This window comes from Vidua chalybeata, chromosome Z, assembly GCF_026979565.1.
Source record: "Vidua chalybeata isolate OUT-0048 chromosome Z, bVidCha1 merged haplotype, whole genome shotgun sequence".
Taxonomy (NCBI): Eukaryota; Metazoa; Chordata; class Aves; order Passeriformes; family Viduidae; genus Vidua; species Vidua chalybeata.
In genome coordinates, this window is record NC_071570.1 from 64,980,757 (window position 1) to 65,082,535 (window position 101,779).

At 40.6% G+C, this 101,779-nt stretch overlaps 1 protein-coding gene across 1 annotated transcript; it reads right to left on the reverse strand.

Annotated features, from left to right (window-relative positions):
* Positions 1–8,181: 8,181 nt before the first annotated feature.
* MEGF10 (multiple EGF like domains 10) lies at positions 8,182–93,344 on the reverse strand. The gene is made up of 26 exons (XM_053932391.1): positions 93,303–93,344; positions 74,602–74,733; positions 71,810–71,911; positions 71,031–71,131; positions 65,954–66,046; positions 53,481–53,727; positions 52,873–52,993; positions 50,885–51,021; positions 48,333–48,545; positions 42,747–42,921; positions 41,806–41,926; positions 39,228–39,391; positions 36,720–36,822; positions 27,287–27,433; positions 25,099–25,233; positions 24,646–24,774; positions 22,016–22,144; positions 20,752–20,880; positions 18,765–18,893; positions 18,004–18,240; positions 17,320–17,447; positions 17,042–17,165; positions 15,082–15,126; positions 12,895–13,101; positions 11,680–11,991; positions 8,182–10,567 (listed from the first exon to the last, which is right to left on the reverse strand). Exons 2-25 carry the CDS (start codon positions 74,715–74,717, stop codon positions 11,828–11,830), a joined length of 3,396 nt encoding a protein of 1,131 aa, XP_053788366.1. The 5' UTR covers positions 74,718–74,733; positions 93,303–93,344; the 3' UTR covers positions 8,182–10,567; positions 11,680–11,827.
* Positions 93,345–101,779: the final 8,435 nt, after the last annotated feature.

Here is a 101,779-nt window from a genome sequence, read left to right on the forward strand (position 1 = left end):
CGTTGATCAGCGGCGTGGCCGCGCGCCGGCAGCGATGGCTCTCCGCATGACTCCCGGTGCTTCGCAGTGAGTCTTCGCCTGTGCAGGGCGACTCTGCCGGCTCAGGCCACCCTGTTAGGCGCCATTTGTGGCGTTGCACTCTTTCTCCCAGGTCTGGGGCAGCTCCGGCACCCTTCGGCGCTGCCCCCGCCCGGACTTCGGGGTCCGCCGCTTCTCTCCCGCGTGCCACTGGCACTGGCATGCCGGTCAGGGTCTGCCGGGTTCAGTCACCCACACGAGGGTCTGAGGTAAAGAGGGAAGGAACGTCCAAATCATCCACAAGGAAGGCAGGAAGGTTTTATTGTCACGGAGAGCTGTGGTTGGGGGGGGTAGCGACCCGCGCTTCCCACTCCACATGGGGGAAATGGCGCCGGGACCCAGGAGGGAGCGGGATGATATAGGGGATGTGATAGGGAGGGCAGACATCCCCCCCTCAATCCGTGCGGGTGCCACGGTGATGATGTAGGACAGTGACCAACCAGGGAGCCACAGGGGCGGACACCGAGCCTTGGGCTGAGTGGGATCGTGGGGATGGGGCAGTGGACACGGGGTTTCCTGGGGTCGGAGGGGGGAGTGGTTACAGGAGTGGCAGGGGGGGAAAATCCAATGGCAGGCAGCATGGGGCCAAAAACCGTGGGGCGGGGTGGGGAATACACAGGGAAAGCACGGGGGTACACAGGACTCGTGTAGCTAACACAAATAAGAACCCCTAAAACCTAATCCCAGGATGCAACAGGAAACTTTGTGGGAAAATTGGATATCGTGTGAACCAAAATAGTAACTTGTGGGAAAGTTGTGTATTGTGGGAACTAAAACTCAAAACAAACCAAAATGACCAATCAGCCGGAAGCCTCCTCAGACTCTTCTGGTCTTACTCCTCAATGTCAATCACTCACTACCAGGCTGCCACACCCCTTCTTGAGGGGGTCCCTCCTCTTTCAAGAGCAACTAAAATGGCTCCTCCAAGCCACCAATGATCACACACACTACAGCTAAAATGGTTCTCTCAGATCACTAAAACCACACAATCACTTCTCTATAAAATTCGAGGAACCAATGACCTCAGACACCCAAAACAGCAACTAAAACCTGTACACTAAACAACAAAACACCGACTCTTAAGCTCAATCTCACAAAATACCCTCTGACAAACAGAAACTCTAACAGAGATATAAGCCAAGCAGACACCAAAGACTGCCTACCCGAAACAATATACACATCAATCACTTAAAAACATTAGACAGAATACTACAAATAATATTGCAAAATACCAAATGGGTATTTTTGTATTAAAATAAACAAAACAACACAATATAATAATCCAATAAATAATGCTATCAGTAGGAACAGACAGAATAAAGAACTTGATAGCACTGACCACAAAACTCCAACTAAAAATAAGTCACACATAGACAACTTATATAAACCAAAATGAAATTGTGTCCCTAACAAGCAGGTTCTAAAATCTCCCTCCTACCCCTGATGGATAGGGGGAGTTCTCCTAGCCAGCAGCCTTCGCCCTCCCCGGCCCGTCACCGTGCTATGAGGAATCTCCCCTTGACCAGCTCTCCTGGCTTAGGGTCCTACTCCCCTTTGGTTGGGCTCCTACTCCCTCCCCCTGCCAAAAGAGGGACAATCCCCCATCCAATGGCCTCACTACTAGCAGATCTCCAGTTAGGAGTCTTTAGCCCACCCCAAAGGTCCTAGTTCCCCAAAATGACCGGGACATTCCCTGTGCTCACCCTGAGGAACTGCCCTCCAAGTTGCTCGGGCCACTGGAACCCCCCTGCGCCCCCGTTGTCTGGATCAGATCAAGGGTCCAGCAATTCCCCCAGCCGGCCGCCCCAATGCCTGACCCTGTAACTGGAAGACCTGCTCCCAAAACTCTTTCTGGCAGGCCAGAAAGTTGTCCCAACCAAACCCCCACCTCAGGTCCCTTCGTTTGCTGGTCACGAGCAACCCCTTGGAGCCCCCACCACCCTGGGGGAACGGGAGCCTACGCGGGTAAGGACAGAGAAAAGAAGGGTCCTCCCCCTTCACCCACACCCAGGAGTGTCCCTCAGTTCCATACTCACTCCAATTTATTTCAATCGCTTCCCTCCGTTCCCAGCCAGCCCCCTCACGGGAGTCTGATAACGCAGTACTAGGAGGTCCACTCTCACTTCGGGAGTCTGAGCTGCCAGCCCCCATCTCATTCACTCTCCACACATGAACATACCCCCTTATGCCTGCCTCTCTTGCAACACCTACCTGTGTGTCGCGAGCCTCACTCCCTCTCGGAGGGTCTTCCCGGTCTGAGTTGCTGTGTCCTCAGTCACCTCTTAGGTATAGCCAGAGAACCGCCTTCGGTCTCGGAGAAATCCAAATCCAGGCAGCAAAAAAAAGCAGCTGGACCAGTCTTCCCGAACCTGTCCTTCTCTGGGACCGCCTGTGGGTCATGGCTAATCCCGAATGAGCCCCCAAAATTGTTGCAAACAGGCGAATCAGAGCCAAAATAGTTTAAAAAGCCTGGGCCTGTTCATTAAAAACAAAGACAACTGAGGACGAGGCTCCAGGATAAGCCCAGGACCTCAGCAGCAAGTCAGAGTAACAAAAGTAACAAGTATCTGTGTGCACAGGGTGTTTCTTTGGATACAGAATACGCAGAAAGACCCGGGTGGCCAGCACCCAGAGGTTTTTAAAGTCTCTGGAAGCTGCCGGACTGGTGCTTCTTGATTCCTTTGGTAATTGGCCCTCTTTCTGGTCTCTGGTTGGTCCATAAAGTGGTGCATTCCTGGCCAATCATTGTGGAACTATGAAGCACTATTGGTTGGTTGATCCCTCCAGTCGTAGGCTGAGCTGGTGATATCACTCTCCGATGAACCTCGTCCCCTCCCCCTGGATTGACAACTATACACACACACTTGACTAACAATACATACTTAACTTTGTAAGTTACAACAATTCACTACATTAACAATTAATTACATTAACAATTCGTTACATTAATTGGTAATTCCTTACAAGTCAGTTAACACAATTAACCATTATTAACCCCATCTACTAAAGCAAGTTTATTTATAACACTAGTTGTATGTTTAATAGCCTTTTTAAGTGTGCCTTTTCCCAGAAGCAGAGACAGCAAACCCTCAAAAACTGCAGTCTAAGAATTATTTTTAGCCCCTGACCAAAAAAAAAAAAAAAATCTGATTGGTGATTTCTTGGAAAATTAATTACAGTATTTTTTAAATTAATCTTTTTATAATAAATTAATTTTGTTTAAATCCAAGAGTTGTCCACATTCCTAACAGTTAATCCCAGTAAAGAAGTTCAGAAGCAGGAATTTAAAACTATCTTAAAGTGGGTTTTTCATCATTTCACCAAAGTCATGGACACTAACATCATTACAGCTAATTCCTGGGTCTTGGTGAGGGTACAGCTTTATGATCTAACTACTAAAAGAGATTCTGTGGCACCCTGCATGCTCCCTGTTGCAGTGTGTTTATTCTTTAATGGTTTGTTCTTTTTACTCTAAATTGTATCATCCCCTCCAATTGTCAATCTTGTCCTAGCCCTGCCTCCTGTTCTCGAATGTTCCCTGTCACTTCACCTTCCCAACTGTCAATCCCTCCTTGTGCCAACCCTCTGCTTGGACCACCCCTTTGAAAATCCCCTAATCCTTGAGGCTCCATTTGTTTATTTGAACTGTTTCCCTCCCCCTGTGACTCCTCATTGGCTTAAGTATTGTAAACCCTGCCTGTTGCTCCTCCCTGTCCCTTTCCCTATTGGGTAAGAATTGTACCCTCCCCCTAAGATGTCCCCCCTATAAAAGCTCATGTACACCTTTGTTCAGTGTCTGTTGTCTCTAGACCCTCCAGAGGAAAAACTGTCGTATTGTGTTTTCAAGTTCTCTCGTATTGTGTTTTCAAGTTCTCTGTCGGTTCTGTAATAGTTCGTTCCTGCACCTCTCTATTCTATACAATGTTTTTGCCCCAAGTTACTCCCTCCTCCTTCTATGTCAATCCCCTTCTTCTCCCTGCTTCTGTTCCCTGAAATCTGCTGAGTCATTTCCCTGTCCCCTCCCTGGTGCCTTGTCCATCACTCAACTCCCCATCCCACCAATCTAGAATCTTCCACCAAGGGCGTTAAGTGATTGGGCGAGGGCCAGGGATCCCTCCTCTAGATCTTCCCTACAGGATATTGTACCTTTCTGTCTTCCCACCTTCCACTCCCCCGAATTTCCCCATTGGTTGGTGGGTGATCCTTTCCACCTGTTTACACCCCCTCTTTATATACCTTTGCACAGCCCTGCTCAGGGCTCTTCGCTGTTGGTTCCCCTGAGGTGCGGAGCTCCCTGGAGCCCTATAATAAACCTTGGACTGTTACCCCAGCCAAGAGTCTGCCTCTTTCCTCCTTCATGGACGTTGCCTCTCCTCCATCCCATGGTTGACAGCGTCAGCGCTTAGCCCTAGCCACTCCATGAACCTTCCTGAGGAATAGGGGAGCATCCCCCGCAGTCAACCGTGCCGGCTGGTCGGGCGTAGTCCAATGGACTTCTGGTGGGCATGGCGGCAGCTTGGCGCTCAATGTGAGGCCTGTGGTCATCTCCAGACCCTGCAAAGGAGACGGCCAAACATTCCGGTGGGTTTATCCTTTGACATCGCTCAGAATCCGTCTCTTGGTCGGCAAGCCTCTGCCCTTGATACTTTGTGATTAGTGCTGTGAGCTGTGTTCCCATGGCTTTTGGGGAACAGCCCTCTCTTGGCCCGGTGCCGGGAGCTAGCGGGCAGACTCTGGCACCACGTCACTCTCTATCTTCTGTGGAATTCTAGAAACACTGAAATAGGAAGAAAAGCATTGTGGTCCTAGTTCCACTATCACTTCTACCCAAGCTCTTTCTCATACTTCTCCCTGCGAGTAGGACATGGGATAAACATGTAGAGAGACATGGATGAGTTACAATGACTCCACTGTCTTGTGTGCGCCTCCACCTCCTCCATGTGGGGCCCAAAATGGCGGTGGCCACAACATCCTTCCTGCTGTGCCCTACCGGTTCATATGTCTTCTCCTCAACCTCCTTATTCCACCAACTGCCATTTTGTCATGCCATCATCCTATGCCACCATTTTACCCCAAGGCTCCTCCCTTGGCTCCACACGCTTTCCGGAGGAAACTGGAACCACCTCCACCATGGTTCTGGAAGTATCACTCTCCAACATGGTGTGGGAGTTGAGTGGCCAGAGTTGGACAGCGAGCTGATCCTGGTAGACAACAAAGCAAACACAAATCTAAGGCAGTGGGAAACATCTGTTTAAGTTATGGAGAGGAAGATGGAATTAGGAGTGTAGTTATGCTAAGGCATTTAAGCCAAATAAGGTTATGTTCTGAGTTTCTGGTAATGATTGGTTGCTTAGTTTTTACACATATGGTTATGTTGTTGTTCACTGGTTCGCTACCTTCTGGGAGTTCTATATATATTGTTGTGTTCACCTGTTTTTGGGGTCTTCAGAGGACACCCTATACTGCGTGCGGCTTACATTTTTGGTGCTCCTTTATTAGTTTTCCAGGCTCCCTCGTCAACCCTGTCCTATTTATTTCTTTCTTTGCCACCCCGTCTGGTCCAAGGATTGTTGCAATGCCAGCGACAACCTGGTGGTGCCCATGCAGGCCATACTGATGCCAGTGGTAGAGGTGAAACACCATTGTTGATACCCTTGTTAATAATAAAGTTGTATTTGTCTCAAGTCATTGTTCCTCCTCCTCCTCAGAAGACCTAAGTCCTTCCAGATCCAGTGACCAGAGACCCCTGGGAGAGGATCCGGACAGCAGCAATCAAGGAGGGGGATTGGGAAATTGCATCAAAGTTTACAGAAGCTCTGGTATGGTACAGAAGGGGGTGGGTGTGAATCCAAGATGGGAGTCATTGTCATATGGGGAAATAAAGGAACTGTGTAAAGCAGCAAAGGACTATGGGAGGGAATCACCTTACTTAAGGAACTTAGTTCAGGATATTTTCACCACTCAGGTTTTGATGCTCCATGATTTAAAGTACATAATGCCTATGTTGTTATCCTGCACACAATACAGCCTGTGGGAAAGGGGGTGGAAAAGATTATTAAATCAGTTGATTGTGGAATATGCTGGTGTTGGGGTTGAATAAAGATACCGGAACTAGAACAAAGGGTGTGGGAAAACCCACCTTAGTTAGAGTGAGGAAAGCAGTTCACTCTCAGCATCCCATGCACGTGTATGTTAATCATCTGTAGAAAGTTCTTTTTCTGTTAGATTATTGGTTAAAAAATGTTGCAAAGTTTTACATATTTCCAATCCCTCTTCCCTATTGGACCCTCACCCTCAAACTCCACTTCTACCCTACATTATATAAATTGTATTCACCCTGGTCCTTGGCCCTTTTGGTGCACCCCTTCATACCTTGTTCGCCTTCGGTCAGTTTGTTATTTTTGCATTAATAAACCCTTTTCATTTTTGGGTCACCAATTTGTGCCTGTTCCTCATCTATCAGTGCTGAATTTCAAGATCTCTCACCAATCTCCTGGGCAGTCTAAGGGTCGGTGTGTCCATCCGAGCTGGACCCTGAGTGACCACATGCTGGTGATCAAGCACTGGCAGCACTAACAATTGACCACCTTGAGGGTGAAGGGGCGCAAAGCCAACCTGCTGCACACCTCCCGAGACCTGTATTAGACAGTATCAAAAATGCAGCCAGAAAAGCACTCATGCAGGTGCCGGATGGCAACAGACTGACACATGATTTTGTGGGCATAAGACAGGGGTCCAATGAACACTACATGCAATTCACTGACTGCCTTCAGCAAGCCTTTGAAAAACAAATTAAAAATTAAAGGGCAAAAGACAAGTTATTGAGAACATTGGCAATTTCAAATGCCAGCCCTGAATGCAAAAAGGTGTTTTGTGTTCTTCCACCAGAGCCTGAGCCAGCATTAATTGATTGCAAATGATTGAGGCTTGGAACACCAGAACACTCGGCTACTTTACAGGCACAGGTGGTAGGACAAGGGATTGCAGAGGCTTTAGCCGCAATGTGAGTCATCCTTCAAGGGCAACAACAGAGCCTGAGACTATGTTTTGAATGTGGCAAAAAGGGACATTTCATAAAGGAATACCCCCAGTGAGGAGTGAAACTCGCTCCTAGGACCTGTGGTGCAGAGATTACCAACACACTAATCAAATTTGCTGAAAGTGGGAAGGTTGTAGCAGGCTGCCACCAGGAAGCTTCCTGTGGAGCACAGGACGGCCCCACACAATGACACAAATGTCCCAGCCATCCATGACTGCAATCACTGAGGCCAGGTGTCCCAGAACTTCAGCATCTCATCATAGGGCTAACAACAGTCTTGCCAATGGCTCCTGTCCTGTATCAGGAATAGTGTGGCCAGCAGTGACTCTTCCCCTGTGCTCAGCAATGGTGAGGCCACATCTTAAGTGCTGTGTCCAGTTCCAGGCCTGTCAATTTAGCATAAGGATAATTTAGTTGATTAGGTGGTGTTAGGTCACAGCTTGGGACTTGATGATCTCCAAGGTCTTTCCCAACCTGATTGATTCTGTGATTCTGTGAAATGTCCCAGCCCTTTTTTTCGTTATGTGGAATCACGACTTTGTGCAAAATACTGATTTATAACCAATGATCATTTACCCTATGTAGTTAATCAGGATCACTCTGTTACTTTTTTACTAATAAGATGGCTATTTGAATATAAATCAAGTCAATTACTTAGGATTAAACCCCTCTTTTCAACAGCATTGAAGGAACACTGAGTTTCTCAGATTTGCACAGAAAAGTCGGGGAAGTAGAACTATACTTTTACAATACTGGATTGTAGCTTTTTAAACCTGAAACATTGGCCCTCTATGATGGATTTTTCTGTTTTAGTATTAAAATCAGTACTAGTAGTTTACTTTATTTCCTTCCAATTATTAAACTCTTCTTATTTCAACCCACAGAGTTTCATTTCCTCTACTCCTCCCTGAAGGAGTGAGTAACTACCCACATGGTACTCAGTTGCCAGCTAGGATTAAACCACGAGAGCAAAAATCACATTTCAAAGATTTCCTGTGCTATTTCAAGATCTCCTGTAGGCAAATGAAGAACAAAGTAAAAAAAAAATCAAAGCGCTTCTCATCTTTCATTAGAAACTTTATTGTATTAAGCTACAGGGATGTGAAGTGAAATATATGATAGTGAAAGGGAGAATGATGAACATCAGTCATCTTTGGAAAATATATATGTTTTCACAACAAAACACTTCTTTTCTTACAACTAAGGAAAAAAAAAGCCAGGCACACTTGATAGGTTTTCTTAAAAAATATAATACAGTTCAATCATATCAAAGTGAAGTCTTGTGGGCTAAAAAACTGAAAAGTTATATTCAGTGCTCTAGCACTAGGGATGAGTGTATCAAATGACAAGGTTTTCTCTACAGTAATTGAAAAACATACACTTATTTGTTTTCAGTAATTTCAGCTACTGTATATACAATCTTTAATATAAAGCATTTTTTTGTCAAAACTAGGTCTGTGATCTTCAGTCTGGACTTTAGAGCTTCGGTGTAAGAATTACTATTTGGACACATATTGGATAAAAAATTGTTAGTGTACTTGAAAATTCAATATATTTAGAGTAACACATTCCTTGCTTTTGATTTTATCCTAACTTCACTTCACTATGAACTTGCAGATTGTCTCAGGAGAAAGTGTGAGCACAATGAAATCTTCCTTCCTGTAATCTGCATGTGCATCTCCAATTAAAGTTAATGGATGTTCTCCAGGTAGATCAAGATAAGGAAAGATTTTATGTGTAACAGTGTGTTGTGAATAAATCTTGGACATAGCAGAAAGCCATGGGGTTCGTTATGCTTCTAAGTGCCCTGAATTAATAATGCCTACAGTATTTAAAGCCTAAAGGTTATACTCACTACTTTAAAGTCAGTTATTTAACTTGGTGCAGCCTTTTATTAAAATGGTGACACGTTGCTAGGGGAGAGCTACCTCCATTATCGATGTTATATTTTGTCACTATTGTTATGTGAATATATGGAGGCAAGGCATCCCTTTCCATTCCTGTCTGTGGTGAAGTGAAGCCAGTTCTCTGAGTGTTTGCTAAAATTGCTCCATCACCTGACCCATTTAGTCTCCTCCACCCTATGGAATGCACCTTCAGAAGTATTTGAGTTGTGTGAAGACTACAGTGGGATCTACAGCAAGAGCTGTCTGGCAGTCAGGAGGATTGAGCTGGGGATCTCTGAAGCTGAGAGCAGAGTGCACTCCAGGAAATCAGTGTTCTGAGCACCTCACCAGGAATCATTCTCTGAAGTAAACTCACAGGCCATTTGCTTGCCCTGCATGTACTGCAGATCCAGCTCAGATTTATGCAGACATTGCTGCTGCTAACTATATGGCAGGAGTTTCACCCACATGCAGGAAGGCAGACGTCAGTCATGTGTACATTTAGAACACACACAATAAGCAAAATGACAGTAGACTCATCTACTTTCATGAATATTTGACTGAATATTTCACTTGAGGATATGCGACATGCTGGAAATTTAAAAAACCTCACAACATTTATTCAGCTCTTCACTTTTCCTTGTTAAAATAATTGTTTATATGATGAAGATAATTTACCTAGTGGTCTTCAAAAACAGCAACAAGTTTTAGTGAGCCCCCAGTTGTAAAATGCAGCATTTTCTATTCATGGCTTTAGAGAAGACAGGTTTTATTTTAAAGTCTGTTTCACACACACAAAAAAAAAAAAAAAAAAAAAAAAAAAAAAAAAAAAAAAAAAAGTATATACCAGTAGCTCTCTACATTTTATCTACATGGATACAAGGATACAAACCCAATCAAGACTTCATCTTAGACAGCGATTAAATGGCAAGCAGCCTTAGAAATCTTCTCGCTAATATCTGTACTTTCCAAATCCAAAGGTAATGGAATTCTTTATTCCAGGGATGTAACAGAATGCCCAGGGAACTACAGAATAGCCAGGATCCTTCTCCCCATCAATCAGTGACACACCAACCCTCAGGACAAGGTGCTACAGAAGCACTGCCAGGTCATGTTAAATGCTGGCACCTCACTCTCAGCTTCCTAAAAGTATCTTTTCACTGAAAGAGGGTGTCTAGTCTACAACAACCACATTATCTTTAGGTTGACATGTTTGGGGAAAACTATGTCAAATGGACGGATCCCTTGGTGAATTTAATTTCCACTGAATTGTGCAGCTCGTAATAGACTACTTTGGAAGGACTGAAAGCTTCTTTTGGAAAAAGGGGCTGTTTTGGGAAGATGGGTCTCCATCCACATGATCAGCAGAATAAGCTAAACTTTAAGCAGGAACTGTTTTTCTACTTCTGTGTTCTTGTCATTCTTAACAAAAAACACCTTGATTTTCTTCCCCTGAATTAATGAATCACTCTGAACTGTTAGGTATTTTTTAATCACCCCTGACAGAATTCTTGAATGTGAATTCTTACTTTGATCCTCTTGCTCTGCCCAGAGGTACCTTGAACTGGACAAACAAAAGGCCAGTTGGTAAAAATGCGAAAGAAATGGATACACACACTAGAATATTTTTTCATTTACAGGCTAGTTCACTAAAAACACAGACACACAGCGTAAAAATGGAGAGAGAAGTTAATGAAGGTGAAGGGGGGGTACATGTGTCACATTATTAGCAATGCAAAAGACCAGCTTAAGCATGTGTTTCCCTACATCAACTATAAAAAAAGAAAAGGTGCCTTTTTAGCAAGTATGCACAGAGTTCGCTAGTTATTTTGAAGAAAAAAAAGTCAGAACACTTGACTATCTTTCTCCTATATTACAGTCATTATTACTACCTTTTTATAAAATGTAAACCCTTCCTTGCAGTTAAGATTTACAGAAGTCATCACCTTTGTCCACTCCTTACATAATCAGTCCATGGTGACAAAAATAAACTGATTCAATTTACATATTTCTTGAAGTAATAACTGATATGTTGTGGATTATTAGTTTGTGTGTGGCAGAAATAGTGGTCGGAACTGCAACGTATGAAGCTGAACTGTAGCAAAATACTTCTTGAAGACTGGTGCTGGGTCTACAGTACTAAGAGATCTTGAAGCCTCATGTAAATATTGATGTATGCAATTATTTTATCTCCAGAACTATTCAAGCCAAGTACATCCACCACCTGTAATGGACAGCAAAGCCTGCTGGTGGATTTCCCAAACAATTGCAACACTGTGCTTCCTTATCCTCATCAGATCTTGTTTCTTGTATCAGATCTTGACTAAAGATAAGAATGGAAGGTAAAATTTGGCAAGGCAGTTTTCCTTCTACTAGTGAGTAATTGGTGAATCAGATCACCTGTACAAAGTGGTATTTGGTAAATTGCACTGTCCTGGGAGTATTACTGCTCTGGAACATGACAGACATGAAGCCTATATTTGAAGTCACTAAAATGTGATGTTATCAAGACTAATCTGCAAACTACTATTTTTTAAGCCAGTATATTACAGTATAAATGTGTTGCATACCTGTTTCTACAAAATTTACTGCCATTAAAAAAAAAAAAAAAAAGAAGAGTCAGGATCCCCAGAGTGTGGCATTTGTCCATCTGTCACTTGTATACACAATACAGACCTCATGCTGAGATTCTGCTTAAGGTACAGCAATTTTCTTCAGGACAGATCAGAAGCCAAGAAAGATGGTAAACCAGAGAGGAAGGAGCACGACTGTGCCACTCTGCCCCTTGAGAGTCCCAGGGTTGTAGCATCAGCTCCTTGCGGGGTCATTTGCTGCTGACCCCCTCTGTGGAGGGCGTGGGGCTTTCTCTGACAGGAAGCAGGTCATAGTGGCATGGAATGTGGCTGTTTTTTGGGAGGTCGTAGGGATCCTGGCTGAGGTGCCCGCCACCGCTGCCAAACGCGCCTTGGACAACGCTCACCGTGGGCTCTGTGAGGAGAGAGAGCATTCACTCAGCTTCAGGGAAAACACTGATACTTCATTTCAGTTTCTGCTTCAGTAGGAAGATTCCTCATCATGCTGAGTCCTGAAATGCAGCTGTAGAAACACAGGTTGGTGTTTTTGCTTTGCACTTGCAGCAGGGCCCTGCTATGAGTGTCTTTACTGACAGAAACAAGACAACATCTCTTATTCATGTGTCTTTAATTTCAGCAAATTAAAAAACCAAACAAAACAACAACCTGAATTTGAGGGTTTTAATCAAGATTTTGTAACAGTCCTTAAAAGCAGAACGGGTATGTTGATGGATTTCAGTGATCTCTAATTGCATGCAGGAAAGGAAAATATATTCTGTGACACTGGACACAATTTATTACAGCCCAGAAGTGATCACGATAGCTACCACTCCAAAGGACCCCAAAGTTTTCTGTAACTAAAGAAATATGGTAACTAGGTAGGGTCCATATTAATGGAATACTACGTCTGTGGGTGAAGATGCTATTTTATTCTGATCAAGAGAAGGAAACAGAACTTCAGCCCTCCCATGCATAACTCCAGCTGCATTCAGTCTGACCTAGAGCTGAACTACATTGCAATCAAATGCTAAACTTATCTTATGCTATTGGTTAAAGGAAGGCTTTCACACCAGGGCAGTTTGGAGGTACTGTAGGTGACAGAATAGAGCTGAAGGTACTTCAAACCCTGTTTGTGTGGATTACACCAAAAGAGTAAAAACGCTGTTGTTACAGCTTTTGAGCAGAACACAGAATCTGAACACGTAATGTTGTTTTTCCAGTGGTTTTCACGTGTTTTGATGAAACTGAATCAAAGATTAAAAATCCCTATGCACTTTGTTCCTAACCCCCAGCATCCAGAGGTGGATTTTGTACCTACCAACTTCATAGACGTTCTTGCTGGCTGTGGCAGAGCTGGCGATCTCGGCATATGGGGAGTCGCGACGTGCTGGGGACTTCATTTCCACGTAGCCACATTCTGAACTCTTTGGCACCAGAGCTGGTGGGTCTTTGATAGTAGCATAGGGGTTCTCAGAGCTGCTCAGTGAGCAATTACTTAAATTGTATTCTGAGTTCTTCACCAGATCTACAAAAAGAAAAACATGTCATTGTCTCCACCATGCTGTGTGCTATGGAGACTACTACCAAAAATAAGGGGTTTGTTCATAAAAAGGGCACACAGAAGTGAATATTTAAAAGAAAATCAGTTGTAACACATCAAAATTATTTACAACAATCAATGAAAGAATCTCAGCTGCAATGCTCTTTAATGGACTTCATCTTGCCACCAGCAAATTACTGTTGCAAAATCCGAGCATTTTCAATTCTGGTTAAAATAGTGCCTTAGCATTATATAAAGATAAGCTGTAGAATCAGTTTTTAACAAGCACTTCAGAACACTTTCTGCCCCTCCAGGTGTTGAACTCAGGACACTTAGAAGAACTGATCTGAAACTGATCTGTCTGGGCAAATGGCAGCATGATTTATTTCTAGGGATGGCTTAGGTGGTGCAAAGTTTGTGTATTTGAGTACACAAAAAGAATAACCATCTTCTAAGTTTCCCTAAGGCACATGCAGGAAAACTGGCAAGGAAACATCAGGTGGCTTGTGATGTCAGGATTTAACTGAAGGATGAATAACTGGTTTCAGAGATGTATTTGCTTGTGCTGGGAAGCAATTTTGTGGTGTTTGTGTTACTTTGTTCTCTCTGTTGCTTTGTGATATGTTATTTAACATGGGACTTCTTTAGCTCATTCCTGACTCCCTATCCAAGATGAGACTGACCTTGGTGGAGCTGTCTGTGGATGGGTGCTCATGATTTTGTGACTCATTTGAACTGAGCTTTCTGTAATCATAGAAGTGTAGAATTGTTTAGGTTATAAAAGACCTCAGATATCAGATCATTGAGTCCAACCATTTATGGACACTGCCAAATCCATCACTTAACCAGGTTCCTAAGTGCCAAATCTTCACATTTTTTAAATCCCCCTGGGGATGGCAACTCCACCACTTCCCTGGGCAGCCTGTGCCAATGCTTGACAACCCTTTCAGGAAGGGATTTTTCCTGATATGCAATGTCTCAATGTTTGTCTTGTTGTGAGGGGCCCAGAGCTGCCCCACGGTTTGAGGTGTGGCCTCAGCACAGGGAACAGTCATTGCTCCTGCTGCCACCCCACAGCTGGCACAGCCCAGGGGCCACTGGTCTCTTGGCCACCTGGACACACCTGGGCTCGTGTCCAGCTGCTGTCACAGCACCCCCAGGGCCTTTTCCAGCTTTCCAGCCCCTCTTCCCAAGCCTGGAACTGCAGGGGGTTGTTGTGACTCAAGGGGAGGAAAAACCAGGTGTAATAAATCACTGTGTCAGTTTAATTGCGCCCTGTTGTACACAAGGTGACAAACCAGCTGCTTTCTGTCAGTGTGTTTAACTCATCATTCATACGGACTTTGCTACACCTTTTCCATTGCTTCGATATCCAGGCACCCTTGGCATGCCCTGATCAGGTACTACAAACACTGACACACAGCAGGGTGGTACAATGTAAAGTCTTGTGAGAAAACTGGATAATTCAGAATAACAAAATACCAGATCACTACCCCGAATTTCAGAAGCTTTTCATTCCTGTCTGTGTCTCTGTATTTTGATATCCTTTCCAAGGGCCTGCAGTGGATGTGGTGAAGGTTTGTGGTCATGCAGACCATGCCAGCTGAAGCTGGAATTGCCTTTTATAGCCTTTCAGCAGAGGCAGCATGTGTTCTGCAGTCTAGAATTGAAGTGTGTTGTGACTCAAGATGACAAAAAACATTTGATCTTTGTGACACGCAGGTAACTTAAAATGGCTTGGTTTGTGGTTTTGTTGGTTTTAAAAAAAATCCAACAACTTCCCTTCAAAAAAGATAAAAACCCATACCAGCAAACAAACTAATCATCCATTGATTCAGTATCTAGGAAAAATTTAGTTCCAGAATGTTTTTTTATATTCTCTTCACCTAGAAACCAAAGGTAATTTGGAAGAATAAAAGGCATGTCTATGTAGTTTCATCTAAACACATCAGAAAACAACCTCACCTTTCAGGGACTTCCCCACATATCCCCTATCAAGTCCAAAAGCACCTGAGGAGAAAATGATACAAAAAAAATGGAGTAATTTTAAAATCAAAGAAAACAAAAGTGATTAAACAACAGCTTCTAAACGTTTAAGAATTGCCTTGAGACTCATTTCTGCCCTAGCTGAATAATTCTCTCATAAGGACTGTGGAACTGCCCAGGATGGGGGTACAGAAGCACTGGGACTATTTGCTTGCACATTTTCCAACAGGAACAGGGAAGGTGGGTCATAAGGGACCATTAAATTATCAAGTTTGACCTCACATAATACCAGTTACTCCCTCTTGAACAATCCTAGTAAGTGCTTTTGGACTAAAGTTTTGTGGGTATTGGTTTTTTTCTGTTTGTTTGGTTTTGTTTGTTTGGTTGGGTTTGTTTGGTTTTTTTTTTGTTTGGTTTTTTTTTGGGTTTTTTTTTTTTTTTTGGTCTTGATAAACCCTGCCTACCAGAAAGGCATCCCACCTTGACCTGAAAATCTCAGGGTGTGCAGAGCTTGCTCCAATTCTCAATGCTCTGCTTCCAAATTTAATCACTCCCAAATCAGGGTTGCCCTGTTCCAGCCCCAGTGGCCTGAACACCTTGCACCTGAATCTACAACTCTGTAATTACCTGTTACTCACTGATTTCTCTCAATAAAAGTAAACAGCAGAGCACAACAGCTGTCTTCAGAGACCTGGCACTTTCCTGGTTACTGTTCTATTCAAATTGCTTTCATTGATATTGTGGAAAGCTGTTTTTTTAATTAGGCTGTCTTGTGGTATTATGCTAAAAGCATTATAAAAGCCTAAAATTACTTTATCTATGTACCATTTAAACAAAACGAGTAGTTTTCAAGAGGGAAGTGGTATTATTTTAAGGACACCTAAATATAATTAATTTTATTCCTACCCCATCTTTATTTATTAGATCTCATGTCACCTGAGTTGTTTTCAAAAGTTTAATGCTCAGGTCACCAGCCTTGAGTTACCCAAGTAATCCTATTTTATTTTCTAGCAAACAGACACAATATCAGCACTCATCCAGTCCTCTGGAACCTCCCTGTTGCTCAAGATCTCTGCCTTGGGTTAACCACAGCAAGTATCTCTTAGGAGCATTTAGTCCAAGTTCAAATACTCTAAGAAAATATAAAGCTGAATGTTGAGCATTATGACTGAAATCCTTTCCTGAAAAAAAATAACCACCAAAAAAACAAATCCCAAACCAAACACAACAGATCTGAGGCCTGAATTGTGGTTTGACCAAGGTTAGGGAAGAGCAGGAAAAAAAAAAAAAAAACAAACCAACAGTGCTGCATACTGTTGTTCTGAATCCCAGGGTCTGATATATGTAAGCACCAGAAATTAAGGTAATTAAATTTTCTGAATTATACTGCCACAGAAAGACCTTTTTAAGGGTTTCACTGGTCAGTGCAATCCAGCCTTTTTGGAATACATGGGAGTGGAAAAGGGAGAAAAAACAGCATAAAGCAGGTTACAGCAACTCTCCTCATTTCTTGGGAATTTCTCTTCTTAAAGACAATGCTTTTTTAGCAAACAGGAGGCTTAGCTGGGGAAGATCTATTGTTTACATCTGAAGTGGCTCAGGTAATGAAAAAATACTTTTTAAACCACTGATTGCATTTTGTGGTGATTTTAAAAAAATGAAAATATATGCAACCTTTCATTTATTTAATAAGAATTTGTAATTTTGCCCAAGGAGACCCTTACTGTAAAAACCCCACTGTTCTATGAAACTAACCAATAAGCAAATATTTTAATAAAAATGAGATACTTTACACATCTTGTCTGCACTGGGCATCAAAAACTGTTCCACCATTCCTCACAAGGGGTCACTTCATCTCTTCCTCCCTTAAGGAATGCATCCCACAAACAGTGAATAACATTCCCATTCTCCTTCCTTTTTTTTTTTTTTTTTTTTTTACCAAGCTCATTGAGGTAGCCACCGTGTTTCCAGTCTGCTGGCAGTGTTCCTGTGTAGTCCATGACAGCACTTCGTTTTCCAGGCTCCATATTTTTCAGGTTCACAAACAGCTGGCTCGTTTTTGCCTATTTCAAAGAAAGTGAGGTAATAAAGCTGAAGTTGCAAGGGAGATGCTGAATTTCTAGGTGGCAATCAGGAAGAGCAAAAACAAGCCAAATAGGAGAGATTAGGGAACAATGTAAAATAAACTGAAGACTGTCAGAAGTTTTCCTGCTTTACCTTTGCCAAGGTCAGTCTCTCCATGTTGGTGACATGAGGTGGGCTGGAGCACTGAGTCAGAGTATGGTAACTGGGGTTAGAGAAATAGTGGCTGTTGACATTTCCACCATTGGTATGAGGGATGGTTTCTGAAAAGAAAAAGAAAGGAAAATGAACAACAGAAAACAACATAGAATTTCTTTCTTAAGATACGTTTTTGAGAGTGCTGCACTGATTTCTGAATCTGACCTAGAGTTTCCTAGGAAAAACCCCAACAAACACAAAACAATGTCTTCCTTCCCTTAGTCAGTTTCAAGCCTGTTGCTGTTTGTTTCTGTGCAGAATCTTGCCACAGATAGCATGAAATCCTGATTTTCTACACTCTTCCTCTATTCAGGCTGTTGGCATTGAATTTAAAGTCCCTTGTAGAAACCAGATTTTGCCACATTCCATCTGTATATAAAAGCAGGCACAGAGCATAGAAATGTCCATGTTTAATGCAGAAAAAAGTCTGAGGGTGCAAAATGTTGCACAGGAGAGCAAGGTACGTGGTCACTTTTCTTTGGAATTAAGACATTTTGCCAGGGTGTGCCACCTTCATGGTATCAAAAAGCAGAAATATATGAATTCAAGCCCTGTTAGTGGCAGATCTGAGCACAAAGGCAAGAGATGGAGGGGAAAAAAAGTATTCTAAACATGACATACCTGAAATGGTGTAATCTGCATTGATGACCCTCATAGCAGGGGTGTAGGTCACTGTGGGCATGTGTGTCTCCTTCCCTTTCTGCTTCTGCCTGTAAATGATGAACAGCACCAGCAGGAAGAGCACAACCAGGACAAGAATGATGATGCCAGCTATGGCTCCTATCTGGTAGGAGTCAGTAGGGAGGGCAGTGCTGGTACGGCTCAGGCTGTTCAGATTTCCCACTATAATTACACCAGCTGGAATAGAAGAGGAAATGTAAATAAGTGGCATAAACTCAAAGGAGTCACGTGTCAGGAGCAGGAGACAAAATTTCACTTCTAAATCTAACTGTATTTAGTAAGGCCAGAATAGAACTCTGCCAGGAACCACTCCTAAATTTAAGGGAAAACACTTAGAATCTTCACAGAAAGGAAAAACACTCAGAATCTTCATAGAAAATAGATGTTTTCATGAATTTGAAAAAGTAAGAACATTCTTTGGGTAAAAGAAGGGGGCAGGTAAAGCCCATGCTCCGTCAGCACCTTTGAGCAGCACTGCTGTGTAATTTCATGGAAATCTACACTCCATTTACTTTGCTCCAGTTAATTATCACTGAGGCATCTAAATTAAAGCCTCCACAACTTACATGAATTAACAGAATGGGCTACTTAAATAGACCTGCCAGATTTATTTATTGAATGACACAGAGATGGTGTTTAATAGTTGAAGCCAGTTTCTGTGTGAAAAGATGACATTAAATTTGATTGTGTCTGGGCTTTACCTTGATCACACCTGGCCCCTTTCCAGCCTGGGCTGCAGTAGCAGGTTCCTGTGATGTGGTCACAGGTGGAGTTGTTCAGGCAGTCACAGATCTGGCGGCATCCATACCCGTATGTGCCCTGGGGACACTCTGCACAGGAAAAAAGCAAGTAAAATCTCATTAAAGGCGTTGGGGTTACAGGTCTGCAGCACCACAGGAGTCCAACTCCACATGTTCCTGTCCGTGGGCAGCAGGTGGCAATGTGTCATCAGCACCAGATCTCTACTGGAAATGCTCCTAAGAGGACCCCTTGGTGTGCAGGAGAGAGAGAAATTGTGTTCAGATGTGTACTCATCCTTCACCTGCCATGCCACTAAGCAGCGAGGAATCAAGGGGAAAAAAGGCAAAAAAGATAAAAAATGCAGAAGGCAGAGAAGAAATGGGCAAGGTGTGAATAAAGAGCCAGAAGACTCAGATCCCAAAGCCTGGAAAACCTCGTTATTTTACAGGTGGTGCCGGACACCTGGATGGTGTCCTGTGGTGTGACAGAGTGTGCTGGTGTAAAACAGCAAAAGGAACGGGCCCTACCAGTGAGTCTAAAATGCACCACACATTTACAGAGAAATACAACTGCTGCCCATAGCATGCTCTGATAGTGTATACAATGAGAAATTACTGACAGGAGAAAAATGCTAAATTATGGAGAATAAGGTAACTGGGAAAGTTGTACTTAATTATATTAATTACTTGAATACTTAATTACTGATCGAAGTATTTCCTACCTCATGTAAGTATCCTGGTAGAGAATTACCCTACACTGATAAATTTTTTTTCTTTTATACTGCCACCTCTTGGTACTGTGGCCTGGGACATTATAGTAGTTCTGATGGTTTTAGCAAGTATTTCTTCACTTTTTCTGATGGTTTTAGCAAGTATTTCTTCACTTTTTCTAAATTTTCTCAAGAGTTCTGCAACTATATTTACTTCCTTTTTTCTTTTTAAAAGAATCCAACTCATCTTTCATGCATTCTTAATTTGGAATAATTTAAAAAAATAAAGTAACACAATGGGTGCCGGAGAATGGTCTTGCAGTCTTGACAAATCCCAGCTCAAGTGGAAAACTTAATGTTTATGTACCTCCTCCTTCTCTTGATTACACTCACGTAACAAGATTATAAATACTGAGGTAAATGGGTGGGCAAAATCTATCACATCATAATATATTTTTGCATTTCAAGATCTGAATTAGAATGAATACCAAAACATGTAGCTTAACATTGCTAAATCATTATTAGCAACTTGTAGGATGAAATACAAAACCTGTAACAGAGTTAGAGTTAGATTTGCCAAATTATTCAAAGTGATGTTGTGACATCAAGAGACTATCTTAAAAGTTGTCTTTTCCTGAACGTTTGTGATGTTTTGAGGAGAAACACAGACATCATCCAAACACACAAATTTGGGAGCAGAGCCCCGTAAAGTCAGCAAAGGTTGGACAGTCCTGTGCTCATGAGCCTGATTATTGTTTTAATGTTGTACAACATTACACCACCAGTGATGTCAGTGGTGTTATCCCTGATCTTCCTGAGGAGAACCACACGTGTGAAAACATGAAAACAAAACACCACCTACGACACTTTTACAAACCAGTGGCGCTGTAAAACCACACTGCGAAGATTAATTTTTTCCACCAACACTGATGCATTAGTTCTTATCTCCAGTTTTCCAACTATTAGCTGTGGTTTATACTAATGGGTACGCCTTGCTGCTTTCACAGGATGCTTATGACAATTCCTTGGATTCATTTTGTTGCTTTTACATGACAGAGTAATTGGGTGTTCCTTTAGCATTATGCCCAAAGTGACTAAAATGCAGTGCAAAGAAACGGAAACCACAATTGTGACAACTTAACTCTGTCAGGTTTTAAACTGTTTGGCCTCTGTACCCATCAGAACTGGCCCTGGAGGCCAGAGGCTGTGTCCCAGGGCAGAGGGAGGGGTATGCTCACTGTGCTCGCAGTGCCGCCCCATGAAGCCCGTCCGGCACGTGCACTGCCCGCTGATGTGGTCACAGTCGGCTCCGTTCTGGCACTGGCAGATCAAGGCACAGTCCTTCCCAAAAAACCCCAGGGGACACCCTGCAACAGAAGCAGAGGGAGGGGGGAGAGCAGTGAAACAGCTGCTCTGGGAGTGGAAGACAAGCATTCTGGTTCAGTGTGTTGCTGAGGGCTTGCTCCTGCAGCTCCTGAAATGGAGTTCTGTCAGTACAAGGGACCAAGACCTGCCTCATGTGGAGTGGTTTAAAACACTGGTGGTTTAAAACACACACCAGGCAAAAATGAGGTTGGGAAATGGTGCTGGCAGCAGAGGTTCTGAAAAGACATCAGGGACAGCTCCTTGAAGAAATGGGCTTCCAAAGAAATTGGAGGGAGAAGAAAGAGGGTACTTTGGGAGTCTGCCCATCAGTCAGTGACCCTCTGGACATATTTCCTTCATGGTTGGTATTGAAGCATTAAAAAAGCCAAAACAACAACATATTGTACCTGAGCTACTCACAAAGAAACCATTTCAGTGTGAAGACACACCACTGCAAAGAGATCATTATTCACCAGCAGGAAGCAAAAAACCCCTGATAGCTGACAGCTGAACCAGCATAGTGAATGTCTCCCAGAACTGCATCCATATGGTCCTGTAATGTATCTGTTATTTCCTGCCACTATAACATTACTCATTTGAAACAGCAGAGTTCTGATTTTATGAAAAACACATATTTGAAAACTGAATGCAAAACACAGTCAGCAGTCCTCTTTTTCTTGAGGTCAAATACAAGGGTTGTGGCCAGGATCATAGTCAGTGAGGCAACCTGAACTGAAGGTAAACCAAACTGAAAGTGTAATACAAAAAAGATAAGTCAGCTTTACCCATATTTATTTTTAACAAATGTTAATTTCTCAAACTTAATTTGAACCCTTAGCCAGCACGTAATGAATGCCACATACCTACACCCAGTCACTGCACAGCCACTTTACTTTTACAAAAAGCTCTTGGCGGGGGGCGGAGGCGGGGGGGGGGGAAGAAAAATCAGTATTAATGTATTATTAAATGAAGAAAATTCCAGAAGAAATTATGATGTTACAGTCTAGTGAAATCATCTTTCAGGGTTCTAAATAAAAACAGCTTCTGTATCAGTACTTGAATTCCAGGTTCAAGCTGTTCTGGAGGATAATTCTGTCATTGATGTTCAAACTAAGAATGAGCACAAAATCTACTTACTCTGTGTGCAGTAAAGGCCAGTCCAGCCTGGGGTGCACTTGCACTCCCCATCGTAGGCACTGCAGAATGCTCCATTGTGGCAGTTGCATGTGTGGATGCAGTTTGGTCCCCAGTGGGAAGGTGGGCAAGCTGCAACAACCCAGAGCAATTAATTAACCTCAAATGACAAAGGTTCCTTGATGCACATGAATAGAGTTACTTCCATTCACACATGAGCACTGCTTTGTTTGGTGTTCGCTGTTTTTCCCCCAAGTTCATGTTTTGGGCTGCTCTGTTCTGAGCAAACAGCCATAGATTTATTCATTTACTTCAGCTAAGGCATCATTTTACTCCAGGTAAAAAGTGCTGAAAAACATTAAATGGGTGAAAAATGCATACTCGATACTCAGTAAATAGGACATTCATAGCAGCTTTCTCACAGAGAAAGCCTCTAGGTTTCCTTTCTTCACTTACTTTTTACTCTGCAAATAGTCAAGGTGATACAGCTTTTAAACTGCAAAAAGTGAAGGAAAACAGAGAAGGTGGAAACTCGTATTAGCCTAGAGCTTTAGATCCAATGCTGAGCCTGCTGCTTGTGCTTCCACTGTTAAATTTCATGATTTGCCATCTTGGTGAAGATAATCAGGTCTGTGCCTTAATCTGGTTAACTCAGTTGCTTCTGTGGGTCCAATAATCAATACAATATTTCTAAACACCAAGAATTATCCAGAGAATGGAGATTATTTTGTGCACAATCATGTCAACTCATTATGAGACAGAATTTACTGGCTGCTTTGGAAATGTCATGATAGATGAATCTGATGCTATGTGCTGCCACTAGAACTGTGAAGTGGTTCCAAAACACTAATTACTATTCAGAGGTAGCAAAATATAATTTTCTTCATGGTAGCATATCACTAAGTGAAGAGGGTACTCTAAGAATAGACCCTTTCTGTTGAGTAGGATTATCATCTTGAGGAGTTTTTTCCTTTAGTAAAGAAAGCAGTACTTTAAGGAGTAGTTAGTATTTTAAAAATAAATAGTAAAATAAATAATTCTTTAGTACTTTGAAAATAGTTTTATGGAAGTACAGTGTCAGTATTTCGTAGGAGGGAAGCAAGAGATCAGACACTAAAGCCTTGGTTTTATTCCTGTGTAAATTTAAAAGGGTAACTCCTTATTGTTTTGTACTGATCTGGTTGCCTGAGACCAATAAAACTCATGAATCCTTTAAACATTTGCATAATGATTCATGTATAAGTGGGCTGTATTTTTCCAAAGTATCACCTTTTTTCCCAAATTTCAGTTCATTAAAAATTGTATTATGATGAATTGAAAAAAAACACTAAGTTTTTTTTATTACTTTCACTTCAGTTGTACCTTGTAATTATTTTTGTTATTGTTTTGTGTCTGGAATTAGTGGTCAGCTAAGAAGGAATGTAAATCACATACATGCAGAAGGTTAGACGTTTAAAAAAGGTCGCTGGTTCTGAAAGAAATTAATGGAATCATTATTTTCCATGTGAACGAAAGGCCTTTATACAAAGCAAATAAACTTCCTCTGTTATGGTCTGTGAGCACAGCCTCAATAAACACTTCCATTCATATTGCTGGCACCATTTTCTTGATATTGATGCAATAAGTCCTTTCTCCTCCTAAATACCTCTATTCTGCTACTCTCCCAACTACCTACTTATTTTACCATAAAAACAGGGACCTTTGTAGCCACTGGCTTCCACAGGAATGGGCCCAAGATTTATTTTGGTATCATACTGGGCTGTGCATGCTAATCACTTCACAGAATTTAGCCAGGAAAGTTGTTTTTCAGGTTCTTTACCCAAATTGACCATGTTGCATGTTACTCTGCACTTGTGCAGAGCCTGTTAACCTGGGCCAGTCAAACCGTAAATGATATAAACCAATGAGCCATGTTATTTAAAAATGCACTTCCCTGGAAATCCCAGCATAATGTCTGACATTTCAGGGTATGTTGCAGCTTCTTTTAGTCACAAAAGTGGGCTGAAATGTTGGCATGCATGTGTTTCAGACTGTGTGGGTTTTAGCACCTTATGGGATTGGATATGCTTCTTGTGAGAGTTTTCCTTAAAAAAATTCTTTCCTCTAATTAATAAATCTCATAGACCCATCCAGGCATATGAGGAGTGACTATTTAGTAAAGTAACTTTACAAAATAGTAAAATTAGGACCTTCCCTTCTCCTTTTTAAGGCAGTAATGAAGAGTTCAATGAGTTGAGCATAGGAAGACAATACTCATTGAGTGAGGTAGAATGACACTAAAAATGTCTATCTGTTAAAAGACTTATAAAAGGAAGAAAGAGGAAAAGCCATGACAGAGTTACAAGCATCTAAAAAAAAGGCATAGTGAAAAATTTCTTAATGTTCAAATGCTTAGTGAGAACAAGGATGGTTGTGCAGCCAGAGCACTAACCTATGTCTGAGAAAATTTCAGCTTTGTTCTTGGCCTGACCAAAGAAGTTTAGGATCTCTCCATTATTTACCATGAAGTCCTAATTTCTAACTTAAGACAGTGTTTCTTTACCAAAAAAAAAAAAAAAAAAAAAGGTATTTTAAATAGCTGCATCCTGATTATTTGTTCTAGAATTAAAGGTGAAAAAACCCCCAATACTTACGCTGAGAGCAGTCACTACCAATCCATCCAGGGTAGCACTGACAGGATCTATCAATAGGATTACAAGTCCCATTATTGGTGCAGGTGCATATTCCAGCGCAGTTCTTCCCAAATCTGCCACTAGGACATACTGAGAAGGCATTGTTAGAATTAGAACTCCTTAGTGATTTAATTTTCGTAATTTCAGGAGAAAACAGTTGATATTTGGATTGAGAGAGGTATTGCTTAGTATAAGGGTAAAGTGAGGTATTATAAATGACAGTGAGCACAATATCCATATTCACTACATAAATAATGCAGTTAAGAGTACAGAGGGCTTCACACTGAAGGCTGAAACAACCTAAGATTTCTGATTTATAAACTGAACATTCCACAACAGAAAGTATCTTTGGTTTCACAGTTCCCAAGTGATGGAATGCAAATCATCCCATGGAGTCTTTATGGCCAGCTGTACCTTCATTGCAGAGGGCTCCTGTGAATCCAGGCAGGCAGTCACACAGGCCAGTGATGTGGTGGCAGGGGCCACTGCTGTGCACGCACTGGGGGCAGGTCTGGCTGCAGCGGTGGCCGTAGAACCCTGGCGAGCAGACTGGAACCAGAGAGGACAAATTGTCACTGCTGCTGTCCTGCCATCAGCCATCCTTGCAGGTCACCTGCTCCTGGCTTGGAACTGGCTCTGCTTTCCAGCCCCAGTGGTGGCCGTTGTTATTTGTACAGCTCAGTGATTTACACTCCCAAAACAAGATCTGCTCCCTCTCCTTGAGGATTTGGTGTATTCTGGTTCATCACGACTTTGTTGGCATTCCATTACATGTCAAGCCACCCTGAACTTGGATAATGTTTGGAATGCATACATACTTTTATCTGGCTAAATAAGGACATCTTTTGAAGCACATCTGAAGTAACAGAGAGAATAGTTTTATCTCTAGATGAGTAAGGTCATCTTAGACCTTGATTCCTGATGTGTTTTCTAACTTGGAATTCAAATAGTCACAACTTCACTGGACAAAAAGCACAGATGTTTTCCAATCAACCTTTCTTTTACATGGTACAGAGTCACTCTAACTTTCAGAGAACCTGAGACCAGAAATACAGAGTTAACAGTTAACTGTAATGCTAAAAGCATGAGTTTCTCAAGAAGAAAAAGAAAAAAAGGAGAGGGAAAAAAGGCTGCTTCTCCTTCTTTGTTGATCTAATTCCTTTTGGCATATATTTCCTGATAAATTAGAATATTAGGTAAGAGATCAAGAGAAAATACCTGAACAGCTGCTATTAGCACTGACAAAACTTGAAATCTTTTCAATATTTCAATTTCATTCAAGATTCAGTCTTTTAATTACACACTTGATAAAGTTATATGGCCAGGATCTCTCCAGAGAGATTAACTTCTCCAAGTGAAACAGTGCCAAAAGGTCTTCCTGTTTACTGAAAAGGCAGCTTCTGACCAGGATCCAAATTATTCCTATGACCTTTGTCTTCCCAGCCTACAGACCATGCCTCAGAGGGGCTCTGGACTAGGAGCCTCTTTTCCAGGTTATAGGCACAGTTCCAAAACACCACGGAACATTTTAACATGGCAGTGTTATACTTCGGATGCACTGATTGACTGCAGGGCCCTTAGAGATTAGATAGTGAGAATAATTACTGCTCAGAGTCAGAAATGCTCAAGGAATACTAATGCCACACTGAAGTGAGATTTACCAGTGCCATGTCACATCCTGCAGCTGGAAATGTTGCCATTCCTGGACTGACAGAACTTCACCTTCCTCTGGTTCTCCTTCTCCCTGACAGTGACCATTTCAGGTCATCTCCTGCCTTTTAAGCCTCTTTTGGAAGAGCCAGGAGCATCTTCGCTTGTCCTTAACCCACCTGGTCCTGGATCCTGTTTCTGGGTGTCCTGCTCTGGAAACTGGGCTCTCCTCCAGTTCCAGACAAGTCACATTTCTCTTCCCTGAACACCTTTCCCTCACAGCTTCAGTGATTCAAACTGAAGTCAGCTGGACTGCTGGCAAACTGTGACAAATCTTGGGAGGGCAGACTTATTTACCTCCCTAATTCTGGCATGATTTTCCTTAGTTCATCTGTGTCTCTTTTTATGAAATTTGTATTTTACCCAGACAAATTTTTCAAAAGGAGTCATGGGTACATTTGACATCCTCATTTGACATTTCTGTGGGGCCTGATCCTACTCACTATTCTTACAAAACAGGTGTTAGAGCCCCAAATATTAACTGAGCTAATGGCTCCCAGCAGAGAATGGGAAGGCTTTTTGTTTCTGAAACTCAAGTATGTTTTATTTACCTGTATTACAAACTTAACACTCATCAATCACATATGGAAATGTTTTAGAATGGAATCTCCTATAACATGTCTTGGAAAGTCATGTTCATAACAGGTGCCACAGGACAGACAGTGAATAAAAGGAAAGCTGTACCACAACAAGAAGACAGATGGAAACATTTGTTCCTTTCAGGTAACCCTTTTTTTTCTGAATATTCATGTGTTTTGACAAAATGTCCAATCAAGGAGTGTTTCCTAGTCTTTCAGACTACAATTAGCAAAGCATTAGGGTGTTGTATGATATGTTTTCCAAGCAATTGAGAGAGAAACAGAGATTTTTAAAGCATTTATGTTGTCCTTACTTCTCTGGCAAGTGGTGCCTCTGTATCCTGGTGCACACTCACAGATCCCATCATCTGGAGAGCAGGATGCTCCATTTTTGCAGTAACAAGGCAAGGAGCAATTTGGACCCCACTGTCCCTCAGCACACACACTGTCACAGTGAATACCTGCAACCACAAACAAACAAATCATCTGTGAAGAGCTCTTGTGCACAGTTAGGTTAAACCTTTGCTTCTCAGAGGGCTGAACTTTAAAACATAGCTCACACAACCTGTTTATCAAAACATCACTAACATCAGGAAAGTACAACAAGATAAACCTGCATCTCTGTTCCTGCCTTCCCCAGAACAGTGAATATCCCTCATATTCCAGTTTCGATGAGAGGTACATAAATGAGTTTTGCTTCCTCCATAATGGCTGTTTCAAAACAGCAGAAGATTTTTGGTTTCAGATTTTATGTTTGGGAAATGGATGACAGAAGGTATTGCAGAAACTTTTCCCTCTGAGTATGCTTTGTGTGTGATATAACTCGTGTATAATAATGGGGTGCAGGACATAGAATGACTTCTAATTAGTGGTGAGCTGATTACTGCTCAGCCTCGTACTGAACGGAAAAATGTAGTGCACACAAAGGGCTCCCAAACACACCATATGAGCATTCCAAAATGCTTAGCTGCCACAGTGTTAAGGATGCTGGTTAGTCAGTGCTTTGTTTAACCTGTTTCAGTATAAAATTGATTGTAAAATGGCCACAACCTGAATCTCTACACATTGATCCTAATACAAACCATCCATTACAATCATCCTATCACAGTTTGTTTGCTGGGTTCTTTTGTTTGTTTGCTTGTCATTTTTCTTCACAATGCAGCAACATAAAATATAATTTCCCTGCTTTTTAAGAAGCACTGTGCATGTTAAATGCCAGCAGGCACCACTGTGGAACCCAGACCGTATTGTGTCTGCAGCACTTTGCATTAACAATCAGGTTTTATTGTAATGCCTCTACTGAATGAGCCCTCCACTAAGGGAAAAGTGGACTGGATCCAACCACAAGCATCTCTTGCTTTGTAAGTATTTCCAGCAAAATGTGCCACAGGTTCAATGGCTGCCAGAGTCCTAAAAAAAGCAAACCAGTTTTACATGTGACAAGGAAAAAAAAAATCTTTTAACTTTGAACGCCAGAACCAACTGCTTGTAAAAATCCTGAGAAATAATGGTTTGCTGATAGATCAGGCTAAGAGGTGATTCCCCAACACCCCCAACACATGCCTTGTAAAGCTGCCCATATCTAAAAACCAACTCTCTAATTAGAGGCAACGTAGAACTCCAGACTCTTGAACTGTTTTTCTCTGCAGGACAATCAACAGGCTGAAGTATCAAGTATGTATTTCAACAGATTGCATCAACCTGTGCCAGCACGACAGAAGAACACCTGACTTTAAAAATCCAGATACTGACAGACGGTACACAGGCCAGCTCAAAGCCCTAACTGCACAATGATCATCAGTACTGACCTAAAACAAACCTATTGTCAGAAAATGAAAGGCTGCTTACATTACTCCTTTTTCACTTTCTGCCTGCCTAGACAGTGTCGTTCTTCTGTCTCCATCTACATTTGAGAGTCAGTGCTGACTTGTTTCTCAGCAGTCTAGTTCAAACTTTTCATTAATTCACTGAAGCAAGTTAAAGAGAGAGGTTTGATTTTGAGAGATGCTGGTGCACAAGAGCAGTATGACATCACCGCATTTTAATTCATTTTTTTCCCAGAAACAAGACTTCTTCCAGCTGCTGCTTTGCCCAGTGTTCCCAAACTTAAGAATCTGGGTCTCTAAGTCTGTGAAAACACAGGCAGAACACCTCAGAGGGTTATCTACCATATCACACATAGCTGCACTCGGTGCACCCTGCTGCAGGAAAGACATTTTTCACAGCCTCAATGGGTGTCAGCGGTGCTCAGTGTATAATGGTCACTATTAACAAGCCAGTGGTTGCCAAGAGCTACCAAAGTGCATTATCTGAGATTATGTAGACCAGTGACACACAATAACACCAGGCTCAATTATACTGCCTTGATCTGTGCACAGAGGATGCTTTATGACAGCAGAGTGTCCGAGGGTGATGTGGACACTCTGGGATGGGGAAGACAATGGGTCCCATGCTGCACAGAGCCACAGGGCTTAAAAGAGCCAGAAACTACCACTAAAAATGAAAAAAGGGGGGAAAAAGGCTCCTTCAATACATATCAGGGAAAATCATCCCTTAGGGAAACTGAGAAAACCTGGCTTTTATTTCCCACTCTCATCCCTTATGAGGAGGTGAAGAATGGCATCACTCTACTTAGCAAATAAACTGTGTACACTAAATGTCACAGAGTAACAATGATGACAACATAACACACTGCAAGACTGCTGAATATGATTCTGTTTCACTGTAATTTTATTATATTCATTCTTGCTCATTAGGAAAATCAGTTTTACTTCTCTGAGTGTAAAGAACAAATGTATAGCAAGTCCAAAATAATTTAGTTATTTACTGCATCTCTACTTATTAAAATAGTTTTCAGTCTCACTCACTATTTATTTATTTTGGTAAGTTCACAAGACACTTAAAAATAACAAGTTGAGTTTCACAACTTATAGTTGTAAAAACCAAATTTTTGTATTTGGTTTTGTGTGTATTTTTGACAAAGAACAGGTTAGAAATACTACAGGGATAAAAAAAAAATTAAAAATTAATTTCCAGAGTGATGTTTTTTTTATGAAATTTCAGCAAAGAAAGCTATGCTTTGATAGAAAAGCCAGAAATTATTCAGGAAAAAAGAAGCATTTTACTAGAACTTGCAAAGCAAGATTAGATTCAGCTTTTACAACACTGTTACCAACTGGTTGATCATTGCCACAGTTTTGTGCAAGTATTTATCTCTTAACACAATAAAATTGTTTTTAGTAAGTTTTCATGTTGGTTCTGATACTGATAAGGATATCTGCGAGAAAATGTTTTCGCCAGAGCTATGGACAAAGAGCTCTTTGATGGCCTTCACAAGTTGCTAGGCAATAGCTGAATGGTCATGATAAACTTCAGCTAAGCTGCTCTGAAGAAATGCTCGTGCATTTAATGCCCAGTGCTTTATGCTGGGGCCTCACATCCAAATCAGCATTCCCCCAGAATTCATAATTGCATGACTGAAGGGAAGAATTCTTCAGGGATACCACTCCTTCTGCCCATGCTAGCGGAGGATTTGCACACTCCCGATGCTGTATTTTTAAGTTCAGACTCAGTGATCCACCCGAGTCAGATCAACAAAGAGCTGGTTTGTTTTAGCACTTGAAGGGGGGGGGGGAGTGTGTGGGGGGGTGTGGGACTTGCCAATTCTTTCTTACTATCTTCCCAGGCAAATTTACTATTGAAATAAGTGCTGTTTTACAGCTTACTATGTTTCCATTAGTCTGATGAAATGTTATCCAAATCTCAAGAAGAATTTGGGTTTTTTTCATAAAGAACATGTATTTGCTGTGCACAATTTATGTTAACACACATGGAACTTTGCAGTATAATCCTTCAGCATTAAAAACTGGTGCATATCCCGTGTGTGTAAGTGCAAAATTGGATATGTAGCAGCCTGAACTAAAGAAGGAAGAAGACCTTCAAAGGCTGGAGGAATCTTGGTGTCATTAAAGCTAATGATGCTTTCTCATTATGGTCCAAGAGCTCACCCTTCATATTTGAGAAAAACTGACACTTCTATTCAAGGCAGCTGCAACTTCTGATGGTGAGAATTACTTTCCTAGTTTCTCTGTCAAATAACGGATGGGCAGCCCAAAGAAAGGGAGGTGCTGAAAAATGTCACAGGCACTATTTTTAAGTATCCTCACTGTCTTTGAGGCAGGGTGGTACCTTACTCCACTGCTGAAGGTAAGCAGAGGAATTAATTTAAGTGTCCCAAATGAAGGAGCTAATAAGAGGATCAGAGATTTTTCAGCTGCTTCACTGCAGCAGCAGGAGAGTCGTGGCTGGAAGTTTTGGTAGGAAGTTAGCTAGAAAAGATTGTCAACAAGGACATCTGAGTTTGAAGACAGACATTCTTATCTGCAAATTTTAGTGTCAGAATCCCTTTTGAGATATGTGTAGTGTCCTTCTGAAGGCCATACTCTTGCTACGTACTGCTATCCACTCCAGAAGTGCTCTTGTTTTAATCTATGAGTCTCTAGGCAGCCACCAGGAAATAAGACTTCTCTCTTCTTTAACTTCTTTGTAGGCAGAAAACAGATACACTTAATAACTGATTTAAAGCTATTTTTTTTCTAAAAGGGTGGTATTTCTTCCACATAAAGATCCACCACAGCGTACAGAGAACAGACATACAGACACAGCGAAATCCAGATGTAGGGTGGAGCCAAACCTCTTATTGGAGAATTCCTCTCCCCAAGTTTGAAAAGCAGATTTGTCGTTTTTCATAAGAGTGTTCTCAGATATAATTTCATTTTGCAGCTCACTGAGTATTCCTCCCAATGGGGCTTCATCCTTCAGGAGGCCAGGCAGAACTGGTGGCAGTAGAAGGAAGCTCATGTTTTTACAAGAGAATCTTGGGTGCACTGGCGCTACAGCAGCAGCTTATTTTTGCTCCAAAAGTGAGCAAGACCCATGACAGAACTCTTCCAATTCTATTTTTCTGCTTTGTAGGATGGGGAAAAATGTGTACTCATGGAAAGCTGAGGGTCAAGGCAGAGCGGCAGCCTTCCAGCAGACCTGGGTGTTTCCACCGGCGGGTTGGGTGTCAGATGGCAGACCTCCCCTTTATAATCCAGCAACAAATGTGCCTCTCAGAAATACTGTCAGAGGCACATGGAAGGACACAGAAGCAACACATCTGGTGATGGGTGAGCTGAGTAATGCCAGCAGGTGTCCAGCACAGAAAAAGTCACCGACACCCCTCCTGCTGCAGCCTGTGGGTGAACGCTCTGCTCGCTGGTGAAATATGGGCTGGTATTACTGCATCTGTCTTTTCCACAAACCACTGTCATTGTTTTGGTACAGATAGCAGACTAGTGGTATTTCATAATCCCTGGCATCACACAGCCTTTAAATCGATTTTGAGAGTAACAAATGTCATGCCACCCCGACGTGACATCTCCTTGCAAATACAAAGGTGCTGCACCAGTGGAAGCAGAGCAGTGATGTGTGATCAGGAAAACCCACATCACTGCAATTATACTAATAAACTGTCTGGAGAGAATAAGCTTTTGCCATTTTAATTAATTAATCATATTGCTTTACTTAATTTAATTAATGAATGATTTAATGTGAAATCTCTGTTTGCAAGCATATGAGTTCCCTAATCTTTCAGAAAATTTGGGAGAAATTTATTTTTGCAGCTTCATGCAGAACAGATAAGATGAAGAGATGAAATTATCATGGTGCTTGCTGGTTTCCTTGTTGAGAGAACTGTTAGATGTACCTTTATAATGGAAGGTAACTCAAAGTTTTGGTATAATTTAATAGGAGAATTATCATTACCTATCAGGAGAGTATATCTTCTGTGTGTTTCTAATGTTTTCCATTTTAATAGCTCTTACTCTTTTCCAGTCTCTGGCTACTGAGAAATGAAAAAGAATTTTCCCTCCAAATGAAAAAGAAGTTATTTATAAGATACAGTGAAAATGTCAAGGGATGAGGGAGTTTGGGGCAGACATCATCTTCTGTGTGGGCGGATGTTTCTCATTTGTGCCATCCTGTCATGTGGCTCCTGGAACGTGATGGAATGGTCAGACTGCCAGGAAAAAAACATCACCCTTAACTCTTCCTTCCCTAAACAGAATTAAGCTGCTGCAGAGGGAAAGCATTTTGCAAACTACAAAAGAGCACAGGATTTCTAACAGGGGTCCTGTAATCCTAAGTCACTTTTGTTTAGCATGAAACAGAACCCAAATAAAAACCAGCAACCCCAAATGAAAACAGACATCTAATGAAAGTTAACTGTTTCTCGAGTCTTTTAACACATTAGTAAAAAACTGAACTTTTACTCCTAAGCAGAATGTAATAAGGAAAAGAGAACACCCTGGGCATGCTCAAAAACAAACAAAAAACTACTTAACAAAACTAAACCTTAGAGCATCTCACTGCTGACCCAATGGGGAACTGCAGCTCTGTCTGGAGGCTGAGACCATACCCTTGTGACCACGTCAGCAGCTCAGAGCTCCCTCACACCCCAAGGTCACTGACCCACCCTCCCCATACAGCTTTTCCTGCTCCCCAGCCTTGTGGGACAACTGTGTCACTCCTTTGTTTGCTTCTGAAAAGTTACATAAACTATTCCCTCTGATGAAATTCCTGGGGGGATGTGCAGATAACTGTTCTGTTCACAGGGCTGAGGAAAATGCTGTGTTTAAAGTACCTTCTCGGAAACTCTGTGTTATTTTGATGGCAACAAAACATCTTGGGAAGTTCACCTTGGCATAATGGATTTATTTGTGTTTAAAAGCAAAAAATACTCACAAGTTCACATTTTTAAGCTTCCTCAAAATGTATTTATTTTTAACACTTGTTAAAACTGGTTTAACACCAATGGTTTTAAACAACTAAATCCTTCATTTGGGTTACATAAGCATTAAACTGATCCAAAATCTGGTTTTCCCTCTCTTTGTTTTTCAACTAGGTAGATAATACTACACACCCAAAACTAGTATGTCTGATGGTTACTTTCAAAATCCAACATAAAAAAAAAAAAAAAAAAAAAAGCAGCTAAGCCACTCTAACATAATTTCTTTTGTTTTAGAAGTTCCTGTATTTTCCACACATCCTCCACCTGCTTCTCCACACAACTCTATGCACCTCCTTCCCTTAATCCTACAATCTTCTGCTATTCCTGCAATGCACTGTTACAGCACAGCTATTTGAGAGCCCTTTCCTGAAGTATTCCCTCCTTTTTTTAATCATTCCAAATATAAGCATCTGCACAAAGCCTGGATTCCTCTCTGGGTATTGCTCTGACATGCAAAGTGTGGGAGGAGGATTTTTCCAGACACTGAGTATAAAGTGAGCTATATTGTGGATGTTGTATAAAGTGTGTCTAGACATCACCAACATGTCAAAACTAGTCTGTCACACACATGCTGTTCTGGTGACATCATCCAGGGATGGGGGGCTCCATTTTATCAATAATTAGGCCTGAAGTCTCTTTCTTGTGAAGTATTTTTCCTAAGAACAAAGGCAAAGTAAGATTTCACTACACAAAATTACTATATAATGTCTTTATCTTATTATTTATTATATAAGATATATTATTGCTACCTGATCCTTTCCCATACCTGAATCCAAGCACAGTCAAGGTCTGTGCTGCACTTGAAGCCTCTGTCACACCCTGGGTTAGTTATATCACACTGGCCAGGAAATTTTTATAACCTGTTATGAAACAGGTTAGGCTAGATTTTTAATCCGGCCTTTCAAAACTGCTTGTTTTTAACCTGGATCCATGTATTAATACATTTTGACCCTGACTGTCTGTCTCAGTTTTAGAAGACTCACAGGATGTACTTCAAGCTGTGCTTTTAGGACTTGTGAACAGCTCTACCTACCTACACCATTAAGATCAGCAACTCTTCATAGGTTTTTATGGTGGCTATTCTTTGATTAATACATTTAGAAATTTATGAGATCACATTTTGAGTAGATTCAAATGTAAGTTTGTGGAAATGTGTCCAAACACACACACAATTACCTGAAAACTACCTGAAAGTTAAAGACATTAACATCATAACAAAATAAAGTAGTGTCAGGAAAAACAGCAATAGCTGGCATAAGGCTAATGGTATTTTTTCATAATTCACTCAGGTAGCTTCTACCATTTTCTGCACTCCTGAGGCATCTGAGTGGCTGATGGCAAGTCACACTGCAGCTGGTGGGAAGAGAATTGAACCAAAAAAGGTACTGCCTCAGTTAGGTGAGTGCTGGCTCTTAAAGCTCCTCTCACTCACACTGAGAAGATATGGTGAGACAGGCCTTCTCAAACAGATAATGAACAGAAAAATTGAGTAGAAAGGTTTACTGACTAAAAAATGACTAGAGAGGTTTGGTCTTCCAGAGCAAAGCAGGAGCTCTTCCTGCCTATCTGTATCTCTTAGATATTTACACTTCCTACCCCCAGTAATCATAAAAGTCATGTTCATCTAAACAGAAAGTAGAAAAAACAGCAGGTAAGCTGTAATCAGCTACAGTTAATCAACCTGAATTGTAGACACTAAGTATTATGTACTTCAAACAAGATGCTGGCAATCCATTCACAGAGCTAGGAAGAAAGAGCATATAAAAATAAAGGTTTGGGGAAAAAAACAATAGTAATCTGAGGAAATTATAAGCTTACCTCCACCTACTTTGTCTAAAAGTGCCATAGGAAAAAACAAAACAATTCTATCATGAACCTACAAGTCAGTTAGGCTAAACATTAGTTTATAGAAGAGTGAACTATGTCTAAAATCACAGATAAAACACAAAACACTGATTTTTTGGAGCACAAACACGCTTTACTCATTTATGATTTGTTTTTCATGCTGACTCCTCATTATTATATGGAAGGAGCCCACACAGACAGGTGATTTGAGATCTGACCCTTGCAACGTTGCAACATCATAGGGAGGCAGCTGGAACAATCCAAGAGGGGCAAACTTACAGTGTTAATTAAACCTTACTGAAGATCAAAGAGCTCTTCCCAATTTAAAGCTTAGAAATCCTTGTGAGACCTAAAACTCCCTTCTAGAGATAAAGGGAATTTCATGATAGCTCCCTTTCTGCACAGTTCCACCATGTTTTCAAAAAATCTTGCTTTCCACTAGCAAGAGGGTGCAACAACAGTGCCAAACACAAATTTTGCTGAATTATTTGACTGACAATAGTTCTTAAAATCACAATGCAAAAAAAAAAAAAACAAAAAAAAAAAACCAAAAAAAGAAAAAAACAACAACAAAAAAAAAACAACAAAACAAAACAGGAAAAAAAAATTGTGCAGAAATTTTCATACAGGACAAAATATGTGCAGAGAAACTTAAAAAAGGTTGAGACACTGAAATGGCAGCACAGTTGTCTTGGTTTGAGACAAGTTAGGAGGTTGACAAGTTAGGGCAATGGTTCATCCTCTTCTTGGCTGCCTGAACGAAGCTTCCTGAGTTCCTGTACACAATGTTTTACCCCAGAGCTGCCAGAACAACCTTGGATAGTTACAGCTGATCACCACTTTTGTAAGGAATTGTGTAGTGGAGGTGTCCAAGCTTTAAAGTTTCCCTTTCTATTCCCAGTTTTCTGCAGATAACACTGGAAAATTTCCCCATGCATGAGTAACAGGAGGGACAAAGAGGCCACAGAACAGGAACCACTTGCCCTTCCAACCTCACAAACTCTGCCACAAAACCAAGTCCCACTGGTGGGAAACTCTGGTTTTGTGCTTCCCAAGGGTGTCTCCTGTACCTGACCATCCCGGGAGGCAGCGGCAGTAGCCCGTGGTGGGGTGGCACCCGTCCGCGTGGCTGCAGTCACAGCGCTCGGCGCAGTCCAGGCCGTAGGTACCATCCTGTGGCAAAAAAGAACAGAACACCCCAGAGATGATGGCATCCTGTGGCAAAAAAGAACAGAACACCCCAGAGATGATGGCAGCTGGGAGTTAGAGGAGAGACAAGTTAGGGTCAGCCCAGCCTCAAAAAGCAGCCACAGACCTTTGCTGAATCTCCAGGCTGCTATTAATGTAAAATACTTGTGGCATTTGGAACATGTCAGCATCCTACACTTTCATTCTTTTATTAAAAGGGGGAAGATAAAGAATGAATTATGCTCTCTTGAAAAATCCCAGACTAAAGCAATTAAGTCTCCTTTCTACGTCAAACACTGAGATCTCTGCTTATGGGTCAAAATGGGTACCACACAGAGGCATAATTTTAAATAAAACGAGTGAAAACCATTAAATTACAAGATACCTTCAGTGTGAGGTTCACTGCATAAATAAGGCAAACTATCACTTTCTTTTGATTAGAAGCATTTCTCTTGATTAAAAACATTTCTCTCTGCACTACAATATATACTCCATCAAAATGAGATAATATTTGGCTATGGAACAGTGCACAAAACAAAACTTTTATTTTTACCTATGCAACATTTTTTGAACCAACAAGAGATTAAAGTTCCAAGTTGAATCACCCTGTTGGTGTACTTCTTTTTTCATGGGAAACATCTAAATATTTGATTTTGCTTTTCCTGCTTCTTCCATAGAAGCTGGCACACAGATTTGTGGATAATTTCAGACAAAGTCAACCCAAGAAACTGAGAAGAGCAGATTCTTTACAATCTCCAAACAAGGCAAAGTATAACAGTCAACTGACTTTGAATAAAAAGTGTCAGAACCAAATTAAAAAAAATGACCATGGAAAAAAGGCCAGTATAATTTACTGTCATACTTCAGGGTTACCCACAGAAAAGGCAAAAAAGGAAAAAATCATGTCAGGTTTAAACCCCAATAATTTACAATCAAGGTTAAAAATTGGTGTCAGTCACATTAAGAATCTGAATAAAACCTATATGAAAATTAAACTGCTGTTCTTTGATGTTTATGCATACATTCCAACCAAGTGCCACAGGATTTAGCTATTCAACTACCAGTCTTTCAAGTCTAAAGTAGAACAAAATCTTACATTACTTCACTGTAAGGAGCCTTTCACTCATCTCAATAATACATTTTTATATACTGAAAAAGAAAAGATTAAGCATTTCCTTTGCATATAATCAGATTTGGAATGAAATGAAATCCTCAAATATGCTGTTGAAAAGCAGTATTTTTAGCCTGATATGTACTTGGCCTGAAGTCCAAACTGTAGTTCAAATCTCGAACAACAATCTGAGCAGTGATAATAACTGAAAGTTACTGAAGTTACTGAAACAAACTGAAACACATTGATTTAAATAAAGTCTCTGCTCAGACATGAAAAACATTTCAGACAACTGGAAGTATTTGAACTATTTTAAATAAATTATTGTATTTATTATTATTTGAATAAACAATTTCTGTTTATTCCCCTGCTCTGGAATTTTGAAGCAGAATTTGAATTTGAAATAGGTAAATGCTTATGAACATTGTTTGATGCAGATTGAGAGAGGGAGAGGAAGACAATGAGCTTGGGCATGCTGAATTACCTGATACAGAAATTCTTCTAAGCTTTATTTTACTAAGTTTGTGATACTGATGCCATTGCTCTGAAATTATACATGTCTTTTTTAAATGTCAATTTTGGAAGAGTTAATGCAGCTTGGGAGGTCTCATCACCCTTCAGAATCAGGCACGAAGTGATAAATGAAGCTGCTTGAGGAAACAGAAAAATCAGTCATCAGATAGAGATGTATTGCTGGAAACACTGTACAGGTGGTACTGCCATCAGCTTTCCAGAATACATTCCATTTTCTTTGCCTCTTTACCCACTACAGGAGTGCTTCATCTTAAAACCAAAAGCAAAGACCCAAAAAATCACTCTTGATTCACTAGTGCAGTTCAACAGAAAAAAATTTAATTGAAAACAAGGTGATTTCCAGTTTTTTTACTGTAGTTCAGCTACTCCCATCATGTCATTGCTCAATAGAGCTTGTCCAAACTGAAAGATGCTTAAATGTGATATAGGAGAGGAATTTACAGGGTGTGCATTCACTTCAGGTGATTCCTCTGCAGTAACATCAAACCAACAACCTGCTCTGCAGATACATTGCAAAAGCTATCAATTGACAGGGGAATAGAAAAGGAGATCAGAGAACAGTTTATTTTCATAATTAGTTTTGTTAAAAGTTTCCCTGAATTGTTAGTGCCTGTCCCTGACCCTGCACCCCCATCCTGTGTGCTCCAAAGGGACTCATCCCCATGGAGACAAAGAATGACAGATGCCCCTTCCTGCCCAATATTCTCCTACAAAAACTCAAAATTCAGTGGAATTATTAAACTACCTGGCAAGGGAGTTCACATTTCTCTCCCCTCCATCCTGGGGCACAGGTACAGGTTCCATCCAGAGCATTGCAAGCCCCTCCATTAAGACACTGGCAGGTCAGGTTACAGCCCAGTCCCCACGTGCCACTGGGGCAATTTATGGAGCAATCCACACCATGCCAACCTGCCAAAAAAAAAAAAAAAAAAGACTGTATTAAACTCAGAAATTAATCAGCTTTTCCCCCATTCCTCTCAGAGGATGTTTCATGTCTCTGAGATGGGCAATACTGGGGTAAAATTCACTGCAGGATTTATCAGCAGCTTCAGCTGAGGATTTGTCCAGGTTGGAACAAAGGTGTTCAAGGTCACCTTGTAACATCTGTGCACAGCACACATCTGCAGATGGGTGCCAACAAGCAAAAGAGACTGATAGAAGATCTGAAGTGGAAATAGAGACACCTTGACATTTCACTGAGAAGCTCTAAACAACACTGAGAGTATTAAGGTGTAGCCTGAAAATAATGATTAATATTTTCCCTGGGTTTAAGCTGCTGCTTTCATAATTGTTTCACCAGCATTCAACTCAGACAGTCCTGTAATATTGTTTTAACAGGTATCTAATAAAAAAAAAAAAAAAAAAAGAAGAGAAAAAATAAAAGTATTGCATAAATTGGATCCTTTGAGGAAACAGAGAAGATCTTTTAGATTATTTCTGTACTTCTCCCCAAATACAAAAAGAAATGTAAGGGAAAATAGCTCTAAAATGCAGCATTCGCCACTGATCAGGCCAATAGCAATGGTTTGCAGACTGGATAGACAGGGATGTGAATAGATTTTTTAAAATGTGATCATCCATCAGATTCAAGAGGAGCAGTGTGAGGGAGTCAATCACATATTATCATCACCAGTGACACAGGCCAAGTTTCTAATTTTGTACCTTGTTTACAGTAAGTGGAGGGAAAAATAATTCTGCACTGAGACAGATCTATAGGCTATGCAAAACACATGCACAGAAATCAGGCTGCCTCGTGCTTCATTGATGACTTCAAATTTAGGGGTCATTTCAGGAAAAAACATTTTTTGTAATTTGCCTAGGAAATTGAGACACTTTCCCTCAACTGTCTTCCCAAGATTTATAATCTTCCTTTGTTTACATGGCAAGTACCTAGGTTCAGTTTAATTTACTTTTTGATGTCCTCATTCACTGTAGTATGATTAAAATTGCATGGGGTACAATGCAATGCAGAATCCTAGGAAGCTAGGATTCTGCATTGCCCAAGGAATATTTTTATCCGCACGACCTAGCTGCTTTGCAGTATCTACCTGAACAGTGTTAAATTAGCCTCGCTCTCTCTTGAAAGAGTAGAAGTTCCACATCTGCTGCACAACTGATTTAACAGCATAAGTCCCTGAAAAATTTAGTGGCTATTTGTCTAGCAAATTCTATTTAGATGGGAGATTGGCAATCAGGAATTGTTCCCAGGGAGGGTGGGCAGTGCCCAGAGCAGCTGTGGCTGTCCCTGGATCCCTGGCAGTGCCCAAGGCCAGGTTGGACACTGGGGCTTGGAGCAGCCTGGGATAGTGGAAGGTGTCCCTGACATGGCAGGGGTGGAACAAAATGGTCTTTAAGGTTCCTTCCAACCCAAACTGTTACCAAATCCTCCAAAATCCTAGGTATAAATAAATCCCTCTGTCTTTTCTGTGTCAGCAAGTCAGGCATTCGTTTATTCCTGGTCAGGGTCTGTGTGTGTGTGTCTCTGACAAAATTCTGGCCTCCACAGAAAGGCAGACATGAAACTTTTTCACTTATTTATCCATTTTTAGCAAACAAAGAGATTATTATTCACTGGTTCTAAATTATGTAATTCTCTTTCATTACGTAGCATTCTATCCTCTATTGGTAATTGATTCCTCACTTCTCAGGCTAATTAATCTGTATTTTTTACTCTTTTTATTATCTTTTCGACAGGTAGAGAGTTTCCAACACACGTACATGGAGTCTTTGTTATCTTGCTGTCTTCCTCATCTTCTGGTTTCTGCAAAATGTCTTTGTAGCCCATAAATTCTGCACTTCTTGTATTGATTTTAAACAACTCATCTCTCTCTCTCACTCCCCCAGGCTTTGTTCACTGAAGCTTATCAAAATTAGCTAATGAAAACTTGAAGTTTCAGTAACTTTTCCCAAGTATTCCTACAATAGCTGCTTATGACAAACTTTGCTAAATTGTGGCTAGAAGTGATTAGAAACTAAGACACTGCTTATAGTCAACATACGGGTTATGATTAATTAAAAACAAATTTAAAAGTTAATGAAAACCACTAATTAAAAAAAATAATACAAAAGTTATGTAATTCCAACCAAACTGTTCTGGGATTCTGTATGATTTTGATTAGGAACACTGACATCACATAAAGGATCTCCTGACAGAGCAGAGAACATGTTTTCTTCCCTGAGAACATCTTTTCCTTGTTTTCACCTCCCAGAGCAGCAGAAGCATCAAGTGTCTGCTTCTCATTAAGTTTCCTCTTCTCTACTTCAAAAACCCAATTTCATTTTATGGTTACAGGGAAATAAAATCCATCTGAGAAGACACTTACCTGCTTTGCAGGCACAAGAGCCATCCACAGGTGAACAGGTGGCTCCATTTTTGCAGCTGCACATGGAGGAGCAGTTCACTCCATATGTCCCAGGGAGACAAGGGGTACCACAAGATGCACCCTGAATTATAAAAAAACCAGTCTAAAAACCATCTGAGGAGGCTCAGACAATACAACTGACTCAAGTGATACAAAAGCCAGAAAAAATACAGCCCATGCATGTCCTAGGCTGTCAGTAAATGATCTTTAATTTAGGAGAGAGGGACATCTTCATATTGTTGAAGTATTTTTAAGTCTTTTTAAGTAAGTATTGGTTTTCTGTGATTTGCTCTGAGAGCTCAGGTCACATAACACCTGGTTAGAACAGGTGGATCGGTGGACAGTAATAAAGAAGCTCATTATGAAGTCAAAACACAGTAAGAAAGCAGTCTAATGGTAAATTATGTGGGTATGTAAAATATTTTTAAGAGCTAATTTGGCTGATGTTTTCAGTTATTACTTTCACAAGAACAGTCATACTGTAAAATGATAGATTATCATCCAAAGCACATGTAACAGCAAATGTGTGTAAAAGTTGAAGAATAATCTGTCCTGAAGTATAAAAAGAAGTGCTTTTGGCTGGAGTTTCTGTGGATGGAGTGTGAGGAGTTGATGACTGAAACCCATCATTCCTCCCTTTACTTACACCTCATCAGCACGCCCTCATTCTTACCAACATCTTTTAAAGCAAGTAACTTCTCCTTCTAAAAATGCCTTTATTTTAGCAGTGAGAACCCATCAGAAATGTTCATTTTTCAGGGTCCTACAGCACAAGCAGTGCTACCCAAACACACTCACTGCCCTTTTACTGCTGCGGAGAAGGGACGAGGTGGCACCCTGAAGAATTTGTTGCACAACTGGGGCCAAAAACTGTGGAACTGTGAAAGTGAGACCTCTTTTACCTTAAATCCAGGGGCACAGGTGCACTTCCCAGTGACACTGTCGCAGTCAGCCCCGTTCTGGCAGCTGCAGATCTGCTGACACGACTCCCCGTAGAAGCCCGGGGAACATGTCTCGTTGCAGTACAGCCCAGACCAGCCTGGCTTGCAGGAGCATTCCCCAGACATGGGGTGACAGCTGCCAGGGGTGGGGGATGAAATGTTAACTCAGTAATTCAGGACTAAACATGGCATAAATATTATTTTCTTTCCACAAGACTTAAAAAAAAAAAAAAAAAAAAAAAAAAAAGACCAAAACCAAAAAGCAAACAAAATCCCCCAAAAAAACACAACTAACAAACAAACAAAAAACCCTAAACAACCCAAAAAACCCTCCAAAAACCCAAACAAACAAACAAACCCAAAAAAACCACCCCAAACCCTCCCTGTTGCAGATGGGTTGTATGAAGGGCCTTGGATGAAATGATTTTACTTCTCACAACACAATTTGGTGTATTTATATAAAAAAATGTTCCAATTAAGATAGGAAATGTAAAATTATACAACATACAGACATTTTGGGAGGACATGGAAAGAAATGAAGGGGTATAGTTTTTCTCTATTTGAACAGAAACCTTGGTGAAACACAGTTTTTACCATAGGACAGATATCCACAGATATAAATACTAAGAGGATGAAACCACTACATTCTCCAAATTTGTTGTTAGATTCCCACTCTAACAGGATCGTTTTCATAACCCTGCAGAAGCTCAGCAGCATATTGTCTGAGAAACATGATAAAAGAAAAATAGCATGGCATCTAACAGGAAATAACAACATAGCATGCCATCAGCAAAGCAAGAACGTTCTCTTCATTAAATTAGTTTGGAAGAGGAGAACTGGAATCTTTCAGGGAATGGTACAAAACCATCAGCACTGGGTAGAAGCCAGCTATAGCATGAGAGCAGTGACCTTTTGGGGAGTATCTCCCCTCTCTGCTGGCCATACCTGGTGGCAGAGCAACTGCCTCTATACCTGGAACAGCAGTTTCATTCAAGGGCCATGTAGGCAGCTGCTGCCTCGTAACAAATGGACATCATCAGCTGTGCAAGGACATATAGGCTGGGAGAGGGGACACAATGGGGTGCTCTGTAGCACTCTGGCAGACAAAGCATTTGCTTAATTCTCACCAAAGGAAAGCCTTAGTATCCAAATCCAATATATTTACAATGGGTAGACTGTTTGGAGATATTTGCCTCCCACTGATTGAAGTGAAGCTCCTTTAAGAGTGCTGGAAGGACAAAAAAACAAAAAAAAGCCCTCCTCCAGACAAATTAAATGATCCATGAAAAGAGCCTGGTTTTGCAAGACTTGCTGACTTTGTGTATGAGGATGTATTGGAAACTGAGTATTTTTATGAACATTTGAAAGTCTGAAAAAATACCTGCTGCACTTTCAGGTGCTGCAACATTACCAATTCCAACAGCAATCTTTGAAAGAGTTGCAGTGTAACATAGGAACACGACATTAGTTATAACTGCCTTTGGACTTGAGGGCTGGGCTTGTCCAAGTAAGAGTTTAAAATTGCTGGAAACAACCATTGCTAATCAGGGAAGGCATGGATTGTGAAAGTTGGAACATCACTATGTATTCTGCTTTCTGCATATTTAATGCACATGCTGTGGCACCATAAAAATTCGTGGGTCTTCAGAATATTAAAATACCTTTGACAGTGTTGACATAAAGTGAGAGGAAAGGCCTTTTCCTGCAGAAATGGTTCAAAACTCATGGTGTTCATACTGAACAGCCCTGGTTATTTGTTAATTATGTGCATACCAGCCATGAAACAAGATGAAATGGAGCTATTCTCATATAAAACACAGGCAAAATTATGAAGACACATGATGCAGCAAGATAATCAGGTCTGTCTCCTGTCCTAAAATCCTGTACGACCACTGTGTTCTCATCAGTGGAACAACACAGAGCAGGGAAAATTAAAAAAATAATAATCAATCCACAACTAGATAGTTGTTAGGATAAGAACCAGAATATATTCATAACATAAATTCAGCAGCACTGGCACTTTACGACAAAAATCCCAGCGTTCACGGAATCCTGTAAATTCCTGATTGGAAGTGTGGTTTGTTGTTGGGTTTTTTCTTTATTTTTCTCCCCCTTCCAGGAGAAGGGGAGCCCACACTCATGAGGAAGCACTGGATATGAGGCAGAGGCATTGATATTCTGTGCCCCCCAGTGAGTGCCACTGAGGTGCCCTTGCCCTCAGTATTGATTGACGCTAAAATTAGTATTCTGTGATTTGTAATTAGATGTAGGAAGACAAAGCACTTCTGCAGGTTTTTGATTGGTTCTCATGCAGTTATCTTAATTGGCAATAATGTTTAAATATTAAGGTAGGGATATAAAGAGATGCTGAGAGATACTGGCAGTATATCCTCTTTTATTCCTGGTTGCCTGTTCACACTTGCTGGAAATGCAACCCTACTCTGTACAGAGACAAAAAGAATTACTGTGGATAGTTCATATTACGTTTTTGAAGGACTTAGGTGAAAAGAATGATTTTTATATGCTTCATCTACATGTTTTGCTTTTAGAGTATCCAACCAAGTTGTTTAGCATCCTAAAGAATAAATATAAACATAAACATGAATAAATACAAAATTTCCATTAAAAGCTCTTGTAACTGTACATAAAGGCCAATTAGAAAAATGGAAAATTGAAAGGCCTTAATCTTTATTTTAAAAACAGAACCAAATTACATGAACCAAACATGAATTCCACCAATACAACTGCAATCAATCCTACACAGGTATCTCAGAAAAGAGCATGAGACAAGGAAAAAGAAACCCACTAGTGCTCATGTAATGAATAAATCTTAATTGCAGGCTGAACTGCACCAAGGCTGTTGATACAAGAAGGTTTTTACCTGTTGCTGTCCTCTGGTGGGCCACTCAAACAGATGAAAATCTCTCAAGTATTGCTATTTTTATGCTCTACAAAGGATTTAATAAAGGCTCCTGGTACAACCAAGAGTAAGGAAGGGCTTGCCTTTCTTCTCCAGGAGCTGCCATCAACCAACAGCAGCATCAAAATCCCTACAGCTTAGCCTACCCAAAATGCAAATAATGAATTATTGTCTGAGCTGTTTTGATGCAATTTTTGTCAATCATAAAACAGTAATAAAAAACAAAGAATGTGCACTTTTCAACTACGTATGTGGAGAAGTATGTGAAGAAAATGAGTAAAAATATAGCTGTATTCTGCAACTTATGTAACACTTTCTTTAGAGCAGTATTTTTTGGAGCTAAGAATTTTTTTAATTAACCTTTAGATTATTTCTGTATTAATTAATGCTAATAACCTATAGCTCTAAGCCTACCAATAGCTCCTCTTTGATGATATCTAAACCAGTGACACCCAGATGAAAAAAGCTGTCACAGTATCAAGGGCACCCAAAACAGAGCCCCAGACCTACAGACACACAAAGATTATTTGCAGAATGAATTCCACCCCTTTTTTTTGCATGCCCTGAGATTACTTTGCTGCTAAATGAATTAGTGCAGTGCCTGTGGCAGGCAAGAGAGGGTTGAGGGTATTCCCTGTCATGATTAAAGAGTTGCCTCATGGCTGAGTGACATCAAGAAGCAAGGACAACCTGACACAACTGGCTTCCAAAAATATTCTCAATAGATTCTCAAAAGCCTCAAGTGCCCACAGGAAGTTTTGTCTTCTACATCATTACCCTGACTCCTGTTATTTATGGTCTTGGGCATATCCTGGCCCAAGGGGAAGGATCTTACATATATGCTAAATTCACTTGTGAAGCAATGAAAATATTTGTTTTCCTCACACATCATGATGCTCTGGCAAACATGCTCCAGCACCTTCAGGGCTCTTAAGTGCCTTTGGATTTCTCATTCATGGCGGGGAAATGTCCAAAAAAAAAAAAAAAAGACCAGCCAAATGCTGTTGTCTACTTGTGAACATTTGTGATATGACTTGACCACAAGCTGTCTCTTCCAGTGGTATAAATGAAGGAGCAGCTGTGTGGAACATGAATCAGAAGTAATCCCTGTAATATTAGAAATGGTATACAGTGCAGCAGCAGGCTGCTGCAACAGTCTGCAGACATATTTTCTGTAGGGAAGTAGCTAACCATAAGTCATAACACAGTAGTGTTTGGTGTGCTAGCCTAATTTGAGAGCTGGAGGGCCCTGCATTATGGTGCCCGAACACACTGTGCCCAAATAATAAATTGCTTGATTTTACATCAAAATAACTGTATTTTTTTATGTATTTCAGGCAAATGGGATGAGCAGAAGTGCAAGTACACAACTGTAAAAGTATATGACTGGAAGGGGAAAAGAATTCAGGTTGTTGTCACACAGTTTGTCAACAAACCAAATTATTTTGTGTTTTGTTGGACAACTCCAACAAAACACAAAATAATTTTTCACTAAGAATTAACAGAGTAGCTATTTCCATGCATGGATTTAACATCACTGCTAAATTCTGACGAAAGGCTTTTATTTTGCCTATGAGAAAAAGTGCCTCTTATATTAATGTAGAGCAGCATTCTGTGTGACACTCACTAGTTCCTGAATATTCCCCTCACAGCTACCTTCAACAGCAAAAATTTAGACTGTCCTCACAACCCTTCTCCAAGGTACTGTTATTAGCAATGCAATTAAGTGTAAGTGAATGCACAATGACCACAGTATCTAATCAGAAGAACTGTTTTGTAACAAAAGAAAGCTGTCCACAATTTTTCCATAAATATGCTGGCTCACCTCAACTGACATCTGACATCCCTCCCTCACAAATGAAACTCTGTCTGAAAATAACTACTTTTTACATTTTCTTAACGATGTGCTCAAATGCTGACAAAATCCACAAAAACTCAAAAAACAGGCCTTATCATTTCCTGAATAAGGAGAGATGTGTAAAAGCTAAGCTAATGGGAAAACTATTCTCATTTGATTTCCAGGGATTGTATTTTACCTGCTCACTCAAAAAAACACTTAAATGACAAAAAAGGTACTTTTCAAACCCAGATTTACAATAGGTAGGGCCTTTGAAATTTTGTACTAAAATAAGTCACCCACAGAAGTTCTTATATAAAGAGAGAGACTGAGAGAAATGTCCAAGCTTCTCATGCCCTAATCAGAAGACTTTACACATCCATTGATTTCAATTCAGTTATTTCTCATCTACAGGAAACCAGAGTATGTAAGAGGCAGCCCAATGTGCACTGACTTTATGCAGTCACAGTGAACAATATAATGATTTATTCAGATGGCAAACATGGATAAAGGTCACACTTTGTCTTAATATTTATTTAATGGGTTAGAGACCAAACCCAGCCATTAATATTATGATCAAATATGGTTGCAAGTAAAATTCAAAGCATCTTTTGGGTTGGTATCTTCTTTCTCATTGCAGTCAGAGAATACCAAATACTTACAAGTCTTCAGCTGCTTCAGAATGCACGAAAGTATTAGAAAAATCAGCAAATACCCCTTTTCAGGTTATATTTGGGTTTCTGTGTTCTATTTAGGAAAAACAAAGCAGGGTAGAGGGTGCAAAGCCTACCTCCAGGTGTTGGGCATGTGGCAGGGACACTTTTTATCACACTTGAGGCCATAAATTCCTTCGGGGCAGAGCCTGGTTTCACAGTGCGGCCCGGTGTAGCCTGGCTCACAGAGGCAGACACCATTGATGTGGTAGCACTTCCCACCATTCACACACTTGCAGGTCTCTGCACAAAGCAGCCCATAGCTTCCCACTGGGCACTCATCCTGGCATCTGTGAGGTAAAAAAAAAAAAAAAAAAATAATAAACAAACAAAAAATAGTTCTATTACCCATAAATGACAGTTTCTGGAGGTTTAAAGGAAATCTGGTTTATGAGGAATGTCTTCTATTGGTCAAAAACACCACTTAAATAGGAGCAAAAATCTCTGTAACTTGGAAAAAAAATCAGGAGCTCAAACCCATTCTTTTCATCTAATTTTTCTGACAGATGAAAATGAAAATCAGTAAAGATTTGAGTTTAACCCACAGGGGAAAGTAGCAATGATTTTTGTTGCTGCTTAAGGAAAATATATCTTAAGAAAGAGACTTCTTCACCAAACTTTTCCTCTCTCATTGTGAGTTTTGAGAAGGCAGACACTTTAGCCAACAGATTAATATCCTTAATTTTTCATAGATGTAATACATTGTTTAACCTAAAGATCAGTCTGTATCTTTAACCTGACTACTAGAAAATAAAATTTCAGTATCCTGCTTCTCAAAATTGCAACTCATTAACTGATTATTTTCTGGATAGCAATTTCATTTGGCTATGTCTTATGAGTTTGATGTTTTTCAGCTTTGCCTTTCCTGTGTTCTAAATAGGAATTGTTAAATTCTAAATGCAAGTCAAGTTACAGGTTGTAAAAAAATACTACTTGATAATATAACACATTATTAATGATTTTATCTCTTTTTATTTCTTCCTTTTTTTTTTTTATTCTTCTGTTTATCTTTTAGATTTGGCTTTTTTGTTTTGGTTTGTTTTCAGGTATGACTACTGGTTCATTACATGAGAATTTCAAAGAGACATGATACAAGGCACTGCAAAATGTAACAGAAATTAGCAAAGCCCTCTGACTGAAGTAAAATGGGTAGACATGTTTGTCTCATGCTTCTACAGCATTTTTCTCAATCTGATGCTGATACCCAGAAGTTTCAAGGTATTTGTAACTCTGTCCTAACTTTTTATCAATAAAATCTTATTTTCTCCTGAGGTGTAGAATAATAGTAGACCTAACAGCATAATAATAGAGTTAATTACCCTGTATCAATGTTTCTTGATGAAGTTATACAAATAAAGCTGTGAAAGAATTTTCCTCAAATGAAAACCAGGAACCCCAGCCAAACCAGACAAAATTTAACCTTTAATTTTTTTTTTTTAATTTAACTTGCAAAAACCATATCTTTGGAGGTGGTGTGCATGGGCTACCTCAGACAGTGCACCCACAGTTCTCTGACATAAGGACCAGGTCTACAGCCTTGCCACTGACTCCTTCCTGCCCTTGGAACCATCTCAACAAATGAAAGAATTGAAAATACAGCCTCTTTTGCAGGAAAAGAAGGAGGCTCAGATCTGCCAAAGTGATCAAAATGCTGCAAACTGTAAGGCATTTCAGATGATAGTCAGATTTAAACTATTAACAATATGAAAAATTTAATTATTTTTAAAAACACCAGTGCAGGGCACTGTGTAAACACTTCTGTGGTTACTCCTTTGATTTTCCCTGAAGCCCCTTTCTTTGTCTGTTTAAATGCATCTACCACCTTCTGCAGTGTTTCTTCACAGACACAAATATAACTTTGGCATGCAAATGGCACTGGGCTAATTACTTCTCTTCTTTGTGAGGTCTTTTTCCACATTATGTCTGGCAGAGCACTTCCCACGTCCTGTGAACACTGGTGTGGGCAGTGCACATGGTTACAATATCCACAGCTGCTGGCAGGGATCCCCTGGACTGACCTCAGTGATCAGGCTGCTGCTGACTCCTGAAAATTAGTTGCGTGCTGCTTAAAAGACATGCAGGAAAATGTTCTTTCATCGCTTTCCATTGCCTTAAAAAATGATGTTTCAGTCTACTATCTTTCCAATCCGCCAAAGCTGACTTACAGCCATCAGAAAATGAAATGTTTCATTTCATTTGAGTGGAGCATTTTTAGGACACAACTCTCAGCCTGCAGCCTTTGAAGAGAGATTGAACGAGCCTCCCTTGCTGCAGTGAGTGCCAGACATCTGCACAAACCCACGAGCCTCCCTCCTCAGCCCTCCACCACAGCCCAGGCTGCACCATTCTGCAAGACATTCCAAGGGAGGAAGACTCATGAGAAGTGCCAGAGTACAGTAGGGAAACAGTGAAACCCAGCAGTTCCTTCACAGCAAGTGCTCTTTCACATGGATTTTCAGCTTGCCACCCAGCACCAGCTGAGTGACACGGCAAACATTTCACCATCTAAAACAGCATTTTTGATCATATCTCAGATACTTCCACTGCTCCTTCTACCAGCTTCTGAAGTTCCTCTGTTGTAGCAGAGCCCTCCAGGCTCAGCAGCCTGGCAGGAATGGGTTTTCCTTACCGTTCCCCTGTGTAGCCTGGGCTGCAGTGGCAGTGGCCCGTCGCCAAGTCACAGGTGCCTCCGTTGTGGCACTGGCACTCTTGGGAGCAGTTCTTCCCATAACGACCCTCAGGACAAGGCTGACCACAGACCATGCCCTGGGAGTGCAGAAGAGAAGTCTTAGAGTTGGGACTGCAGCTTGAATGGACAAGGAAGCAATGAGGGAAGATCAAGGACATCTTGTATTACTCTCCCAGTGCTGATCTTGGAAATGCCAAACCCTTCTCCAGCTTTAAACATAGGGCATGTTCCAGCACTGGAGGAATAATCTTCTAGAATTTGTGTGTTGGAGGTAAAACACTCATGAAAAACACTCTCTCTAAGCACCTGTGAAAACACTTACACATATAAGACTAACTGATGTCAAGGTCTTCCCAATTTATTTACCAGGAGTACTATATATCAATATACTCAGGAATGCCCTCCAGTGAAAAGAGGTATAAGAATCAGCAGCTGCTCTAATGCCCCGATTATTCTACCTCATGGTAAGTTGGGGTTTTTTTTTTTGAAGACTGTAAAAGCTGTTTGCAATTTCTCTTAAAGCAGCACATCCTAAAAGCTTAAGTAGCATGATTGCTCCTTTCAATGGGTTTTGAGTTTCTGCACCGCCTTTTACATCCTTGGAATTAATTGCATCTGGGTGGTGAGGGAAACATCAGAACCTGAGACTTTTAAGAAGCCATTTCAAGAAAAAGTTATTTACAGGCATTTAATCAGACAAAAGACATCCAGGTATTTAATCTAATATAAGACACTGCAGAATTTGCACCTGGCTACCTTAAACCTCTGTCACAGGAAAAGCAAAAATAAAATATTACACTGACAAAACACAAAACTGGAAGTTCTAAAATGAAAACTTACGCTTAAATAATTACTTGGAATGGAAAATTAGTCAAAGGTCTAAATAGTCATGTATTAGTTAACATACATACTAGTATAAGTTTTCCTCACTGCTTCATGTGCTCTATCTCATTTTTAGTGGCTGTGTTTAGGCAGATAAACGGAGTCAAGAATTTAAGCAAACATCTGTATTCCATGACCAATAATTTTGCTCTTCTAGCATGAAATGCAACAAAAAGTAAAAATGGCCATATTCCAAGCTAGGTAGTCAGGTGTGCTACACAACCTCACAACCAGAGATTGTATTTTATAGCATGCTCTCTAGTTGGTGAAAAACTGGCCTCTGCCACAGGTTATTCACAGTATAATATAATACAATAGAATCACAAGGTAATTAAATTATCAGTACATGTGATTTTTTCACACAAAAGAAACATTTAAATGGAAAATATTATCAAATGTTCATGATCAATATTATCGGCAAACGCATTTAAAGAATTTATCTGGGCCTTGATCACCTTCCAACTGCATTATTTGCCAACTCAGAGCAGGCAGCCTGATAGCAAGGGAAGATTATTTGCAGCTCCAAGGTCAAGTCTTAATTCCCTACCCTCTGATAAAAGGGAAGGAAGCCTAAAGATAATGTCAAAGACCTGATGTCCCATCTCCTCCCCAACAGTGAACACACTAGGAAAAGGTTTTGGGCTTTTTTTCATGCATACTGGACATACAAAAACAGGCACAAACCCCACTATTAATAAACAAAATGGTGTCATCTCTTTATAACATCAACCTACACACAGAAACCAATGAGTCCCAGGCAAGACCTAAAGGATATTGCCTTGTCACAGCACAACTCATGTCTTTTGCTTCCCAGAATCTGATACAGTTAAAAAGGCAGTGCAGAACTGGAGCATTTTCAGTAACAGATGGTTTCGCAAACATTTTATTTCAGTCCCTTATGCTAAAATATGTTTCTCATTACTACTGGCTACAAGCAGACCACATTTGCTATCCTCATTTGCTACCCTGTTTTTTTTTCCCCTGTCGAGATGTACAAATATGGAAGTTTTGGGGGGGTTGTGGGGGTTTCAGAGAGCATTTTTTACCATCCATCCTGGCGGGCAGGAGCACTCCCCGGTGATGTGGTGACAGACGCCTCCGTTCTGGCATGGGCACCGCTCCTCACACTGTGGGCCGTGCTTCCCGGGGGGACACAGGTCCTCACAGCTGTGCACAGGGTGGGGACAGCACAGACACCCATTACCACAGGCCCCAGCTTTGTTTCCAGTGCTATCATCATCAGCTCTTCCAGCCAAAAGTGTGGAGCACAGAGCAGTGAGACGCAGAGAGATGCGCCCCAAGGAAACAGACCTGGCATTCTAGGAATTACTCCTTCCCAAGGCCCCTCTTTACACGCACTTTGGCGTTCATTCACTGCTGCTGACACAGTTCTGGAATGATCAAGGCCAAACAACTCCATGTTTCAATGCCATTTCCCAAACCTGTGGCCAGGCTGTGACGGCCACGAAGAACCCTCTGCTGCTCCTTTTTGTGCGTTTTTACCCCTCTGGGTCAAGGCTTTTTTTTCTCTTGGCCGCACGTCCAAATACACCCTGCAACACAGATTTGCCCAAACCTGCTAGCTCAGAATGGAAGTCCATCTAAACTCTTCAAAACCCTGCCACCCCCAGAAAACAACACAGCCACTGCTTACAAGGCGCCGGTGTATCCGGGGGGACACCTGCACTCGCCGGTGACGTGGTCGCAGGTGGCTCTGTTCTGGCACTGGCACTTCTGGTGGCAGTCGTTGCCGTAGGAGCCGGGGTCGCAGCGCTCCTCGCAGCGCCAGCCCTTGAAGCCTGCAGAGCAGTGGCAGGCCCCAGTGATGGGGTTGCACAGGGCCCCATTCTTGCACTGGCAGCGGCTGCTGCAGTGGGGTCCCCAGTGGTCGCTGTCGCAGGCTGGACGGGCAGAGAGAGAAAAGTTTTAGAGGAGTTTTTGTGGTTACAGCAGTGGAGGTGCTGCGAGCCAGCCATGCAGCAGCAAGAACGAAGTTATGAAATGGAAATAGTTATTCCTCCTTGGTCCTTAAGGATCGTAGCAGGCAGATCAGACTTCATTTATGTGATTTATGAAATTGATTATTCTTGAGAAAAGCCAACATTATAAAACACGAGGCTGAAAATTACACACGAGTTCAAATCTCTTAATTCTCAAAACTCTTCATTGTAACTCTCTACCATCAAACCATTAGTTTCCCTTTACAGAGGAAAGTCTTACTAACTTAAAAAAATGTAATCTAAATCCACCAACAACTCTCTGAATCCCACAAGGAAGTTGCAAAGCTTGGTCAGTGTAGACTTAGGATTTTGGTCAAATCAAAGAATTCCTATTTTCACGTAATTGCAAATATTTCCTTTGCAATCTTGCAATATACTGATAGAGCAAAAGAAAACACAAGAAGCACTTCACCAAGCAATAGGAAATTAACAACTATGTGGTTAAACTTCATCTGGATGTTACAAATTTGGTTATCCATTGCGTCTTTCCGATTATTCAAATCCATCTTTTCTTGTCTGCCCCAATGCATCCCATTAAAGCCCTACAAGCAAACCATTCAGAGGGTATTTCAGCATCAAAAGAAGAACTCGATGTTAAGGAAGAAATTTTCTCCTAAGAAACACAGGAGTTCTGTAAAGAGCCAGAAGATTAGGGTCACCTGGAGTTCAACAGGAATGTGTTAATCATATGGTCAAATGATCTGATTTTATTTTTGTGTTCTGTTGATAACAGCAGCACAATGGGAAAGCCTCAATTGCAGTGACTGTAAGCCCATGCTCTCCTCTTGGAGACTGACAACCATTGTTCTCCCAGTCTTCTCCTGGGGCAAAAAAGCCAGGCAGAGAACAGCCACACTTTCCTAGACTAATGCAAAGTAATTCAAGAATGCTCCTCAGGGTAGGAATTATTCAGCTGTAAGAGCTGTTCACCCAGGCTACACAAATAAAAAGGAATTAGGGTCTTTTCAAGAATCTACTCCTTAAGGTTGGGTTTTTTTTTCCCCTCCCAGTATAGGTCACTAGAACATGCATCCATAAATGGAGATACTGTGAGCACTTACACACAATAAAACAGAGAGCAACAGAAAGTAGTGTTATGTATTATAAACACGCAGCCTGCTTGTCTGTAAGAACAACTGCTCATCTTATTATTGGCCTCTGTCTTTAAAGATGTGTGGGGTTTGTTATGGAAAAAGAACAGGCCCACAACAGTTCTGTAACACACTGCTGCCTACAGCACACTGCATCTCTCAAATTGCCTTTTGCCATGATAACTTTAAACATTTTCAACATGTCTGCATGGAGTAGAATGTGTTATCCTCCTGCTCAACCAGTTAGGAAACTAGCAAGTTTGTGTATAAAAAATACATGTATGTCTGTCAAGATGCCTGAGACAGTCACGTGTTCTATCATGACAGAACAGAAACCCCTAATTTTTATATATTTTTTTTTTAACACATTAGTCTGCATTCAGATGAAAGTCTTCTTCATTTCAGACAAAGTTTCAATTTTTGCCATTCCTCATGGAAATATTAATTAATTAATAAATCAAACAAGTAATAATAATTTTTCAAAAACCAAACAAAACCCAAAAAGCCCTGTCCAGACACGTCTGATAAGCAGGAGAATTCAGACTGATTGTCACACCACATCTGTTCCAGTGCAGAGGTCAGGCAAGGATGGAAGCAGCCAGAATATGCCCTTGCTACAAAGACAGAACTAGTAAGAAATTTATTCTTGATTGGTTGGTGAGAGTTTGTGTTCTTTTACCAGCTGCTGGGAATGGGGTATTTGGTGCAGGCAGCAACATTCCTGCAACTTCCTGAAGACCCAGTGCAATGAGCCTGAGAGCCACAGCGCCCAGAAACTGCTCCTACCAAGCATCTGCCACTGCATCCAGCATCCAGCCTCATTTGGGCAGGATGCACTGCCCAGTGTATTACCATTAATTAGTTTCCTGGCATGACATTCCCCTATGTTTGCAGGAAATCATTAAAATAAAAGCACATCCTATGGCTGCAAACACCCAGCCTCAGGACCATTCTCCCAGCAATGATCGGGTGAGTAATAAATATTAACTTTGCAGTCTTTCCTTGCATTCCAGTGGTGGCCCCAGCACGGTGCAGTTTTGCCACAACCCTTCACACGTGGTCTGTCACCAGCCTTCCATCCACCTGTGATTTATGGGCAGAACTGTGGAGAAATATGCAGGATTAAGGGGGAAAAATAGTAATACTGAACAAGATGGACTTATGGGCAGAACTGTGGAGGATTAAGGGGGAAAAATAATAAGACTGAACAAGATGGATAAATCATGTATTTTACCTCTATTTCCCCTGACTGATCATCAATAAAATTCTCCATAGGAAATCAGAGTGATTTATCAGAAATGGATGCTCAGTTTACTACTAGAAAAGAAGGCAAAGGGTAGAAATATTTCCTGTGGTGAGTTTGGATTACTTTTACACAATTAATACATCAGACTATTTCTGGAATTCAAACACTGAGAAAGCTGGGCTGGAAGTCTCACACATCTGCTAATTTGGTGGAATGGGATATTCTTGGGGCTGATGAACTACTGCCACGTTACAGTGTCAGCAGGAGTTTAATGAGAAGAGCTATGCTCCCTGCACCCAAGGTCACAGCCACATGCATGGGGCACACACCACAAGCTTTTGAAGGTGCCTACCTTCAAAATCCTCATACACTGATTTTCTGAACAGATCTAGAGCTGCTATACCATCTCTCTCAGGACAAGGGGAAAAGGGAGCAATGCATAGAAACATGAGAATGTTCAGAGTTATTTCAGCACAAGGATGGTGCATGTCAGCCCCAATCACTCCTGCAAAGTCTGAATCACTCTGAGGTGCCAAACCCAGCCAGTAAACCAGTATTAATTTTCTGTGCTGATCCTAGAGAACTGGCTTATTTTTGTTCTGTCTTACAAAGAACACCTTATTTACAAAAGGCCCTCATGGCCTTTCACACATGTTATATTTACCCACAGGTTTTTTTATGTTTTAAACAGAAGAATTAGTTAGTATCCCTGTCAGCTTTTGTATGAGGGTCCTTTCTGCCTTCACCTTATGCTGTTGGGGAAAAAATAAAATACACATAAACACCACTTTTAACACTGTGGTATTAATGTCACATCTTCTTATAATATTTTCCTTTTATTATTCATCTTGGAGTATCTTTTTTGTCACCACAGTATGCACGGTGCACATCACACAATGCCACACACAGAGGAAGGAGAACTTTGCTCTCTGCTTTATTGAGCAAAAGCAGGAATTCCCCTTTGGAATAAGAGCACTGCATTGCATAAATTCTGTTTAACATGAGCATTATGGTAAGAATCTCTAAGACTATGCAGGTCTACCATGATAAAAATTCTTGCTGACACTGAGGGTCAAGTGTCTCAAGAAACAGGGAGAAGCTTAAGGATTCAATGGTAAAAGAACCAACTTTGAGAAGAAACGGAAACCTCTGATGGAAACTGCTACCAATCTGGGGCCTTTTGTAGCATCTTTGAAGATGTAAAGTTCTCTTGTATAGCATAAGATTTCCTTGTAAAATAACTGTAATGCACATTGTCATTGTGCTGGGCTAAAGGTGGTTTTATGCAAATGGTTTTTGTGATTTATAAACTGGGGTGGTTGGAGCCCCAATATTTTAATTTATTTTTTAAATTATTTTTCCTAACAATCTGGAATACATGGGTAGAATTTGGCAACTGCTTTATTGTTCTTTATAGACAAAAAGCACTTTTAACTAAATATGGTCACACGTTTGTAAGGTTTTTCCCCACCTTTTTAAAATGTTGATTTCATTAAAGGGCAACAACAAAAAAAAATGCAAACAAGTCCCAGTTTATTCCTGATAAACCCACCTCGATCACCTAAAATTCTGCACTTCTCTAAAGGCTGACCTATAATAAGAAGCAAATAACGCTATCAGATAAAACCAAAGAACAGCTCAGAAGAAAAACTTCTTTAGAAACTCTAACTTGCAACTACCTTTTAACTATGCCACAATTTCTCTTATAACTTCATACTCAATCCAGACATTGTTTATTGCAATGCTATTTTTAAAGATCACTTCTTCTCCTTCTTTGGGGAGGGAGAAGAAGTACAGCAAAACTAAGATTTACAATCCTTGCTGTCAGTTTCTTGCAGGTGTCTCATATGTAGCACCAAGACAACTAAATGAGATTTTAGTCTATCTTACCCATCTTTCTGCAAGACACATTGCAGTGTGTTCCTGGAAATACCTATCACTGTTTGAAAACAGAGGAGATTCTTATCGTTTCATTAGGCTTTTGTATTTTTATAGTCTTTTAGAAAAACTGAAAACAAAATTCCCTACCACAGACAGCAGGGAGTAAATACTCCCTCCTTTGGAATGCAATATTGTGAAGTATAAATTTAAAATAACCTAACACTGGCAAAGGCACATATTCCTATCTCCCAGCCTGCAAAACTCCCAACATAGTTTCTTCAGAAAGTTCCAACTACAGCCTTTAGTAAGTGAAAGGTGATTTCCCTTCCTTCAGCATGTAGAACAAACTGAAGCTGCCCATAGCTTCAACATCCCATCCTTTCCTTTCCCCTTTCCTTTCCCCTTTCCTTTCCCCTTTCCTTTCCCCTTTCCTTTCCCCTTTCCTTTCCCCTTTCCTTTCCCCTTTCCTTTCCCCTTTCCTTTCCCCTTTCCTTTCCCCTTTCCTTTCCCCTTTCCTTTCCCCTTTCCTTTCCCCTTTCCTTTCCCCTTCCCTTCCCTTCCCTTCCCTTCCCTTCCCTTCCCTTCCCTTCCCTTCCCTTCCCTTCCCTTCCCTTCCCTTCCCTTCCCTTCCCTTCCCTTCCCTTCCCTTCCCTTCCCTTCCCTTCCCTTCCCTTCCCTTCCCTTCCTTCCCTTCCCTTCCCTTCCCTTCCCTTCCCCCTTCCTCTTTCCTCCTTCCCCTTCCTCTTTCCCTTTCCCTTTCCCCAACCATACACAGTGTGAATAAGAAAAGGACAATATTGAGAAAACTTTGATTTATCCAAAGGAATACTCCACTGACAGTCTTGTTACTACAAACAAGATTGCTAATCCCTGAACATGCCCCAAGGTGTGACTTCGAAGAGTCAACAGAAGAGAAATCCATTGATGTTTTCAGCAAAAAAATGACAAAAATATGGATGTTATCACACCTACTAGAAAGTTTAGAGAGTGTTCTTGAAACTACTCTCTGCTATTTCCATCTGCAGATCTAAACGGATTGAATTTGTTTCCCTTAGGATATTTCTGCAGGATAGGAAATAGATAATAATTATCCTAACTGGAACTTAAACCAAGTAAAAGTAAATTCCTGCTGATTGTGAAAACTATAAATACTCAAAGTGTGTTTTAAATTTGACAAGATGCATTAAGCCCCATGTGACATCAGCCTCTCTGTCAGTCTGGACAGCAAATGTAGAACATGGCAAACAGAAACTTCAGAGATGAGTCAAAAAACCCAGGAAACAAAGCCAGCTACTCTGAAAACTATGATAAAAACATCCTGTAGAAACCTTCAAAGTATTATTTAATAAAGCCATGGATTATTTTCTATGTAATTTTTTAAAATTTTGCTCTGTTCTAGTCATCTCAAAATGCTATGAAAATGGCACATGCATATTAATAAAAACCCCTTTTTTTCCTTCAGAGAATCACTCATAATAATTATAAAATACCAATGTCTTTTAGTAAAAGACCACTTTACCTACATCCCAGACACAAAAATGCATGGAATTTTTTTTTTTTTTTCAGAATGCCATTTCTATTGCATCTGGAATTTTCTTTCAGTCTTTTGTTTCTATCTGATTGCATTTGTTATACTGTAGGGCTTTTACCCTGTGGCCCATTTTTCATTCTTACTTTTTGTTTTGTGTATAAGAAAGGATTTTTATTCAAAACACTAAGCTTAAACTTAATTCAGGGTTTTTTCTTGTTTACTTTATAAAAGCCTTTTGATCCGTGAAGTGGAAGAACAATGAAAATGTGTTTTTCAGATCTTATGAAAGACTGGAACTATATGCCTTTCACATGCCATAAATTTCCAAGACTCTTTAAAGTGCTTTGGACAGCAGAACACAAGGATGGATAATTGATAAGGAAAACACACACAGATGGTTGTTGGTGTTCATTTTATCATGCTACTGAGATAAAACCTGTTAAAAATCATTATTATTATAGGAAAAATTTTAAGAACCTGTTTGCAGCACATCCTTTCCATGACCCTGATTTTGCACAGATATCCTTGTAGAACCATAAATTAGCTTTTTTTTTTTTCCAATGACTTGAAGGTCATCTTAATTGTTTTTCTTTAATTGGCCACAAATGGTATCTTTCACATCCTTGAAAACCTACTAAGTGAGCCACTGAAAACGTATAAGCCTGCCAATATATAAGGCAGATTGAAATTAAATCAGCACAAAAAATACTTAAGCATTGTTAGTAGGGGAAAAAAAAACCAACACAGACCTTAGTCAAAAAATCAGCTTAGGCAAGCAGTACAAATTACTGGGTTTCCAAAATGGTGAAAAGCAGAAATGAAAAGTTTCTCTGGTCCAGAAAAATTTTACAAAGCAATAAAACTATCACCATTTACTGGAATGCCTTCCTTTAAGTAAATCTCAACATAAGTAAATTTAATAACTCTGTTTTGTAGAAAGTGATTTTTTTGTTTCTACTTTTGCTTACAGACTGTAATTAAGCATAATTCTGATGCATGGCCATAAAATCTATTAATTTCCCTAGGACTTCCAAACCAAAATCGTTCATAGCACCAATATATACTAAACATAAGGATTTTATTATTTCAAATGCATAATTGTACTGAACCTCTAGGAAAGCAGAGGTGCTATGGAGCCCTGAAAGTTTTGATGCCACCTACTATAGTGACACTGCAGTGACTGTTAAAAATGAAGGTGATGGCAACTTCCATTAATATTTGTTTTTCATATTTGCACCTCATATGACTTACTGGTGGGTTAGTTTCTCAACTCAAAGACATTCCTCATGGTTAGAGGGGAAAGTGAAGTGTTCAGCTGGAAAAACTGAGGAGAGGTCAGTCAGGGAAGTTACAGCAGCAATAATTACAGAAGAATTACGGGTGGTGAACGTAGGGAAGGCACATTAAATACGAACAGGTTAAATTCAAGATTGTTTATAATCTGCTAGCACTTTTGTTCAGGAGCTGGGGGCAGTTCTGCATTACTTGAATAAGCTATTTCTCTACATTTTCCATAGAAGTAAAATAGCTATCTGCCAGGACACTCTGCAGTTTTGCCTGTGTGTTTACCAGCTCCCCAGTTCTGGAAACTAAGTCTTCCTAATGCAAGGATGTGGCTGAAACCAGAACTTATTCCTGCTGGATGGCCTGGAAAACTCAGGGATGAGCTAACTCCCTAAGCATATCTTTCAAGCTGCATTAGTTAAAAAAAAAAAAAAAAAAAAAAAAAAAAAAAAAAAAAAAAAAAAAAAAAAAAAATAATAATAATAAAATAAAATAAAAAAATTAAAGCAATACCCTGGCCCAGAAAAATCTCAGTTTGGGAGGACTCCATGCCATCAGAGTGTGCAAGGTGGTTCCAGGCAGGTTCAACGGGGGCTGTTTCACTGGAAAAGTCACAGATCCACCCACCTCTGCAGGGTTAAAGGAAATCCAGGGCTGCAATGGGAAGCTGGCACTGCTCATGGCTCACGTGAGTGTCTCACACACAGCAGTGCCAAGGGATCCAGTTTCTGCCATGGCCTGCATCTGCCAAATCCCACGAAGAAAACAGCAAGATTTTCATGGAATTTGCGAACTTTACAAAACACCCATGGCTGTGAAGGAAATATGATAGTAGCAGAGCTATTGTAGTTTAAAAGTTACCTTAATAAGCCCATTTAAAGGTAAAGGTTTCTCTGAGGTGCAAGGCTTAGACCTGCAGCTTAATGTATTAAGGAAAAAAATCCAATTTTCCTCTCATGCTTTACAAAACCCTGGAGACAAATTATGTCTTTGTGCCACTTTTTCTACTCCCATGACTTCAGACTATAGTCCCAATAAAGCTCTGCTAATCAGCAACAGAATCAAATTACAAATTAAAACCCAGTGATTCAAACAAATCTCAAGATTACTTTAGCACAATAAAAATGGAAGAATCCCACTCCCATTTTCACAAACAATCTTAACCATGCTTTGGTAATAAACCAAAGACATATCACTTCATTTTTTTGCTCTACCACTCATGCCAACTGGGGGGGATCACAAGGCTATAACCATTTCAGACAAGTCAGTGTAATATTGATTTTTGCCTCTGCTCCAGCTTATCCAGAAAGTGTCCTATTGATTTTGAAGGAATTATCTGCGGACTCTAGGCATGAAAAGAAAAACAAAGTGGATGTCCTGGTTGTGGACAGGACACCCACTGAACTGCACACTCACTCAAAACTGACAATCAGATTAATGTATTATCCATTATAATATAGATAATAATATAAATATAAATAATATCATACATATATATAAATAATATAAATAAATAACATTTATAAATAGATATAAAGTACTGTTGTAGGAGTGTGAGCAGAAAACAGGCAGAAAACATAAACTACAAATGTACAGTAGGGTTTGATCATCTCCACATCTACACAGACATTAGCACATAATTCAACTATTAGCACAACTTCTACAGAAGACTATTTTATTCTCAACCTGTACTAAAAATCATTCATAAAAACAACCCAATCTGACACATGACAGTTAAAAATTTGATAAAACAGTAATTCAGTTTGGGAGGGAAAAGTTGTGTCAGTTTGTTTGTTCTTCAATAAAATCTGTTTGTTTAACCTATATTTAGCACTCTGTGCACTTTTGTTAATATGCATTTGTCCCTAGCCCAGAACTGTCCAACTTCTATTCCTGGAATTCACAAGTATTTCCTCAAAGGGGAACTGACAGCTTATGGATTGTGCTGATTCACTTGCTTCTCTCACTCAACACATCTTCTGTCCCCTCCTTTGTCTTGACTACCGTATTCAGTCAATAAATCTGTATTAAAATAAATTGTTTTCCATGACTGTCATCTCTCCCACCAGAATGCGATGTTCTGCAAAGGAATGATCTCTTCATCTAAGAGGTGTTTCCTCTCAGATATATCTACATTATCATCACCTTCTTGATCCACCTCACACTGACTTTCTTTCACTGCAAGCAAACACTGCCTAATACACTCTATTTCCTTTAAATAAAAAGAAAATACCTGAAGAAAAATTACACCTTGTGCAGGAAATGTTCCCCAAGGAAACATTTAATTAACAAAACTCCTAGGCCACAACTCAGGTTTTTCTTGCTGAAGAATAGATCCAATCCTGTCTCCTGGTCAGCTGGGATGTAATTTTTTTTCAGAAAGGCAGAGGATGTGGTGAGGAGCAGAGTTATATTCCAGGTTAAAATTGAGCACTGAAAAAAGACAGGCTCAGCACTCTGGTCAAACCTTAGGCCTCCTCTCCCTAAACTGAGAGCAGACACTAACCATTCAGGAATTGGCAAGGAGTCATAGCAGTAAGGAGGTAATATTTGTTACAAAAGGAAATGGGAGTCACCCAAAAAATTTATTCCCTCCTGAGAAACAACAGATAAAAATCAGTCTCGGGGGCTGGCAGATGGACTGATGCTGTAACAGGATTAAATCTGTTCTCAGACACTTGCAGATAAAATTCCTTTATAAGGAGAATAAACAATTCCACTAGAGATAGGACAGCAATTTGGAAGTAAATGTTTAGTTTTGCAGTTTTACAAAATATTTGGTCCCTAAGTAGAACAGTACCTTCCAATATGCGTGAGTCCATGAAAATGAACAGACAACTACATCTGGAAATTGGCCTAATACCTCACTCTTTGAGGATAGTATCTCCTTTTCAGTCAGGGCATTTTATCTGGTCGTCAGCAGCCATAAAATCCCTGAACCTCTGCTTTACAAAGACAATGGCCTGTCTTTCAAATATGGGTCCACCTGTCATTTAAGTAATGAAAATGTCTATTTGATGGACAATATTACAGTAGGGCAATATGCATAATTACAACTGAATTAATAACTTGCTATATATATATAAAATAGTATTAAAAAAGCACAGATCTTTATTCCGTATCATTGTACCTTTCTGTAACTAAAACTAAAACCAAGCTGGGGGATCATGAAGAAAATACAGCTAAAGGCAGAGTATCAAAATCTTTTACATAGGGCAAGCAACAAGAAAGCTCAGAAAGCCAAGCTCCTCTCACTTACTGTTATTTCCAACACTTTTCACTGTTCTTCAATTCAGTTTGATCTGTGCTGTAGCTCTTCAGATAAGGAAATCATGGACAGATAGCAGCAAACGTCAGCTCTCAAGCTCAGAAGGATGAACCAGTGAAATCAGCAACTTTCTTAGGTTTGTCCACGCAGAAGGGGATAAATACCAGAACAAATGTTCCTGTAGCACATGCACAGAAATATCCACTTCCTCAGCTCACCCCCTTTCTCCTACAGCTACACCAGTAATCCCAAACAAATTTTGGCAGCTCCAGGTAGCCCTAATGTCACCCAGGAGCCTTTAGAGGATCACCAGCCTCTCCAGAGATCACTGTTCAAAGATACACAAAAGGCAACCAGCAGAGGAAAGGAACTGCACGTGTACTCAGAGTGAATTGTACTAGACACAAACCCTGTGAGAGGAAGGGTTAATTCCAAAGGCAGATTTAGAGGTTCCTGTCTCATCTAAAGCACACTTTCAGACTTGAAAACCTCAGTAAATAACAGTATTTTTGCAATCTGTGCTGTCTAATGATTCACATTTCTTCTGCATGTTTCATTAGTTACAGAAAAGCTTAATACATAAGGTTTTCAGAAAGAAAGATAGCATGTTTTGACAATTTATTTTGACAATTCAGTGCATTAGATTAAGACCAGTCTTACAACAGCACTCTGTTGTGAAAGAACAATGGTTCTTTCAGTTTTATGCCTTATGCAAAACTTGGGTGTTTCTTTGGAACTATATATGAATCCCATGTAAGCATACATGAAAACTACACAACAAATGTAGTCGTTAAATTTAAAATAGTTAAAGTCTTCCTCATGCCAACAAATATGCTGCTGGAACAACAGATCAGTTCCAAATGAACTGAGTTATTATAGCAACATATTTGAAAATTTAAGAAAACAACATTTCCTTTTTTTTTTAAGAAAGACAAATGAGAGTTGTTAATTTTATAGGAATAATGTACTAAGTAAATTAGCAGTTTGCAATTTGTTTGTTAGAAATTTACAAGGTCTGTGGACTTTAACTTGTAAATACAGTTGTTTTTATCCTTGGCTAAAATATATTTCTTTCAACTGGGCAGTCACTAGCAGAGACCCACCTTGAACTTGATTGTAACAAAATATGTGGTTTCATGTTAGCCTCAAAAATACATTTTTAAAGACCTTAAAAAGGGGGCCACAAGGCTGGAACTAATAAAGAATTATAATTAATTGAAAAATAGCTTTGAGAAACTGTATTTCAGCCAAAGGGAAGAAAAGATAATGATTTGTGTTCTGCACAATTCTGCTCTTCTCATCTCCTGCACATGCTCTTATGGCAAAAGGAAAGGAGAAGGAAATGGGAGAAATTTGACTAGAGTACAATGGAAAGACATTGAGAGTTCAGGGAGTGAAGGGTGAAGGGAAAAATGGTTGAGTCAGTTGCAGAGTGAAAAAGGAGGACAGAGTTGCTAGGAAGGCTTTCGCCATAGCTTTTAAATGGGACCTGGCACCATCAAACTTTGCACATTAGTAAAATAAAAACTGTGAGGTTTTCTTACATGTAAAATAAATTATGTCTTTGCTCCAGACACTGTACTATCTGCATGTTTCTGAGCACAAAAAAAAAAAAAAAAAAAAAAAAAAAAGCTCATTAGTGCTGCTATGTGGGAACAGTGTTTGCAAGTAAATGAAGAAAAATCAGGTTACACAGAGTAACCTGATAACTCAGAAAAAAGCTCTGATCAGAGAGCAGAAGCCCAAACACTGATGATTATCTGTCTAAAAAAGAGGACAACACCATGGTAAGAGTACAAGACAGGCAGAAGCAGGTGAAAACTCACCACTGGAGCAGTTGGGTCCTCCCCAGCCAGGCTCACACTGACAGGTGTTGGGAGCAATACAACGGCCATGGACACATTTATCAGCACAGTGAGCTGTCAGAGAAAGGAATAAAAAAAACAATTACAGAACTCCTACCACTAGGACAAATATTATTTAAAATAGTCCTAATCCAGTTCTTTCATGTCTCAAGTACCTCTTAAAAGCAAAATAAATACCAGTGTATTAATGTTTGGTGGCATCTCTTAAAAATGTGTTTAACTTCAGTCTCTTCTGTTTCTCCTAAGTTTGAAGACTCCAGCTAAAAATGTGTTAGTATTTCTCAAATACTTCAGAGAAAATTGTCCAAATTTAATGAAAAAAGAGTCAAAGTACGATCCAGGTTGGAAACCCATCTGACCATCATCCTGGGCAAAAGGCTCTGGTTGGTTGAAACTTGGATGGGATGACTTCCACAGGTCCCTTCCAGCCTCAACCATCCTGTGACTCTCTGCAGCAAACCCTCATGCCAAGAAAAAGAGGGGAACTTCAGCAGGCATCCAAAGAAATGCTCTTTTGCAACAGCATGGATAAAATATGATTTGCAACACACCGATATTTTAGTATCAACTTTACCAAATGATTGCATAGATCAATTGAAGAATAAACAAACAGTGATAGAGATTGAAAGCATGACATATAAACCTTATTAATCACTGCAACCTTTATTGTAAGTGCTAAACAGGGCTGCCTTAAATTTATTCTTTTTTCTTTTTTTTTTATGATGTGCAAACATGTTTGTAAGCTACGTCTTACTTTGAAACAGATCTTTTGTTTGAAGCAGCTAAGAAAAAAATGAAAAGGCTTTGATATCCAGCATTATCAATGACAAAATATAATACACCCAAGAGGAAGAATCTCTGACCAGCAAAAATTTGCTGGCATCATATTAATCACAAAACACCCCTAACTTTCTGAAATACATACACTGTAATAATTTCCTTCTTCTCTAAACAATAATAAAACCTAGAAAATATGCACAGGATGAGATTTTCCTTTGTACCAACATTTACAGAGAAACTAAAGCAGAAATCTGACTGCTATACAAATGAATACAAAGTTATCAAGGGGAAAAAGACAAAGCGGATGTTAAAAAAAAGTTTAACAGGGCTACATATGAATCACTGTGGTTTTAAATGACTGAAAATATTCTAGAGTAATTAGGTATTTAGGTAAAATACTTGCAAGTGTTCTGGGTTTTTCTCAATTAAAGATGTTGAAGCACATTGGTTATCTTTACATTTAGTGTGTCCAAGAAAAAGGAAAACCACACAAAGATTAATGAAATAAAAAAATTTGATTATCTGGTATCCCAGCCATTAACTGCTTATTTTTACAGTCATTAGTTTTCATTCTCAACTCTTTCTAACAAGCTACTTTTCAGATGTGCATTAAAATGATCTTCATTAGAAATCAACAGGGAGAATAATAATTTTTAAACATTTGATGAAGCAAGGCATTATCACAAAGCGTTGTTGCCTATTTATGTGTTATGGAAAGACTGAGTTTAAATAATACATCACAATTTTCAATTAGTCTTGTAACTTGACGTGAATCACTTGCATCTTTGAAGAGTCCTTCCTAGTTTGTGCTGCCTTGGGCACTGAGGCTCTCCACAAACCAAATGTGTGAAAAACCTTGCCAGCAAGCTGTGAGGCAGCAGCAGGTCACTGTAAACATACAGTGTGAGCACTTGTAGGAATAACCCAGGCAATGCAAACATGCTCAGCCCAAATTTCTGAGCCTTAAATACAATAAGGCAACACTCCACCACCTCCTCTGTGAGACAGCTGGAACAGAACAGAAAAATAAAGAAGTTGCAAGAAACCAGACCTATCTCCTTGCACTGCCCCTCACGCCATACTGAGCACATGGATCCACATTCTGGATATACCTAAAAATCTATTCTCTAACCAAAATAAATTATTCTCCAGACACCTTCTAAGCTAACTGATTCTTGGCAAGTGAGTCCTACATCTGTAAGAGACAGCACGTGCAAAAAAAATATTGCAGTGGACATGGGGATGAGAGAACCAAATTTTACTACACAGAGATACAAAGGGGTGAGGACAATATAAAAATCACCTAGAAGAAGCTGAAAAGACATGAATGACCAGGAACAGATAAACCAGATAAACCACTTTCTCTTGGCTTTCTATGGAATTGTTGGGCACAGTATTAAAAAAAATACTTATATGCAGGTGCAGGTGAAAAACTTAATATGAAGGGGTTTTTTTTTTACTGACCAGTCTGAAGAAGCACCAAAAACTCCCTGGCAGCAATTGCCATGTCTTCTCTTTTTCCAAGGGAAAGCTCAATTATTGTATAAAAAGCAATCTGGGTTTATTCTTGCACATTTGCTTTTACATCTTATTTGCCCTTTCCTTTTGTGCCTTATTGTTTTTTCAAGATCTTTTCTACACTCTTGCCTTCATTATCTGATGTTAAAAGAAAACTTGAAAAAATGTATTTTTATCTTTGATGTAAGTTTATGCATGCATTTTAGTATCTGTTGCTTTTTCACTTCAAAAAGCCAATCATAAACCAGTTAACATAAAATTGAAACACTTTGGATGTAATTATGCACATAAATTAAATGACTGCAAGATTTAACTCCAACTTCCTCCAAATTAATTGAAACAAGCATTTGTCGTGGGAAAAAATAAATTATCTATTAAACTATGTTATAAACATGCTTTTTTCAAATAAATCCTTCACTTCTATACTGTATGCTAGAACATATCCCTTGTTTGATCCTTGTTTCCTGTGCTTGATGGCAATTTGCTAGCAAAGTGAGTGATATCCAATTATACCTTAAGATGGATGGTGCTTTTCCTATTTCATGTTTTGAGAGAATTCAACAGGCATAGTTCTTCATTAAGGTTCTTAGAAATGTACTACAATGTTAGAAACTAAGCAAGGTAAATGGTCGAGCTGCCAAAAACAATCAACCTTTGCTTGTGTGTCCATCTACAAGAAAACCACTAGAAAATGTCTTAAAACCTTTGAAATCTTTATTTTCAGAAACATGCTAAAAAAAAATTTGCACTTATTGAAAAAGTTTCTAGTCTGTAGCTAAGCTAGCATTAATATGTCAAATCTCCTAGGGGTTGCCACTGATAGTAGCAGACAAGAGACAGGAAATTCTTCGGAATAAATAAGAAATTTAGTCAATCACCCAGCCTGGGGTGGAACTGCCGGGAGTAAGCTCCTTAATAGAACTTAACAGAATTACTGTTCTACCTTTGTATCTGCATATAAACTGCATTTATATTACCTCAGGAAGTGCATCAGGTCTAAACGTAAGAGTAAAAATAACAACCTGAGGTCCAGTTAACCTACTGTTCTACAGAAGTGTAGGCAATAGTAGAAGACATTTGAAAAATTTGTGTATTATTTGAGAAATTTGTGTATTATTTATGTCCTCTATAAACAGGAGTTTCATGAGGACAGCACAAAGCACTTTTTTTTAGTGAAAGTGAATTAGTACATAGTAACAAGATATCTACACTCTTACGAACAGTCCAAGTACTGACTCCATATAATGCTGGATTTAAAATTAAAATACACTTTCTTGTCAACCCACCTAAAGACAAAATGAAATGGCACTAATAAAACATAGATTCCTATTATTTTTGAGAAGCAGCAATGAAATTTCAATTCACGCAATGTCAAGTCAGTAGACTTTTCTAATTTACCTTTCTAAACTGAGAAGCCAAATAAAAGAACAAACAAACAAACAACAAAATATTAACAATAACACAAAGATTTTAGCCTTTTAGAGGCATCTTACATCCTTCCACCAGGTAAACAAAGTTCCAACACTGCATGGAAATAAAACTGCAGTAATGGAAATGCTCCAGCTGGAGATCATGAAGACTGAAGGTCTCTCTCTTTCTTCCAAGGTCAAATAAATGCAAACTTTAGTACACTGAAGGATCTGTATTTTCATATAATTTAAAGTCTAAGGCATTCCACAATCACTTCAGAAGTCAAAGCAGATATGTCCTGAGCATCATTATCAGGCATATTTTTATGTGGTAACAGGAAAAAATAGTATGTCCAATGGTATTTGAATTTTTTCAGGTTCTGAATATCATTGTGTTAACACAATGAATTTACTACATATGCTATAGCTATGTAAAATCTGTTGTCATGTAAGAGAATCACCATCACATCTGTCATCACATCATGAGTCAAACTGTGACGCACTTCAAAAAGTATTCTACCTAATAAAAAAATTAAATATAATTATTCACACATGCTGTATGATAACCAAAAGTAGTCAAAACTTAGTTCTTGTAAGTCTAATATATACATATTAAAAAAAAAGCTAAAATCATTGCCAATCTGATATCAGATATATTAATTTTTTTAAAAAATATTTTGACCTTGCTTTTGAATCAAAGCTTTTTTTTTTTTTTTTTCAAATTCCAGGATGTAAAACATATTCTTAACAAATACCATTTTAAGACCTCCCTAGGTCTGCACAAGGCCACACAAGAGAGAGAAAGAACTGAGCCAAGGTTGCCTCCAGACTCCCCAGACACAAATTTTCCCAGTTTTGGGTTACATGAGGAGACAGGGGTGTGTGCCACTCAGAAAAGGTGCTGAGACCACCAAAGAGTTGTTACAGACCTCTGTATGTCCAAGAGAGGGTCAGCAAGAGGATCTGCTGGGGTCTATTCCAAGGAGAAAAGACTTTCATATCCCTGTGGTTTTAAACGTTTTGTTTATCTACCGTGTTGGAAAACACACTGATGCTTGCTTGCACTGTGCATTTTCCACACAATCATTAGCTAGAACCACACATCAAGGCTGGCTGGCCACTCAGACATCTGAAATCCAACCATCCTGTCATCTTCATCTGCACAGCCCCAGCTGGCTTCAATGAGAGCTGCACATGCATCACTGCTGAGTAACTGAGCTCCTCCAACTTGGCCTCCACGAGCCACCCATCAGAAGGGAGTCACACCAGCACAGTGATGGGTGTATGGAGTTTCAAAACAAGAAAAAAAAAAATTAAAAAGCTGAACTTACGGACACACATTTCCCTGCTTTCATAGAATCCAGGGCAGCACTGGGATTTGCGCCTGTACATCGTTTTCTCACCATGTCTGTAGGCAGTACGGTAACTGATCCTAAAGAAAGGAATGAGTGTTTGTTACATACCTTGGTTCAGAAACAAGACAGGATATATTCTTACACATTTTAAAAAACATTCAGGTGTCATAAGAAAAGAAAAATGCTCCGAGTGGTTGATTTATCTGTCGCCAATTTCAAGAGTCCAAGGGCCTTAGGTTCGTGGATGTTCAGAAAGGAGGAAAAGAATAGGGACTTTTTCACTTGTGATGGTTCATACTTATGGGCATATTCCTCTGAGGAAAATGCTCTTTGCAGATGTCATCAGTTTTTATTCATTCAACCCTTGCTTGTTTTCTGCTTACACAGGAAGTTTCCTTTAACAAATCTTTTTACTTTTCTTTCAAGAGGCATACACTTACTTGCCTCAAAACACAGCACTGCAAGCAATAAGGGGTCCCCATGATATTTCTAAACAAATACACCTTGCAGGGTCTGGAGAATTTAGTTTTTCCCAAGCTGCTTACTTTCTGTTAGCACTCCATGGGATGGTACACCCCAGCCTGCTAACAAAATGTATGTGGCATTGTTTGGACAGGCATTTTCCAGCTGACATAGATTACAGCAGTCACACAGGCTGGACATTACAGCTAAAAAATCCTATATATCATGCTTGATTTTGAATCAAGAATCTTAACAACATCAGCAATTTGACAATATTAAGGTTCATACATCACCTGTGTCGTGTGCACTTGAACCAGTTTAGGATGTCAGTACAACTGGTATAGTAAATCTGATCAAAAGGATGTGGATATGACTCTTGCACTGTAACTGAGTAACTGGGGAGAGACAGAGAGAAAAAAGGGAGATCATCAAGTAAGTCCTTTTAGTACAGTCTCATTTAATTAGGTCTTTTACAGGTCTTTTAATTAGGTCCTGTTACAGAATGGAATAAATATAACAAAATACTCATGTCTAAAAAAATGAGACAGAAAGCTTGCAGAGAAAAATAAGCTTGCAGAGAGTCACCATGTTTCTACTGTGTAACACATTTGATGAAATTCCACTATTGACATTTAAAGAAATGTAATGTTAACCTCATTTTTTTAAAAACCAGAACACCTGTATCTCAAATAGGCATCAACTGAAGTAGGGCAAAGGGAATTAGGTGTTCTCCTGTGGAAACTTTTATTAATGCAACTAGATAACTGAACAACTAGTTAAGGAGCCAGAAAATGAGGTTTCTTCTATTATAATCCAAAATAGAAAAAATAGGACTTTCTGAGAAATCTCTTGTAAAATCTGGGATCTGGGCCTATAGGAAGACATCCAGTGCATTTAGATACTAAGTGAATATTAACACAGAAATACACCTGAGTAGTAATTTCTGAAAAATTACATTACAGGCATACCACCAGTCTATTCAGCAATCAGAAATTAATGAATACCGAACACCATACTTTCTTTTGCTTACTGGATAATTTTTAACAGAGAACCACCCACACCACACCACACCCCCAGAAATACTATGCGAAATCCTACTTTTTTTTTTTGCCAAAATACACAATTATACAGTGTCCTAGAAACAAATCTACACTGAGAGCCTCCGAAGCTGTCAGTAGGGCAACAGAAGCAGAGCCCTGTCACAAAAGGGGAAAATACTGAATCATCCTAGAAAACTCTGAGATTGTTTGTGCTGGCAGCCAGTCCTGGATTGCGCAAGGGAGCTTGAAAATACAGGAATGCATGGCAAGCTCCTGCAGCAGGACTGATTCCCAGGACCCGCCAAAACACTAAAAAGCCCGCCCAGCTCTCCTTCTCTTCCACTCATACCCTCTCTAGCCCTGAGCCCCCACTGCAGGGTGACAGCCCCGGTCTCCTCATCCTGCAGTCACCATCTATGCCAAGGGCAAGTACATCCAGAGCCACTCACTCCTAAATGCACACACCCTACTCCATGTTTTCCTGCATGAAGGCAAGCAGCCCTAATCCACCCAGCTGTCCCAGCCCAACAAAATACCAGTGGGATGCTGGCGCTTGCCTGAGGCTCTGTGCTCTTGTCCTGAGGCTCTACCCCTTCTCACAGTTTGTAAAGGCCATTTTAGTACTGAGTGAGGTCTATTTTTTATTCAAAGCATACAACAGTGACAGTGACAGTCAAGAGCTTCTGTCTGGCACTTTGCCCTTTCATACCTCTGTCCCTTTGTCCCCTGCTTTGGGCAGCAGCATGAATGTTTCACTAAGTTTATTTGGAGCTCTGCCCTGTTTGTGAGACAGCACAAGAAGGAAAAAAAGTTCATGCAACAAAGTGGGCATGCGTGCTGGATGCATTTTTCGGTATATTTTTCCTTCTGCAGACTTTGATCAGCTAGTTTTAAATTATATTATGCAGCGTAAATAGTTATATTCACGGTTTCTTTCCCATTTTGCTTTCACTATGTGCAGCTTCCCCCAAAGCCACTCCTATCTACAAAAACTGTAAACAAAGCACACACAATATAGGACAGTGTCCAGTAACACTGTAGACAAATGCCTGACTACTATGAACAGGTATTTAATCTGGTGACTACTTCATATACACATTGTTGCATGAACTGTACCCAGCAGCTGAGGCAGAGGTGACAAATGAAGCTGAGGTAAATTCCCAAGGAATGTCCTTACGTGTTGGGTTTGGTTTTTTTTAACAGAGAGATTTTATAAAAAAGTAAATACAAGTTTTCTATGTAAAGATTCAGCCATAACAATCACCAATAAATGTACAGTGGCTCAGCAGCACTCCCCATGACTAAGCATACAACACAGTTTACATTAAGTGCAGGAAATACTGATGTGAACTATTTTCACAGTGAACTGTGAAAATTAAGACTTTCTCATGGACCAGCTGATCAATTACAGGTACAACAGTTGTAATGAGACCAGAAGTCTTGTTTTCACTATCATAACTTTGACACAAGGAAAGAAGTTCAGCAGATGCTTGAGGCTCAACCTCTCCAACCCACTGTGGCATTTTGCAATTCACATGAAATCGGATGAACAAACAGACCAACTACATTGATGATGAATTTCATTTTGCATGTTATAAATTTTTGAACCTCATCAAAATAATTAAACAACAAATCTTAATTCAGATCCTCTGAGTGCTGAATAGGATGGAATCAGCATAATCAAATTTGGCCAAATTCCAATATGGTTAATTATATTTTGCATATGTAAAATTTCTTTTCACCTAAATTGGAAAGAGCTATTTTTACTCACTTCTAGTACCCAGATGGTTGTCTAATATTGCTGGTACTACTCTAGTGGCTTTTCTGCATCCTAATCCCTAATGCAAAGATGCATTTCAGCCTACTGTTAAATAGTCTTTTACTTATCCATGAACTCACCTGCCCATGCAGTAAAGTGAATTTCTTTCCCCCTGTTTTTAAACTCAGCTAAAAGCCTTCAATAATTAGAAGCATGCCAAGTAAAGCAAAGCAAAATTATTACATCAGAATTTACATCACTTATTTTTCCAAAAGGAAAGTATTACCTTTCCCAGTGGCTACACACATTGGGATCTTCCAGATTCAAAGACACAGTTGAACCCATCCAGTGGTACAGGAGTATGACAGGGAAGCCAAAAAGGGAGTTGAAATGAAGAACCATCTTTCCAAAGAGATGACTGTGAGGAAAAAAACAGAAATAGTACATTAGTAATACCATAGAGAATATAAGTAGCTAATAATCAATCCAAAGCAAGGGGTACTTCAAGGAACACACACTGCTTGCCCAGCAGCAGCAACAGCATGCCCGTTTTGGAAGAAGAGCCCAAATGGAGTCACTTCCCATGAGGTCAGCTGGTAGATAAACTGCACCTCAGAGGTCCTGCTGTCCCCTCCAGCTGCAGCCACCCAGGCTGGGTGTGCTCAGCCAGGCTCTGCCCACTCTTGAGAGCCAGAGCTGAGGTCTGGAATAAAGGCTGGTACTTGCTCAAGACCACAAGAGTGGAGAGACTCAGCTGTGACACAGCACCAGGAGCCCTGCACGTCCCTCATTCACAGCAAGGGTTTGTGCCTCCCCACATGCTCCCCATGGCCAGCACAGCCTCACACGTTACCCTGCAGTGTCACTGCTCTTTAAACTTGAATCCCCAAAATTTAATTCCCCTTCCTCAGCTGGCTGTACAGTTTCCAAACAGAATAAACATTCGTTAAAAAAAGCTGTTTTAGTAACATGAAGGTCTGAAAAGATTATCCTAACACTTCTACTAAGCAAATTATTTTAATTTGCATGCTGAAACACTCTTAATCCAACTGGCCATTAATCCAAAATGCCAGAATGAACTCTATTAACATGTAATTTATTTGTAATGACTTAAGCTACATTTCTGTTTCAGTGAACATTTGACCTTATTTCCTCACTTACACATTGATTCTAACATTATGTGGCTACAGAGATAACAAAAAAAATTAGACCCTTGAGACTAATCTGTAGTATAATAAAAAACAATTTCTAATAAATATGTTTGATTTAATAAAAATATTTTTAACACACTAAATTAATCCAGAAATAGCAATTTCTTACTTTAAATATTATGGAAAAGAATAAAGCAAATTACATCAATCACTTTACTATATGAGAAAGAAGACCACAGGACCATGGGGGAAAAAAAAAAGACAAAATAGTCTTACTTAACTCTTACTTCAGAAGTCAACATAAAAAAGCTCACAACAAGAAACTATTCTATTTAAGGTATCTGAGGATACAGAGATGATCCTATTTTGCTGAATTGTTCTTGAAAAATCAGGCTGCTGAAAGGTGTTTCTTGGTCTGTAACTATTTCTCTGCATGCAGCAAAGCAGTCAATGTGCACTTATTTCAACAGCAGCTGTATTTTCACCTAATAATTGCAGTGAAGTTGTGATTTCATTGAAAATATTCACTCTGATTAAGCAGACTGTAAATGGTATTTCCCTTTTTTCTTTCTTTTATTCTCAACTTCAGTAACTTTCCTTTTGCAGGATACATTTAACAAAATTTAAGATTAAAAAAAAAATTTGCATGAACCCCCTAGAGTAAAACTTGATTGCATTCCAGATCTTTCACTTAATTATTAAGGAAAATCAAAACAAAAAATCAGTACAGCTGATTAGCATTGCTGAAGTGTTGATATTAGCAATAAAAGATGCAGATGACTCATTTAACTCTTGCTGCCTACAGTTTGCACCAAGAACAACTGTTCAGAGATTCACTTTTCATACCATATATTGCTCAAATTATTTCACCCAATAACACGAGAGTATTTTCATTCTCTACATGTACACAGAACCTGTAGTTTAAGTACTGAAAATGCTCACTTTGAGGAATGCCTTCCCTCTGCAAATTAGTACATACACGAGACAGAAAAAAAACCCAACAAACTTAAGATAATCCTTGGTGTGTCACCACCAGGACTTCCCTTCACAACAGAACACTAAAATCTTATTGCTTGTTAGTTTTTTCTACAGCATTTGAGGCAAAATCACAGTGACAAAGATGTATTCCTCTTTCAGGCAGGAACTTAAAGGCAGCACCAGTGTCTGTTCAGGTCACACTTCTCTGTTTCCCTCAATTTTAATCCATGCCAATGATTTAGAAATTTTAAGAGGAAAGCAGTGCAGCTGCATGAAACAACTATAGAGTACTTCCCTTAGTCTCTGTAAGCTAATTAAGGAAATTTAACTAGTAATATATTTATTTTATAAAAATCAGTTAATCAATAACAGTCATTTAAAAAAATAAACCTGATCACCCCAAGGTTTATTATAATTACTAACAAGCTCATCTTAAAATGGTGTAAAAAGTGTACAAAATATATTCCCATAAATTATAGGTACTCCCCCAAAATACATTTAAACTCGAGCAACTACACAAATTGCATTTGTCTCACTAGTAAGCTGATGAAAAATCCTGTGCACTATATAAACACAGTTAACCATTAATAACCAATATCTGAGATTTTTAGACACTTTCTCTGCCACTACTAACTATGTCTACAGTTTTTATTTGGTTTGGGTTTTTTTTTTTTTCCCATGAAGAGTGCAGGATCAAAACCAGAGAAAGAACAGATAACTAAAGAAAAGAGGCAAAAAAATGCTTCTTCTTTATGAGGTGAAAATGAAGACTGCTTACAAATTAATCTCTCCCCTCACCCAGAGCAGAGCCACAGGCAAAGCTGAGGGCACACATCTCTCCCTCATATTTCTTGTAATAAAAGGAAAATAAATACAGGTAGAGCTGGGGCAAGGGGCAGGGAAAGGTATGATGGACACTGTAAAAGAAGTGAAGGTTGCTCAAGGCTGCAAACAGACATTTTTTAGTCAGCAAAATCAAGTGCTGCCAGAGAATTAACCAGGATTAGAACTGAATGAGCAACAGAGAATGGGACGACACAGTTGCTAACACGACATAATGGTCCCAAGACCAAGGGAACTGCTGATGCAGCTTTCCCATTACTGTTGCAAAAGCATTTTTACCATTGAAACATGAAAAATGAAGCAGGAACGGGCCATTTAGTTAGAAGACAAACTCCAGAGTAATGAGAGCCTTTCGTACTCTGTCATGGCATCTCAAAGGTTTTAGAGCACTCAGTCCTGCCTTTCTGCAGTGATAGGGCACAAGGACTTCAAAATGTTTTCTGAGCTGCAAATCCATGGGCTATTCTTAATTGTACTGACATGGCATCAACCTACATGTACAGCAAGTGCTACTTTAAAAAAAAATCTTCTCTCTGTCCATCATAGTTTTCTTCAAATTTCAGACTGAATTGTAAACCACACAGTCATCTGCACAGAGCCCCTTGGAGGTGTCCTTGCCCTCACTCTCTCCAGATCACCCCACACAGACTTGGTGACTAGAAGTGGAAATTACAGCTCCATGTGAGATAAAAGAGTTTTTCTAACCATTTTTGGGTGAAGAATTGTTTGGTCTTTCACTTCCTACAGAGTCTTTTCCATAACACTCTTCACTCCTGAGGCTCAACTCCTCTACCAGGGACACAATTTGCTTATAAAAACATCTCTCTCAAGACTGATGTCAGGCAGAGCAAAATTTGAATCTGACCTAATCTTGTCAATTATGATTAATCCCATGTTAGCTTCTGTGAAAAAAAATAAAAACCCACAACTGATTGCTTTTATCGATTACATTAGAGAATTAATGGATGAAGAGCAGAAGGCGTTTTCCCTTTGGAAATCAGTAAATCAGTTTGACACCTTGTCACATAAAATCTCATTCATAAAGCAGATACAAAATAACCTGAATTAGGAGCGTTATCACACAGACCGGAGGCTGTCTGAAGATGTAGAGTCACAGCAAATGGAAACTGACTGGTCTTTTCCCAAATCCTAAAAACATACCACTCCAAAGGCAGCATTGATTGTCACTGTCACGGGGAGCTCAGGACAGACCAAGCTGGCAGGCCTGAGACTCTGCCTGACAGAAAATGTGTGGGATCTGCACAGCCAGCATGGGAGTTTGCTAAAGGATAACCCAATAGTGCCCTAAACTGAAGGGCCCTAAACTTTCACATCCTCCATGGTCAGATGATAGCAGCCCTTCTTGATGCAGCTTAATAAGATCTGACAATCTTCACCTGTGATGCTTTACTTTCAAATCTCACTGTGAAACAGACTGACACATTTGGACAGTCCAAAGGTGTTGAAGATGGGCTAAGCACGTGATGGGGAAAAAGCAACTCATTTAGACTGGCGTCTGAAGAACAACCAAATCAAAAGCTGAGTGTGCTGGAACAAGTCTCCTTGATGGAGCTAGATATGCTGCTACTTTTTTCACATTACATTGCTAAGAAAAATAAATCAGTAATCAATGATCATTTTTCTTTGTTTATTAGATGACATAATTTTTATTTTTCAGTCTCCCTTTAATTATCAGAGGCTTCTAAGAAAATTAGGTTTATGTAATCACAGTGTTTGTCTGTGTGTTCTGGCCTCATGCCCAATAACTTGTAAATTTATTGGTCACTTAAAACAAGAGAGAGGAAGAAGTCTTGAATTGTGGAGCTCCAGAGAATCCAGTGATAATGTGCAAGTCTGGAGGAGATCAGACTTTATTTGCCCCTAAGTGATGGAATTACCAGTTTTGAAAGCTACAGCATCACAATCTTTTCAGTAATGCTATAATTTCACAGTCTGCATCTCTCTACAATTCCTACTAAGTATAAATACAATAATACATTACTTGATTTAAAAATAACAAAAAGCAGCCTTCAAACTATATTAAAACTGTAATCTGGAGTACATTTTGAAGTTAAACTGTATTTTTTTGATTTTTTTTTCTACTTAAACACAAACATTTCCTGGTGTAAACCTGGAGAAGCTGAGAGCTGTCACAACGCACATTGTTTTGTAAGCATCAAACAACCTCTTGCATTGTAATTACAAGCACAGAATGAAAAATGGTAACTGCAAACATGGGAGGAAACAGGAAACTTTACCACCCAGCAAATATGTGGATTTGCACTAGTAATGCCACACGGTTCCAGATGAAACAGGCGGCTGGATAGCATGGATCATGCTGCAGCACAGACCCGAAAGTATGGGAATATTGCAACAAGGTCCTCAAGGACTCTGTCCTTCCCTGCAGAACACTCAGCAGTATCTTTTACAAGACCAGTTTTACTGCATCAGATCATGAGAGTTTCCTCTACGAATTGTCCTCTAGAAAAGCAAGATTGTCTTTGGCCTGCTGACTTCACTTACTGCCATTCAGTGAGAGCTTCTGAAGCTGCTAAACTGGCAGGGACCATACATCCACTTATCAGTCCTCTTCTCCCTCAAATTAGCAGGAAAAGGTCAGGAAAAGACAGTTCAGTGCAAGTCAAATCTGCACAAGGCAAGAAGGCCTTGTGCAGATTTGGGTAAAGACAAATGCCAGCATGCCAAAATACTTTGCAGATGGACTCATTATTATTCCTCAGAGGAAGGCTGCCAAACATCACAAACATGGGGTCACTTCACTGTAGCTGTCATTGTCTGATAAATTAGGGCCCTTTCACTTGAAAGTATTTCCTTTTTTTTCAGGCAGATAGCAAGTACAGGTGTTGAACCATTAAGGCTACCTATAGCCCATGGTATTGTATATTTAAAGATTATTTCCACAGGGAGACAGCAGGATGAGCTGTTAACAAAAATCTTTTGGCTAAATATGCTGCCTTCCCCCCACCCCCCCCCAGATGAAAATTTACCAAATAAAGACAGTTAAAACTGTGTAGAATCCAAACCAAAGTTTCTGAAAAGCACACTTTGAGAGGATGAAACAGAACCTTGAACATAAATCCTGATTTGCTTGTTTGACATAAGACATTTCAGGTGAAACACAAAAAACTGTGTCAGGTCCATACACAGATGGCACCTCTCAGCCCTAGGCATCTTTCCCAGGGTGGATGTTGGGAGTTAACAGTAAGTTCTTAGCAGAAAAGGCAAATAACATGTAATTTAATAGAGTCTATACAGTATAGGCTTGAGACAAAAATCATATCCTCCTTCGCTTCCCCCCCTTCTTTTTTTAAAATTAATATAATTAAAAATATTTTTCAAATAATGTATTCCTTACTGAAACATCTCTTTATATTAACCCCAAGTCTATTTTAATAGTACAGGTGAAGCTTATAAGAAAAAATGGCTAAATGCACATGTTTAAAGAGAATTATTTTTGAAATAACGTATTACTAGCTTTATTACAGAGTTAAACGACAAAGATATTTGTATCAAACTTTTGTCATAGTCCCTAAGCCACATAGCATATAGATCTCTGACACTTAGTTTTCAGGTTTTTTTTCTAATAGGAATCATAAGAAAAGGACATTGCACTCATGGATGTAACTGTGAAAACTTTGAGGTTGCTGACAAGTTGCCTGGGACAATCCTGTGGTTGCCTAAATATACCAATGCCCTGGTTCCACTGCTGTGGAAATTATCATTCATGGTTTTACCCTCTCTTGAACAAAGTTTCTGTGACCCCTCTTTTCCTATTACCAGCCTTCCAGACACCATGTCACTTCCAGTTTATTGCCAGGATATAAAAGAGCACTGTCAGAGGACTCAGATAATTACTTTAGTTTCCTATGCAATTTAGCATAAATTTCAAATGTGCCCACCTTCCTTTAAAAGTCTTCTGCTTTTCAGCCCTCTTCAAAGACAGCCTCTGTTTCCTTCTCTCCCCCATCACATGCACTTTCTCTTTTTCCACATACATTTTCACCATACATTAGATTCTTCCCTTTCCTAGACACAGCCTCTGTTATTACTGGCGAAATTCTTCAGACTGCAGCACCCTGCACTTGTCACAGCCTTTCTCTGGACCCTTTCATTATGAAAATCAGACATATGAACTCCTGCATTTGTTTAAAACTTCTAGCTGCTAACAAGACAGTAAAAATTGTGAAAAAAATTGCTGGCAACTCTGCTTCAGTACCTTTGTCCTTGTAAATCATCTAGTGAAATGCCATTTTGCATGCAACACCCAGCAGAGAATAAAATTGTCTTTCCAGCTAGCTCCTGTTTTCATGATTTACACCAAGCATTACACATCTGTAAATCTTTATCACATATTAAAAACTTCACATTTCAAATGATCTGCTTAAAAAAAACAAAATTAATTAATTCTGATGCCATTTCCCCTTAACAGCTTCTGAAACATTTCAATGCATTACGGATCAGTTTTTCCACCTCCAGCAATGAAAGCATCTGTGATTCACTGCACAAAGCCTCACATGCCACCACCATCCTACAAAGAAAATTCAAAACATTTTAGCAGAAGAATGGGGAATGCAAAAGTATTTCCTTTGACAGTTTGTTCACTCAGTTCCATCTTTTATTTTGGTGATTTGCAGAGGTTGGAATGGATGTAGGACTCCTGCACTCAAAGGGGAAAATGGAAGAACATAATTCAAAACCAAAAGTGACTGGTTAATTCTATTTTTTTTAACAAACCCACAATTAAAGGGATAAATCCAATCTTTAAGTCTTGAAGAACTTCTTCCTTGAAGAACTTTCACAAGGATTACAAAACAACCTCAAGAGGCCTATGGAGTGAGCAACATGCAAAATATGTGGTTTTCATGGTAAACTGGCTTAAACACATTACATACTCCATAAACATTAATACAAATTTAAAACCATGTTTGCAGTTGTGGAATTCCAGTATTTAGTACTAGTACTAAGTACTCTAGTACTCCCTATCTGCCAGCAGAAGAAAAAATAAAAATTCCTGGGGAGAAATTCAACTTTGCCAGATGCCAGTGGTGTCTGCAAGTTTTCTGCACACCGAGGATATAAAAACATGGAGGTGAATGTACACAGTCACAAACTGGTTCAATACATCCCTAGAGTATCAGTTGCAGCTGTAGGACAAGATGCTGTGCTTCAGTGAATAAATAAAACCTCCAAGAAATAAAACTGCTACCAACACTTGTGGCAGGCAGTAAAAAAGCAGATTCTTTCTAAGAATGACCAAGTAAACAACTTTGTAATTTTATGGTTTTTATACTAACAGAGTAATTTCATATCAAAGCTTCCTGTTCTGATTTATATCAGCATCAGTCTTCTCTAACCATAAATTTTAGAGCACCTCAAATCATTAAATTCTTTAATTAACTTTGTCTAATGACAAATCAAAGGCCTTTTTAAAAAGAGTGCCCAATACATCAGTAGAAGAAATTAAATGGCAAATGCCTTAGAAGCTTCAACAACCAGAAGACAACTTTTTAAGGTTGCAATTAATACTATTGATCAAGAAAATTTCTCTTACTTTAATATGTTAATTTACCTGGGTTACAGATTATCTGAAACCTTTTTAAATGCCTGCTGCTGATTTCAGTTAAGGGTAGTGTAATTTGAACCCAGAAGAACCAAGACCATGTTTTTATCAACTTGAACATAAGGCCCTAAATCCCACAAAATATTATCCTTAAGGACACATGTTGACTTCCTTAAGATTGTACCTCTGCAGTGTGCAAAAGGACAGCAGTAGCACAAGCACATATTTGTCACACAAAAATGTCTGCTCGTATCATTGTCTGACAAAGCACCTTTCGTAACAAGGCCCCCTATTCAGAGATCTAATTTTTGCAGACATTTGTATGCCAAATTAAAAAAAAAAAAACCCAAGTCTATGATGCTGGGTTTAATGAGGTACTCTGTTATTCTCTGTAATAAAAATTAAACAAGAGAGACAGAATTCTTCAGCTTAATTACCACATCTGTTATTAGGCACTTTACTTTGATTGACTGGAGTGCATGTGTCAGAGACTGTGCCAGAAAACAGGCAAACTTTGTAAAGTAGACTTATAACTTATAGCCCAACTGGCACTAGCAGCATCTCTGTTACAGCTTCTGCTGCCTCTCAGTTAAAACTACAGGAACGTTGGCCTTGGTTCAGTCATTCATTAAAAATTAAAGTCAGCATTGCAAATTCTGCCTGCTTTTTTCTTTTTTTTTTTTTTTTTTTTTTTTCCTTAAAAGCAAATTAAAAGCAGTCCCTGTTTTCAGAAGGAAGAGCAGTGGTTACCTGAATGCGTGAATATGTCATCTCTCATTAACGGATGAGAGCAACCCAGAATTTGGAAATTGCACCACATGAAATTTCACATTCAGTCGTGCATCTCCTGCCTTATTTTGCCAGCAGATGAGCAAAGGGCTGAGGGGACAGTGACAAACAGCACAGCATTTGCAGAGGGACTGGACAATCACAGTGAGAGACCTCCAGGGAAGAGCAAAAATGGAATGGACACTCTCCTCTGATCTGCATGGAAATAAAAATGGAACTCTCCTCTGATCTGCATGGGATGAAACCTGAGCTCAGGAACTGCCTTTCTCTGAAATCAGATCATGACACCTGGTGAAAATCCCAGCTATCTTGAGCTGGCCAATAACTGGTTTTATGACCAGCTGATTTTCTTTTGGCTCTAGAACCCAAACTCTTAGCATCTACTGTCCTGACATAGCAAAATGACACTTTCTTCCTCAGCTAACTTATTTTTTTCCAATTTCACACAGGCTTTCTACCAAGAGGGCAGAAATGTATGTTGCTATTGTGAGCATGAAGACAGACAGGCCAGCTGCAGTATTGCTGAAAACTACTTTTCATCCACTTCAGCCAGTAAGGAGCAGGGCATTATTTGACCTTCCTTACCAATTTTCTCTGCTGCTCCAGAGAGCGCAAAGAACGGTAAAAGTATGCATGGAAGAGCAGCAAAAACTGCACCAATACCCATTGCATCCACTCCTGAAAGGCAGAAGGATGCTTCTGCGCTGGAAGCTGAAGCAAAGCTGCCCACCATGGGATGACAAGCAATGGGCACTCAGCCTGACCCAATCTGTCAGCTGCCCACTGAACTAATCCATGTATAAATCTTTCTTCTCTCTGGAGGGCAGATTGGGACACTCTGATTCTTCCCCTCCAGGAGAGAAGTGACTGCTTTTTGGAAGGAGTCTGCCCCAATGGGTGAGACGAGCCAGGGCAGATGCTCTTTGTCACTGAAGGTTTTTGTTGTGCTTTTAGGAGTTCAAGGCTGCTCTATGCTACATAGGGGTCCAGAAAGTTTCCACATGGCACTCTACTTTGAGATCTCTTTTCTTTTCCAAATATCTGTCTTCCCTCAACCTAGTGAATACAGCAAAAGACAGCACTCAAACACATTTATTTTAGACACATATTATGCAATAATCTCACATACAGTATTTTAACTGACATGATTCCCTACAAGATCTACAATGTTTCTTCTAACACTGCAAGGCCTTTCATTCTCGAGGCTACTCTTAATAACCACACTGTACATGGAAAGTATTTGGCTCCAGTCTGTCTAAGTGTTTAATCTTGTTTCACGAAACAAGTCAACAGCACAGCTGAAAACAGAATTTAGGTCTGCTAGTCTCCATTTTCAACCCATGCCTCGGACCTATGCTTCCAGTTTGATATTCTGCCACAATGGCAATGTCCTGAGCATTGTGTTTATGGTACGAACTGGCTGTAGCAAATCATGAAATACAGACTTCTGGGTCCTAAACATTTACAATGGAACACCACACCCAATGTCACAACTGAGAGAATTTTTTTTTACAGGTTTGGGTCACCTCTGAAGAAGCCAATAATACCCTCTTGTCAGTCTGGTCTTTTGCTTGTTTTTCCCACTGGTGTTCTTGTTGGAAACCGCAGTGAAGAAAAAACACACACATACACCTAAGAGAAAATATCAGTGTACTAAAGCTTTGCTATTTCCCTGACGATAGGCCATGCAACAGAAAGCAGGGTAATTTTCAAAAGTCTATTGAGAAACTCCCACAAGAGAAGATAAAAGTTCTAAGTGTGTATCTGGAAGGCAGGCTCCAGAAATGTTACTCAGTGGCACTAGACATTTTTTTTAGTGACTGCAATGGATTTCTACTTAATTCCAAAAAAAACCCTTGTGCAGACCAAGAGGCAGCAGCAGCAACCTCAGGCTTTCTTTACAACTTGTCTCACTGCTAGATGAGTAAGGGTATTTACTCCCTGCATCCCGACATTACTTCAGCAAACAAGCCAAACAAAAATATCTTTTCTGAAGTCATTACACTGTCAAAATATGCACAGAAAGTCTGGCAATCTGCAAAAGCACAAAAAAAAAATCTTCTCCTGCATATTAGTGGTGCAGACCAGAACCCCAAACCACTGCATCTTTTGAGGTTCACTTACCATGAATGCATATCCTGGCCGTCATTATTCATACATAATGCAAATTGGCATGAACTAGTGTTCAGCAAGAAAGAATGGAGCATTTCTAAAAAGTGCATTAAAGTTGCAGAAGAACAATATTGTTCCAGAGATGAGATTAAGTCTCACAGCTCTCTGAAATGGGTTATGGAGATTGAAAAATCTACTGACAAGCAGTGGGGATACTTAAAACAAGGAAGCTTCTCTCTTGCTGTGTTTTTGTTTTACTCTTTCAACAACTATTCACCCAATCTTCTTATTCAATAATTAAAAATGCAATCTTTTCTGGATTCAGAGTTTAAACAAGTTCCCGGAAGTAGTGATTTTTTTTTTCCCCAGGACCATCTTCTCTTTTAAAGTGATGGAGGCCTGTGCATACCTGCACAGCAGAACCTGCAATGCCTTTAATCTAAACCAACCCCACAGCACAAAGAGAACTGTATGCACTCTCAGCAGCGTCCATCGCAGTGTTGGCAGTTCCACTTTTGTCTAAAAGAAAATTTAATTATCTATTAAAAGAGGTCAGTTGTTCTGGCTTTGGTGAGGGCAGCTTTGGTATATTAGGATGACACAGATGTGTGTCTTCACAGATCCTAAAATGCACAAACAATGGGTCTGGCATCATGAACTTCGCCTCAGTTACTCTGATTTCACTTGAGTCACTCCTGGTTTACACAATGCAAGTAAGAAAACTGGACTCTCAGCCTCTGTACAGTTATGCCTTTTATTTTAAAATAAATTAATCTACCTAAAACAGATTTATTAAAAAAAAAAAAAAAACCAGAAATTACATTCTTTGCATACTGATAAAACCTTCAGAAACAGTTGTTATCTGCAATATCAATCAGGGGGTGGGGGGGAGAGAAGACTAATTTAAAAAAAAAAAAATTAAAAGATCAAGTTACTCTTCTCTTCCAAACAAGCCTGGCCACAGCTGTACATCAGCTTCTGAGCAACTGCTCTACAAACACACAACAGGGCTTCTGTCTTCCCACAGGGTTTGCTTGGGTCACCCGCATGTGGCGCGGATTAAAAAGGCAGGAAAGCTCCATTACGGAGTGAGCAGAGCCACAAGTTAAACTGGGGAACTGCTGGTAAATATCCTGTCCAGTGCTCCATCCCGAGGGGGCTCCCCCAGATCCGGAGGAGCCCACACACAGCTCTGGAAAAAGGAGCCTAAATCATCCTTCTGCTTTCATACTTTCACTGTCTAAGCAGGAAGAAGTTGGGAGGGAAGGACACCAGAGAGTTAAGTGGGGTTTTCAAAGGCAAAAAGAGAATATGAAAGAGGCAGCCTCTGATTTTTGGTGGTGACAGAGTGATGGATTCAGGCAGCCTGTGCAGATTGTGAAATTTTTCTTATGGTAGGAAAATAGTAAAAAGGAAAAGTGACATACAGCAGTAGTCAGGGAATAAGGCTAAACCTCTTTGCAAGGTGATGATCACTGCTAATTCTGGTCATCATCAAGTGCCAGCTCCCATGTGATGGATGTGCTGGAGAAGTCAACCCACCCCTCAAGGTTACAAAGGCAAACCAGTTGTTTTTAAACAAATACCTTTCTAATTGACAAGCTCTCCACTCCAGCTGCTGTATCCTATTTACTCAGTAGATTTCCAGCCCTGCTGCCTTTGGGACCAAGACTGCCACAGCTCGCAACTTGTCAGGGACATTTCTTCATGTATCAAGTGCTCTTGAACCCTTTGAAGAGGGTTTATAAAACACCAAACAGATGCTTCCCACAAACACACATAGCCATTATTTGTGCTTAAGTTCCAGTGATCGTGAGAAATGTGTATTGACAGACCAATGTGGTCCAAAAATTTCGTAAACACTTTAGAGGAAATTAAAATTCACGCTCAAAAGCATTCAGAAGGAAGCAATGGAGCAAAGAAGCAAAGGAAGTGGAAGATCCTGTTGGCCTGTTGGCATACTCCATCTTATTCCCACCATGTCTGCTCCCAATGCTATGTTACATGTTTTTTGCTGATTCCTGACAGCAGCTTCCAAAAAAACATAAACAAACCAATTATGTCATTTTATACTTAAAACTTAACCAGGCTTCGGCATGCATACACACAGAGACACATGTCTTTTTTTTTTTTTTTTTTTTTTTTTTTTTTTTTTTTTTTAACATGCAAGTGTTTCCAGTGTGTTTCTCAGGGTGATCAAGCTTGGTCTGACTATTGGCTTTTGGAGGATCTGATGCCAGTCAGCCGTGCATAATGGCCTCTTTGTCTCACTGTCACATGAGCAGCATTGTGTTACAATCATTGTCACTCTGGGCTCAAACTGCAAGGCATGCTTTCACACAAAACACTCACTTTGGGGGCTCCTTTTGGCAGAGCCCTGTGATCGAAACTCTTTTGCTGCTCTTTAGTTAATCAGCCCAGCAACACTGAAACTTTAAAAGTCAGGATTCAAAAGCTCTCAGCCAAATCAACCGATTATGAAGTTTCTCTATGGGCCACATGAAGAGTGGGGCAAGTAAGGTAACATCACCATCATTTATTTACATCACTTTAAATCATTTTTCCTAAGCCCTATGACAGCAGAGAATTGTGCTCCAAATAATAAGTGGGGGACGGGGAAAAAAATCACAAGTCCAAGTTATCTCTACCTTGAATATTTTTGTCCTTTACTTTAGAAAAATATCTGCAAGATAAAATCAAAACATTTCCATAGTACAAAGACAAGTAACTTGCCAGGTGACAATATTATTTTACTACTTTCTCTGTAAATCTTTTAAATTCACCAAGAACACCCAACCCTTCCCCCGACAAAAAAATATTCTGAAAAATAGATAGACAAGACTTCTGTATAGGAGAAACTTAAAAAGTTGCTTTAAACATGATGAACTCATTGAAACCCTGTACGGATGTCTCTGTTTTCATTAATGAAAAGAAGTCTCACAGGGCTGAGACCAAACCATACTAAGAAAAACATCCTCCTGCCCATACTGTCTCTTGAATAATTTTGTCCTGGAAACTTTTGTCTCATACACCTACTCTTGAAATACAGCACTACTCACTCTGAAGAGGACTTATAGGACCTACCCCTGAAGAAAGAGGCACTGTGCGGGAAGAATTCATGACCTAATTCCTGTGATGTACAGAAAACTTTGGGAAGCAGTGACTTCTTCCCAAAATAAATGGGGTTGTGCATAGAACAACAAACAACCAGTTCACATACCATCTTCTGTCCAGTTCATTTTTCTTTCCTTTGCAGTCCATCAAAGTAACAACTTCTGTGCCCTGGTTTGGTGTTCCACCTTGGTACTGCTCATAAATGTGCCAGGTGCCCTAAACACACATTACCCTCCTCTGGATCATTTTTCTTTATTAAGCAGCCTGAGCCAGCCTTCCTCCTTCTCTACACCCTCCACTGGTGCTTTGAGCAGACCCTTCCAGATGAGAACTGCCCCAGAGAAACACCACCATGATGGGACAGGGCCACCCTGTCTCTTGCCTGGACAATTCTACCCCTGCTGGTGTCCTCTAGTCCAGCGTAACAAATTCACCTTCTGCATCATCCTAAGGCCATGACTTCTCTGAGATGCGCCTTGCCTTTCATGGTCTCTTCCCATGCCCAGCATTCCCAGTACTTTACAAGATGCTGACCGTTTGTTTGGCAAAGCCTGGTTCCAGCCATCATTGGCAATATACTGGCATTGCAAAGAAATAGTTCTTCACTGTCTCCTACTTGAAGACTCTCATCTAAAATAGAGCTATTATTAATTCCTTTAAATGTATGAATTTCCATTGATTTTTGATGAAAAATAACACGACTTTAGCTTGACACCTGTCTTCATTATTTCATTGTCTCTCCTTATTTCCTCTTGCCTTTTGACTTGGGGTGTAGATTATAAAAGACAAGATAATTTTTTGCTATTGTTCTTGTGCTGCAGTGGTGGACACTAGAGTCACAGAAGCTGCAGCTCTTTGTGCCAGTGATCCTAAGTCTAAAATGACACACTTATACGAAGTCTTTATGTTTCTTTGAAAAAATAATTTTGCACATACTTGCACCTCTGTGTGTTCAATGAAAATGATCTGGTAGGCTGAGAAGGGTGTTTACAGCAACAGAAAAAATGATTAAATTTCTTTCCTGAGGTCACACAGCAAGTCAATGTCAAAGCTAAAATTATGTTTTCTGCTGTGTGTTTTCATTGCCTTGAACATCAAAAGAACTCAGAATTAGTATCTCACTGCTGACTATAGGCTAATTTCTCTGACAATCAGATACAAAACACTGATAAAACGGGAAGAGATGGCTGTCCACATTTTAATATAAACTTAATGTGTACATCCAAAAGCGTGAACCACAAATCCTTACACAGGCAAAACATCAATTATAGACCAGACAGTTTGCATGGGTTAATTAACATGAATGCTGACACAATCAATAAAGCTATTCCAGTAAAGCAAATCCCACCCCAGAGTATTTCTCCTAGTTTTCTGACAGATGGCTTTAGATGATACATACTCTTCAAATGTAAAAAACTTTTGGAATATCAAGACACAGATTTTTCTCACAGATGAAAAAATACTGCACTTATATCTAAGTTTATGCTATGCTGACTGGAGCATATGAAGTCAGTACTAATTACTGACAAACTAATCTGTCAGTATTAAAAATCAGGATCAAATTCCTCACAGTGAGTCGGTAACATAACTACTACATACTGAAATCTGATTCCACTGGCATCATTCATCAAGGAAGACACCACTTAACAGGAGTAAGGATGTAAGAACTTTGTCATTTCACTACACCATTCCTGTCCATGCCTAAAGAAACGCTACTCATCTACACTGTGTTCCATTAAAATTAATTTTTTAAAAAATAGGATCATATCCATCTTACAGTACTATCTACATAACTTTGGGGTTTTTAAACCAACATATCTTTGGTTACACTAAAACTCTGGCACATACACAAAGAATCTGGTTTTTACCTTCCTCAAAAGCCACCTGCTTTCCCTAACAAGAAATTAAAATGCCTAGACAAGAAAAAGCAACATAGAGAAACCATGCAAAACTCCTGCCAAGTAATCTGAATATAAATTCAAGGGATCCTTACCAGCTGCAGTTAAAAGCCCACTCCAAACTCCGCTAGATGTTAATCAAACTTAAGTATGGTAATGCACAGTTCCTGTGTTCTTCACATAGATGAATTAATTGCCTTTGTTAACTGCACTTGCTTCCTTGGGGGGGGTGCGTGTACCCGTACAGCTGAACAGCTGATTGTGGAAAACACGGTTATGCAAGTCACCAAAGGACTGTTCACTTGGTTAAACCCTTCTGCTCATCTCAGAACAGCTCATTTAACATTGTGACCCCTGGAGAGGTCCTCCAAGTGCCCCCTCCCACCCTACCAATCGCATTCAAAATGATGGCATTAGCTATCCGAGTTTTAAGTAGACATGTAAATGGTGAAATTTATATAGAAAGGGCTAAGGCATCTTCCCTAATGCAAGGGTAGTACAGTTTCTCTCTGTGGGGTCTCAAACCTGGCATGCACAGCCCTGCCCCTGGAGAACTGTGCCACCTCTGGACCATTTCACCACCTGATATACCAGAAAAGGAAGACTCTATTTCCAGGGAAATTAAGTAGATACAGCCAGCTGACTTCACACAGGTCACTGAGCTGCCTGCAGTTTAGAATTCTTTTTTTACTAGATATGGACTATAATCAGTGAGAAAGAACATAGCCTGTCCTGTGAACTGCTCTGTCAGAGACTTGGAACACTGCAGACTTAAAACCACACACTAAGGAACCAAGCAAAAAGCCATGGCGCCTCCAGTCATGCAACAGCATATTAACAGTCAATACTAATATGATGCCGCTGAATCACTCTCTGTGGGAGCAACACATGTTTAAATTTGATTGTATGACAAGGCCACATGGTTGGCTGTGTAAGAAAATTTAAATAAAGTTTATTACATAAGGTGCCATATATTGATGCTGTGCAGGTGCATGAGTTACATAGGCAAACAAGAAGAAACTTGTTCCTAAATTAGTTTGTGCAGCTTATTAAAAATCTGAAGCACACTTGCCCAGCTGTTTTATCTGATTTGAGATGGGAAATCAAACTAGACATGCTAATATTATTTAATTTGCAGGGCCAGTACCTAGCAAGCAATATTTGGCCTAAATAGTTATTTGGCTAAATTCTGTCTCCAGCTCAGATAGTCTCCAGCTCCAGTTGCACCCCCAGTCCCCTCCACTTCAAGAGGAACACACATGCCTAATTACATATGCTTTCCTCCAAGTATTGTGCTATTGGGCACAAATACCATTTAGGGATGTTGACAAGGCAACTGAAGCCAGCTTTCAGTTTCAGTCTCACATCAGACATGCTGCTCAATCAAAGAATCTAAGACTTTTCAGCAAAGGTCTACAGATTATCTGCTGGGAAACAAATGCCACTCTCCAGACTTGTCTTTTTAGATTTTTTTTCCTTTGTTCTTCCAAGATACTGGATAAAAACATTTTTCCTATATAGAGTCATTATGTTAATCAGCTTTCTAAAACACTGCTGCCAGAGCTCAGTTACCAACTTGATAAAATAAGCTATGAAGCATCTTCTACACCAATGACACGTTCCAAGTGAGGTTTTAAACTCACTGTATCGTGAGAAGCTGGTACTTTGGAAAAACTTCAGAGCTGTACGTGATTCTAGGAAACGCATGTTCACTTTGACTACATTTCAGTACTTAATGACCCGCAGCAACATTTAAGTAATTAATAAGATTACCAAAAACTGTCCATTCCCAGCTCATTCGAGGAAAAGCAGCTGTGTATTTTTCGTAATTGATTTGTGCCTACATTTCCAGATTGAACCTAATCCTTGGCTGAAAGACAAAATAGGAAATGTTTACGTTACTGCTACTGTCGCCAAAAGAAAATCTGTGCAGGATACCATACAACTGAGAATTTTTCTAGGCAGCTTCTGCTGAGGGACATGGGCTGGAACGAAATCAAGGTATTAAACAGATGTGCATTTTCACGTGTGGGTCACGCTAATTTACATCTATACACAAGCATCCCTCTATTCCAGCGCGTACACTCGCTCCAGTCTCTGCTCAGGACTGCCTAAAGCCTTCCACGAAAACGAAGGACAACCTTTAAAAACAGGCACTTTGCGGAAAAATAAATAAATAAATAAAAGTGCTCCGAGGAGAACCTGAACCGACTCATCCGGGCTCGGGACCGCAGGAGCGCTCCCGCATCCCGCCCCACCATGCCGGTCGCCCCTCACGAAAGCGGGGACAAACACGCCTGGATGCTCTGCAAAGGCGGAGGCACCGCGGGCGGCTCCGCATCCCACCCGCTCCCCTGAGGATGCTTCTGCCGAGGGTAAAACCCCGCTACAGGAGCGATGCCGCCTCACCCCCGCTTCCTCCCCGAGGCTGCCACACTCGGCACCTGCGGGACGGGACGGGACGAGAACGGGACGGGACGGGACGGGACGGGACGGGACGAGTCCGGTCAGCGCCTCCTACCTGTCCCACGGGCGCCCTCCCCGTCCGACCGGCCGCCGGGAGCCGCCGCCGCCGGGACTTGAGCGAAGGGCGGTGTAAGCGGCGGGGCCGGCGGGGATCAGCCCCTCCTCCGCCTGCCCCGGACCGCCCCCGGGCAGCCCTCGGACATTTTTAACCACTTACCCGCATTCCCAACGCCAGTCTCGCTCGAGGCGCGGTGCTGAGTGTGGGGTGCTTTGTCTCAGTGCCGGACTCGCCGCATTTCAGTCACTTGCAGGCTAACTACAAGCTACATAGGGACCTCAGAGGTCATTTTATTCGGTCTAGTGAAGGATAGGTACCTACCCAGCAGATGAGCGAGGAGAGAAATCGTCTTTTCAAACGACTGAATGCTTAGGTCCCGCAATGAGGGGCTGATCCTCAGCCCCGTCAGGAGACGCATTTCTGCAGGAAAGGGAACGTCATGTGCTCCTCTCCAGAGCTGCTACGGAGAGGAAGGGCATGGTGACTTCTGCACTTAAATATATTCAAGTATATGAAGATTGTTACACCGCAAAAAGTGTTCCTTCTTTTTTTTCGGTTTATTTTTTCCATATTTGAACATAGTTTTGCAGAGGCGTTAATGGGGTCGCTGCTTGGCTCAGTCTTTGGCAGCGGCGGGCCTGTCCTGGAGCCGGCGCCATTGGCTCTGCGGGACAGGGAGGAACGTTCCAGCACCTTCCCAGAGAAGCTACATCCGTGGCCCCTCACGCTATTATACCCGGCCATGCCATCCCATACAGCTTTTCCCCCATGCCCATGAGGTGTGGGGGTGCTGAAGGTGGTGTCCCCAGGCGCTGTGGGGTTTCTGCGTGCCGGATTTGCCCCAGCCCGGGCTGTGGGGATGCCGAGTGCCCGCGCCTGTGTGTGCTGCCGCAGGTCTGTCAGTGTCCGCTGTGTGGGTACGTGGGTGCTGCTGCCGCTCACGGTCCCCGTCACCTCCAGGCTGGGTGGGTGCTGCCCGCAGCGGCACGGGGCAGGAGGAGAAGCAGCCGCGCTGCCGCCTGAGGAGGCACAGGCGGGAATCGGAGATGGCCCTTGAGCTCCAGGCGGGCCTGGACAAGGGGGACCCCGGCAGTGGGAGTCGGTCCCCATGGCGAGAGCTCACAGGGGGCTAGAGGTGCCTGACAGGAGCTGAGGCTATCCATGGCTGGTGCTGGCGGTGAGGTGCTGGATGGCCGTTCCTTCCTGGTGCCCAGGGTGTGCATCAAGGGGCTGAGCCTGCAGCAGCTTTTCGGAGCTTATCTGAGGCAGAATACGCTGATGTGGTGTCAAGGAAGATCATGGCAGCTACACCACAGAGATGTGGGGACACCAAGTGGCCAGAGGGACTGCATGGGTTTGGGATGGCTGTGGGGTTAAGTCCTGTGTTTGAGGAGATTACAGGGACACAGGGATGCTTAGGAAGGTGTTCTGAAACACGTTGTAGGTCCCATCCTGCTGTAAAGGGTCCCCAAGATTTCTTGGAAGGTTGGGGAGCTTTTGTGAGGCCAGGTGTCATTGGAGACCGTGACTTCCAGTACAGCCGGAAAGCCAATGGCCACAAGACTTGACCGCCGAGTCTGCATTTGCAGATTAAGTGGTGACTGCTGCATCCCCAGTGTCCCATTTCTGATGGATTTCTATATTGAGATAACTGACTTTTGTACAGCATTACTGTTCTAAATGAGACACCAAGTGACAATAAGTTACAAAGGTTTTATTGAGAACTAACAAAAAGTCCACAAAGCAAAAGGGACAGTGCTGGGATCGTGACTGACTACCAGAAGCTTGTGCAGAAAATGGCTGTTCACCTTTTATAACCCTGGTTTTGCATCAGCCTTTAAGGCTTTAATTAAATTACATTAGCTTGTATGGCAGTCAGAGTTGTTGGTGTGCCTCCCCCCCATCTGAAGGATCCTCCCTCCGCTTTGACGTCCTCCACCTCCATTTGCTGTGTCCACAGCCCCATTCTAACTGGCAGCTCTTCCATATTTGGGTATTCCCTTTTCTTAGTGCTCAGCAGGTGCATTTGGGGTTCATCCTCAGAGCAGTGCGTGAGACCAGCCTGGAGCAAAGCACTGAGCATCTTTTTGCTGCTTTTTTGCTGGCTTGGAGTTCTTTCTGGTTTGGGGATCTGTGTGTCAGTTCTTTCAGCCCACGGGACACTGTTGGATGTTAGAGATGGGTTTGTGTATGTTTATGAGTTTGGAGGTGACTGACAAGTTGTGGGTCTGCTGGCTGCTGCTACATTTGGGGAAGATGTTAAGAGTTTGTGGGTATTTCTGTGTGTGTCAGGTGTAAAGTGCGTCAAGTGGGGTCCTTGTGCCTCCTCTGTGGGACCAGCGGGGCCAGGCTGGGCTATGGGCACCTGCTGGGGCATCTATGGCTGCTTTGCTGTACCCTAAGCCAGCACGGCAGGGACAGAGTAGGGTCTTGGGGTGATCCTACATGGACACTTGCCTGGCCCTGCAGAGGGGCTCATGACTGTGGCACTTGGCTCTGTAATCTTCTGTGTGTCCCCAGAGGGTGTGTTGTGTCCCCACGGGGGGGAGAGATGGATGTGGATATTTGTGGGTGCACAGCCATGAAGAATGAGCCGTATGTCCACACCTTCTGCTTGTTGAGTTCTTGTGGTACTCCCTGAAGCTTTGTGTCGAGGACGAGCCAGGGGCACCAGGCGGGTTTGGGCTGTGCTATGGCAGTGCCCCATCCCTGCCCCAGTCTGGAGCCATGGGGTGGCCACACAGCCGCAACTGTGCTGCTGAGGGGCTGCTGTGGTGTCTCCAGTGCTGCTTTGTTTGCTGCAAGATGGGGTTGCCTGCTGTGGCAGGGTCTCACAGGCTGCCCTGGACTGAGTCTTGCAGGGTGACCGCTACTGGCTAGTCTACAGATGGCCCAGAGATCGTAATGAGATCTCCAACAAAAATGAGAGGACTCTTGTGCTGTTCAAATCCACAAGGGTTTATTGAAGGAAGTCAAAGGACAAAGGAAGCAGGAACAGGAGCAGGAAGACAACCACACGCAGAGGGAGGCAGCTCCGAGAGTGACTGGGGAAGGAAGGGCCAGGGTATTTAACTGGGGAAGTGTAGGAGTGGTCAGGGTATAAACTGTCCAGTGGGAAAAAGGCACAGGGGAGGGGCAGGGATGGGGTGACATGAACTGAACCAATGAAGGAGAAGGGAAGGAGTGGTTTGCGGAAGGAACCAATGAGGTTATCGAGAACAGTTGCCGTTGTGTCCGCTCGGCGTCCGCCTGAGTGACCCGGCTAGACGGCATGATGACGGCGGAGGACACTCCCTTTGGTTCCTTGCAGTTTTCCAGGAGTGCCTCCGGAGGAGCAACCGAACAGCAAATCCACCGAAAAGAAGAGGCTGACTCTTCTTGGGGGTAAATGTCAGAAAGTTTATTAGTAACTCCTGAGAGCTCTAACAACCTCCAAACAAGCCGGCCAACAAGAGCCCCAAGAGGGCCTTGACAACTGCTTATAAATGGGGGAGTGGAAAGGGCTGACAACCAATGGGGAAGAACTAGATACTAACGTATCTGAGAATGTTAGGGGCGGGGTCCCTGGTCCTAGTCCAATCACTCGATGCCCTTGATGGAAGCTTCCAGATGGTGGGGATGGGATGCCAAGTGATGGACAAGGTACCAGCGAAGGGACACAGGAATGACTCAGCATTTATGCTGAGTCAAGGGGCAGGCTTAGGGAGGAGTGACAGGGGCTAAACCACAGGGGTATAGGGGAGTTACAGGGACAAACCTTTTAACATACATAGGTAATGACATTGGTATAAACAAACACAATACAACAAACAGTGAACTTTCTAGAACTGGGGAGATGACAAGCGTGTACTGACAGATGATAGACATGGGGGGAAGCAGGGAATTCTGGGAAAGTCTCTTAAACAAATGCAGTCTCCCAGGGCATCCCTGAACTGCTTTCCCCCGAAGCACCTCCCACAGGGTCTGATGGTAGAGTGCCACGACAATCCCTGAAGAAGCTGTCCTGAAAGGCACATCTCCCAGCCCGGCTAGTGATTTTCTAGCTCTTTGTGAGGCGACATAGAGCAAGAGACTTTGAGCACTGTATGATGTTCCACAGGGAAAGCTTTTATTAAGTGCAGGGCCCTCTGTGAAGGAAGCCAGTGACAGCCAGCTCCCCCTGACCACAGAGAGAATGGGGTATTTATAGGAGAAAAGACAGGTGGGGAAAACACAGTAATGAATTGCATGCAATTTAGGAGGTGGGGCGAGGGAAGCTGAACCAACAAGTAGCAACGTATTAACATACGTCGAGCAAGGCACTTTGGGTGGGAGCACTTCTCACCATAACTAAAAAGTCAGTGGCTTGAGGACGGGCTCTCCAAGGGAGGAGGGCTGCAACCCTTTCACCAGTGGGCCTTTCAGCCCCAACAGTCAGGCTCTGAGAATGAACAATTTAGGAAATTAATAACACAGAGGGCTTTGCAGAGCCTCTCAACGGGAGGAATGGTCTCTATTCCTCCCCGCTTGCTGATCAAGGACTATTTTGAAAGGGTCTGGTGGGTCCTCTCTACAATACACTGACCTGTAGAAGAGTGTGGTATGCCGGTGGTGTGCTTCACCCCCCATTGATTGAAGAAGTCTCTTAGGGAGTCGGAGGTGTAGGCAGGCCCATTATCAGTTTTAATTTGTTGAGGAACTCCCAGGGTGGCAAATGCAAGGAGGAAATGCTTGATGGTATGTTTTGCATTTTCCCCTGCATGGGCTGAGGCAAACACAGTCCCTGAGAAGGTGTCTACTGATATTTGGACATATTTTGTCCTTCCAGAAGAAGGAATGTGGGTCACAGTGACAACACGTTATTTTTCTCGGCCCCGGTCAGCTCCTGAGCACCCGGCTTGGGTGCCTCGGCTTCTCATCGGTGCCGGCGCTTGTCGCGATTCCCGGGCTCTTCTGCTGCTGCGCACCGGGGCGGGCTGGCTGTGCTTTGCCGTCGGTGCAAGGGAAGAAATAAAGAGGCAAGGAAATTGTCCAAATCCATCCGCGTGGTGGCTGGAAGGCTTTAATGGCCACGGGAGCCACGATGGAGAGGGCGCAGACTGCTCCCAATTCCACGTGGACGAAAAAGTTCCTTCCTTATCTTTCTTTAATTTTTTTTTTTCTCTTAGTCTCCTTAGTAATAGCTTTGAAGAGAGCTCCTTATCAGCTTCTTCTTGCTTCTTAGCTTCTTCTCGCTCCTTTAGCTAACAGGCCTGCTGTTAGCCTCTTCCACATTAAGTTTGTCTTCTGTGGGAGCCACTGATCCACCCACACTGGTTCGTTGGTTTTGCATATAAGTGATGGCATGGCACGCTCCACAGTGGCCCCAATTAGAAATCCCAGGTTGGTTGTGGGATTTCTAGACTCGCCCCCCATTGGGATAAAACAGCCCAATAATGTGATGTGGCTTGGTACCACAAAAGGTCTCACTGTAGCAATTTGTCCCTCTGGCCCTTCCACGTTGATAAGGTGCTTGCTCTTCAGGGAGGTGACAGCTCCTCCAATCCAGAAACTGTGCCTGATGACTTTATGATGGCTTGCATGTATCACACCATATCTTGTTCTTCCTCAGCCCGAATTGCACCATTTCAAGAATCTAGGAAATAAATAAGCCACCAAAGGAGGAATTAAACTTCTGGATTTAAAAATCCAGAACAGGACCTCAGCGATTAGCTTCCCTGGAAGAGACATCTGAAGAGGGAGAACTCATGGTGGCCAAAATGCATGAACAGTTACACAATTTACAAGTTGTAACAAGTTACAAGAAATATAAAGGTGTTCCAGCCCTCAACAAAAAAAGCACTCCATTCCCTATTACACCTGCCTGGCACCAAATGCTGCCCTACCAGCTGCACTGAGAATCATCAGAGATCTGTCATGTGTTTAGCTCACAGTTTAAATATAACATCCTTTAGCATTTAAAAGGGCAGAGGATTTAATCAATCCTCTTCAAGGATTTGGTGCATTCTTATTTACTTTTTCAAAAGATAATTGGGGCTTGGGATTACTTCTTTTGCATTTCAAATTCAGCTTGAACACTTAAGGAGAGGTTCTTCCAGTTTAACACAACTGGTGTGTATTACCAGCTACATTTTATGGCAGAACTGGAAGTCTGAAAGACTAGAAATGCCTGCCAGGCTAGAAAAACAGAAGTAGGAAATACTGCCACATTCCTTTCACCATAATTCAGTAGCCTGAAGTTCAGTTAGGTGCCACTGGTTGTTGGCTGTCATAGCTTTGCTTTATCTCAGAGCTTTAGAGCTCATGGAAATAGGATTGCAGAGAAAATGTGGAGATGCTGCCTGGAGCTCTGAGGCATTGCCAGATGTGCCTGTGCCTGTGCTCAGCACAGTTCTCCTCTGCTTCTGTTCACGTTGGTACCGATGGGCAGAGAAATCAATGAGGCAATTATATTTACAGCTATGTATGCTTGATAACAAAATCACCATGCTCTTGCGGGCAGTGCATTGGGCACAGAGTGTGTGTCTGGACTCAACAGGTCAATATTCATTTATAACTTTATTTATTACCCATAGGGGTTTGCTTATTTGTTTATTTATTTCACTCTATACTTTTTTTAAAATTATGTATTACGCTCACATCGCTGGGGAAACTAGGCTATCACCTTTGCTTTCTCCTACATAATAAGGCAGAAATGACTAATTATTTTTACACTTAAGCATCTGAAAGATGTAGAAGCTGATGTGTTGCCTTACAGATCAACAACCAGAAAAGATAAAATAAAACAGAATGGAAACACTTGCATGGTACTTTTTTTGTGTATTCATGCTGTCTCAGGAATGACTGCAGCCACTCCAGGTGCTGTCAAAGTACACACAACAACCAAAATTCATGGAAACCATTTAGAGGCAAGGCATACTTGGTTCTCCAGGTGAAAGGAGTCAAGGCTGTTTATGTAGGAAATACCAGTTGATCCCCAACACTGCAATAAACAGATCTAACAGAGGAAATAACATCAATGTGAACACCTCTGTGTTGATTTTTAGCTCCAGGTGCTGCACTAGCAGCCAGATTTTATGCTGAAACTGCTCTCTTGTGTGTGTGCAGTGTACAGTTCAGAGGGCTCTGGATTAAAGCAGTAGTATGACTTCCAAAATACACTCTAAAGCAGACATTCCTGTCTCATGGAGTAGTCTAGGTGAAAAAAAAAAAAGATATTTACGAGGAAGCGTTCTTGTTTATAAAGACATTTCTTAGTGTTTTTACATCTACAGCAAAAGGATTCTTTTACAGCTTTAGTTTTTGTTCTCTGCAAAAGTCTATGAACAGATTATTACTATTGTTAAATACATTAATTAGATATTATTAGGTACTAATAACATTTATTACATAAATATAATAACCACTGTTATAGTGAAGCAGAGATCTCTGTAGATAAAATTATATTATGTTAAACAGCTATTTACATTTATTTATTTATTTATTTATGAAGTGTAGACTCCTGAGTAAAATTCTTGAGGAGTCATTTTTCAAATTAGGACAAGAATTTTCCAAGCTAAGGAGGAATTTTCCAAGTTTAAGGAGTTTTTCTCTCCTCCTTCAGAAAAGAGGGGGGGAAAAGGGATCTTTTAGTTTCTAAAAATAAAAAGTGCTTTTGCCTAAAATGAGCAAAATTCTGTGCTTTAGCTGCCCTGGGTTTCTGATGAAAGATCAGTCTCTCATTATTAGCTTTCCTTAAACTGAATGTCCAGGCTTGAATGTGAGCTACTTTCTACAGATTGTAATTAGGCTTCTTCAGTTATAATGCATATAACTCCTAATAGCAGTATATATTTTTACAACCAAACTGGTGAAGTTGTGGAACTTTACATACCTCAATATTTTTTTCCATGGAATAAGATGTTCAAAACAACCCCAGATTACGAAGGAAGAAAAAGCAACACTTCTTCAGTTTTATTAATCATGAAATTTTCCGAGAGAACATATAAATCAGAGTGAATTTAAGATTAGGTTTTTTGTTATTAAATACTTGATGGTAACAAAGCAGCTACTAGTAATATAAATATCTATACATATATAAATTGGTTTATCATTAAATTATTTTTTTTCTTTCAGAAAGAAGCTTTATATGTTAGACAGTGTTAAGAATTTTCATTTAAGTTTCCAGCAATTTTTGTAATCACCTAGCCAGCCTGTCTACCAGTTAACCCTTATATGTTGCACAACACAGAAAACTCTACATGCTTGCTAATGGTAAAATATATTTTAACATGAAATATAACTTTTAGTTTTGAGAAAAACCAAAAAATACATATACTAGGTACTGTATTTTGAATATTTGGAATTGTTATTTTAGTATCGCCTTTGTACATTTTACATTAAGTGCAAGCAGTTTTGACCTAAAATCTTCTACACCCTTTTCAGACTTTTGGTGTACATTCAGAGGACCTAAATATAGAGAGTTTTGAACTGCTAATAATCCATCCAACATTATT

Excerpts from the sequence above, each read along its gene's own strand:
- MEGF10 (XM_053932391.1), bottom strand. The coding sequence starts at position 74,717 with ATGGTTCTTCATTTCAACTCCCTTTTTGGCTTCCCTGTCATACTCCTG. Across the intron at positions 71,132-71,809 it reads TTCAAGTGCACACGACACAG|GATCAGTTACCGTACTGCCT; the intron begins GTGATGTATGAA and ends TCCTTTCTTTAG. Across the intron at positions 41,927-42,746 it reads CCTGTGCCCCTGGATTTAAG|GGTGCATCTTGTGGTACCCC; the intron begins GTAAAAGAGGTC and ends TTTATAATTCAG.